A 144,179-nucleotide genomic window follows, 5' to 3' on the forward strand; every position below is an offset into this window, starting at 1 on the left:
TTTCGTATTGCAGCTTAGGGCAGTCCTTAGCTGTGGCTTCATGGGCACCCGAGCAGTTGGCGCACTTTATAGTCTCCCTGGTGAATCCCGCCGCATCGACGGCAGGATACCTCATTCTTGCAAACAGCACTCACATTACCTATCTTGTTGAACTTGTGGCACTGAACAGGTTTGGGAACATACAGGCGGACAGGATGCCTCACATAGCCAACCTTGACGTGGGATGGCAGAGCGTCCGTTTCAAAAACTAGTTTGGCACACTTGGAGCGCCCGAAACGATGAATGTCAACAATCCGGGCCGTAGATTTAATCAGCGACCAGAGGTCCTTGTCAGCTATCTCCGGGTCAACATCAGTGATAACTCCAGTGGTTGTCCGCCTCCCGTAAGCAACGTAGGAGCGGACCGCCATGCCACCGAGGACGCTAGTTTCTTTCAGCTTGTCTACTGATGCCTGAGATGTAACATCTACTGTCAGGACATTCGTCCATGCATTAATTCTGACTTCACAGACTTGTCCCGGAACAACCCGGTCGAAAAACTGGGTTAGCCGCTGTCTGTTAATGGTGTTCAGATTAGCCGTCTGCGTTGTAGGAACGAAGGCCACTGAGAAGACACCCGGCTGGTCAACATTCCTCGTAGGCAACTCACCCGCTGTCGGTGTCCGGCGCAACTTCCTTTTCAGGCGGCGCGACTCCACAAGCGTGAAGCTGCTGCTGTCATAATCCATCGCTGTCATCGTGGATTCATCAGACGAATCTGGAAGCTCCACATAAGCACTAGAGTTGCCACCTGGTAGAGCCGCAGTCTTGTCAACGGCGACCACGGGAGGACGCAGGGGTTGTACTCCCGCCATCCCGAAGGATGACGAGGACACAGTTCACGCACAAAAGCAAAAAACTGCAGAAAAGTGGAAGAGCTCAAAACAAAGAACGTTCGGCACCACCACTTCTTCTTCTTCTTCCCCATTTTCGGCCAAGTTCGATGAGCACGTGACCTCTGGAATGTAACAACCGGCCCATAAACGTCACAGTCATGACGTGCTCATTTTCGGCCAAGTTCGATGAGCACGTCATGGCTGTGACGTTTATGGGCCGGACGTTACATTCTAGAGCAGCCCGAGAAAAAATAAAGCGTCAAAAGTAACTGTACGGGCTCGTGGTCGGGAAAATTGAAAACAATGACGAGTGCGGCGAGACATGCGGGCTGCCAGGACAACGTAGCGTGGGCAGCCGATTGAACTATGGAAAAATTGATGAAACAAGCAAAGGCTGGCAGTACGGTGACGAACAAAAAAGAGTATTAAGAAGGATTCTGCTTTCAATGCTGACGTAATGATTTAAGAACATGAATAATGAATGAATCTGGCCGCTCTCTTTTCAACTTACTCGAGTGCATTTATAAGGTAAGCATGATGCCGGTTCCAAATGGGTGATGCATATTCTAATTTTGATCTGAAAAGGGCACTGTAGGCTAATAATTGTACTCTATCAGGGGCTTGCTGGACATGACGTCGTAAAAATCTGTGTTTCATTAGATTAAACGATGTCAGTAACATTGCAATGATGTCACTATTGCAATGCTTCATTTTCCAAACGATGTTAGTGCATTTCACGCATTTTCCTCCGGCGGATTGGTTGTTTGGTAGTAACCACTTCAGTGGATGAGGTGAGCGTGGGTGAAGAAGGATGAGCAGGGTTGCGGTGTGCCCTCGGGCCACTGTAGATGACCGGGCACTGCCGGGCCGCGGCTACCTTCAATGCCCAGCCCACGATGAGTTGCAGGATGGCTTGCGTCAGCTCCGCTGTGAACGCTGTTCCCCTGTCGCGATGAGCACTTTGGGAGCGCCGTGTCGCAGAAGGATGCATTTCATGACAACTTTCTCGACTTCTGCTCCTGCTTCGTTCGCCACTGCTTTGTCTCAGCATAGTGGGCCAAATACTCGTTCGCTATGATGATCCATTTGTTTCCAGATGTTGTCTTCTGACAAGGGCTAAGCGAGCCCACGCCCATCTCCTGGAAGGGCCTTGACCGAGGTGCAATAGGGTTCAAGAGTCTGCTGGTCAGGTCGTTGGCATCTTTCGTCTCTGACATTCTCGGCAGGGTTTCACATAAGCAAAAACATAGGCAGATAGTCGGGGCCAGTAATAGTTCTCCTGAATTCGGCGGAGGGTGCGAGGAAACCCATCGTCCTGAGCTATCCTCTCGTCGTGTGAAGCCTTGATTGCCTCCAGCACTGTGTAAAGCCTTTTTAGATGATCGACAAAGTTCGAAGCGAAAACGACGGGTTTATGAGACAAATTTGCCACAACAGGCTTGCCAGTACTATGTACGTACATTAAATAGTAGAACGGTGCTGGGGCAGAACAAATTTCAAATGGCATTACCAGAAAAAATTTTATGCCGCCGGTGCAATACGAACCCACCACCACCGTACTTCTCGTCCGGTGCTCTACCAACTGACCTACGGCGACGGCTGTCCAATCTTCTGCTTTAGGGGTATTTTAGGTGCAGTCTAAGCGAACCGAGAGAGAGTGGCAGTCCAGTCTTGATGCCACAGGATAACAGGATTCTCGCAAAGCTTCCGCTTTCGCCGTTCCATCGTGGTCCTACATGGCACTTGCGGTAATACAGGACGTACGCGTCCACCGCTATGGACGAGGGTGGCGCTAATGAACACCCTGAAGGTTCGGTCACACTACACATAATATACCCCTGACCTTTTACAAGGGCGCCTCTCGACAATTCTGCACACAACCTATTTCTATTACCGTGCCAGAGCCAATAATAGCGAAAATGTGTTGCCTTCATCAAATACTTCACCCCTCCTGCGCAATGTTATAAATATCTGGACATGCGAGCCGCCGCGGTGGCTGAGTGGTTATGGCGCTCGGCTTCTGGCCCGAAAGACGTTGGTTCGATCCCGGCCGTGGTGGTCGAATTCCGACGAAGGCGAAATCCTAGAGGCCCGTATGGTGTGCGATGTCAGTGCACGTTAAAGAAGCCCACGTGGTCGAAATTTCCGGAGTCCTTCACTACAGCGTCTCTCATAGCCTGAGTCGTTCTGGGACGTTGAACCCCCATAAACCAAACCAAACCATATCTGGACATGCATATTAAAGCGAGGCGGCATGACACTCTAGGATCATATAATGGTAAAGTTCCTCTCAGGCACAATTTATCCGCCGACGAATCTGAAGCAATAAAAAAATCGGCGACATCCTCAGAAATTATTATAATGCCGGCAAAGACGGCGCTATACTGATTATGAATGAGTCTGTTTATATCCGTGAGGGCGTCGAGAATTAGATGGCGGCTCTTTTTACAAGCGCCCTTCATTATGATCCGACGTCGCAAAATAAATCAGAAGTCACTGACATCCTAGAAAGCCTCTTGACAGTTGGAAAAAACTACAGATAAAATATCTGACCAATCACTAGTTCCCGGTATATTTTACTTATTACCGAAAATACATAAGGCGAATAACCCAGGCTGACCGATTGTCTTCGGTGTGAGGCGGTTACTGAAAATAGTTCACGTTATGTGGATTTCCTTATTAACAATTCCCCCCCCCCCTCCAAGTTTTCTTATTTCATTAAGGACACCGCTTACTTGCTTTCAGATATCAATGATCTTTATATCCCGCCAGGCGCACTGCATGTCACTATAAATGTGGCTGGTTCACTGCATACAGATACCTTATATGGATAGAGTTCTGTCCCGTAATGACCGCTTATGATTAATCGTCTTTATCTTCGTTGTAATAGGTGCTAGCTCAAACATTCTTGCTGGGGTGACGAGTCATGAATGCCTATCTCTCGTCTGCTTTACAAAACATCGATTAATTTATTGCGTAGTCCCTTTAATCTATTTCCGGACCGACTAACCCATCTCCTCTTTTGTGGACAGAACAGGAAATGATAACGCAGACTGTGGAAATATCTCGAACCCACAGAACACACTCACATTCTTCGAGTGAATGAAAACTCCGGATAGTCGCACTCTGCCTGCAGAAGAGTCTAGGCAGGAAAAGGACCATCCTTTGTCAGAGTGCTGTGGGGAGTGGGTTGTTCCTCGAGGGAAACGAGGCCGCGGACAGTCTAGCTCGAGGATATACTAACCGAGCGACTAACCTCCCCGACCTCACCCTCTCTCCTCTACGTACGGCGAGCGCCTCCTCCTTCTCCGAACACAAAGACAAGTCTATCCCCCACCACACCGTAAGCTAACGGCGGCAGAGGCGAGGGAATGGCGACAACTACAGACGAACACCATTCCTAACCTACACAAGTACCACATCATCTTCCCCGACAGATATGACAGCAACTGCCCCTGGTGTGGCGGAATTCCAACAACATATCATGTAACATGGGGCTGGGGCTGCTCCGGTCCCAAGCCCCCCGAACTAGACAAACATCACTCCGAGGAACAGTAGGAGTCTGCCCTGCTCAGCTCTGACTTGGCGACGCAGCGAAAGTTGATATCCCAAGCAAGAGCAACTGCGGTGGACATTGGGGTCCTGAAATAAGGACTCCACCCAAAATCTGTATTTTCGCCTCTCTATCCTACCTTTTTGGAATAAATGTTTTCTACTACTACTACTACTACTTGTTCTGTCTAGGAGTGCGCGGAGGGGGGGGGGGAGTGAAGGGAGGAGGTTAGCGCGACGGTGTTGCTCAGCTGAAAATTTTTAGAAAGTTTCGTGCAAGCTAGCTCACTACTTCCCGTACACAGGAACATAGGTCCATTTCCTTCTGTTTATGCCCAGCCAATACTGCAGTGCTGCCGAAGGTTGCTGCATGAGTATACGACCACGATGGAAGGAAACGCGAACGCGGCACCTATGCGCTCCACTGCTGGAATTCCTTTTCATCGCGCTTTTACCTAGGTGGTAAGAAAAAGACTTCATAGCCGTTCTAGAATGGATCACGGACGACTCTAGCGTCTTTTTGCTCCCTCCAAAGCAAAAGCGTGATAAAAAGAACTGCGAACAGCGGACCGCCCAGACTCCCCTCCGTTCGCGTTTCTTTCCATCGCCCCTGTACAATTGTACTCTTTCGATGGCTCTCTCCAGGCCACCTTGAAATAAACTGGCGACATTCCTGAGTTTACTCAGAAGAGGGAACTTCACTCTTTGCGTTTCGGCACAGAATGCGAGAGTGTCGTCCGGAAATGAGACCTTTTGGTTGGAAACCAAGCCTTGCGGAGAAAGTCATTCGCACATTTTCGCAAATGGTGCATTTGCAAGTTGTCAACTCTCATGAGAGTTAAGTAACTTGAAATAGCGATAGTGTTACGTTCTGCTGGCCAAAGGCCGGCAGCTACGCAATGAAAACCAGGCCGATTCACAGAGCAAAAAGACGACTCTCTGTTTCCAGCTCGGAAATATATATAGAAGAGAAAAGAGAGAAAGCAGGAAAGAGAGACCATCGACGCATGAGCGGAGAGGCGCACATGACCCCGATTGGGTTATCTGCAACATTCCTTTCCTCTAGTAGCCGTAGCGCTCCACTGGCTTTCTGGTTCTTGTGGACCGATGTAAGTCAGGAACAGGTCCTTCGGGAAGGTCGTGAGCCTCGTGTTTCGGGGCCCCTAAGGTCGTAGGAGGCGATTACTCGAGACTTGATATTTCTAGGCTTCCGTCTGTGTCTGATGAATGTTTCCGAATCTGGTCGGCATGGCGTCGAACGACACCGTCCTCAGTAGCCACAGTGACTAAACGGGCACCACTCGTTGATTTCACTCTGCTTGGTGTCCACTTTTTTCCTACGCCGTAGTTGCGCGCATAGACGGCATCTCCAGGGGCGAAGTACCAACTGGCAGAATCAGCCGCTGGATTCTTGGACCTTTCGTAGCTCCTGGGAGGAAAACACATATCTAGTCTTGCACGCAGACAGTACCCGAGAAGTTCAGACGGTGAAAACACCGAAGCCTGTTGCGAATTTCTGTAGTTACAAGGAATTCTCGCCAAAGCAGTTTCCACCTCCACACCAGGCATTCTCTTCAAGCCCTCATTGATAGTTTTCACGGCCCGTTCAGCGAGACCATTGCTTTGAGGGTGATAAGGCGGGGTACGAATATATATATATAATTATAATTGGTTTTTGGGGAAAGGAAATGGCGCAGTATCTGTCTCATATATCTTTGGACACCTGAACCGCGCCGTAAGGGAAGGGATAAAGGAGGGAGTGAAAGAAGAAAGGAAGAATAGGTGCCGTAGTTGAGGGCTCCGGAATAATTTCGACCACCTGGGGATCTTTAACGTGCACTGACATCGCACAGCACACGGGCGCCTTAGCGTTTTTCCTCCATAAAAACGCAGCCGCCGCGGTCGGGTTCGAACCCGGGAACTCCGGATCAGTAGTCGAGCGCCGTAACCACTGAGCCACCGCGGCGGGGCGGGTACGAATATGCTCGATTCCATTTTTCTGCACAAATAAAGCAAACTCTGAATCGGTAAAAGGTGAACCGTTATCCGTAACTATGGTGCGGGGCAATCCAAACCTGCTAAACAAGGTTCACATGTAATCGGCAGTGGCATTAGCGGTTGCTCGAGATACTGGAATGGCTTCTATCCAATGGCCATGTGCGTCGGCGATTACCCACAGCATCTTGTTTGCAATAGACCCTGCGTAGTCGGCATGCATCCGTGACCACCTCTCTCGCGAAATCGGCCAGCTGACGGTGTTCTGCGCAGGTGGCATGAGCAGAGCCTGCACACAGCTTAGGCAATCTGAGACCATTCTACAAATGTCTTAATCTTGACCTGGCCACCAAAATCTAGCCCTCGCCCTTGTCTTCATAGTAGACGCACCCTGATGAGACTCCTGCAGCATCTTCAACAGTCTCTCGCGCGCCTCACTTGGTATCACTGCACGATGGCCTCAGTACAAAAGCCCCTTCTCCACGTACAACTCGTGTCGCTTTTTTCTGGGAATTCCGCCATTTCCCTGCTGTCACCTTCTACGACGGAGGCCTATCCGTCAGTCACATACCTGCATATCGTTTGTAAAAAAACTGTAAGCTGCTGCGAGTGCTTGAATCTCTTGGTGGGAAACCGCTGGCTGGTCCCATTCATCCATGACAAGCACCATTTCCGACAGATTTCGGTGTCCACTTGCGGCTCCTGCAGCGATTGAGGCAAAAGGCTTAGAGCGTCATAAATTAGCATCTGTTTGCCAGGTTTACAGATCAGCTTGTACTGGTATGCCCGAGCAAAAAGTGTCCAGCGCTGAATTCGGGCGGCAGCCATGACAGAACTTTGACGACCCTGTCTGAGAAGGCTCAACAAGGGGCGGTGGTCCGTTGCAAGCGTGAACTCCCGTCCCCAACAGGTAATCGCGGAACCGTGTCACGCCAAAATACCAGGGGCTCAAGCTTCGCGCTCAATTTAGGAGTATTTTCTCTCTGCTTAGGTGAGCGTTCGTGATCGGAAACCAATTGGCCTGTCTTCAATTTTTTGGGTTGAAAAGGGCACCACCGACGCCGTAAGGCGAAGCGTCGCATTCCAACACCAAATCCAGCTGCGGATTAAAGTATGTTAGCACTGGGGCTGAGCACAAAGCATGTTTGGCTTTCTGAAATGCCGTGTCTTCTTTTTCGTGCCAAACCCATTTTGCACCTTTTTCAAGAAGGCTGTACAAGGGTGCAAGCATAGTGAAAAGATTTGGCAAAAACTTATTGCAAAACCACTCCCACAAAGGATCGAAACTCGGCCACATTTCGCGGTGAAGAGGCTAGCCTGGTTGCATCCACGTGCTTCTCGAGCGGGCGTAGTCCTTCAGCATCGAAACGATGGCCGAGATATGTCACTGATTTTTCACCAAACTTGCTCTTGTCGGAACAAAGCTTGATACGGTTCTCGCGGAAACGCTGTAGTGCAGCTTGCAGGTTTACGTTTACAGCCTCGCTGCTCTCGGCTATCAGGACTTTTGTCTCGATAAGCTTGAGCCCCTTTTAGTCCTTGCAGCACAGTTTCAATTTTCCGTTGGAATATCGCTGTAGCTGATGGGATACCAAACGGTAACCTGTTGTAGCAAAAGAGCCCCTTTTGTGTGTTTATTGCTGCTAATTTCCGCGAGTCTTCATCTAACTCGACCTGATTGTAACCATCGCGAAGGTCTAAAATACTGATTTTTTTTTTTCCTCCACACAGGTTTGCAAAATGCCGTCTATGACAGGCAAGGGGTACTGCGCAACATCGCACACAGGGTTTAGTGCAACCTTGTAGTCCCCGCAAATGCGCACTGTTCCGTCCTTCTCCAAAACATGCACGATGGGTGTTGCCCTTTCGGAATGAGGGACTGGAGATATTATCTGTCAAGCTCCTTAGACATTTTATCACGAAGTGCAAGGGGAATATTCCTTGAATTGAAGAACTTAGGGTTTGCTCCGGCCTTGATGTGCAGTCGGGCTGGCGGGCCTTTCACGAGACCAGCCGCCCTCAGTGAAAAGGTCGGAGTGCTTTTGGAGCACCGTCGGCATGTCCTCCCAGGCGTATTTTGACACACGAGCCATTGAATACACGCTAAGCACCTGAATGCGTTCGTTTATTAATTTTTTCAGCAGGTCCGGCCCGCAATGACTGAGGCCATTGCAGTTTAAAACAGTCAGACTGCACTGCACTGTTGCACCTTCATGAGAAAGTGGCATTGCCAGTGCGCCGAGAAGCGGCAACTTTCCGAGATAGCACGAAAGCTGTACTTCCGCCTTTTGTAGCTGCGGCCATCTATGAGAGTGCAATTTGCAAATTTTCTTGCGAGTGACACAAGCAGGGGAGCCGGTACCGATGTCCATCATTATTTCGATGCCATTCCACGCATACGATTTACTGATGGGCGGTATGAGAGCGCGTGGTGGTCAAGGACTAGATTTGTGACGCGCTGCTATCACTCTCTTCGGTTTCCTTCGCCTGCGCCCTTACTGCTAGCAATCTGCTTATTTTATTTGCCGCACACATTCTCGCTAAATGCCCTGGCAGTGCACACTTGTAAAATTTGCGCTTGATTAATGTACAAGCCTTGGTCTTATGACCACGCTTACCGCAACATCTGCATTGCTGCACGCCCTGCGTCTTCGCACGCGATTCGTATTGACCAGAGAGCTTTAGCAGTCTCGCTTGTTCTTGGTCCGTAACAATACCTTGCGAATCGCGTTCAGCGCTCTCTGCGGCAAGGGCAAGAGCCTCGGCTTCTTCAAGATTCAGATCTTTCTTCGCTAGCAGCTGCTTCTGCACATTCTTGGATCTGACACCGCACACAATACGGTCCCTTATCATTCTGTCTAGCATAGTTCCAAAATTGAAATTGTGTGCCATCTGCCGTATCGCCACTATGAATGCATGTAGAGATTCCCCTTCTTGCTGGCAGCGATGGAAGAACTTGAAACATTCAGAAAATTCATTCGGTGCTGGGTCGTAGTAGATGTTTAACGTCTGCACAACTTCTTTGTAGGTCAGGGCGTTAGGCTTTCGCGGTGCCACCTTTCCGTTCAAAATTTCTATTGTCCTTGTTACAAGCGCAGCTACCAGCAGGGCTCTTGTCTTAGCATCGTCCTTCACATCATTTGCTTCGAAATAGGCTCAACCTTAACTAGGTACGCCTGCCACATATATCTTTCGTCTACGAATTCCGGTAGCCTGTGTGCCATGGCCGGTGGTGGGATCCTTCTATACTTGGCTGTCGTGATTGGGCATATACGCTGGCTTTCTTGCTGCAGCAGAATCCTCGTTGCCACTGTCACGTTCTACCGGCCAAAGGCAGGCAGCTACGCGACGAAAACCAGGTGGATTCGAAGAGCAAAAAGACGACTCTTTATTTCCAGCTCGGAAATATATATATAGAAGAGAAAAGAGAGAAAGAAGAAAAGAGGGCCCACCGACGCATTCGCGGAGAGGCGCAAATGGTCCCGATTAGTTATCTGCAACAGATAGTAAAATGTTTGCAGGTGAAGCTTAAGCATGGCCACAGCAGCTTGGAACCAATGCTCGAGTTCGGGGGGGGGGGGGGGGGAAACAGGCACTTTTTCTGCATTAAAAAAAGAGAAAATCCTCTCCTCCATCTGCAGGCAGATTCTTCCTTCTTATCTTCTTTTCCTTCCCTGAATTGGATTCTGCGTGTCCCCTGTGCATGCTTCCTTGGTAGAGGGATTTAGCATACCCGAGACATACTAGCGGTTTTAGGTACGCCAGTTGTGCACGCGAAGTAGCCCTACCAGAGCCACCTGGGAAAGGTGGCTCTGGCCCTTCCCGGCTGTGCACTTGCTACTGCGCATATGTAACAAAGATTTGAACAGTGGTACAAACCGCATTCCTTGGTTAACTGTCGGCATAAGGTAAGGTAAGCAAACTTTATTGGATCTTTTAAGGAATTCGCGGCTGCAGGACCCGCGTCGTCCTCGTCTCAGGCGGTCTCGGGTCCTGTCCCCGCAAGATCGGGCCCCTATTCCAGGGCTCCGCTGAGCCGCGCTGCCTCACAAGCGTGCTGCACCAGGGTCCTTTGGACTGTGAGCTCGCTGCTGACGAGCCGGCTCTCCCATTGCTCCGCATTCGGGTGTTCGTGTTGGTGGAATGTTCTGTTGCGCTCACACTCCCACGTGATGTGGTAGAGTGTCGGCACCGCCCCGCACCAAGGGCATGTGGCTCTGTACTGTGTTGGAAACATCTTGTTCAGTAGGTGTAGGTTGGGAAAAGCACCCTTCTGCAGCCTGCGCAATCCGGTCGCCTCCTCCTTTGTTAGCGCCCTGTGTGGCGATGGGTACCTATATATCATGCCCCTGTATAGGCCCAGGTGCTCCGCGTACCCCCGTCGCAGGCCTGGGTGTAGAAGTCGTCCGGTTGCCCCGCTCGGAAACTCAACTCGCGAGCGAGGCCGTCCGCCTTCTCATTCCCCTTAACGCCTGCGTGCCCGGGTATCCATATCAGGTTGTGTGTTTTCTATCCAAGCATCTTACCTGCCTGAATATGTTTAGGGCCACGCTACCTATTCTCCCTCTAATGTAGTTTCAGCATGCTTCCTTCGAGTCAGTAAGTATATTTAGGGATTTGTTTTCCCTGGACCCATTAGCTACCGCCAAGGCTATGGCGATCTCCTCGGCCTCTGTTGCGTCCGCAACACCGGCTGCTGCGCATGTAACCAGGTCTCCCTTGTGATTGACCACCACCGCTGCGGCCGTGCGTTTCCTCCCGGTTAGGTACAGTGACGCATCCGTATAGACTGTGCTTTCCAGTTGGGCCAGTCCCCGTTCCACATACTCGGCTCTCGCTTTCCAACTGTCGGCATAAAAAAATCGACTGCTTTCTTGACAGCTGAATACTAACAAAAATGGGCTGTAGGAAATATCCCAAATGTACATATGCTCTGCGCTTCTCGTCTCTAACAGGGCAGCCACTAAGAAGGTGGTGCAAGCGTGCTTTAATATAATTCATTTGAAATACAGTTGAACCTCGCTACAACGAAACTGACGGGGCACGCGAAAAATTTCGTTAAAGCGAAATTTCGCTGAGGCGAAAACAGCCCAAAACACCGTCAGGTTGGACAACATGGTCCCAAAACATCATTTATCTCTAAAGGAGTCGGTCAGCTTCTTCTGCTTCGTCATCGTGAGCACCAATAAACCTGCGGAGCACGTCCAATGCTTCCATCACATTTAGGGCAGATGGTGGTGCAAAATCCTCTGCGCCGCTGTCATCATCCGATGATGCGTCGTTGTGGCGAACGCCCTGAATCATGGCTTCATCACTCAGCTCCTCGGAAGAAAGGAAATTCCGCTTCCTAGACGAAGTCGCCATGCTCGTGTCGATTGCAGTGCGCAAGCACGAGTGAAAAGAACTAGAGCAAACGCGCTGCTGCTGCTGCCAGGCTGCTGCGTCCTTTGGCGATGGATTGGTTGCGGCTCTGGCTTGGCAGAAAATGGGAGCTTGCACCCCGCCTTGTCGCAAGACAGCCAGCCCAATTGTCATCACCACCAAGCAATGGCAGTCATCATGTGCATTTGAATGAGTGGATCAATTGGTTCCACCGAAAGTTTAGTGAAACAAAGCAGCGTGGACCTACGGATGTACACAGATGGGCGGCGATATGCTCCTTTTGTTGTAAGATAGATTTTTAAACCAGCTTCGCATAGCAAAAATTTTGTTGAAGCGGAAACGCGCTCCAAAAATGATGCGTTGTGATGAGAAATTTGTTCCATTACTTTCTATGGCGAGCTGATGGGTAATTAGAGTTATTTCGTTGAAGCGAAAATTTTGTAGAAGCGACGTTCGTTGTATCGGGGTTCGACTGTACTGCGTATAAGTTAGAAAATGAGTAAGTGCACGCACTTGTGTGGAAAAGGCCTGTTTTCGGATTCTGTTTTTGCTAATTCTTACATGTACGACAGTTGCTACTACTACTGCTAGAAATAAAACTAAAAGCTGACACAGCTCCGTTATATATCAGTCTTGCACAACTTACAGAAAGTAACCGAGCACAATTGAAATGACTCCATCTGAAATGTATATGATTACCGTAGTGAATTACAGCCCTAGGAAAGTTACAAAACAATTACAGAAAAGTAGTCAGTTGCTCTTTCGTTACTTTCCCCCAACGTTTATAGTACCATAACACAAATTTACACAGACTGCAGTTAACTGCAGCAGCTTGCTTGATGATTTGTTCTACGCTGTTAATTTCCAAGAGGAATTGCTTTTCGAAGCTGCGGTCGATAACCTTCCTACGTTTCCTCGCGAAGCGATCAGCGGCTGCACTGAACACTTTTATTAGCACCTTGTGCCGATTTTGGGCGTACTGGGATGTAAGCTACAGAGCGGTCACGTAACATCTCTTGGAAGGAGAACTCCCGTAGAAGACGGCGTTGACGTCGTTGGACATGATCGTGCGCGATGGTTCTCGGCAGCCGGTCCGTTGTCGCTCGGTCCCAAAGAAAACTGCTTGCCGTCAGGAAAGCTGTACCGTTGGTTCCAGCTTGTATTTCCAAAAAAGTAACTGATTACCTCTAATCAACTACAGAAAAAATAAATGGATTACCTGAAACGTTGCCGTTTCAAAAAAGTAATAGATTAATCCCAAAATTACAAGAAAATGTAGCTGCTTACAAGTAATCAATTACTTGTAATGCGTTACGTACAACTCTCCCGCAGGGAGGCGTCTGCAGCCAGTCGGCGTTGGTGAGTGGCGACACCACGAGTTCCCGAGCATCCGCAGGGACATCCCCGCTAGGGGATGATGGTGAACAGTGCATCACCACGGACCCGAGCACCGGCGCCTATTCGTGCGTGGCATCGCCGTGTCCGGGGAAAAGGGGATCCTGGTGGTTGAGGCGATGCCGAGCGTTTGGACCTTTAAGGCCCCTTGAGGGAGGCAACACACCACTTTGGCCCCAGCTTCCTATAGACGGCACCTCCGGCCTGGCTCGACCGGGGGAAATCGGCAGTCGCCTTTTCATATCCTCCCCTCTATCTTTCACTTTCCTACTCTTTTTTAACTATCCTGTCCCCTACTCACTTCTTCTGTTTTCCTTTTTCCTCGCGGCGAGGGTTAACCTTGTGTGACCAACCACCCTGAGTTGCGTCATATTTGGTTATAGTTAAGGTGTACAGCTGGCGTGGGCAGGCCTTCCTTGCAAGTTCCTGTCCCGTCCCCTAGTTGGGCTCCATGGTTGGTGGCTGGCACCATGACCGAAAAACAACTTTTTATGGCTCCCCCACTTTCAAAACCTGATCGCTCTCTGAAAAGAGGGCGGAACGAGGCAGATTTTGTCTCAGAAAAGAAACGTACATTCTCTAATTTCTATGTCATACACAGCCAATGTGAAGAAAAGCAAGCTCGTGTAATATCCCCATTTCTCGTGTTGATATGTTTAACCGATACCTTGGGCCCCGGCTACAAGGTCTCAAAAATGGCCATCGGTGACTTACTGCTTATAGTGCGTCAAAGCATTCAGTGTTCCAAGCTCTCAAACATTGTGTCTATAGGGGACATCTCTGTCTCCGTGACCCGCCACCGATCTCTCAACACAGTCCGAGGCGTAATCTCTGAAACTGATTTTATTCATCTAACAGAAGCCGAAATGCTTCAAGGACTATCTGACAAAAATGTAATTGACGTTCACAGAATCAAAATCCGCAAGGAAAACAGAGAAATAGATACGGAACACATTGTCCTTATATTTAACACCAGCACCTTGCCCGAAACTATCCAAGTTGGATATCTGAAGGTCAATGTCAGGCATTATATACCCAATCCCCGCCGATGCTTCAATTGTCAGAAGTTCGGCCACGGCTCACAGAGTTGCCGCGGTCGCAAAACTTGCGCAAAATGTGCCTCGAAGGATCACCATTCTGATGAATGTGACGCAGCCCCGCGCTGCCCAAACTGTGAAGGGCACCACGCTGCGTACTCCAGGGCGTGCCCGTCATGGAAAAAGGAAAGGCAAATAATCAGCATAAAGACCAAAGAAAATATTTCATTTAAAAAGCGAGGAGGCGATTTGCCCTCACCAATACATTCGCCTCCACAGCGAAACCCAACATCGCTGATGTGGTGCGCAGGGGCGTAGCACCACACAGCACTCCGGTACCTGCCGAGGCCGCTTCCACCGAGCCGATGGCAGGGCCATCTACGCCCCAGGCAGGGACAGCGAAGGCTGCTCTGCCACCCTCAAAGCAGGGAGCGCCGGTCTATGAGTCAGCATCCCGCAGGACTTCCCCCCGTCGGGTCAGGCCTGAGACTGACACAACCGCGGCCCCTCCACGGTCCTCCAGCACCTCTGTTAAGGTGATGGATACAACTCTTACTCCGCCTCCTTTACAGCGGCGGAACAGCTCTATGGAGGGAAAAAAATGACAGACCCCTCATAACGGTTCCAGAGCATAAGTAAACGCCATAACGTTCCCACCCCTAAACACAAACATGGCTTTTTTAGTTCAGTGGAACTCTAGAGGCCTGTTGAGAAATTACAGTGACAACAGATATTTTAGGGTCAATGCTGCCCGTAGCCTTATGTCTTCAGGAGACAAATCTTGGTCCGTAACATGTGAATATCTTAAAACACTCTAAAACTCATCGACGCGATCGCGAGCACTCAAATGGACTCTCGGGTGGCGTCGCAGTTGTCATTGAAAGCGGCGTCCCCGCTCAAGAAATCAAACTTAAAGGGACACTGAGGAGAAATTGAAGTTGGCTTTTATCGATAGAATACCAGCTCCTGATCACGAAAACGCCTCTCTTACTGAAAACAAAGCTCTTGTAACGTAGAAAATAGCAACCAAAATACAGGTATCGCCACCACAGGCCAATCTCGCAAGTACAAGCGTGGTGACGCCATAGGACAAGAGACGCCACCTTGGAGAAATTTTCCATCCTACTTGGTTTCGCGAATCACAGAGGCTGACAAAGGTAGGTTGCGCAGATCAATATTGAAGTAAGTTTTGTTTTGAAACAAATAGTGCACTTTTATCACACAAGTAAGGCAGGCAAAGGACAATATAAATGTTGGAAGCAAAGAAAACGGATGCTTGGCGGCGCCACAGGCGGCAGGAGAGTTGTAACTTGCTGTAACTTGAGCCGTCGTAGCGGAGCGGCAGCGTCTCCGCCTCAAACGCAAAAGGCCCTGGTTCGATTCCGAACCTCGGCACCGGACTTCTTTTATTGAGCGAGTGGGCGGGGGGTTTCAGTGGCCCCCATGGATGCCACCGATGAATACGTTGGTTAGCGGTTAAGCGCAGGCTCTGTTAATGCGCGCGCGCGCGCGCTGCACGGCGAAGTCACGTCGGTCAAAGCGAGACCAACTGCGCTTGACCGCCGACGTGTTCGGCGGCTTCGGCGCACTCTGACCGCACTGGCGGGGAGATTGGAGCATGTATCTATTTCGCGCCGAGTGCGCCAGCTGCCGCCGGCCCGGCCAGACTGGTTTGGCTCCGCGGCGAGGTGCGCGCTATATTCAGTAGCTGCGGCAGTTGGGTGGAGCTGTTCTTTTCGAGCTCGGCTATTTTAATCCATTCACAGTACATATCTGAAGGTACATGCAAGTTGGCGAGAGAGCCAGATCCAGTGGACCCGTTGGATCTAGCGGAAGCCGTTTTGAAGCGTCGTGCGCCGGCTTTGGTTTCAAGCCGCCGACTTTAAACGCGACCGCCCTCGAGCACCCATTTGTTTTTTGTGGCTAAAAATAAATAAATAACTTCGCCCTTGCAACCGCGGGAGACCTCCGCGCCGCATGCTGCGCCGTGCAACCACGCCGTTCAAGGAATCACAATCCGTTGGCCCCAAAGCCCCAGCCAGCCTCCGATGGCGCCGACCTTGTCCTGGCCCCTTGCGACTACCCGCACTGGGGTTATGATATTTAGTTTGCAACGGCTGCTCTCTGAAGAAAGGGGAAACCGCCCGCCGGTGGCTAACCAACCGTGCTCCCTCAAAAGCATCGCACGCTCTGTGGGGCTGAGATCGCTGAAATGCAGGCCAGAGTTTTTGCGAGAACTACGTCGTCGGGTTCGGGATCCATCGTAACGCTGGCAAGACGCCGGTGCGAACGTAAACGAAGCGACGGTGGCGACCCCCGATAGATGCCTTCAACGTGCGGCGTGAACTGCAAGAGTTCCTTGCACTACAAGAAAAATATGACACCTACACTGAATTTTACACTGATGGCTCAAAAACAGAAAGACATGTCGGAAGTGCAGTATTTCAAGAAAAAAACGAAAAAATGATACGATTGCCACCATATGCATCGGTATTTACTGCAGAGTGTCATGCCATCTTACTGCACAGTAAACTCAGGAATAAGTGGCAGGTTGCGTGGGACGAACAGACAAACAACAAACTACATTCTATAAAGTCCGTTTTGGGAGAATGGAGATCATGTAAACATCAGGAACGTTTTACAGAAGCTATTTTGTGTCGACTACGCATTGGACACACACACCTTACACAATTCTTACTGACAAAAAAAGACAAACCTCTCTTCGAAATGTGTGGCTCACGGTAAACCACATTTTAATTTATGCACAAAACTGGAACAACTGAGGAAAAAATATTTAAAAACATTCTGCAATGAATACCATCCCACTAGCCCATGTTACTTTTGGGTGATCAAGCACTGGTTGATTTTTCAAGCATTTGTAAGTTTCTCAGAGAAGCCAATGCTTTAAACAAACTTTAGATATAAAAAGCGTAACCTTTTTTGTTTTTGTTTGTTTGAGGAACTAGGGGGAATTAAATGGGATGTGATGGGGCTTAGCGAAGTTAGGAGGACAGGTGAGGCGTATACAGTACTAAAGGACGGACACATACTGTGCTATCGTGGGTTAGAGGATAGACGAGAACTAGGTGTGGGATTCCTCATTAATAAGGATGTAGCTGGCAACGTAGAGGAGTTCTACAGTATTAACGAGAGGGTAGCAGCTATAGTGATTAGGCTGAATAGGAGGTACAAGCTGGAATTGGTGCAGGCCTACGCACCCACATCCAGACTTTATGACCAGACCGTTGAAAGTTTCTATGAGGACGTAGAATCGGCAATGAATAAAATAAAATCGCAGTACACTGTACTGATGGGCGACTTCAATGCGAAGGTGGGCAAGAAGCAGGCTGACGACCACGCGGTAGGTGGCTATGGTATAGGCTCTAGAAATAGCAGGGGAGAGTTATTAGTCGAATTCGCGGATAGAAATAATTTACGGTTCATGAATACCTTCTTCCGCAAACGAGAAAACAGGAAGTGGACCTCGAAGAGCCCCAATGGTGAGATTAAAACTGAAATCGACTTCATACTATGCGCTAAACCAGGCATCATTCAGGATGTGGCCGTCCTCGGAAAGGTGCGTTGTAGAGACCACAGAATGGTAAGGTCTAGAATTAGCTTAGACTTGAAGAGGGAACGCAAGAAGCTAGTGAAGAAGACCATTTACGAGTTAGCCGTAAGAGGGAAAGCACAGGAGTTTAGGATAGCGCTCCAAACAGATATTCGGCTTTAACTGAGGAAGATGATCTTGATGTTCATTCAATGCACGATAATCTGACATCAATAATTACGGAGTGCGCAGTAGAAGTAGGCGGTAGGACAGTTCGAAAGGATACCGGGAAGCTATCTCAGGTGACGAAAGATCTGATTAAGAAGCGCCAAAACATGAGGGCATCTAACCCTACCGATAGAATAGAACTAACGGAGCTATCAAAGTTAATAAATAAGTGCAAGGTAGCCGACATAAGGAAGTTTAATATTGTGACATTCCTTGTGTGTGCTGCGAGGTTCCGCGTTCCACGGCGCGGCGTAGACGGAGACCCAGATGACAGCGGCATCATCAATTACCCAGCCATGCACTTTGAGTGACGACCAGAACGAAGGGACCCGCCGCCGTGACAGCGGCATCATCAATTACCCAGCCATGCTCTTTGAGTGACGACCAGAACAACCGGACCCGCCGCCGCCGCCGCGGGGAAACAGGCTTTATCCTCCCCAATTTGCGTGGCCGTTCCAGGTGCGGCCCTCCCGGGCACATTCCAGGACAAGGGAGCTGTCAGCGGGCCAGAGCGCGCCGTACCACAGCCGACGCTATGCGCTACCGCGAAGACAACATTCTTTCCCTCCTTCCCCTTTCGACGTGGGCTATCGCCGGGAAGGCACCCACAGCTTCCCGCCGTGCCTCGTGAACAAAAGCGCATTCCCAGAAGGGCCGTGACGGACACCTGTCATGGCGGACAGGCAGTACTCGCCAAGAATGTGGAAAGACAGGCGCTAGTGAATTAGCTCCGAAGAGAGAGCCTGTGTATACTCTCACTTGAGAGAGAGTGGTGGCGTTTTTGTTGTTTATTTAGTTTGTATTGTTAACAGACTCTGGGTTCGAGGCTAAGCCCAACCCAAGAGGTTGTCCCCATCTCGCATGTTATTTTGGATTGGAGAATTGATGCTTTGAGCGGGCCACTGGAAATGACCGCCCTTAGTCCTTTGTTAATCAAGTGCTTAAAAGCACATGTAAACGGATGCAGTCCAGTCTGAGCTGGGGCTCCGTGCTTAGCATGTAATGTGATGCTACTTAGGCACTAACCTGCCCGGTCGATGAGTAAAGTAGTGCAAAGTTTGTTCTTTTGTAAATTCAGTTCTGCTTTTTCCAGTTTAACTCTCTGTATATGTATGTTGTAAAATTATGCTCTGCTGTCATCATCTACAAGCTCGCCTCCTGTTCATCTTCCAAGCCGAACGACACTAGAGGAAGGGTTTGTGAACCATCCTCGAAGAAACGGACGACTATTGAAATTCTACTGCATACACGCTCAGGACGACATCGTTAGCGAAGAGGGCCTTCAGCGCCGAAGCCCGACGGCGTGCAGCTTCTGCCAGCAACCGCTCGAGCCCAACTCCGGAGCCACTCCATCGCCCCCATGAAGTCGTCGGCACGTAAGCTCGGACGCCCCAGCCTCTGATGTATAATCTTAATCATGTGTAATTATTGAATATACCTGTTTGTTTAAACTGAGCCATACGGTGTCTCTTTGCCTCTCCGTCCCGTGTGGACCTGCGCATTATGGGGGTCATCACACTGGTGTCAGAAGTGGGGTCTCAAAAGCAAATGTCCTCTGAATGCGGTGACATTCATGACTTCAAAATTGTAATCAAAAGGGAATCACGGGACTGATTGTGGGACTTTTACCCCCATTTGAGAGGCTTGAGGCACTGGAGGGCTTGAAAAAAAAAATGACTGTATCTGAGGGAGCTCCCACTCCACAGCCGTCGCTCGGAGCAAGCATGCTGGCATTAGGAAGCGTCATTCCGACGTTTACGGGAGATAAGACAGGGGTTCCAATCTGCGATTTCTTTTCCATGCTAGAAGAGATTGGGAAAATGGGGGGATGGTCCGATGCTCAAATGCTGGGAATGGCGAGGTGTAAGATGGCAGGAGCTGCTCATGATTTTGCCTGGCGAGACGAAAAAGTAAAATCCACAAAATCATTTGCGGAATTTAAGAAGCTCGCGTTTGAGCATTTCGACACTGAACCACGTCACGTGCGGGTACAGAGGTTCCGTGACGCCGGACAGATGGTAGGGGAGGACGTGCGAACATTTGCGTCGTGGCTTCAGCGCCTAGCACGCGATACGTTAAGCAGGGAGGAGGAAGGAGACCAGCTAAGGAAGAAATACGCGGAGGATAGACTTAAAGAGGAAATGACCGCTTTGTTCGTGGCTGGTCTGCAAGACCCCGTGCGCCGGTTCGTGCTCTCGCGCAAGCCGAGCAATTTCGACCAAGCCGTGGAGGCCGCATTGGATGAGGAACGAAATGAGGCGTTAACGACAGCCGCAGCGAGAGTACGCGTCATAGAGAGAGCGGTGCTCAACCCTGAGGTTGCTCTCTTGACAGAGCGGTTAGATCGCTTGGAACAGCTGCTAACTCAGCAGGTAGAACGCCAGGTTGAAGTGCGCGCTCAACAGCGCCCATTCGCTGGAAACCGGAGACCGCCACAAAGCTACAGGCGCGGTATGCGAGATTTTGAAGAAATCGTATGCTTCGCTTGCCAGGGTCGCGGACACATCGCCAGGTTCTGCCAAAACGTGCGCCGTGGGGAGCCACAAAGAGAAGCAGGCGAGACACGCCCTAAGCAAGCCGACAGCGGGGCTCCAGATACCGAGACAAAAAACTAGTTAGTCCTCCCCAGCCTGAGGAGCGTGGGGAGGGAGCAGTGGATGATGAGGTGGTGGTAGTTTGTGTGGCCGACGAGGCATGCCCTGTTGTGCGTTGCAAGTTAAATGGTTGTTGCATGGAATTGTTGATAGATACGGGGTCAAAGGTGACATTGCTTAAGGAGAGCAGTTTTAACACGCTTCGAAGGAAGGGGGACCGCGAGGTGTTGGAAGCGTCTGGTGGCATGGCAACCAAATTTGTAGGCATAACGGGGGATCCTCTTGGCATAAGTGGACTCTACCGGTTACACTTCTCTCTCGGCGGAATTGCATTGGAGCACCCCTGCTACGTATGCCCGGACACGGTGTCTGCCAAACGGAGTGTCAGGTATATTAGGGCAGGATTTTTTGAAAAAGGGAAGGTAGTAGTCTCATTCTCTGAGGAAGAGGTTAATGCGGGCGGCTCAACAGTTCCGTTTTTGAACAGGAGAGGGGCTGAGATTCGCATTACCGATATTGACACCCGTCAAACAGTGGGATCATTGGAGAAGGTATATTCGCGGGTTGCCGTCCGGCTGGTCGAGGAGGCGGTCGTCCTTCCTTGGTCGGAGCACATTTTGTACGCGTTTGTGCCTTCAGATGTAGAGAGCGGCGCCGTGGGAGTGCTTGAGCCGGTCGACTCTCTCAGCAATGGCCTGAAGGCAGCCGCGTGCCTCGTGACAGTTAATGACGCCCACAGAGTGCCCCTACGGGTGGTTAACTGTAGCCAGCAGCCACTGAGCCTTCCCAAGAACAAAACATTGGCTTTCTTCACCTCTGCGATAGAGCAACGTGAGCCCACCGATACGGTACTCGCAACTGTAGAGCATGCTAGTCCTTCGGCTGCTCCAAAGGTGTCGTTCGATCTTTCTCACGTAAAATCCAGGGAGAGGGAGGCTCTGGCTGGTTTGCTGAACGACTACTCGGAGGTATTCGCCGCGTCCAACCTGGATTTGGGCTGCTGTGGCGTTATAAAGCACAGGATAGAAACCGGCACTTCATCGCCCGTTTACCAGCGTGCGTACAGGATTCCTTACTCCCAACGTGAGGAGATGGAGCGGCAGGTGCAGGACCTGATTGATCGCGGCATTGTCGAACACTCAAAGTCACCCTGGGGAGCACCAGCACTATTGGTGGAAAAGCCAGATGGCTCGTATCGATTGGTAGTGGACTACCGCAAACTAAATGCCGTAACTCGCATCGATCCATACCCCATCCCCAATATACAGGAGACGCTTTCTCAGCTGGGCTCTGCCAGGTACTTCACGGTAGTGGACATGGCGGCGGGATTCTGGCAGATAGCAATGGATCCGGCAGAGTCCGAGAAAACGGCATTCAACACGCCCTCAGGGCACTATGAATGGAAAAGAATGCCGATGGGTCTGGCCAACAGCCCTGCTGTCTGGCAGAGAACCGCTGATGTTATCCTGGCAGGTCTTCTGGGGAGGCTGTGCTTCGTGTATATGGATGACATTATCATATACAGTGACAGTTTTGAGAACCATTTGCGCGATATTGAGCAGGTTTTGGTGCGACTAAGAGGAGCGGGTCTCAAGCTGAAGCCCTCTAAGTGCCAATTCCTCAAAAACGAGGTGAAATACCTCGGGCACGTTGTTTCAGCCGACGGCGTGCGACCGGACCCTGAGAAACTAAGGTGTGTCTCGGATTTTCCATCCCCGACTAGCGTCCGCCAGGTCCGGCAGTTTCTCGGCCTGATCGGTTACTACCGAAGGCACATAGAGGAGTTCGCCAAGCTCGCTAAGCCGCTCACCGCCTTAACAGCCAAAAATGTCGCCTTTCGCTGGGACGAAAACGCGGAGGATGCTTTTGGGGCCCTGAAAAGGAAGCTAATGAGTGCACCGCTGTTGCGCCACCCGGATTTTAATTTGCCCTTCGTTATGGCCACAGATGCGTCAAAGTTCGCAGTTGGTGCCGTGCTATCTCAGGTTATCGAGGGCAAAGAACATCCCATTGCTTTTGCTAGCCGACAGCTGAGCCCCACAGAGCAAAAGTACGGAGCTACGGAAAGGGAGTGCCTCGCCGTTGTCTGGGTAGTAAGGCACTTCAGATGCTACCTTTACGGCCGCAAATTCAAGCTAGTCACAGACTGCCATCCTCTGAAATGGGTGATGAGTGTCAGGGACCCTAGCTCGCGACTCGCTAGATGGAATCTACACCTGCAGGAATACTGCTTTGAAGTTGAGCACAAGTCAGGAAAGACGCATCTGAATGCTGATGCACTCAGCCGCACAGCTGCCGTGGCAGCTATAGATGAGTTTGTCCCCGTAGTCGACCCCGCCGAATTACGCACAGAGCAGTGCAAAGATCCGGACCTGAAGCGAATAATCGAAAGCTTAGAGGACGCACCGTCTCACCCCGTACAGCTAGGTTATTTCATTGGCAAAGACGGCACCCTGTATCGGCGCACGAGGCCAACCAGGAAAGGGAGACCAGAGAAAACCGCTTGGGAGAGAGTCGTCATACCTCGGTCGTGGACAGAAAGGGTTCTTCGCGCGTTTCACGATGCGCCATGCGCCGGTCATTTTGGCGTAGCGAAGACACGCAGGCGTGTGGAGCGTTTGTACTTTTGGAGTGGCATGCGACAGGATGTTAGAGACTACTGTGCGAAGTGTCATTCCTGTCTCGAAAGAAAAACACCCAAGGGACGAAGACCAGCTCCAATTCAGCCGTTCCCTGAGGTTTCGGCTCCCTTCGAGCGGACAGGTATGGACATAATGGGCCCATTGCCCACGACCACTTCCGGAAACAAGTACATTTTAGTATTTGTCGATCACCTTTCAAAATACGCGGAAGCGGTAGCACTCCCAGATCAGAAGGCAGACACGGTTGCAAGAGCATTTGTCGAACAGATCGTGCTCCGACATGTACCCCCGAGGCAACTCTTGACAGATCGGGGAACGAACTTCGTGTCGCAGCTAATGAGGAGAGTATGCGAGCTGCTTAAGATCGCTAAGAAGCAGACAACACCGTACCATCCGGCTTGCAACGGCGCGGTGGAGCGACTGAACCAAACCGTGGCCGGGTTCCTGTCGCATTTTGTTTCGCGCGACCAGCGGGACTGGGACTTGTGGTTCCCGTATGCAATGTTTGCCTACAATTCCGCAGCACACGAGAGCACGGGCGAATCGCCATTCTTTCTTCTCTACGGCCGAGACCCGGACCAGCCTAGTGAAGTGCCAGAGGGCCCCCGTCGTGTCCCATACGCTTCACTGGACGACTATAAGGTTGAGCTAGAATCGCGCTTGCAAGTGGCGAGGGACATCGCAAAGGAGTCCTTAAAGAAAGCGGCGAAGCGCAGGAAGGAGGTGCACGATCGCAGTGCTAGAGACGCGCCGTTTGATGTGGGGGACAGCGTGTACATTGAAAACTGCCAAAGGCAGATTGGGCTAGCTCGTAAGTTCCAGACGAAGTGGAGAGGACCGTGCGAGGTTGTCGAGAAGCTTTCTCCGGTAAACTTCAGAGTCCGAGACGTGAACCGGCGCTTGATAAGGATACACGCAAATCGCCTCAAGTCGGCACCGGTTCAGTATTCACGAAATGAGGAAAGGGAAAGCGCGGATTTTGATGGGGACAGAAGGGAAGCGGAGCGCGCAGATAGCTCGCAAGAAACGCCCTCTCCTGCATTTGTTCGGCAGGCGCCAGAGGTGACGGCCAGAATGCCACCGGATTTACTTCATGCATTGCTAGAAGAAGAAGCGCGCGAGGTTGCCGCGCAGATAACGCCAGGAGAGGCTCCTGCCACGAGCCCTCGCGAGTCCCAAAGCAGACAAAGGGTCACAGACACTTAGTATGACTCATGAAGGCCGATATCCGCTGCGAAATCGGAAAGCTAAGTCGGACTAATGGTGTAAACAGAGCGGAGTTGTGAACTGGTCAGAATTGTGTAATGCCGCAGCTCATAACATTGCTATATGCGTATGTGTTAAGTTATCGGAGTTAATAGTTAAACCTTTCTGTCATTAAGTAACACCTTCACAGGAGAGCATGCGGAGCGCATGCAGAACCTGCCCTACTTCCTTTCGTTATCTATATTTTTGTCTGTGCCGTGATCGTGCCAGAAGTGGGAGCTCCTTTGTAACTGTGGTAAATTTATTTCGTCCAGTTTGGACTAGAAAAGAGAGGCTTGGGTGCTGAGTTTCATGTTTATCTGTAAAAGAAGATCAGTGCTGCCCCTGGAGACGCCAGTTATGACAGCGGAGGCATTGGTGTTGTGCAGTGGTGTTGAGTGCAGCGAAAAGTGTTTTGTCGGACGCACTGTGCGAGGCGATTCAGAAAGACAAGGGGAGCTGCAGGGACTCAAATGTTCGGAGAACATTCTTCTGGAGGGTGAGCGAGTGTGACATTCCTTGTGTGTGCTGCGAGGTGCATTCCTTGTGTGTGCTGCGAGGTTCCGCGTTCCACGGCGCGGCGTAGACGGAGACCCAGATGACAGCGGCATCATCAATTACCCAGCCATGCACTTTGAGTGACGACCAGAACGAAGGGACCCGCCGCCGTGACAGCGGCATCATCAATTACCCAGCCATGCTCTTTGAGTGACGACCAGAACAACCGGACCCGCCGCCGCCGCCGCGGGGAAACAGGCTTTATCCTCCCCAATTTGCGTGGCCGTTCCAGGTGCGGCCCTCCCGGGCACATTCCAGGACAAGGGAGCTGTCAGCGGGCCAGAGCGCGCCGTACCACAGCCGACGCTATGCGCTACCGCGAAGACAACATTCTTTCCCTCCTTCCCCTTTCGACGTGGGCTATCGCCGGGAAGGCACCCACAGCTTCCCGCCGTGCCTCGTGAACAAAAGCGCATTCCCAGAAGGGCCGTGACGGACACCTGTCATGGCGGACAGGCAGTACTCGCCAAGAATGTGGAAAGACAGGCGCTAGTGAATTAGCTCCGAAGAGAGAGCCTGTGTATACTCTCACTTGAGAGAGAGTGGTGGCGTTTTTGTTGTTTATTTAGTTTGTATTGTTAACAGACTCTGGGTTCGAGGCTAAGCCCAACCCAAGGGGTTGTCCCCATCTCGCATGTTATTTTGGATTGGAGAATTGATGCTTTGGGCGGGCCACTGGAAATGACCGCCCTTAGTCCTTTGTTAATCAAGTGCTTAAAAGCACATGTAAACGGATGCAGTCCAGTCTGAGCTGGGGCTCCATGCTTAGCATGTAATGTGATGCTACTTAGGCACTAACCTGCCCGGTCGATGAGTAAAGTAGTGCAAAGTTTGTTCTTTTGTAAATTCAGTTCTGCTTTTTCCAGTTTAACTCTCTGTATATGTATGTTGTAAAATTATGCTCTGCTGTCATCATCTACAAGCTCGCCTCCTGTTCATCTTCCAAGCCGAACGACACTAGAGGAAGGGTTTGTGAACCATCCTCGAAGAAACGGACGACTATTGAAATTCTACTGCATACACGCTCAGGACGACATCGTTAGCGAAGAGGGCCTTCAGCGCCGAAGCCCGACGGCGTGCAGCTTCTGCCAGCAACCGCTCGAGCCCAACTCCGGAGCCACTCCATCGCCCCCATGAAGTCGTCGGCACGTAAGCTCGGACGCCCCAGCCTCTGATGTATAATCTTAATCATGTGTAATTATTGAATATACCTGTTTGTTTAAACTGAGCCATACGGTGTCTCTTTGCCTCTCCGTCCCGTGTGGACCTGCGCATTATGGGGGTCATCACACTGGTGTCAGAAGTGGGGTCTCAAAAGCAAATGTCCTCTGAATGCGGTGACATTCATGACTTCAAAATTGTAATCAAAAGGGAATCACGGGACCGATTGTGGGACTTTTACCCCCATTTGAGAGGCTTGAGGCACTGGAGGGCTTGAAAAAAAAAATGACTGTATCTGAGGGAGCTCCCACTCCACAGCCGTCGCTCGGAGCAAGCATGCTGGCATTAGGAAGCGTCATTCCGACGTTTACGGGATATAAGACAGGGGTTCCAATCTGCGATTTCTTTTCCATGCTAGAAGAGATTGGGAAAATGGGGGGATGGTCCGATGCTCAAATGCTGGGAATGGCGAGGTGTAAGATGGCAGGAGCTGCTCATGATTTTGCCTGGCGAGACGAAAAAGTAAAATCCACAAAATCATTTGCGGAATTTAAGAAGCTCGCGTTTGAGCATTTCGACACTGAACCACGTCACGTGCGGGTACAGAGGTTCCGTGACGCCGGACAGATGGTAGGGGAGGACGTGCGAACATTTGCGTCGCGGCTTCAGCGCCTAGCACGCGATACGTTAAGCAGGGAGGAGGAAGGAGACCAGCTAAGGAAGAAATACGCGGAGGATATACTTAAAGAGGAAATGACCGCTTTGTTCGTGGCTGGTCTGCAAGACCCCGTGCGCCGGTTCGTGCTCTCGCGCAAGCCGAGCAATTTCGACCAAGCCGTGGAGGCCGCATTGGATGAGGAACGAAATGAGGCGTTAACGACAGCCGCAGCGAGAGTACGCGTCATAGAGAGAGCGGTGCTCAACCCTGAGGTTGCTCTCTTGACAGAGCGGTTAGATCGCTTGGAACAGCTGCTAACTCAGCAGGTAGAACGCCAGGTTGAAGCGCGCGCTCAACAGCGCCCATTCGCTGGAAACCGGAGACCGCCACAAAGCTACAGGAGCGGTATGCGAGATTTTGAAGAAATCGTATGCTTCGCTTGCCAGGGTCGCGGACACATCGCCAGGTTCTGCCAAAACGTGCGCCGTGGGGAGCCACAAAGAGAAGCAGGCGAGACACGCCCTAAGCAAGCCGACAGCGGGGCTCCAGATACCGAGACAAAAAACTAGTTAGTCCTCCCCAGCCTGAGGAGCGTGGGGAGGGAGCAGTGGATGATGAGGTGGTGGTAGTTTGTGTGGCCGACGAGGCATGCCCTGTTGTGCGTTGCAAGTTAAATGGTTGTTGCATGGAATTGTTGATAGATACGGGGTCAAAGGTGACATTGCTTAAGGAGAGCAGTTTTAACACGCTTCGAAGGAAGGGGGACCGCGAGGTGTTGGAAGCGTCTGGTGGCATGGCAACCAAATTTGTAGGCATAACGGGGGATCCTCTTGGCATAAGTGGACTCTACCGGTTACACTTCTCTCTCGGCGGAATTGCATTGGAGCACCCCTGCTACGTATGCCCGGACACGGTGTCTCTGCCAAACGGAGTGTCAGGTATATTAGGGCAGGATTTTTTGAAAAAGGGAAGGTAGTAGTCTCATTCTCTGAGGAAGAGGTTAATGCGGGCGGCTCAACAGTTCCGTTTTTGAACAGGAGAGGGGCTGAGATTCGCATTACCGATATTGACACCCGTCAAACAGTGGGATCATTGGAGAAGGTATATTCGCGGGTTGCCGTCCGGCTGGTCGAGGAGGCGGTCGTCCTTCCTTGGTCGGAGCACATTTTGTACGCGTTTGTGCCTTCAGATGTAGAGAGCGGCGCCGTGGGAGTGCTTGAGCCGGTCGACTCTCTCAGCAATGGCCTGAAGGCAGCCGCGTGCCTCGTGACAGTTAATGACGCCCACAGAGTGCCCCTACGGGTGGTTAACTGTAGCCAGCAGCCACTGAGCCTTCCCAAGAACAAAACATTGGCTTTCTTCACCTCTGCGATAGAGCAACGTGAGCCCACCGATACGGTACTCGCAACTGTAGAGCATGCTAGTCCTTCGGCTGCTCCAAAGGTGTCGTTCGATCTTTCTCACGTAAAATCCAGGGAGAGGGAGGCTCTGGCTGGTTTGCTGAACGACTACTCGGAGGTATTCGCCGCGTCCAACCTGGATTTGGGCTGCTGTGGCGTTATAAAGCACAGGATAGAAACCGGCACTTCATCGCCCGTTTACCAGCGTGCGTACAGGATTCCTTACTCCCAACGTGAGGAGATGGAGCGGCAGGTGCAGGACCTGATTGATCGCGGCATTGTCGAACACTCAAAGTCACCCTGGGGAGCACCAGCACTATTGGTGGAAAAGCCAGATGGCTCGTATCGATTGGTAGTGGACTACCGCAAACTAAATGCCGTAACTCGCATCGATCCATACCCCATCCCCAATATACAGGAGACGCTTTCTCAGCTGGGCTCTGCCAGGTACTTCAGGGTAGTGGACATGGCGGCGGGATTCTGGCAGATAGCAATGGATCCGGCAGATGCCGAGAAAACGGCATTCAACACGCCCTCAGGGCACTATGAATGGAAAAGAATGCCGATGGGTCTGGCCAACAGCCCTGCTGTCTGGCAGAGAACCGCTGATGTTATCCTGGCAGGTCTTCTGGGGAGGCTGTGCTTCGTGTATATGGATGACATTATCATATACAGTGACAGTTTTGAGAACCATTTGCGCGATATTGAGCAGGTTTTGGTGCGACTAAGAGGAGCGGGTCTCAAGCTGAAGCCCTCTAAGTGCCAATTCCTCAAAAACGAGGTGAAATACCTCGGGCACGTTGTTTCAGCTGACGGCGTGCGACCGGACCCTGAGAAACTAAGGTGTGTCTCGGATTTTCCATCCCCGACTAGCGTCCGCCAGGTCCGGCAGTTTCTCGGCCTGATCGGTTACTACCGAAGGCACATAGAGGAGTTCGCCAAGCTCGCTAAGCCGCTCACCGCCTTAACAGCCAAAAATGTCGCCTTTCGCTGGGACGAAAACGCGGAGGATGCTTTTGGGGCCCTGAAAAGGAAGCTAATGAGTGCACCGCTGTTGCGCCACCCGGATTTTAATTTGCCCTTCGTTATGGCCACAGATGCGTCAAAGTTCGCAGTTGGTGCCGTGCTATCTCAGGTTATCGAGGGCAAAGAACATCCCATTGCTTTTGCTAGCCGACAGCTGAGCCCCACAGAGCAAAAGTACGGAGCTACGGAAAGGGAGTGCCTCGCCGTTGTCTGGGCAGTAAAGCACTTCAGATGCTACCTTTACGGCCGCAAATTCAAGCTAGTCACAGACTGCCGTCCTCTGAAATGGGTGATGAGTGTCAGGGACCCTAGCTCGCGACTCGCTAGATGGAATCTACACCTGCAGGAATACTGCTTTGAAGTTGAGCACAAGTCAGGAAAGACGCATCTGAATGCTGATGCACTCAGCCGCACAGCTGCCGTGGCAGCTATAGATGAGTTTGTCCCCGTAGTCGACCCCGCCGAATTACGCATAGAGCAGTGCAAAGATCCGGACCTGAAGCGAATAATCGAAAGCTTAGAGGACGCACCGTCTCACCCCGTACAGCTAGGTTATTTCATTGGCAAAGACGGCACCCTGTGTCGGCGCACGAGGCCAACCAGGAAAGGGAGACCAGAGAAAACCGCTTGGGAGAGAGTCGTCATACCTCGGTCGTGGACAGAAAGGGTTCTTCGCGCGTTTCACGATGCGCCATGCGCCGGTCATTTTGGCGTAGCGAAGACACGCAGGCGTGTGGAGCGTTTGTACTTTTGGAGTGGCATGCGACAGGATGTTAGAGACTACTGTGCGAAGTGTCATTCCTGTCTCGAAAGAAAAACACCCAAGGGACGAAGACCAGCTCCAATTCAGCCGTTCCCTGAGGTTTCGGCTCCCTTCGAGCGGACAGGTATGGACATAATGGGCCCATTGCCCACGACCACTTCCGGAAACAAGTACATTTTAGTATTTGTCGATCACCTTTCAAAATACGCGGAAGCGGTAGCACTCCCAGATCAGAAGGCAGACACGGTTGCAAGAGCATTTGTCGAACAGATCGTGCTCCGACATGGACCCCCGAGGCAACTCTTGACAGATCGGGGAACGAACTTCGTGTCGCAGCTAATGAGGAGAGTATGCGAGCTGCTTAAGATCGCTAAGAAGCAGACAACACCGTACCATCCGGCTTGCAACGGCGCGGTGGAGCGACTGAACCAAACCGTGGCCGGGTTCCTGTCGCATTTTGTTTCGCGCGACCAGCGGGACTGGGACTTGTGGTTCCCGTATGCAATGTTTGCCTACAATTCCGCAGCACACGAGAGCACGGGCGAATCGCCATTCTTTCTTCTCTACGGCCGAGACCCGGACCAGCCTAGTGAAGTGCCAGAGGGCCCCCGTCGTGTCCCATACGCTTCACTGGACGACTATAAGGTTGAGCTAGAATCGCGCTTGCAAGTGGCGAGGGACATCGCAAAGGAGTCCTTAAAGAAAGCGGCGAAGCGCAGGAAGGAGGTGCACGATCGCAGCGCTAGAGACGCGCCGTTTGATGTGGGGGACAGCGTGTACATTGAAAACTGCGAAAGGCAGATTGGGCTAGCTCGTAAGTTCCAGTCGAAGTGGAGAGGACCGTGCGAGGTTGTCGAGAAGCTTTCTCCGGTAAACTTCAGAGTCCGAGACGTGAACCGGCGCTTGATAAGGATACACGCAAATCGCCTCAAGTCGGCACCGGTTCAGTATTCACGAAATGAGGAAAGGGAAAGCGCGGATTTTGATGGGGACAGAAGTGAAGCGGAGCGCGCAGATAGTTCGCAAGAAACGCCCTCTCCTGCATTTGTTCGGCAGGCGCCAGAGGTGACGGCCAGAATGCCACCGGATTTACTTCATGCATTGCTAGAAGAAGAAGCGCGCGAGGTTGCCGCGCAGATAACGCCAGGAGAGGCTCCTGCCACGAGCCCTCGCGAGTCCCAAAGCAGACAAAGGGTCACAGACTTACTTAGTATGACTCATGAAGGCCGATATCCGCTGCGAAATCGGAAAGCTAAGTCGGACTAATGGTGTAAACAGAGCGGAGTTGTGAACTGGTCAGAATTGTGTAATGCCGCAGCTCATAACATTGCTATATGCGTATGTGGTAAGTTATCGGAGTTAATAGTTAAACCTTTCTGTCATTAAGTAACACCTTCACAGGAGAGCATGCGGAGCGCATGCAGAACCTGCCCTACTTCCTTTCGTTATCTATATTTTTGTCTGTGCCGTGATCGTGCCAGAAGTGGGAGCTCCTTTGTAACTGTGGTAAATTTATTTCGTCCAGTTTGGACTAGAAAAGAGAGGCTTGGGTGCTGAGTTTCATGTTTATCTGTAAAAGAAGATCAGTGCTGCCCCTGGAGACGCCAGTTATGACAGCGGAGGCATTGGTGTTGTGCAGTGGTGTTGAGTGCAGCGAAAAGTGTTTTGTCGGACGCACTGTGCGAGGCGATTCAGAAAGACAAGGGGAGCTGCAGGGACTCAAATGTTCGGAGAACATTCTTCTGGAGGGTGAGCGAGTGTGACATTCCTTGTGTGTGCTGCGAGGTTCCGCGTTCCACGGCGCGGCGTAGACGGAGACCCAGATGACAGCGGCATCATCAATTACCCAGCCATGCACTTTGTGTGACGACCAGAACGAAGGGACCCGCCGCCGTGACAGCGGCATCATCAATTACCCAGCCATGCTCTTTGAGTGACGACCAGAACAACCGGACCCGCCGCCGCCGCCGCGGGGAAACAGGCTTTATCCTCCCCAATTTGCGTGGCCGTTCCAGGTGCGGCCCTCCCGGGCACATTCCAGGACAAGGGCGCTGTCAGCGGGCCAGAGCGCGCCGTACCACAGACGACGCTATGCGCTACCGCGAAGACAACATTCTTTCCCTCCTTCCCCTTTCGACGTGGGCTATCGCCGGGAAGGCACCCACAGCTTCCCGCCGTGCCTCGTGAACAAAAGCGCATTCCCAGAAGGGCCGTGACGGACACCTGTCATGGCGGACAGGCAGTACTCGCCAAGAATGTGGAAAGACAGGCGCTAGTGAATTAGCTCCGAAGAGAGAGCCTGTGTATACTCTCACTTGAGAGAGAGTGGTGGCGTTTTTGTTGTTTATTTAGTTTGTATTGTTAACAGACTCTGGGTTCGAGGCTAAGCCCAACCCAAGGGGTTGTCCCCATCTCGCATGTTATTTTGGATTGGAGAATTGATGCTTTGGGCGGGCCACTGGAAATGACCGCCCTTAGTCCTTTGTTAATCAAGTGCTTAAAAGCACATGTAAACGGATGCAGTCCAGTCTGAGCTGGGGCTCCATGCTTAGCATGTAATGTGATGCTACTTAGGCACTAACCTGCCCGGTCGATGAGTAAAGTAGTGCAAAGTTTGTTCTTTTGTAAATTCAGTTCTGCTTTTTCCAGTTTAACTCTCTGTATATGTATGTTGTAAAATTATGCTCTGCTGTCATCATCTACAAGCTCGCCTCCTGTTCATCTTCCAAGCCGAACGACACTAGAGGAAGGGTTTGTGAACCATCCTCGAAGAAACGGACGACTATTGAAATTCTACTGCATACACGCTCAGGACGACATCGTTAGCGAAGAGGGCCTTCAGCGCCGAAGCCCGACGGCGTGCAGCTTCTGCCAGCAACCGCTCGAGCCCAACTCCGGAGCCACTCCATCGCCCCCATGAAGTCGTCGGCACGTAAGCTCGGACGCCCCAGCCTCTGATGTATAATCTTAATCATGTGTAATTATTGAATATACCTGTTTGTTTAAACTGAGCCATACGGTGTCTCTTTGCCTCTCTGTCCCGTGTGGACCTGCGCATTATGGGGGTCATCACAATATGGAGCGAATCAAGCATGCTCTAAAGAACAGAGGTAGCCTAAAAACAGTGAAGAGGAAACTAGGCATAGGTAAAAACCAGATGTATGCATTAAGAGACAAGCAGGGCAATGTCATTAGCAATACGGATAAGATAGTTAACGTAGCCGAAGAGTTCTACACAGACCTGTACCGTAGCCAATGTAATCAGAGAGTTAATGAGAAAGACAGCAGTGCACAGCAATGCGTCATCCCGCCAGTAACGAAAGATGAAGTAAAGAAAGACTTAGAAGCAATGAAAAGAGGAAAAGCAGCTGGGGAGGATCAGGTAACTGCAGATCTGTTGAAGGATGAAGGGGACATCGTGCTAGAAAAACTAGCCACCCTGTATACGCAAAGCAGGCTGACGACCACGCAGTAGGTGACTATGGGATAGGCTCTAGAAATAGCAGGGGAGAGTTATTGGTCGAATTCGCGGATAGAAATAATTTACGGATCATGAATACCTTCTTCCGCAAACGAGAAAACAGGAAGTGGACCTGGAAGAGCCCCAATGGTGAGATTAAAAATGAAATCGACTTCATACTATGCGCTAAACCTGGCATCATTCAGAATGTGGCCGTCCTCGGAAGGGTGCGTTGCAGCGACCATAGAATGGTAAGGTCTAGAATTAGCCTAGACTTGAAGAGGGAACGGAAGAAGCTAGCGAAGAATAAGACCATTAACGAGTTAGCCGTAAGAGGGAAAGCACAAGAGTTTAGGATAGCGCTGCAAAACAGATATTCGGCTTTAACTGAGGAAGATGATCTTGATGTTCATTCAATGCACGATAACCTGACATCAATAATTACGGAGTGCGAAGTAGAAGTAGGCGGTAGGACAGTTCGAAAAAATACCGGGAAGCTATCTCAGGTGACGAAAGATCTGATTAAGAAGCGCCAAAACATGAAGGCATCTAACACTACCGATAGAATAGAGCTAACGGAGCTATCAAAGTTAATAAATAAGCGCAAGGTAGCCGACATAAGGAAGTTTAATATGGAGAGAATCGAGCATGCTATAAAGAACGGAGGTAGCCTAAAAACAGTGAAGAGGAAACTAGGCATAGGTAAAAACCAGATGTATGCATTAAGAGACAAGCAGGGCAATGTCATTAGCAATATGGATAAGATAGTTAACGTAGCCGAAGAGTTCTACACAGACCTGTACAGTAGCCAATGTAATCGGAGCGCTAATGAGAACAGCAGTGCACAGCAATGCGTCATCCCGCCAGTAACGAAAGATGAAGTAAAGAAAGCCTTAGAAGCAATGAAAAGGGGAAAAACAGCTGGGGAGGATCAGGTAACAGCAGATCCGTTGAAGGATGGAGGGGTCATCGTGCTAGAAAAACTAGCCACCCTGTATACGCAATGCCTTATGACCTCGACTGTACCAGAAGCTTGGAAGAATGCAAACATTATCTTAATTCATAAGAAGGGAGACGCCAAGGACTTGAAAAATTACAGGCCGATCAGCTTACTATCCGTTGCCTACAAAGTATTTACTATGGTAATCGCTAATAGAGTCAGGGCAACGTTAGACTTTAATCAACCAAATGATCAGGCAGGCTTTCGTAAAGGATATTCCACAATAGATCATATTCACACTATCAATCAGGTGATAGAGAAATGCGCAGAATATAACCAACCTCTCTATATAGCTTTCATTGATTACGAGAAAGCATTCGACTCAGTGGAAACCTCAGCAGTCATACAGGCATTGCGTAATCAGGGGGTAGAAGAGCCTTATGTCAAAATACTGGAAGATATATATAGCAACTGCACAGCTACTATAGTCCTCCATAAAGTCAACAATAAAATTCCAATAAGGAAGGGTGTCAGTCAAGGAGACACGATCTCGCCAATGCTGTTCACCGCATGTTTGCAGGAGGTTTTTCGAGGCCTGAATTGGGAACAGTTGGGAATAAGAATAAATGGAGAATACCTAAATAATCTGCGATTTGCTGATGACATTGCCTTGCTGAGTCACTCAGGAGGTGAACTGCAAAACATGATCAACGAGTTAGACAGGCAGAGCAGATCGATGGGTCTAAAAATTAACATGCAGAAAACCAAGGTAATGTTCAACAGCCTAGCAAGGGAACAACAGTTCACAGTTGGCAGGGAGAGCCTAGAAATTGTCCCGGAATACGTCTACTTAGGGCAGGTAGTGACAGCTGATCCGGATCATGAGAGGGAGCTAACTAGAAGGATAAGAATGGGGTGGAGCGCATATGGCAAATTCTCGCAGATCATGAGTGGCAGTTTACCAATTTCCCTCAAGAGGAAAGTGTACAACAGCATAATCTTACCGGTACTCACCTACGGGGCAGAAACGTGGAGGCTAACGAAAAGAGTTCAGCTTAAGTTAAGGACAACGCAGCGAGCCATGGAAAGAAAAATGATAGGTGTAACGTTAAGAGATCGGAAGCGGGCAGAGTGGGTGAGGGAACAAACACGGGTTAATGACATCCTAGTCGAAATCAAGAGAAAGAAATGGGCTTGGGCAGGGCATGTAATGCGAAGGCAGGATAACCGCTGGTCTTTAAGGGTAACGGAGTGGGTTCCAAGAGAAAGTAAGCGTAGCAGGGGGCGGCAGAAGGTTAGGTGGGCGGATGAGATTAAGAAGTTTGCAGGCAAAGGGTGGATGCAGCTGACAAAGGATAGGGTTAATTGGAGAGACATGGGAGAGGCCTTTGCCCTGCAGTGGGTGTAGTAAGGCTGATGATGATGATGATGATACGCAAAGCCTTATGACCTCGACTGTACCAGAAGCTTGGAAGAATGCAAACATTATCTTAATTCATAAGAAGGGAGACGCCAAGGACTTGAAAAATTACAGGCCGATCAGCTTACTATCCGTTGCCTACAAAGTATTTACTAAGGTAATCGCTAATAGAGTAAGGGAAACGTCAGACATTAATCAACCAAATGATCAGGCAGGCTTTCGTAAAGGATATTCCACAATAGATCATATTCACACTATCAATCAGGTGATAGAGAAATGCGCAGAATATAACCAACCTCTATATATAGCTTTCATTGATTACGAGAAAGCATTCGACTCAGTGGAAACCTCAGCAGTCATACAGGCATTGCGTAATCAGGGGGTAGAAGAGCCTTATGTCAAAATACTGGAAGATATATATAGCAACTGCACAGCTACTATAGTCCTCCATAAAGTCAGGAATAAAATTCCAATAAGGAAGGGCGTCAGGCAAGGAGACACGATCTCGCCAATGCTGTTCACCGCATGTTTACAGGAGGTATTTCGAGGCCTGAATTGGGAACAGTTGGGAATAAGAATAAATGGAGAATACCTAAATAATTTGCGATTTGCTGATGACATTGCCTTGCTGAGTCACTCAGGAGGTGAACTGCAAATCATGATCAATGAGTTAGACAGGCAGAGCAGATCGATGGGTCTAAAAATTAACATGCAGAAAACCAAGGTAATGTTCAACAGCCTAGCAAGGGAACAACAGTTCACAATTGGCAGCGAGAGCCTAGAAATTGTGACGGAATACGTCTACTTAGGGCAGGTAGTGAGAGCTGATCCGGATCATGAGAGGGAGCTAACTAGAAGGATAAGAATGGGGTGGAGCGCATATGGCAAATTCTCGCAGATCATGAGTGGCAGTTTACCAATTTCCCTCAAGAGGAAAGTGTACAACAGCATAATCTTACCGGTACTCACCTACGGGGCAGAAACGTGGAGGCTAACGAAAAGAGTTCAGCTTAAGTTAAGGACAACGCAGCGAGCCATGGAAAGAAAAATGATAGGTGTAACGTTAAGAGATCGGAAGCGGGCAGAGTGGGTGAGGGAACGAACACGGGTTAATGACGTCCTAGTCGAAATCAAGAGAAAGAAATGGGCTTGGGCATGGCATGTAATGCGAAGGCAAGATAATCGCTGGTCCTTAAGGGTAACGGAGTGGATTGCAAGAGAAAGTAAGCGGAGCAGGGGGCGGCAGAAGGTTAGGTGGGCGGATGAGATTAAGAAGTTTGCAGGCAAAGGGTGGATGCAGCTGGCAAAGGATAGGGTTAATTGGAGAGACATGGGAGAGGCCTTTGCCCTGCAGTGGGTAAATTAAGGCTGATGATGATGATGATGATGATGATGAACCTTTAACAAAAGCTCTAACCGTGTGTTTGGCGCATCATAGCCTCAGTTGCTTTTGCGCCATTAAAATCAATACAACTAACTAACGTTATGTACAACTCAGGTACGTATCGTCATATCTTCCATACCTTGAAGCCGCCGCGTTGGCTCAGTGGTTGCGGCGCTCAGCTGCTGACCCGAAAGACGCGGGTCCGATCCTGGCCGTGGAGGTTGAGTTTCTACGGAGGCCCATGTACTGTGCGATGTCAAAGCACGTTAAAAAACCCCAGATTGTCGAAATTTCCGGAGCCCTCCATTAAGGCGTCCCTCATAGCCTGAGTAGCTCTGGGATGTTAAACCCCATAAACCATGAACCATCCATATTCTGAAAGATCTTTCAAACGCGACTATTAAACAACGGCCAAGGCAATGTGCCAGATATCAAAACGAAGCAAATATGAGCTTGTAGTTGTCGCAGGAGAGCAAATCAAGCCAATGTGTACTACATATACAGGTACCAGTTTACTCATATATACGAAGCCTTAGGCACACACTCATATATGATCAATAAAAGGTGCATGAAGAGATGGTCCACAAGACGTGGGACAGATTTGTGCGCTTACCGGAGTGTATTGAAATTCACTCAGTAAAAGAACATACTTAATAAAAAATAAGTTTCACGACGTCTATTCCTTGCAGTGTTCACACGTGTGTCTAGGAATCACATTCACTGGCGCTCGCATTAGCAAATCAGTCGAAAAGCTTCTAATGCGGGATAACTTCAAACTCCTTACTGTACTCGCGTGAGCAGAAAGTAAGCGCTGTGCACAGGCAGCAAGGACAGCACGGAGACTGGAGCGCACACAGCTATCCTTTTTCAAGGGGATATCGGGGCTGCGAAACCAAAAGGCTATGGTAAAGAAGAGGGGTTAGCGTGGGTTCCGAGTAGCGCGTCCGCTGCTTTTTCGCTGCTGTGCTATTCTATGGCGATAGGGTGGTTTGTAATATTCGTTTGTTCTTTATTCTGGTCACAGAAAAATTGCAGTAAAACTGTACACAGGGAATCGGAAGATCGCTCTTCAGGTTTGGGCGTCTGGCAAGACGTTGACATCCGGAGGGGCGCCGCTAATCTTTCATCTCCATGTTTTTTTGGGACCCACCCTTAGTCTGATAGTTAAGGTCGTTAAGATGTAGCAGTTTTCGACTGAGGCAACGACAAGTGATGCCATCGGCTGGGGTACATGTCATTCGCTGCTGGGGTTATTGTCTTTTCGCTTCCCGCTTGAAGGCCACTTCATGTTTTTTTTTCTGTTACCGACATATTTCTTTGGAACAGTAGCGGACGCCTGGTACCGAGAGCGTCGGTCGACACCGGGCAGCACATGACTGACTGGCCGCCGCACTGACTGCTCTTTCGCGCCAGCGCTTCGGTGTCGGGGAACACAATGCTTCGCGTTCAACAGAAATGACGGCAGCTTAGACGACAAGGACACCCTTACGCGAATCGGGAATATGGGGGGGGGGGCGGAGGAAAGAGAGCATGCACAAGCTCTAGGACACTCCGCGATTAACAAAAGAAACTGAGACCAAAGAAGCAAGAAGCCTCGTCCATAGTGGTTAAGACAATGGGAGATGCACGAAGTGATTTGAAAAAAGCTAGTGATCGAGACTGTTTGTTTGTGTTTCAGGTAGAGAGAACGCCAACAAAAATAAAAATGAAAAAGAAACATGACGTTTCGGAACATACTCGGTTCCTTCATAAGGCGTGACTGCGAGCGAGATGCAGCTTGCCTTTTTAAGCCTTCGGTTAGTCATCCGCCGGGTCACTGAACGTAGACAGTGTTTGTAAGAGGGGACAAGTATTCCTAGGGAGCTGTTAACATTGCCCCACGTCTGAACCGTCATTCAAGTAAGAGCTTACAGCGCGGGCGCACAATAGCGCTCGGCGTCGTACATCGGCGAGACCAAGAACTTCGCCGAAAGAATGAAGTGGCACAAAACAGGCGTCAAACAAATGAACTGGGAACGAAGCGCGGTGGCGTGACACTGTGAGGCACGTGACCACGATATTGACTCCGAGGGAACTATCGCGCTGGAGCCGCGCCCGAGCAGGAGGCTCTTACTTGAGTTACGGAATATGCAGCAGACGCGGAATGCGCGCCCTACCGCGAGCTTCTTCGCTTTCCGAGCAATGCGCTCTTGTCCCCCTTGGCTGATCAAAAATTTGGAGCAGCGGAATCGCACAAAGAAGACTATTTGGTCTAACTGCTGCAGTGACACGTGGCCAAAGGCACCTGACTTTTCCCCTTTCCTGCCCAGCCCCTGCTGCAGGAATTTGCGAGTGTGCCATGAGAAATGTGAGCTGTAACAAAGTTTAAATATTCTTTGATTGATTACGCCATTATTATTTCTGACAAGCAGGTTTTCTGCTTTCGGGTTTTCTAGTGGCGTATAGCATTGAAAATTCATGTTCTAATTTCGTGGAGAAATAAACAAAAAATTGCATTGCCAGGGAGGAAAAGAAAGCGTCGGAGGAACCTAGTTCTCTTCCGACAAATCAGTAGGTTCACCTGCGTATGCGCCACTCAGCATTTCCCTATTTCTTTCTGGTCCTTAGTAAAAGATTACCTTGGGCTCACCCCCACCCGCAGCCCGCTAACAGCAAGGCTGTCAAGGGCAAATTGAAGTTACGTTAGCACTCGTATCGTCGACTGAAGCAATATGAAACAACAAATGTCCTGCAGATGAACGCGACCTTATGGTGCAAGTTAAACAATCACGCTAAATCAGGGCCCGCCGATCTTGCCATTACGTGCAGCTGAGAACGAGGAGGAAATATGCATTGCTTGAAAACGGACACAGATTGAATGCGCATAGAACGTCAGCGTTGGAGCTGATAGTCGCATCATATCAAAATAATGCATCGAAAGTTTTTAGTCGTGCTAGAAACAGCATATAGGGAGGAAAGTTCTCAGCATTTGAATTCCGTTTTCACCATAGACTGCTATGCTTAACTTTTTACTTGATGTATTTGCCACACAACAGAAAATGACCATTATATATTTTCTTCCCGCCCCTCTATGAAGATGCAAAGTTATTCCTACAGGGTCCTCTAAAGGGTTTAAAAGTCTATGCTATGCCCTTTTTACCCCTTTCTCACACCCTTTTTTCTTAGAGTGTATAGAATTTCGCCTCCATCGAAATTCGACCGCCGCGGCCAGGATTGAACCCGCGTCTTTCGGGTCAGCAGCCGAGTTCCATAACCACTGAGCCACGGCGGCGGCTGTGTGCGTGCGTGCGTGTGTGTGCGCGCGTGCGTGTGTGAGTGTGTATGTGTGTGTGTGTGTGCGTGTGCGTGCGTGCGTGTGTGAGTGTGAGTGTGTATGTGTGCGTGAGTGTGTGTGTGCGTGTGTGTGCGAGTGTGTGTGTGCTCGTGCGCGTGTGTGTGTGTGCGTGAGTGTTCGTGCGTGCGTTTGTGTGCGTGTGCGTGCTTGTCAAGGGTGGAACTCCTGAGATATCTAAAAGAGCTTCAAAATTTAACTGCTGGTCGCATAAGCGCTCTTAGTTTCATGTTTGTTCTTTTTTCTTTTGCAGTTTTGTAGCAGCGTTTGCGGAAATCCGGTACGAAACACAAAAGCGGAAGTCAAGAGGTAGCGCTCCCGACCCACGGCGGAAAGTTCAGCGGCGCGATTCATTCATTCATTCATTCATTCATTCATTCATTCATTCATTCATTTTTATTTTTTCTTCACAACATGACGTACACATTGTGAAAGGGGCCAAGAATAAAAGCCGTTCCTTTACGGCTTGAAAAAAAAATCTTGGTCCCCCCTGGCATTGACGGCAACGAAGCAACACAATCCAGAAACAAATGTACAGAAAAAAATATACAGAAATATACAGAGACAAACAAAATTACAACTTGGCATTTTTATGAAAGGTATGGCGACAAGCTCATGGAACGGTCGGGAAAAAAAGACATGCAGTCATAATGAAACAATGGCTAAATATCTGTGCAAGGTGTTTTGTTTATGAAATGTGTGGTGTGTATTAGGGACATGCAAATTAATAAAACAGCTTTTACTTTTTTCTAGGCATGAAGAGTACATCCACTCCTGCAGTGGGCGTGCGTTGCAATCTGGTTCAGCAAGAGTGCGGCGATTCTGGAAATAAGAACGAAATATGGGACAAGCGTACACTTTATCTGAAGCAGTTCCCAGCACTGCTTTACATCTAAGAGTGTAATGCAGGGATGCGATCTGCGCTGCTTGCTTCTTGCGTTTGTGTCCGAGGGTAGGTGTTCGCCCTTTCTGCTCTGTCGGGGTTATGATAAGTATAATTTCTGGCGCAGTCTTCTGCATGGCCTGTTGCAGCATATCTCTTACCGTAGCCGTAATTTCTTCCCTGATTTGTTGCAAGCCTACTTGAAGTTATGCTCGCAAGTTGTCAGCCATCTTCTTCATTATCCCCATGATTTCTTTGCAGTTGGCGGTTGCGTTCTCGCCTGCTTTGTCTATCTTAATCGTTGGCGGTTCGAAGCGAGATGCAGTTGCGATAGATGGTGCGATTTGTTTGGGAATGCGGTCGGGAATGAGAAGATATGGGAACTGCGCAACCCAAGTCACTTTCCTCGTCTTGAGTTGGTTGGTTGGTTGTAGGTGTTGCTGTCGACCCTCTACTCTAGCTTTGGCTCCGTCTCTGGTGATTAGTTGGTTGTGCTTGGCTAGTCAGCCGCTGACTGCTTTGGCTCGGTTCCGGTAAGGTGGCTGGAATGGAAAGGTGTGAAAACCGACCGGGGAAGCATGGCCCCGCTGAGCGCCGATGCCGTGTGGCGGCGCTGACGGCAGAGGCGCATTAAGGCGCGCAGCCGAAATGAGCGAATCGCGCAGGCTAAATTTTTACTGCTGAGGCGAAAATGATCCCGTTTCGCTTATCGCGCGTTTCCTTCGAGTGTCAAAGAATGAAGCTTTACCATAAAATAGTGTTTCGTCAGCTCGGATCATTAGTCCCATGAAATATGCTGCTTCACAAGCCTAGTTAGCACTGCATAGCTGGACTGAAGCGCGTTTTGTGCGTGAACATTTCAAGACGTTGCACTGGATGTGAGCGACGCTGTAGTGTAAGGTTTCGGAATGGTTTCAACCACCTGGGTTTCTTTAACGTGCACTGACTCTGTGCGTTGCGCTGCCATAGAAATGCAAGCCAGTACGGCTAGAAGAGCAGGTTCTAATGAGTGAATTTGCTGAATTAAGGCGCCCCAATTCGCATTCGCTGAAGGCGCCCCAACACAAAAGCCAGTTTTTGTCACCGCTTGCGAACATGTAGCATGTATGCCATTTTGAGGCTCATGTAAGCAATCTCCGACGATTCTGGACAGTGAAGCAACACATCTGGCCATGAAATCGTTTATTTACAAGTGAAGGCCCCATTTCAACAAGCAGCAAACCAGAATTGGCTTCCTTCTGGGACCAGTATAGACCCCAGCCCAAAACCAGAAGGCTTCCTTCTGGGACAAGTAGATCCAAGCATAACACAGTTTGGTGCCCTACAGGGCCCATTTCAACAAGCAGGAAATTAGAAGGCCTCCTTCTGGGACCAAATGAAACCATTAGAATAAACAAAGTATCACCATATTAACAAAGTTTCACCTGGGGGGGGGGGGGTGGACTTTGCAGAACTTGATCTACAGCACACAAGATTTCAGTGTTTACCGTTTCTTCTCACTATCCTCCAGACTTATGCCCTTAAACAAAAAGTGAATCCTTGTGAGACAATAAAAACGTACCCCTGATGCTGTCAGCGCAACAGAATGCTCACAGAAACCAATTTTTGGCACATCTTCAATTGACTGTGGAATCTCTGCCGCAGCTTCGGCATGCAAGAGCGTTCGGCTGACTGAACGCAAGTTTGGTTTCCAGGACGTTGACAAGATTGTAAAATGCTACTGGTGGATGTAAAAGGCCCCCATGGTCCCACTCATTAGTTGCCTCAAATGGAAGTTCTTTGGGTATGTTGCCTTTATCACAGCGACATGCTGTTCTATGGGACTCCGGAATGTTTTTTTTTTGAGGGGGGGGGGGTCAGGTCGTCGAATTGTTTAGTCGTTTGTCTATTTATTCCATGTATTATTTAAATGTTTATTTTATATATTATTTGCTTTTTCTTTATATTTTCATATTTCGCTGTTCAGAAGTGTATTTGTAATGCATATAAAACCTGAATTGAAATAGGCAACTTTATGTTTATATAAAGATGTACAGATGCGGAGTGATCGGCGGCAATAAAAATGTTTGTTCATACTGTTTCAATGCTAGTAATCATGCTCATGAACACAGCTCAGTCTGTTAACAATTTGTCCTGGGGCATGATTGGTTTAGGTTGCTGAAATTATGATGCGAACGAGCTCAGCCTCACTGTGGCTTACATTTATAGCGTCCTAAAATTGAAGCGTTTGCCAGAAATCTTATCTGAATGCAAGAAGTTGGACACTTGGGGAGTGGGGGCGGGGGCGCTGCCCCCTCTAAAAGAATGCTGGGGGGGGGGCGGCAACCGCCCCCTCGCCCCCCTGTGCCGGAGTCGCTGGAGCCTCTGCAGGCTTCACAATGAGTTGTCAAAACACCCATCTTAGCCACATAGCCTGCAGTGTAATATATCAGCCGCGCGTCTGTCACACATATATAAAGGAGCCTAAATTAAATTTTAAAGGAAAATGGTGTGAAGAAGACGACGTGAATTAACCGAAGAATAAAGAAGAGGAAGAAGAAGCATTCAGTGAGGTGGAGAGAGATAATTGGTGGAGAAGCATTCGGCGAGGTGGAGAAAGATGATTGGTGGAGAAGAGAAGAAGACGACGACAAGACTTACGTGGACTAACACCGAGGCTATAAAAGGGCGAGTGAGAGCGAGGCACGGGGGGAACAGCAGAGAAGCGGAGGCTCCGGCGGGTCAGGGACAATTTGGCCGGAAGAGAGCGACGCCGGCTACTGCTCCGGTGAGCTCGCGTTCTACGACATCGCATCGTGGACGTCCTGCCGTGCCTGAGCCCGTTCTGGGGAGTCAACGGAGGACGCTACCACCTGCTACGGCCAGGGGTTTCTCCAGCGCTGTTCCCACCCATCCGGGTGCTGCCCCCAACGCGAACAACACCGGCATCACCTCCACGGGCGCTTGGACCGGGAGCTTGTACGACGCAGCCAGCGACGCCAGCCCAAGCGCGTCGAACGCCGCCAGCGACGCCAGCCCAAGCACGGCGAACGCCGCCTCGACGCCGCCTACTGGATCCATACAACGCCGCAGCCACACCGAACGAACCGTGAGCACGAACGCCGTCCGCTAATAGTAGAACACTAGTAGTAGACGCTAGTAGCAGTGTGCCCGGGTCGTGTGTATTTATAGTCTTTGTATTTTGTCTTTGTATGCTGTTTCTTTTTTGCTTGTATTTAATTTTTTTGCATACCTTCCACTATTTGTGATTTCAGAAGTTTAAAAAAGTACCAATCTCTTGTTTGCTTTTTGGGCTGTTATACATGTGGAGGTGTGCACCTTGGAGACGTTGAAGAGCCCAAAAATTGAAGAGAATGGCATTTTTTTCAGTAGTACACTGCATTTCCCCACACACCAGGCCGAAACAATGATGTACCATGTTCGTGGCTGCATAGGGTAGGATGCCTGCCACTCTGCGGCAGCCAAATTCTCCCCTTTTACTCGACTTTGCAAACACGTAGTTGGAAGTGCATTGATTCATTTTGCACTCCCCTCCAGGGAGCACTCGTGTTGCCCATTTACTGTGTTATTGAGGTCATAACGTGCACTTCACATATGTAGCTCAACTATGGAAAAGAAATGTGAGGTACGTGCCACTCAGTAGTGTGCTTTTTAAAAAAGCCAAAAGTACAGATTAATTCTGATGATGAGTTAGTATTTTAGGCGTCCTAAAAATTCAACATAATTTCACCAACTTGCAATCATACGTAGGAGATGTACGGAAATGTGGGACTGTGCAGCTGCCAAACTCTATTGTTCTTTTGTTTTGTTCCTTTTTAATAAGCAGTTGACAACAATCAAGCACCTCCATGGGTTCAAAGTTAAGAAATCCAGCTATCAAATGAGCTCTGCATTTTTTTTAAAATCGGCCTGCTGGTGTAGTTTGGAGCAAAAACATAGGAACTGCGGCGACTTTTGCATCTTGGTTATTTAATGTTGGAATAGTGAGCATGCATTCACTGCTGTTTGTAGTGCTAGGAAATCATACAAAGAATAATAATTGAAATAAATTTACTTTGTATTGCACACTTCTGTCCTATCACTTGTGTTGTTTATTTTCCTGGTGCCACACCATCATAACTTTGCATTTTTGTTATGAACATATGCCCGAATTTCAGAGACCACATGTAGGTTTTTAGTATTATGATGTCTTGCAGAGGCTGCCGTGTATCAAAAAGGGAAAGCTTGGAACGGTGCGTTTATTTTCTAATTCTAAAACGAGGAGCAATTTGATGCTTCACAGTCAGTAATAAAGAGAATCAGTAACAATGTTACATTTACACAGTATTCCCGAGCTTACAGTTTTGATCGTCCTCTAATGCCCGATATGTTGTACCCGGCTTACAAGCTTTCTCTAGTCATCCTTATTCTTACATTTTGCGCAGCTCCTGGACAGAGATTTCAATGAGTATGTTTACCTCATGGATGATGATGATGAAGTGCCTGTCAAGGCTGTTGTTCGGGTTGTGGAGCAGCTTACTGGCACATGGATCACAACAGAGAAGGTATATTAATGCATGTTGTTCTTGCTATTTTTTGCTGCACTGTGCAATATAAAGGACGTTTAGAATGACCAGTAGTACCCTTACCAAAGCAATGCACAAAGCTTCATACCTAAAGAAGCAAGTCTGATGAAAGGCAAGGAAGTGTGAATAAAAGCAAGTTCGCTTGAAGCTGGAACCAATAATAGCTCATGCCTGGTGCTGTTATTTTTCAACCAAGCGATGAAAAACTAAAACTACCGTGTTAGCTGTCATATTTTATATAGTCCCACAAAAAACTAACTCTGCGTTAAAGGTACTCTGAAGAAAGCGTGCGTGTTTGTCTTAAAGTGAAGACACTTTTGTGGTAGTGTCAGTTTTTCAGCCTCACAGGTTCATGCCAGAAAAATTTAACAGAGGAGTGTCGTCTTGAACAGTACATTACCATACATAGTCATTTTCTGCATGACAGTGTGGCATGCCCAAACAAAATCTTGTCCTAATGTCTCTTACATATTGCATCTTTTAGTGTGTCGTTCGGTCGAGCTGTAAGCGAGAAGATTGAACTCTGGATGCATGGAGCATTATGATTGGCACTTATTTCCTTTTGCACGTATTTTACTCCTACATTAACTGCAGCACTGTGGCAAAAGCCAAAATAAAAGTAAAAAACTCCTGTTCATTGGATATCTTTTTCAGGCAGGTACATCAAGTGCACCTAGCACTATGACATCTAGGGCTATTAGCCCTACATATATGACATCAAGTGTACTTAGCCCTGCAGACTTGTCTTCGGAAGAGCCTGTCAACTTCATCTTAAGAAAGAAGTAAATCAAGGTTGCTTGATATGGTGCTGCACTAAAATAGGAAGGAAATATCTGCTTTAGCATGAAGTTATTTAGCAACGGAAAGTTCTTTTTCTTTGTTTCTCAGTCTGCGAATCAGACATTTATGAGTTGACCTGTTTGGGTTATGAACTTATTGCTTTGATTTTGGAAGGGCCCACAAAATTAGGTTTCTAAGCAGTATTTCAGCAATTTATATGCACTGGCGAGGGCTAGAAAAAATTGAGGGCTGGCAGCAACAGTGAAAATTGCGATTCATTTCCTTGAGAAGCAGAAGCGAAGGCTGTTTTATGATAATGCAACCCATGAAGAGCCTCCTACTAGAACTGGATGTATGAAGCTCTCACGATCGCGTCATCTGGAGGACAAAAAGCTGGGCAGTTGGTTTGAATTGTCATGTACTAAAAACACTGAAAATGACAGACCAAGAAAGATGGAAAACAATGCAGTGCTAATAACTGAACTGAATCCTTTAAGAAAGAACTGTTTTTATGTAAAGGCTGCACATGGAAAAGAGGATAAGCAACGATGTCACCACCTCGCGCACTTTTGCGTGCGTTCCCAGACACCCTTAGAGCGTGTGGGGGTAGCGGTCTCGGTCACAGAGGAGATGCCCTCGACTCAGCGTGGCAAGCTCAGCCGGAGACCAGCTACCAAGTGACAAGGGGGTTGGTCGTTTGGTGCCCAGCTTTTGCCGGTCGCAAACCAGAGAATGGGTCGGAGCCAAAGGTTCACAAAACAAAGCAAAGCTTATACAGCGAAGAGACGATACAGAGGATTTTACAATCACTCGTACGAGCACATACAAAGTGATTCACAAATACAATATAACTCATGCAAAGTCACAATAGAGGGAGATACAATTCAACAAAATCTTTGAACCTAAACTGCACTAACACAGGGAGAGACAAATAAACAAAACACAATTTGTTCACCGGGCACTGCGACAGTCCGACGACTTCAGGAGCACGACGGGCCGATCCTCAGACTGGCACACGTTGTTTCGCTGGTCCGGGCTGGGCGAGTGGTGTTCTCCCGGGAGTCGAGCGGGCGCGCTTCAAGAAGCTTGAACGGCGGCTCGGGCCGACCGACAGCTGTTGCAGCCCCTCATTTATAGGCGCAGGCCGCGTCTGTTCGCGCCAGGGCAGGCGCGCACATACACGCAGCTTCAACCGCACAAACTCCTTCTCCTTTTTGCGCCGGGCGCGCGACCCCATTGGTCGAGCGCTGAAACCACCTTCTATAACTATCTAGGTCATTCGCGGCACGCTGAGTCATCGGTGCCGGAGAAAAGGGGGGGAGGGTATCTTTTGGCGCGAATGGTTACCCCCTTTCCATCGACAACAAGCAAGAACTTCGCCAACATTCGATAAGAATCGACGCCGCGTGTGTCTATTGGTGTCTTCGGCTGACGGCACTCGTGGAGTTTTCCACGCACTCGTGCAGTGCCTTACGTTCGGCTGGGACGAGCACGACACGAATGCGCGCCGCCGCGCCACCGTGGAGACCGACGGTGGAGCGCGGTGCAATCCCGTCGTGCAGCTCGCGCTAGCAGACGTCGCGGGCGGACGATGCTGTTGGCGCAGACAATATCACTACACAGTGGCCGATGGGAAGCATCGACGAAGTGGAAAAAACACGAAGCATCACAAGTGGGCATATTTTAAAGAAATGTTGAATGTTGTAGCGGCTGCGATGCATTTATTCGCGCTGCAATCATGCAGCCACTGGCCGGCGAGTGCTGTGCCTTGACCGTTTGAAAAAATTAAAGGTTCGTCAATATTTTTAGTGCGGTGAACGGCAAATGCGGTTCATCTGGCACGCATGCACTTTATGACATCATACTTTTTGTCAGCGTGAGCATAGGTTAAAAGATATATCAATACAGTGACAATGTGGGGAGCTGAGATTGGATTGAAAATCGTCGGCAGATATTTCCGGAAGTCACTATAGCTGCTCTAAAGCGTATGCATCAAAACCAGCAAGCATAACGCCGTGGTGTGTCTGACAAACCTGCACAAGCACAGTCGCAGTATTTCATGAGCATGGTCGTGGTTCCCCCATTGCCCACCGTTGCTATGAACGCCGGTCCTGCGCGCTGTTACTGAAGAGGTTGTTGCTAACTGTACAAATTGCTGACTGCAGTCGGCGTCGGCCGCTCGTAAAAATGGCCTCTGAGATTTGTGAGAGTCTCAGAGGCCACGGTGAACAGAGGGCAGAAATAGCAACGGCACTCTGTGAATGTTTCGCACGTTCGGCTGGGGTGCAAGTGGACGTGCCACTCGTGTAGTATTTGACGTCACTTCCTAAGCACCGGCACGCAGGCAGTGCGGCTCAGCCGAAGACACCATATGTTTACTTTGGCGCCCCGACGGCGAACTGAGCGAAAAGCACCGCGCGCTCCGGGGTTCTTCCCCGCTGTTTTTTTGTTTTACTTTACCGCGCGCGGGCGTGATTGCTTAGGCGCAGCGCCGGATTTTTTCGAACATGCGCCGAATTTTGTGACAAACGAACACTTCCAGAAGTCAAAAAGGTGGCAATAAAATGTCTTAAACGGATACCAGTGTGACATTTGTACTTGCCCCAGCTCTTCAAGCAAACACGAAGTGCCAAAATGGCAAGCAAAACGCACAGTCGGAGCTAATCAATCATGCCTTGCAAGCACTGATTTCAGGGCTGACACTCATTTTTATGCAGGTTCACTGGAGCCTTTGCCATACACGGTTCCCCGTCTTCTAGGATAAAAAATGCTTATGCCACTTCAGGTGACACTTGGTTTTGACTTCCGTATAGTACACGCGTGCCTCTCAAATCATATTGACAACCCCTGCAGTCTCAGCATCGCAGAACGTGATTAGAGCAAGGTAGTTTGTCCAGGGCATGCAGATATTCTTTCAGGTGTGTGTTACACTACGCCCACTTTGCCCTTTGTATGTTTCACCACAAGAAAGAGGAATTTTATACACTACACCTTTTGTGCATGGCAAAACCACTTCATGACGAATACTGCATTCGCTCCTGGTGTCATCCAAATTGCTCAGTTGCTTGATTGCCGGACTTAATTTTTTCACCTTATATTCTGCTTTGAAAACGACTTGAACCTCATACCTATTGCCAAACTTGTTAAGTGGTGTGAAACCCCGTGAACATGTGCGATGGCAGAAGATAAGCTGAAAAAGGATATATCCAGCGGTTGGCAAGCGGCTGAGCAATATAGATGACGACACGAGGAGCAGAAACAGTATTCGTCACAAAGTGGCTTTTTTGCCATGCAGGGAAGGGGTAATGTATGAAATTCCTCTTTTGCTGTGACAAGACATACAGAGGGTAAACTGGGTGTTCTGTAAGTACACACCTGAACGAACACCTGCATTCCCTGGGCAAACTGCGTGGCTAGCTAATGACGTCACGCAGTGACGGACCACAATGTTGTCAACCAGATTTGAAAGGCACACGGATACTATACAGAAGTCGGAACCATGTGTCACTTGGAGTGGTAGGAGCATTTTATATCCTGGTAGACAAGAGAACTCTGTATGGCAAAGGCTTCAGTAAACCTGCATAAATATAGAGTACAGCCCTGCAATCTGTTCTTGCAAGGCATAACTCACCGACTCTGACTGCGTTTTTCTTAGAGTCTTCACTTTGTAATTACACTGATATCCGTTTAAGCATATTTATTGTCATCTTTTTCATTGCGTGTGCCGTTTTTCAACTGGAGCCTATAAAACATTTATTTCTAAAGAAAGGCTCAGTTATTAGCCTGCGCTGTGTTGCCTTCCCTCTTTCTTGGTCCGTCATCTTTCGTGCTGTTGCAGTATGGCAGATTGCATCATGCCTGCCAAGAACTTAATTCCCTCTCCTCACCATTTTGTTTTTCACACCATTCCATTGTGAATATCTTACTAAGATTTGTACAGAACATTTTGAACACTGTCATTTTAAATTATTCGTTGGTGTGAAATCGGTTTTAAGTCCACTGTTCTACTATATTAAATTAATGGGTCATTGGGCACACTAAGTCTCTAGCACGAAGGCACCACTGTTTTTCCAGCCATGATGAAATTGTTGACAAAGTGTTTCATTCTTTTTCCTTGTATGTTTTGCATAGCTGTAGTTCTCAGTTCGCACAACTTTTTTCTCTAGGTGGGGGGGGGGGGGAAGGGGGGGAGGGGCTTTCTTTTTTGAAACTAAGATATGCCAATCGCCTCTCTTTAGCCAAGAAGATGACGATGAGAAAAGTTTTCCCTCCCAGATTTCAGCTTTTTGCAAGAAGGACAAGACCGCCCCATTGGTTCCTATGCAATAAGCAGAATTGTTGACGCTGTGTACCAAGAGATCCTAAAGCACACGTTGTAAGCGTGATGGTGTTGTCTTTCGTTAGCCTTTCAGTATTTTAATGTGTATGTATCATATTTTTCAGGTACCCTTCGAAAAAGTTTATCCAGAAAATAGGATGTTCACTTGGTGCAGCCCTACCCACACCTAGCTGATACATGTGGTAGTGGGCATGCGAGTATTTTGTGCTGCAACTTTTAGGTGATTTTGTTCTAATGCGATACAAGCTGATGGCAGGGCAGCCTTCTTCCGTTTCAAGCACAAGTAGACAACTAATTGCCAGAAATGTTCTGTAAATTTGGTAATTCTGTAAACAACGCCCACAGCGCATTTCTCAAAAGGGTGCGCATTCTTTGTTTGACATTCTGTTTTCTCTGTATTGGCCAGGTTCGATCATGTGATAGTGATGTGCGAGATTTTGGGGAGCAAAAAAACAAAACACAGGATTTAAGTACTAAGGTTATGAACAGTAACTCTCAGCGAATCTGCTTAACCAAAGAAGGAAAGCCTGCTGGTTTACCTCTTGAATCTGTCAATGCTTTTCTGCGCTGTGTGTAGTTATACAGTGCAGGAAAGCTTTGATGGACAGATTCAAAAGCTAAGCCAGGCAGGCTTTCCTTCTTTGTTTAAGCTCAGCCGCTGAGGAGTTACTGAAAAAGGTCGATGCTCACTCCCACAGAGTTGCTCATGATCTGAAACCTGTTGCTATCAATTGGTACAAAGTTCCTGTGGTCTTTCTGCTCCCTGAAAACTCTCTTGGTCAAATGTTTAGGGGAATCCCCCAAGGTGGAGTAGATTTGTATTAAGGGAGTAATTGCACATTGACATTCACCCGAGCGCAGCCATACATCTACAAAGGATACAGCTTTCTCAGAAATTTTTTAGTTAAAGAAAAATTCGTCCTGGTCGAGGTAAGCTGTATAGCTTTCCTTTGTAGTCGTATGGCTTCGCTCGGGTGGATGTCAATGAGTAATTTCTCCCTAATTGAGAACTCTCTTATCACTGCACACGCCACATGATTGAATCTGCTAGTACAGAGAAAATATTGTCAAATGAAAAGCATGCAAACCCTTTTGTGAAGTGTGTTGCAAGGTTCATTTATAGAATTGTGCTGTTGTGTGGGAAAGTGTATATCGGCCGGTTGGACTGAAGTATTAGTGATTGCGCCTAAGAGGAAATATCGTTGAAAATGGTACAGATTCACATTTGCCGCGTTAATGTCAGGACTGCGGGAAGTAAGAACAGAAAATAAGTGAAGCAAGGCCTCAAGATGTTAGTACTGTAAGCGGAAATAAGGAAGATGCACGCCTGCACTTCATCATTGATCATACACAAAATTGAAAATCAGTTGTTCAGTATGTTTCAAGAAATTCATTATTGACGTGTACGTTCCTTAGCATTACTCATGTTCTGTCACATGTTTATATACTTGTTTTTTTTCCTCTCCCATCCCTCCATCCTCGCCTCAAAGTTATATAATCAGCCACTTCTGGAATCTATAAACAGTTGCAAGTAGCATATGTCCTGTCGTCCCTCCTTCTGTGTGCTGTCCTTTTTTTCCGCTTGATCTTGAGTGATTTAAACACTTCTTACATGTCACCATCGTTCAATTGTCGAAACAGAAATAGCATAAAAATGGAAACTGAATTACGAATTATTCAGCCGTCACAGGGTGATCCACGTATATACTAATGTGTAACGCATCATTTGAAAGAAGGAAACATATAAGCAATATTTTCGCCCCTGTACTACTTTTTAAAGAACACCAGGAGGTCCAACTTATTCCTATATATGTTGCTTTTTTAAGTTTAACCCCACAATTTATTTAAAAGGGAGACGTGTGCATTAGCGAAAATCAGTTGTACATGTTTGCACGCTTATTACATTCCAGGCTTCGTGGATCATGATGATTCGCCACAAGTATAAAAATGAGCGACGCAAGCTTGCATCGGACAGACTTGTTGAGAACAGGCTGAAGTATAGAAGCAGTGTGAAAAAAAGGCTGTCTGCTGTTGACGATAACGGGGCCGACTTGCAACATGGCACTTTTGGGCGCACCTTGGTGAGTGGTTGAAGCTTAATCTTTCTGCATTTTTATTTATTTTAGTGTTATATTTAATGCACTCAATGAGTTTGGCTCCTTGTGGGGAAGACTCCCACAGCCTCGGGCTTCATGAAGCTTGGCTTGTGGCTGAGTTTAAGAAGCCAAACCGAGACACTGCCCAAAAGAGCTTCAGACTGGAGTTAACACACACGGCACGCATGAAGCAGATGGCCAGCATGGCGGTAGCAGCAGTTCTCGAGAAGTTTTCGTATCTTATGCACATTGAGTGGGTGAGTACATCAGAGCATGTGCGCAATTTAAGAACGATTGAGAGACTTGGAAGCAGCTGCTTTCATTGTGAACATTAGTGTTCACACCGCCTCTGATTGTCCTGTAAATTTCTGCTGATGTTTTCAATCGTCGAGCCCTATGGCGATATTGTTTTTCTTGTTGTGTTCGCGGCCCTTATAAACCATGCGTTTTCTCCAATAAAATAAGTTGGAAGTCCGCACTTTTTCTGTCATTTTATGTGTCTTACGTCCCGTCTTGTTTGCGCAGTTTGTACTCTGCGCAGGGCGCAGCGTGTGTCCTGTGTACCCTACAAGTAACGGCCAATGGACACGTGGAAAAGCGATCATATCCCTTTGTTCTCTCCCTTTTCTATCTCTCCCTCCGTTCTCCCTCCCACGTGTAGGGTAGCATACCGGGCTCTGCCTAGTTAACCTTCCTGCCTTTCCGTCTCTCTGTCTCTCTCTCTTGTACTCGTACAAAAATAACTTCAATCCTCGACCTCGTTACTTATTTGTGTATTTCATTACAGCTATGAAATAACCCTAATACTGTTGAGTTGAACATACGTAAATGTTCAAATGATGCAAGGTAGTTGGGCATCTTGTATTATCAGGGACGGAAGCATGAAAAATGAAATCAAAGTTCAACGGTGCTTTAACATCTGCTTATATATAATTCCCATAGCACACACAGACGGGAAGTAGGAACATAAATGGCCCTCAACTTGCAACTTGGTAACACCGGAGAATAAATGCATTTTCCAATAAACTTAAGGATAGCAAGCTGCCGGGCTAGTTGGTGATGCATGTTGTAAACTAGGAAGCGCAAAATACCGGACGACGGACAGAGTAAGGGAAACAAAAAACAGGTTCACGAGCGCTGATGGGCACGTGATGGGTTCGTGATGGGCACGCTTAGAGATGGCGTGCCCATCACGAGCCCATCTTAAGGGGCGAAGAGGGTCAGGGAAAAAATTATTGATGAAATCACACTTCTAGAATCTTGAGGAAACAAGCATGCTTATTCCAGACATATAAACTACTTTTATGTGAAACAAGTCATCGTGCACTTATGTAATATTTTATGCAATATCTTGCTGAGAGCTTTCAAGAAGTTTTGCAGCAGGGAACTTGCTAAAATGTGTTTCATTGCTTTCGTATTACATGAAGGAATACAATAAGAGTAAAATTACCATCTTGCCTATAACTCAGCTTCTTTAATAGCGACGATAATAGTTTTAACCTCATTGCATTGCTTGTGAAAATAATTGAACAGCACACCATTTTATCAAGTTTTCCGCCAAAAAACGTCTCGAAAGCTCTCGGCAAAAAGTTAACTAATATATTGCATAAGTGCGCACGGACTTGTTTTACATACAATTAAATTATGTATTTGGAATCAGCATATAAAAGATGATGTTCTCTGAAGACTTCACTAATACAAAATTTTTTATAGGTGCAGACACTTAACGTTTGGGTGCTTATTTTCTTATTTTTGATGATTCATAACGCATTAATATACATGGATAACCATCTGGTATTCTCCTATTACAACTGGATAATTTCAAATCTAATTTCTTTCTCGTGCCGTTTCGGTTTCAACTGCCAAGAGAGGACTGTGACGTACGTCAACATGTGCTTACAGGTCACGTGAGGCGTGAAAAAACTGCAATATAGTCTCTGCTTCCACCTTCGTTGCTATTGCGGCTCTTGACGAAGGCTGGCTTCAGCGCTGCAGTAAAACAAAACGATGAAGCGGCGTTTATGTGGACGTCTGATCATGTGACACAAAAGCACTCTGACGTCACAGCCATCGTTCAGATGTTGAAACCTATACAACATGACAGAAAAAAAAATTTGATTATAAGTTATTTAGGGGTCTTAGGCAAATATCACATGGTGATTCATGCGCAGTAGTGTCTTCCGCATCTTTGTAGAGAAGAAAACAAGCTACCAAAATTTGGTGTCTGTACTTCTTTAATTTCCTCTTTGCCTTTAATTGGTGCTTGCAGAAAAAAAAGTGATGGCTGCACACTAACACACATATTTTTTTTTTCGTCGCTGGCACTGCTTACACATATACTCTAAACATAGAACAAAAAGCATGCTTTCAATTCTATGCAATGTGTGCAAAATCTTGAAAGAACAGAAGCAGTGCTAACCTTCCTAACATCTCTGGGATCTGCAGCCACCACGTTTGAACAGCTTGAAGAAGAATATGCACGAAAGGAGCAGAATATTTCCAGGCTCACTACCTTCCTGGCAAGCCGCTGCGGTGGCACAGTTTATATGATGCTCGGCGCTCACCCGAAAGGCGCGGGTTTGATCCCGAACAGGGGTGGTCGCATTTCGATTGAGGTGAAATGCTAGAGGTTTGTGTACTGTGTGGCGTCAGTGAAGGTTCAAGAACCTCAGGGTGTTGAAATCATCCAGAGGCCTCCAGTACGGCGTTCCTCATAGCAACAGTTGCTTCGGGACGTTGAACCGCATAAAACCAAACTTCCTTCCTAGTAGAGTTCCTTCGTAGCTGATTCAGCAAAAAAGTGAGCTTCCCGATTGTGTCTTGCTGGCTGCACAGGGCATCATTATGTGTACAGTAAACTGTCAGAAGAGTTTCTTACTCTTTCCGATACTTGTTTCGGAGCTGGCTCGGCTCCTTCTTCAGGGGTGACTTTGTGCAGTAGCTATTGTCTTTAAGTATGCATGGAGGGGAGCAGGAACAAGGAAAGGGCTGATGCGAAAGGCGCGGGGAATGGGGGGAGGGGTTGAGGCCATGAGTCACGGCTGACGCTGGCGAGGCAGTCAGTGGCGACTTGGCTTCTTTAAGCTGTAGAGCGAAGTCTCTGTGCATATTCTGCGGGCGGGTTTCCGCTTGTTCGGGTAGTTTGAATGCGCCAGGATTCGAGTAAGAGCCTTTTTTGGTAATTCGTTTCTGTTCCGAGGATGCTGTTTTGTCAAAATTGATTCTGTGGTCTGAGTCTTCGGAATATTTGGCTACAGGATTTCGTTTCCTTGCGAAGTCGTGGATGACACTCAGGGTAAAAAAAGAGAGAGCGAAATATTGATAGACGTTGCATCACCTATATCTTTTTGAAAAAAATTTTGATCTAGCATGTGTATCACAAGAGATATCGGTGATTAAAAACAGCCTCCTCTTTTTCCCTCTCAACTCGCTGAGCAAGAAACAAAAGATTACACACTGGTATCACACTGCCAAAGAAAGCACCACCTAGCCATTCCAGCTCTTCTTTTTTGCGCCCACTCTCCTGCCATGGTTAGGCAATACTGCAGAGGGTCGAAATGAAGATGACGTAATCTGCTGCCAGCCATTCACCAAGCCTTCTTCCCTGCGGTTTTTGGCAAGTTATGTGTAAATTATCGGCTAACCTTTGATGACTGGTACGTGGCGCACACTCAGTGGCATTTATTCTATATAATGCACGCATTTGATAGTCACTTTCTGAGCCGCTTTTCAGGGACCCTAGGTGCTGCCGACAGTACGTGTAAGATCACAATAATTGTGAACAAGTAATTGTCGAATGGATCATTTTTTCTTTTTTGCGCAGGATGCCGAGGAAGCAGTACCTTGCGTCGCCCCATGCGTAGCATTCTCTGGAGGTGATATGGAACAGGCAGATGCCTTGTTCCTGTATGTGGAAGAACGCAAGCTTATGCGAGTCATTGACACGCCATCTGCCATAACTGCCATCATGGCAGCTTTCTGGCTTTTTAATATAACATACCCAAGCGGTGCTTACAACTTCCTGTGCATCATAGAGCATTTGTTCCTTGGAGTTACCATTTCAAAGCCTAGACACAATGCAAAGCGCTTTATAGCTATACACAGAAAGGATCTTCAAGTTCATTTTTGCTGGGGAGGGGTTTGATAGCTTAATCAGCAGCCACATTTATGGCTGCATGGAGATGGATAGGATAGGATAAACATTATTGTTCTAGTTTCTATACACTTGGAGTTCAGACGCCGTCTTCATCTTGCGATGTCTTCGCCCTCTTCAGCGGGTGGAGCCCCTATTCTAGAGCCCCATTGGATCTGGCAGCTTTCACAGCACGTTGTATCAGCCTTCGTTGGAATGCTGGATTGTGGCTGGAAAGCGCTTCCTCCCACTGCTCATAACACGGTTCTTTCTGATTATGGAAACTATAATTGTCCTTGCACTCCCAAGTTGTGTGATACACCGTGGGTCTGCCTCTACATTTGGGGCACGTGTTCCTGTACTGCGTTGGATACATCTTATTTAACATGAAAAGATTAGCTAAGGTTTCTGTTTGAAGCCTCCTCCATATGACCGCTTCTTCCTGAGTCAGGCTAGAGTGCGGTTCCGGATATCTTTTCCTTACTCCTCTGTAGTAGTTGATTTCTGAGAAGGAGGGCATTACGTTTTCTGAGGCCCCCTCCGGGCTGAGTGGATGAGAGGCTCCGTTCGTGTAAGCTCGAGCGGTCTCATCGGCCCTGAGGTTGCCCCATACTTCCGCATGTCTGGGTACCCAGAAAATAACGTGCCTCGCCTGGTATTTTTTGGAGCCTCTTGTGCTAGGACCTGTTTTGCACATTCGCCTATCCTTCCTTTCATATAGTTCCTGCACGTTCTTCGCCCTCACATACACCGTACCGTTTTTAATGGATGCGCTAGCAAATTCCGGGCCCTCCCAGTTGAGCGCAACCGCTGCCATTCTCACGTCTCGTCCTCTAAGTTGTATCCCAACTTTTCTAGGATTCTTCTGCCGCTTCATGTTTGCACCAGCCTTTCCTTTTGCGTCTCTCCAAGGAGGATCTCTCCAAGCAGCACTTTTTTATATGTGCACTTGTGCATCGCAGTAAATGTTGAATATTTGTACCATGGTGTCATTTCGAACTGAATGCATCCTTTCTGCAAGTGCATGCCGCCCCTCTATTGTTATAAAAATCGGTGGACATATATCATTAATAAGCTACATTAGGTATTAAGGCATACAAACATTGTTATTTGCTTGTAATAAAATACCTGGACCCAAAGCATGAATTTTTATTCCAAGGGTGTAAGGGTGCTAGAATCGAAAAAATGCCCTTTGGTTGGAGGTTATTGCATCATGTGCACTCTAACGCCTTTTATTTCAATTTCATCATTTTCGGGTGTAGCGTTTCCGTTATGTACCCGCCTGACGGTGGTATGAAATCTAGGAACACCTTTGAGGGTAGGGTGCAAGGGTGTGAGTTACAGAAACCTGAAAACCCCTATAAAGGTGGTTTCTTTTTTACAGTGCACCTTGATTTTTTAGCTCCTTATTTTGCGCAACGCACTCACAACATCGACAAAAGATGCCGACGAGGACACCCTGTTGGCCGAAGTAGCTGGTTTTCTTGTCACTTGCGCATATGAGAGTCCCCCTAGCCACCGAGTCTGGCTGTGATCCGGTCGCTGAGGAACATGGACACTTTTGCTGGAAGTCGAACAATCGACTCGCACACAATGGACCTTGGCGTCTTGCTGGACTTAGGTCTCTCGGGGAAATTGTTGGGTAATCCAACAACATCAGACTTCAAAACTGGGAACTCGTCTAATCCTGGCACAGGCGTCTCAGTCGGTTGGGTTTTCGGACCAGCAATAAAGGATATTGGACGGTGCAGAGCGCTCACACGGAAGGGGCAGCCTCCGAAACTCGCTGGATGATCATCACCGGAAATGGCGCAAGCAAAATCGGCCTTGACGGTTTTAAAGTCGTAGTCGCCACCGCACCACTTAAAGCGTCGATCCTTTGCGCAAAATGTGGCCACATGCCTAAACCATTGGCATCTAAAACACCGTCGAGGAGCTTCAGGTAAATCGGCAACTCCGTTTTTTTTTGAATTCCACATCAATATTTTCGGGGCGCTCTGAGTTGGGAGCGAATCTCAGCATGATAGAGTTGGTAGGCTCCGCAGTTCATTCTTTTTCCGGAGACTTCACACGACGCACGAGTCGTTTCACTTGCAGAACACCTTGTGATTTAAAATAATCAAGTAGGTCGCTTTCTGAATACCTCTTTGGTACACCCTTAATAACACAGGTGTTATTTATGTAGGAATGGGGAAACCCCACGTTAACTTTGATGTCGACAATCTGAGGGCACTGCAGGAGCTTGTCAACCTGCTCCTCCGTCGAGACATCTAGCTGAAGAGCCCTTTGCATGGTGAACCGACTACGAATCGGAGCTGATCCCAGCAGTGATTGAATGGCCGCGAAAAGCAAGATGGGATTCCTGTCTCTTAAATCAACCCTTTTCTCTGGGGGCTCAACCACTACCGGGATCACGACCGTTCGTTGCTTGCGAGGACTAACCAACTTGAAGCCCTCGTTGTCCATCCACGTCAGCCATATCGGCCATTGACTCGTCACCATCCACGATCTTTGACTTATCCCTACTGAGCGATGAGGTCTCACTTTACGGGTGGTCGTTTCCATGTTCTGGTCGCTCCACAGCCTGGGAAGCAATGGTCGCCTCTTCCGAGCCAGCCTCCTTAGATTGGCGTGGTCCCTTTAGACATGCCGGCGCCGGAGCAGCCGTACTCTTCCCATAGGGACAGGGCCGCCTTGAAGACGCGGCCGTCCGCGAATATTCAAACAAAACTAGATAAATTAGGCAAAATTAGGTAACGAACCAGAGCTTAGGCAACAGTAGGAAGAGCTGGTTCTCGCTAAGCACAAATACTGGCCGTCTGGGCTGACCGCCGGCCGTTCCCGTTTCCCTAGTTGGGAGCTTGATCGGCGCGGGCCTGAACATTTCGACCGAAAAGTGTTCACTTGTGGCGTTCACACGCAAAATAATGTCACTTTACACCATTCGCATTAATGGCGAAGCCATTCCCTATGAGAGAAGCTACAGATTCGTTGGGGTTGTCATCGACAGGAACCTCTCGTGGAGTCCACATATCTACGACATGAGAAAGACTAATTGCGATTGTCCACGTCCTCTCCTTCCTCGGGGAAAGTCCTGGGGCGCATCAGTGCATTTCGATGCTACAACTGTACCGTTCATATTTCTGGGCTACATGCGGTAGTCTTCCGATATTCAGTTCCATTAGAAAGACAAATATCAAGACTCTTCGAAGTGTGCAAGCGTAAGCTCTCCGTATCTGCCTTGGACTGCCTAAATCTGCATCAACAGCAGCAACTGTTCTTGTTGCCCGTGAACATCCTCTTACTACATACATTGCTGTTGACACCATTTTACCGTTTGATTGGTGCTCTCAGAAAAAATAAAAAGAAACATAAATGAAAGAGAGAGGGAGCCCGGACCAGCAACGTTTTACCTGGCTTAAGGACAATAAAAGAAAGAAAAGCAGCTAAACGGTAAAAAAACTTAATTTAAAGAGAAAATCAGGAAAATAGAAACAACAAACGAACCAAAAAACATAAAACCCCAAAGACGCAGTACAGACAGGGGCACAGATAACGTCACAGAAAATGTCAGCACAGATGAAGTCACAGGCACCGTTGGTCCAGACACCACAGACAGTCAGAAGCACAGATAAAGTCAGATAATGTCAGCACAGATAGTCAAAAGCACAGTTGGTTCAAACACAGTGTCAGACCACAGAGAGATACATCATTGTCCTGCAAAGAAACACAGAGCACTTCTCTGTACAGATCTTATGCAGGAAAAATGATAGCGACGATGGTACTCATCGGGAATGTGTAGGAATTGTGCTGCTGATGAGAAGAACCATTTGAATCAGAACTGCACAAGCAGCAGGGTCATTCAAAAGAGAGGGGTAAGTAGACAGTGTAATGTCAGATGAGCAGAGAGACTTTAAACGGGAAACTAAAGGAGCAGTAAGGGAGCAATTCCGGAAGTAATGACTGACATCTTCGCACAAAACACCGCATGAGCAAATTGAAGAAGGAGATAAGAACTCATATTCGGCACCTGACAAGGGTTCACAGTCACCTCGCAACAATCCCAATAATTAGGCCGGGTACTGCATTCGCCAAAGTCATTGAAGCCCATCACGCATATCTTCCATCGGAGTTCACCCCTGCGTCAAGACCGTCCTCACCGTTATGGAGTCTTCATGAACCTCGGGTTCACTTCTATATTCCTGGCATTACTAAGAAAGCTGGTGTATCACTGCCCGCTCTCAAACAACTGACATTTAATCACCTGTATTCTTACCAAAGTCACCGCAAAGATGTTTACACGGATGGATCAGTTCACTCGACCAGTTCTGCGGGGTCGGTGGTGATACCGGCCAGATCCATCTTCATGAAAGTGAAGACGACCTATCCAAGATCTTCAATTGGTGCGGAACTGGCAGCCTTACGGGCTGCGGTAGAGTTCATCAGTCAAGAACTTCCACATGACTAGGTGGTTTTCACCGACCCTAAAGCAGCTCTTCAAGCCCTGCAAGCTGCGCTACGCCGTGGGTCGCAGGAACAACTGGTTGCTGAGATCCGTCTACTGTACCACGGCACCGCATCCAAAGGTCGTGACATCATTTTTCAAAGGCTGCCAGGACACTGTGGTATTAACGGTAATCAACAAGCCGATGCGGCTGCGCTTTCTGCTCACAATGACGGACTTCCAGTGAGGATCCCAATATCAATACCTGACGCTGTGTGTTGGCTTCGCCCTTTGGCGCTGGAGCTCACACTTTCAGCGCGGAACACAGGAGAGTTTCGCAACCTCTTGCTCAAGGCACCGGACCCTGGACTGCGCCTTCGTCTTCCACGTAACTTAGCACCTCGCGAAGCAACATTGTTATGCAGTTTATGGATCGGTGTTGCTTTTAACAACCACTATGATTTCGGGATGGGGATGGCCGACAGCCCTGTCTGTGAAAGCTGTGGTAGTGAGGAGACCATCGCTCATCTTCTCTGTGAATGCCCTGCATTTGAGAGTGCAAGACATACACTGCGTTTTGCCCTGGACCGCCTCGATCTTCGCCCATTAACAGAGCAAAAGTTCCTGGTCCGTGGCCACAGCAGTCGACTGCCCTCAAGGCATACAAGGCACTCTTTGCCTACTTGAGAGCGACTGGATTGGGTGACAAATTGTGACAGCGTTGTGCGTGTATTATGCCTTTTTTCCCTTCTCTCTTCCTCTTTTTAGTCTCCTAATTCCTCTTCCCCAGCGCAGGGTAGCCAACCGGAACCCTTTTCTGGATAACATCCATGCCTTTCCTTTCCCCTCTTTATCTATTTGATCGGCGCGCGCATTTCTTTGCTCGCGGTCTTCGTCTCTCCATCGCTGGCGGCAGTTACGACGTATGTGGCCGCTTCGATTGCAGTAGTTGCACCGTGGTCGTCCGTCGTCGGCACGCGACGTTCTCGGGGGCCACGGGGCACGGCCACGAGAGTTCTTCATCGATTGTCTTTAATCGCGCGGTTAACGACTCAAAGAAGGCGGCAATTGATTCAAATTCCCTTTCACCTGCGTGCCCTTGTTGCCCGTGGGATGTTGCCGTGCAAGTGGGCAGCACGTGAGAGTGTCCGGAGGCAAGTGAAATACCGGAGTTGTCTGGCAGGTGCGTCGGTGTGTTCTGCAGAGATGGCTGTAGCCTTGACGACTGCTGCTAAGCGACACCAGAACAGAACAGCCAGCCGTGGCTGCACGAGCCACGGCCAGGTGCCGTCTTTATTTTCTTCGCCGGGTGGTGCGCGCTATTGACGCGCTACTGGTGCGAGTAGTGACGCAGCAGGCCGATATGACTCCCTTTTCCTTTCTTAGGATTTAAGTGCAGAGCTGACCAGAGCGATGCAAGCTTTCATCACCGGACAGTAGCTGATGTCGTCAGCTCCATGGAAGGGAGACCGCCAACAGTGAGCTCTAGTGACGCAGCAGGCCGAGATGACTCCTTTTCTCCTTTTTTAGGATTGAAGTGCGCATCTGACCAGAGCGATGCAAGCTTTCATCACCGGACAGTAGCTTATGTCGTCAGCTCCATGGGAGGGAGACCGACAACAGTGAGCTTCAGTGACGCAGCACGCCGAGATGACTCCATTTCTCCTTTCTTAGGATTGAAGTGCGCATCTGACCAGACCGATGCAACCTTTCATCACCGGACAGTAGCTGATGTCGTTAGTTCCATGGAAGGGAGACCGCCAACAGTGAGCTCCAGTGACGCAGCACGCCGAGATGACTGCCTTTCTCCTTTCATAGGATTGTAGTGCGGATCTGACCAGAGCGATGCAAGCTTTCATCACCGGACAGTAGCCGATGTCGTCAGCTCCATGGAAGGGAGACCGCCAACAGTGAGCTCCAGTGACGCAGCAGGCCGAGAGTACTCCCTTTCTCCTTTCTTAGGACTGAAGTGCGGATATGAGCAGAGCGATGCAAGCTTTCAAGTCGTTAGCTCCATGGAAGGGAGACCGCCAAAAGTGAGCTCCAGTGGCGCAGCAGGCCGAGATGACTCCCTTTTTCCCTTCTTAGGATGAAGTGCGTATCTAACCAGAGCGATGCAAGCTTTCATCACCGGACAGTAGCTGATGTCGTCAGCTCCATGGATGGGAGACCGCCACCAACAGTGAGCTCGAGTGACGCAGCACGCCGAGATGACTCCCTTTCTACTTTCTTAGGATTGAAGTGCGGATCTGACCAGAGCGATGCAAGCTTTCATCACCGGACAGTAGCTGATGCCGTCAGCTCCATGGAAAGGAGACCGCCAACAGTGTGCTCCAGTGACGCAGCATGCCGAGTTTACTCCCTTTCTCCTTTCTTAGGATTGAAGTGCGGATCTGATCAGAGCGATGCAATATTTCATCACCGGACAGTAGCTTATGTCGTCAGCTCCATTGAAGGGAGACCGCCAACAGTGAGCTCCAGTGACGGAGCAGGCCGAGATGACTCCCTTTCTCCTTTCTTAGGATTGAAGTGCGGATGTGACCAGAGCGATGCAAGCTTTCATCACCGGACAGTAGCTGATGTCGTCAGCTCCATGGAAGGGAGAACGCCAACAGTGAGCTCCACTGACGCAGCAGGCCGAGAGGACTCCCTTTATCCTTTCTTGGGATTGAAGTGCGGATCTGACCAGAGCGATGCAAGCTTTCATCACCGGACAGTAGCTGATGTCGTTAGCTGCATGGAAGGGAGACCGCCAACAGTGAGCTCCAGTGACGCAGCAGGCCAAGATGACTCCGTTTCTCCTTTCTTAGGATTGAAGTGCGGATCTGACCAGAGCGATGCAAGCTTTTATCACAAGACAGTAGCTGATGTCGTTAGCTACGTAGAAGGGAGACCGCCAACAGTGAGTTCCTGTGACGCAGCAGGCCGAGATGACTTCCTTTCTCCTTTCTTAGGATTGAAGTGCGCATCTGACCAGAGCGATGCAAGCTTTCATCATTGGACAGTAGCTGATGTCGTCAGCTCCATGGAAGGGAGACCGCCAACAGTGAGCTCCAGTCACGCAGCAGGCCGAGAGTACTCCCTTTCTCCTTTCTTAGGACTGAAGTGCGGATCTGACCAGAGCGATGCAAGCACTCATCACTCACCGAACAGTAGCTGATGTCATTAGTTCCATGGAAGGGAGACCGCCAACAGTGAGCTCCAGTGACGCAGCACGCCGAGATGACTGTCTTTCTCCATTCTTAGGATTGAAGTGCGGATCGGACCAGAGCGATGGAAGCTTTCATCACCGGACAGTAGCTGATGTCGTCAGTTCCATGGAAGGGAGACCGCCAACAGTGATCTGCAGTGACACAGCAGGCCGAGATGACTCCCTTTCTCCTTTCTTAGGATTGAAGTGCGGATCTGGCCAGAGCGATGGAAGCTTTCATCACCGGACAGTAGCTCATGTCGTCAGCTCCATGGAAGGGAGACCGCCAACAGTGAGCTCCAGTGACGCAGCAGGCCGAGAGTACTCCCTTTCTCCTTTCTTCGGATTGAAGTCCGTATCTGACCAGAGCGATGCAAGCTTTCATCACCGGACAGTAGCTGATGTCGTTAGTTCCATGGAAGGGAGACCGCCAACAGTGAGCTCCAGTGACGCAGCACGCCGAGATGACTGTCTTTCTCCATTCTTAGGATTGAAGTGCGGATCGGACCAGAGCGATGGAAGCTTTCATCACCGGACAGTAGCTGATGTCGTCAGTTCCATGGAAGGGAGACCGCCAACAGTGATCTGCAGTGACACAGCAGGCGAGATGACTCCCTTTGTCCTTTCTTAGGATTGAAGTGCGGATCTGGCCAGAGCGATGGAAGCTTTCATCACCGGACAGTAGCTCATGTCGTCAGCTCCATGGAAGGGAGACCGCCAACAGTGAGCTCCAGTGACGCAGCAGGCCGAGAGTACTCCCTTTCTCCTTTCTTCGGATTGAAGTCCGTATCTGACCAGAGCGATGCAAGCTTTCATCACCGGACAGTAGCTGATGTCGTTAGTTCCATGGAAGGGAGACCGCCAACAGTGAGCTCCAGTGACGCAGCACGCCGAGATGACTGCCTTTCTCCTTTCATAGGATTGTAGTGCGGATCTGACCAGAGCGATGCAAGCTTTCATCACCGGACAGTAGCCGATGTCGTCAGTTCCATGGAAGGGAGACCGCCAACAGTGAGCTACTGTGACGCAGCAGGCCGAGAGTACTCCCTTTCTCCTTTCTTAGGATTGAAGTGCGGATATGAGCAGAGCGATGCAAGCTTTCAAGTTGTTAGCTCCATGGAAGGGAGACCGCCAAAAGTGAGCTCCAGTGGCGCAGCAGGCCGAGATGACTCCCTTTTTCCTTTCTTATGATTGAAGTGCGTATCTGACCAGAGCGATGCAAGCTTTCATCACCGGACAGTAGCTGATGTCGTCAGCTCCATGGATGGGAGACCGCCACCAACAGTGAGCTCGAGTGACGCAGCACGCCGAGATGACTTCCTTTCTACTTTCTTAGGATTGAAGTGCGGATCTGACCATAGCGATTCAAGCTTTCATCACCGGACAGCAGCTGATGTCGTTAGCTCCATGGAAGGAAGACCGCCAACAGTGAGCTGAAGTGACGCAGCAAGCCGAGATGACTCCATTTCTCCTTTCTTAGGATTGAAGTGCGCATCTGACCAGAGCGATGCAAGCTTTCAACACCGGACAGTAGCTGATGTCGTCAGCTCCATGGAAGGGAGACTGCCAACAGTGAGCTCCAGTGACGCAGCAGGCCGAGATGACTCCCTTTCTCCTTTCTTAGGATTGAAGTGCGGATCTGACCAGAGCGATGCAAGCTTTCATCACCGGACAGTAGCTGATGCCGTCAGCTCCATGGAAAGGAGACCGCCAACAGTGAGCTCCAGTTACGCAGCAGGCCGAGTTGACTCCCTTTCTCCTTTCTTAGGATTGAAGTGCGGATCTGACCAGAGCGATGCAATATTTCATCACCGGACAGTAGCTGATGTCGTCAGCTCCATTGAAGGGAGACCGCCAACAGTGAGCTCCAGTGACGGAGCAGGCCGAGATGACTCCCTTTCTCCTTTCTTAGGATTGAAGTGCGGATGTGACCAGAGCGATGCAAGCTTTCATCACCGGACAGTAGCTGATGTCGTCAGCTCCATGGAAGGGAGAACGCCAACAGTGAGCTCCAGTGACGCAGCAGGCCGAGAGGACTCCCTTTATCCTTTCTTGGGATTGAAGTGCGGATCTGACCAGAGCGATGCAAGCTTTAATCACCGGACAGTAGCTGATGTCGTTAGCTACGTGGAAGGGAGACCGCCAACAGTGAGTTCCTGTGACGCAGCAGGCCGAGATGACTCCCTTTCTCCTTTCATAGGATTGAAGTGCGCATCTGACCAGAGCGATGCAAGCTTTCATCACCGGACAGTAGCTGATGTCGTTAGCTGCATGGAAGGGAGACCGCCAACAGTGAGCTCCAGTCACGCAGCAGGCCGAGATGACTCCCTTTCTCCTTTCTTAAGATTGAAGTGCGGATCTGACCAGAGCGATGCAAGCTTTAATCACCGAACAGTAGCTGATGTTGTCAGCTCTATGAAAGGGACACCGCCAACAGTGAGCTCCAGTGACGGAGCAGGCCGAGAGTACTCCCTTTCTCCTTTCTTAGCACTTAGGTGCGGATCTGACCAGAGCGATGCAAGCTTTCATCACCGGACAGTAGCTGATGTCGTCAGCTCCATGGAAGGGAAACCGCCAACAGTGAGCTCCAGTGACGCAGCAGGCCGAGATGACTCCCTGTCTCCTTTCTTAGGATTGAAGTGCGGAGGTGACCAGAGCGATGCAAGCACTCATCACCGAACAGTAGCTGATGTCATTAGTTCCATGGAAGGGAGACCGCCAACAGTGAGCTCCAGTGACGCAGCACGCCGAGATGACTGTCTTTCTCCTTTCTTAGGAATGAAGTGCGGATCGGACCAGAGCGATGGAAGCTTTCATCACCGGACAGTAGCTGATGTCGTCAGTTCCATGGAAGGGAGACCGCCAACAGTGATCTGCAGTGACACAGCAGGCCGAGATGACTCACTTTCTCCTTTCTTAGGATTGAAGTGCGGATCTGGCCAGAGCGATGGAAGCTTTCATCACCGGACAGTAGCTCATGTCGTCAGCTCCATGGAAGGGAGACCGCCAACAGTGAGCTCCTGTGACGCAGCAGGCCGAGAGTACTCCCTTTCTCCTTTCTTAGGACTGATGTGCGGATCTGACCACAGCGATGCAAGCTTTCATCACCGGACAGTATCTGATGTCGTTAGCTCCATGGAAGGGAGACCGCCAACAGTGAGCTCCAGTGGTGCAGCAGACCGAGATGACTCCCTTTTCCCTTTCTTAGCACTTAAGTGCGGAGCTGACCAGAGCGATGCAAACTTTCATCACCGGACAGTAGCTGATGTCGTCAGCTCCATGGAAGGGAGACCGCCAACAGTGAGGTGAATGACGCAGCAGGCCGAGATGAGTCCATTTCTCCTTTCTTAGGATTGAAGTGCGCATCTGACCAGAGCGATGCAAGCTTTCATCACCGGACAGTAGCTGATGTCGTTAGCTGCATGGAAGGGAGACCGCCAACATTGAGGTGAATGACGCAGCAGGCCGAGATGAGTCCATTTCTCCTTTCTTAGGATTGAAGTGCGCATCTGACCAGAGCGATGCAAGCTTTCATCACCGGACAGCAGCTGATGTCGTTAGCTCCATGGAAGGAAGACCGCCAACATTGAGGTCAATGACGCAGCAGGCCGAGATGAGTCCATTTCTCCTTTCTTAGGATTGAAGTGCGCATCTGACCAGAGCGATGCAAGCTTTCATCACCGTACAGTAGCTGATGTCGTTAGCTGCATGGAAGGGAGACCGCCAACAGTGGGCTCCAGTGACGCAGCAGGCCGATATGACTCCCTTTCTCCTTTCTTAGGATTGAAGAGCGGATCTGACCAGAGCGATGCAAGCTTTCATCACCGGACAGTAGCTGATGTCGTTAGCTGCATGGAAGGGAGACCGCCAACATTGAGGTCAATGACGCAGCAGGCCGAGAGGACTCCCTTTCTCCTTTCTTAGGATTGAAGTGCGGATCTGACCCGAGCGATGCAAGCTTTCATCACCGGACAGCAGCTGATGTCGTTAGCTCCATGGAAGGGAGACCGCCAACATTGAGGTCAATGACGCAGCAGGCCGATATGACTCCCTTTCTCCTTTCTTAGGATTGAAGTGCGGATCTGACCAGAGCGATGCAAGCTTTCATCACCGGACAGTAGCTGATGTCGTTAGCTGCATGGAAGGGAGACCGCCAACATTGAGGTCAATGACGCAGCAGGCCGAGAGGACTCCCTTTCTCCTTTCTTAGGATTGAAGTGCGCATCTGACCAGAGCGATGCAAGCTTTCATCACCGTACAGTAGCTGATGTCGTTAGCTGCATGGAAGGGAGACCGCCAACAGTGGGCTCCAGTGACGCAGCAGGCCGATATGACTCCCTTTCTCCTTTCTTAGGATTGAAGAGCGGATCTGACCAGAGCGATGCAAGCTTTCATCACCGGACAGTAGCTGATGTCGTTAGCTGCATGGAAGGGAGACCGCCAACATTGAGGTCAATGACGCAGCAGGCCGAGAGGACTCCCTTTCTCCTTTCTTAGGATTGAAGTGCGGATCTGACCAGAGCGATGCAAGCTTTCATCACCGGACAGCAGCTGATGTCGTTAGCTCCATGGAAGGGAGACCGCCAACATTGAGGTCAATGACGCAGCAGGCCGATATGACTCCCTTTCTCCTTTCTTAGGATTGAAGTGCGGATCTGACCAGAGCGATGCAAGCTTTCATCACCGGACAGTAGCTGATGTCGTTAGCTGCATGGAAGGGAGACCGCCAACATTGAGGTCAATGACGCAGCAGGCCGAGAGGACTCCCTTTCTCCTTTCTTAGGATTGAAGTGCGCATCTGACCAGAGCGATGCAAGCTTTCATCACCGGACAGCAGCTGATGTCGTTAGCTCCATGGAAGGAAGACCGCCAACATTGAGGTCAATGACGCAGCAGGCCGAGAGGACTCCCTTTCTCCTTTCTTAGGATTGAAGTGCGGATCTGACCAGAGCGATGCAAGCTTTCATCACCGGACAGTAGCTGATGTCGTTAGCTGCATGGAAGGGAGACCGCCAACATTGAGGTCAATGACGCAGCAGGCCGATATGACTCCCTTTCTCCTTTCTTAGGATTGAAGTGCGGATCTGACCAGAGCGATGCAAGCTTTCATCACCGGACAGTAGCTGATGTCGTTAGCTGCATGGAAGGGAGACCGCCAACATTGAGGTCAATGACGCAGCAGGCCGAGAGGACTCCCTTTCTCCTTTCTTAGGATTGAAGTGCGCATCTGACCAGAGCGATGCAAGCTTTCATCACCGGACAGCAGCTGATGTCGTTAGCTCCATGGAAGGGAGACCGCCAACATTGAGGTCAATGACGCAGCAGGCCGATATGACTCCCTTTCTCCTTTCTTAGGATTGAAGTGCGGATCTGACCAGAGCGATGCAAGCTTTCATCACCGGACAGCAGCTGATGTCGTTAGCTCCATTTAAGGGAGACCGCCAACATTGAGGTCAATGACGCAGCAGGCCGATATGACTCCCTTTCTCCTTTCTTAGGATTGAAGTGCGGATCTGACCAGAGCGATGCAAGCTTTCATCACCGGACAGTAGCTGATGTCGTTAGCTGCATGGAAGGGAGACCGCCAACATTGAGGTCAATGACGCAGCAGGCCGAGAGGACTCCCTTTCTCCTTTCTTAGGATTGAAGTGCGCATCTGACCAGAGCGATGCAAGCTTTCATCACCGGACAGCAGCTGATGTCGTTAGCTCCATGGAAGGAAGACCGCCAACATTGAGGTCAATGACGCAGCAGGCCGAGAGGACTCCCTTTCTCCTTTCTTAGGATTGAAGTGCGGATCTGACCAGAGCGATGCAAGCTTTCATCACCGGACAGTAGCTGATGTCGTTAGCTGCATGGAAGGGAGACCGCCAACATTGAGGTCAATGACGCAGCAGGCCGATATGACTCCCTTTCTCCTTTCTTAGGATTGAAGTGCGGATCTGACCAGAGCGATGCAAGCTTTCATCACCGGACAGTAGCTGATGTCGTTAGCTGCATGGAAGGGAGACCGCCAACATTGAGGTCAATGACGCAGCAGGCCGAGAGGACTCCCTTTCTCCTTTCTTAGAATTGAAGTGCGCATCTGACCAGAGCGATGCAAGCTTTCATCACCGGACAGCAGCTGATGTCGTTAGCTCCATGGAAGGGAGACCGCCAACATTGAGGTCAATGACGCAGCAGGCCGATATGACTCCCTTTCTCCTTTCTTAGGATTGAAGTGCGGATCTGACCAGAGCGATGCGAGCTTTCATCACCGGACAGTAGCTGATGTCGTTAGCTGCATGGAAGGGAGACCGCCAACATTGAGGTCAATGACGCAGCAGGCCGAGAGGACTCCCTTTCTCCTTTCTTAGGATTGAAGTGCGCATCTGACCAGAGCGATGCAAGCTTTCATCACCGGACAGCAGCTGATGTCGTTAGCTCCATGGAAGGAAGACCGCCAACATTGAGGTCAATGACGCAGCAGGCCGAGAGGACTCCCTTTCTCCTTTCTTAGGATTGAAGTGCGGATCTGACCAGAGCGATGCAAGCTTTCATCACCGGACAGTAGCTGATGTCGTTAGCTGCATGGAAGGGAGACCGCCAACATTGAGGTCAATGACGCAGCAGGCCGATATGACTCCCTTTCTCCTTTCTTAGGATTGAAGTGCGGATCTGACCAGAGCGATGCAAGCTTTCATCACCGGACAGTAGCTGATGTCGTTAGCTGCATGGAAGGGAGACCGCCAACATTGAGGTCAATGACGCAGCAGGCCGAGAGGACTCCCTTTCTCCTTTCTTAGGATTGAAGTGCGCATCTGACCAGAGCGATGCAAGCTTTCATCACCGGACAGCAGCTGATGTTGTTAGCTCCATGGAAGGAAGACCGCCAACATTGAGGTCAATGACGCAGCAGGCCGAGATGAGTCCATTTCTCCTTTCTTAGGATTGAAGTGCGCATCTGACCAGAGCGATGCACGCTTTCATCACCGTACAGTAGCTGATGTCGTTAGCTGCATGGAAGGGAGACCGCCAACAGTGGGCTCCAGTGACGCAGCAGGCCGATATGACTCCCTTTCACCTTTCTTAGGATTGAAGAGCGGATCTGACCAGAGCGATGCAAGCTTTCACCACCGGAGAGTAGCTGATGTCGTTAGCTCCATGAAAGGAAGACCGCCAACAGTGAGCTCCAGTGACGCAGCAGGCCGAGATGACTCCCATTTCCTTTCTTAGGATTTAAGTACGGAGCTGACCAGAGCGATGCAAGCTTTCATCACCGGACAGTAGCTGATGTCGTCAGCTCCATGGAAGGGAGACCGCCAACAGTGAGCTCCAGTGACGCAGCACGCCGAGATGACTCCATTTCTCCTTTCTTAGGATTGAAGTGCGCATCTGACCAGAGCGATGCAAGCTTTCATCACCGGACAGTAGCTGATGTCGTTAGTTCCATGGAAGGGAGACCGCCAACAGTGAGCTCCAGTGGCGCAGCAGACCGAGATGACTCCCTGTCTCCTTTCTTAGGATTGAAGTGCGGAACTGACCAGAGCGATGCAAGCTTTCATCACCGGACAGTAGTTGATGTCGTCAGCTCCATGGAAGGGAGACCGCCAACAGTGAGCTCCAGTGACGCAGCGCGCCGAGATTACTCCATTTATCCTTTCTTAGGATTGAAGTGCGCATCTGACCAGAGCGATCCAAGCACTCATCACCGGACAGTCGCTGATGTCGTTAGTTCCATGGAAGGGAGACCGCCAACAGTGAGCTCCAGTGACGCAGCAGGCCGAGATGACTCCCTTTCTCCTTTCTTAGGATTGAAGTGCGGATCTGACCAGAGCGATGCAAGCTTTCATCACCGGACAGTAGCTGACGTCGTCAGCTCCATGGAAGGGAGACCGCCAACAGTGAGCTCCAGTGACGGAGCAGGCCGAGATGACTCCCTTTATCCTTTCTTAGGATTCAAGTGCGGATCTGACCAGAGCGATGCAAGCTTTCAGGAGAGGACAGTAGCTGATGTCGTCAGCTCCATGGAAGGGAGAACGCCAACAGTGAGCTCTAGTGACGCAGCAGGCCGAGATGACTCCATTTCTCTTTTTTTAGGATTGAAGTGCGCATCTGACCAGAGCGATGCAAGCTTTCATCACCGGACAGTAGCTGATGTCGTCAGCTCCATGGAAGGGAGACCGCCAACAGTGAGCTCCAGTGACGCAGCACGCCGAGATGACTCCATTTCTCCTTCCTTAGGATTGAAGTGCGCACCTGACCAGAGCGATGCAAGCTTTCATCACCGGACAGTAGCTGATGTCGTTAGTTCCATGGAAGGGAGACCGCCAACAGTGAGCTCCAGAGATGCAGCACGCCGAGATGACTGCCTTTCGCTTTTCTTAAGATTGAAGTGCGGATCTGACCAGAGCGATGCAAGCTTTCATCACTGGACAGTAGCTGATGTCGTCAGCTCCATGGACGGGAGACCGCCACCAACAGTGAGCTCCAGTGACGCAGCACGCCGAGATAACTCCCTTTCTCCTCTCTTAGGATTGATGTGCGCATCTGACCAGAGCGATGCAAGCTTTCATCACCGGACAGTAGCTGATGTCGTCAGCTCCATGGAAGGGAGACCGTCAACAGTGAGCTCCAGTGACGCAGCAGGCCGAGATGACTCCCTTTCTCCTTTCTTAGGATTGAAGTGCGGATCTGACCAGAGCGATGCAAGCTTTCATCATCGGACAGTAGCTGATGTTGTCAGCTCCATGGAAAGGACACCGCCAACAGTGAGCTCCAGTGGCGCAGCAGACCGAGATGACTCCCTTTTCCCTTTCTTAGCACTCAAGTGCGGAGCTGACCAGAGCGATGCAAGCTTCCAGGAGAGGACAGTAGCCGATGTCGTCAGCTCCATGGAAGGGAGAACGCCAACAGTGAGCTCCAGTGACGCAGCAGGCCGAGATGACTCCCTTTCTCCTTTCTTAGGATTGAAGTGCGGATCTGACCAGAGCGATGCAAGCTTTCATCACCGGACAGTAGCTGATGTCGTCAGCTCCATGGAAGGGAGACCGTCAACAGTGAGCTCCAGTGACAAAGCACCCCGAGATGACTCCCTTTCTCCTTTCTTAGGATTGAAGTGCGGATCTGACCAGAGCGATGCAAGCTTTCATCACCGGACAGCAGCTGATGTCGTTAGCTCCATGGAAGGAAGACCGCCAACAGTGAGGTCAATGACGCAGCGGGCCGAGATGAGTCCATTTCTCCTTTCTTAGGATTGAAGTGCGCATCTGACCAGAGCGATGCAAGCTTTCATCACCGGACAGTAGCTGATGTCGTCAGCTCCATAGAGGGGAGACCGTCAAAAGTGAGCTCCAGTGACGCAGCACGCCGAGATGACTCCCTTTCTCCTTTCTTAGGATTGAAGTGTTGATCTGACCAGAGCGATGCAAGCTTTCATCACCGGACAGTAGCTGATGTCGTTAGCTCCATGAAGGGAACACCGCCAACAGTGAGCTCCAGTGACGCAGCACGCCGAGATGACTCCATTTCTCCTTCCTTAGGATTGAAGTGCGCATCTGACCAGAGCGATGCAAGCTTTCATCACTGGACAGTAGCTGATGTCGTCAGCTCCATGGACGGGAGACCGCCGCCAACAGTGAGCTCCAGTGACGCAGCACGCCGAGATAACTCCCTTTCTCCTCTCTTAGGATTGATGTGCGCATCTGACCAGAGCGATGCAAGCTTTCATCACCGGACAGTAGCTGATGTCGTCAGCTCCATGGAAGGGAGACCGTCAACAGTGAGCTCCAGTGACGCAGCAGGCCGAGATGACTCCCTTTCTCCTTTCTTAGGATTGAAGTGCGCATCTGACCAGAGCGATGCAAGCACTCTTCACCGGACAGTAGCTGATGTCGTCAGGTCCATGGATGGGAGACCGCCCACAACAGTGAGCTCCAGTGACGCAGCACGCCGAGATGACTCCCTTTCTCCTTTGTTAGGATTGAAGTGCGGATCTGACCAGAGCGATGTAAGCTTGCATCACCGGACAGAAGCTGATGTCGTCAGCTCCATGGAAAGGAGACCGCCAACAGTGAGCTCCAGTGACGCAGCAGGCCGTGTTGACTCCCTTTCTCCTTTCTTAGGATTGAGTGCGCATCTGACCAGAGCGATGCAAGCTGTCATCACTGGACAGTATCTGATGTCGTCAGCTCCATGGAAGGGAGACCGCCAACAGTGAGCTCCAGTGACGCAGCACGCCGAGATGACTGCCTTTCTCATTTCTTAGGATTGAAGTGCGGATCTGACCAGAGCGATGCAAGCTTTCATCACCGGACATTAGGGGATGTCGTCACTTCCATGGAAGGGAGAACGCCAACAGTGAGCTCCAGTGACGCAGGAGGCCGAGATGACTCTCTTTGTCCTTTCAAAGGATTGAAGTGCGGATCTGGCCAGAGCGATGGAAGCTTTCATCACCGTACAGTTGCTCAGTTCGTCAGCTCCATGGAAGGGAGACCGCCAACAGTGAGCTCCAGTGACGCAGCACGCCGAGATGACTTGTTTTCTCCTTTCCTAGGATCGAAGTGCGCATCTGACCAGAGCGATGCAAGCTTTCATCACCGGAAAGTAGCTGATGTCGTCAGCTCCATGGAAGGGAGACCGCCAACAGTGAGCTCCAGTGACACAGCAGGCCGAGAGGACTCCCTTTCTCCTTTCTTAGGATTGAAGTGCGGATCTGACCAGAGCGATGCAAGCTTTCAGCACAAGACAGTAGCTGATGTCGTCAGCTCCCCAGAAGGGAGAACGCCGACAGTGAGCTCCAGTGACGCAGCTGGCCGAGAGGACACCCTTTATCCTTTGTTAGGATTGAAGTGCGCATCTGACCAGAGCGATGCAAGCTTTCATCACCGGACAGTAGCTGATGTCGTCAGCTCCATAGAGGGGAGACCGCCAACAGTGAGCTCCAGTGACGCAGCACGCCGAGATGACTGCCTTTCTACTTTCTTAGGATTGAAGTGCGGATCTGGCCAGAGCGATGGAAGCTTTCATCACCGGACAGTAGCTCATGTCGTCAGCTCCATGGAAGGGAGACCGCCAACAGTGAGCTCCAGTGACGCAGCACGCCGAGATGACTTCCTTTCTCCTTTCTTAGGATCGAAGTGCGGATCTGACCAGAGCGATGCAAGCTTTCATCACCGGACAGTAGCTGATGTCGTTAGCTGCATGGAAGGGAGACCTCCAACAGTGAGCTCCAGTGACGCAGCAGGCCGAGAGGACTCCCTTTCTCATTTCTTAGGATTGAAGTGCGCATCTGACCAGATCGGTGCAAGCATTCATCACCGGACAGTAGCTGATGTCGTCAGCTCCATGGAAGGCAGACCGTCAACAGTGAGCTCCAGTGACGCAGCAGGCCGAGATGACTCCCTTTCTCCTTTCTTAGGATTGAAGTGCGGATCTGACCAGAGCGATGCAAGCTTTCATCACCGGACAGCAGCTGATGTCGTTAGCTCCATGGAAGGAAGACCGCCAACAGTGAGGTCAATGACGCAGCGGGCCGAGATGACTCCCTTTCTCCTTTCTTAGGATTGAAGTGTGGATCTGACCAGAGCGATGCAAGCTTTCATCTCCGAACAGTAGCTGATGTTGTCAGCTCCATGGAAGGGACACCGCCAACAGTGAGCTCCAGTGACGGAGCAGGCCGAGAGTACTCCCTTTCTCCTTTCTTAGGACTTAAGTGCGGATCTGACCAGAGCGATGCAAGATTTCATCACCGGACAGTAGCTGATGTCGTTAGCTCCATGGAAGGGAGACCGCCAACAGTGAGCTCCAGTGGCGCAGCAGACCGAGATGACTCCCTTTTCCCTTTCTTAGCACTTAAGTGTGGATCTGACCAGAGCGATGCAGGCTTTCATCACTGGACAGTAGCTGATGTCGTCAGCTCCATGGAAGGGAGACCGCCAACAATGAGCTCCAGTGACGCAGCGCGCCGAGATGACTTCCTTTCTCCTTTCTTAGGATCGAAGTGCGCATCTGACCAGCGCGATGCAAGCTTTCATCATCGGAAAGTAGCTGATGTCGTCAGCTACATGGAAGGGAGACCGCCAACAGTGAGCTCCATTGACGCAGCAGGCCGAGAGGATTCCCTTTTTTCTTTCTTAGGATTGAAGTGCGGATCTGACCAGAGCGATGCAAGCTTTCATCACCGGACAGTAGCTGACGTCGTCAGCTCTATGGAAGGGAGACCGCCAACAGTGAGCTCCAGTGACGGAGCAGGCCGAGATGACTCCCTTTCTCCTTTCTTAGGATTGAAGAGCGCATCTGACCAGAGCGATGCAAGCATTCATCACCGGACAGTAGCTGATGCCGTCAGCTCCATGGAAGGGAGACCGTCAACAGTGAGCTCCAGTGACGCAGCAGGCCGAGATGACTCCCTTTCTCCTTTCTTAGGATTGAAGTGCGGATCTGACCAGAGCGATGCAAGCTTTCATCACCGGACAGCAGCTGATGTCGTTAGCTCCATGGAAGGAAGACCGCCAACAGTGAGCTCCAGTGACGCAGCACGCCGAGATGACTCCCTTTATCCTTTCTTAGGATTGAAGTGCGGATCTGACCAGAGCGATGCATGCTTTCATCATCGGACAGTAGCTGATGTTGTCAGCTCCATGGAAGGGACACCGCCAACAGTGAGCTCCAGTGACGCAGCACGCCGAGATGACTGCCTTTCTCCTTCCTTAGGATTGAAGTGCGGATCGGACCAGAGCGATGCAAGCTTTCATCACCGGCAGTAGCTGATGTCGTCAGTTCCATGGAAGGGAGACCGCCAACAGTGATCTGCAGTGACACAGCAGGCCGAGATGACTCCCTTTCTCCTTTCTTAGGATTGAAGTGCGGATCTGGCCAGAGCGATGGAAGCTTTCATCACCGGACAGTAGCTCATGTCGTCAGCTCCATGGAAGGGAGACCGCCAACAGTGAGCTCCAGTGACGCAGCACGCCGAGATGACTGCCTTTCTCATTTCTTAGGATTGAAGTGCGGATCTGACCAGAGCGATGCAAGCTTTCATCACCGGACATTAGCTGACGTCGTCAGTTCCATGGAAGGGAGACCGCCAACAGTGAGCTCCAGTGGCGCAGCAGGCCGAGATGACTACCTTTTTCCTTTCTTAGGATTGAAGTGCGTATCTGACCAGAACGATGCAAGCTTTCATCACCGGACAGTAGCTGATGTCGTCAGGTCCATGGATGGGAGACCGCCACCAATAGTGAGCTCCAGTGACGCAGCACGCCGAGATGACTCCCTTTCTCCTTTCTTAGGATTGAAGTGCGGATGTGACCAGAGCGATGCAAGCTTTCATCACCGGACAGTAGCTGATGTCGTCAGCTCCATGGAAGGGAGAACGCCAACAGTGAGCTCCAGTGACGCAGCAGGCCGAGAGGACTCCCTTTATCCTTTCTTGGGATTGAAGTGCGGATCTGACCAGAGCGATGCAAGCTTTCATCACCGGACAGTAGCTGATGTCGTTAGCTGCATGGAAGGGAGACCGCCAACAGTGAGCTCCAGTGACGCAGCAGGCCAAGATGACTCCGTTTCTCCTTTCTTAGGATTGAAGTGCGGATCTGACCAGAGCGATGCAAGCTTTCATCACCGGACAGTAGCTGACGTCGTCAGCTCTATGGAAGGGACACCGCCAACAGTGAGCTCCAGTGACGGAGCAGGCCGAGAGTACTCCCTTTCTCCTTTCTTAGGACTGAAGTGCGGATCTGACCAGAGCGATGCAAGCACTCATCACTCACCGAACAGTAGCTGATGTCATTAGTTCCATGGAAGGGAGACCGCCAACAGTGAGCTCCAGTGACGCAGCACGCCGAGATGACTGTCTTTCTCCATTCTTAGGATTGAAGTGCGGATCGGACCAGAGCGATGGAAGCTTTCATCACCGGACAGTAGCTGATGTCGTCAGTTCCATGGAAGGGAGACCGCCAACAGTGATCTGCAGTGACACAGCAGGCCGAGATGACTCCCTTTCTCCTTTCTTAGGATTGAAGTGCGGATCTGGCCAGAGCGATGGAAGCTTTCATCACCGGACAGTAGCCATGTCGTCAGCTCCATGGAAGGGAGACCGCCAACAGTGAGCTCCAGTGACGCAGCAGGCCGAGAGTACTCCCTTTCTCCTTTCTTCGGATTGAAGTCCGTATCTGACCAGAGCGATGCAAGCTTTCATCACCGGACAGTAGCTGATGTCGTTAGTTCCATGGAAGGGAGACCGCCAACAGTGAGCTCCAGTGACGCAGCACGCCGAGATGACTGTCTTTCTCCATTCTTAGGATTGAAGTGCGGATCGGACCAGAGCGATGGAAGCTTTCATCACCGGACAGTAGCTGATGTCGTCAGTTCCATGGAAGGGAGACCGCCAACAGTGATCTGCAGTGACACAGCAGGCGAGATGACTCCCTTTCTCCTTTCTTAGGATTGAAGTGCGGATCTGGCCAGAGCGATGGAAGCTTTCATCACCGGACAGTAGCTCATGTCGTCAGCTCCATGGAAGGGAGACCGCCAACAGTGAGCTCCAGTGACGCAGCAGGCCGAGAGTACTCCCTTTCTCCTTTCTTCGGATTGAAGTCCGTATCTGACCAGAGCGATGCAAGCTTTCATCCCCGGACAGTAGCTGATGTCGTTAGTTCCATGGAAGGGAGACCGCCAACAGTGAGCTCCAGTGACGCAGCACGCCGAGATGACTGCCTTTCTCCTTTCATAGGATTGTAGTGCGGATCTGATCAGAGCGATGCAAGCTTTCATCACCGGACAGTAGCCGATGTCGTCAGTTCCATCGAAGGGAGACCGCCAACAGTGAGCTACTGTGACGCAGCAGGCCGAGAGTACTCCCTTTCTCCTTTCTTAGGATTGAAGTGCGGATATGAGCAGAGCGATGCAAGCTTTCAAGTTGTTAGCTCCATGGAAGGGAGACCGCCAAAAGTGAGCTCCAGTGGCGCAGCAGGCCGAGATGACTCCCTTTTTCCTTTCTTATGATTGAAGTGCGTATCTGACCAGAGCGATGCAAGCTTTCATCACCGGACAGTAGCTGATGTCGTCAGCTCCATGGATGGGAGACCGCCACCAACAGTGAGCTCGAGTGACGCAGCACGCCGAGATGACTTCCTTTCTACTTTCTTAGGATGGAAGTGCGGATCTGACCATAGCGATTCAAGCTTTCATCACCGGACAGCAGCTGATGTCGTTAGCTCCATGGAAGGAAGACCGCCAACAGTGAGCTGAAGTGACGCAGCAAGCCGAGATGACTCCATTTCTCCTTTCTTAGGATTGAAGTGCGCATCTGACCAGAGCGATGCAAGCTTTCAACACCGGACAGTAGCTGATGTCGTCAGCTCCATGGAAGGGAGACTGCCAACAGTGAGCTCCAGTGACGCAGCAGGCCGAGATGACTCCCTTTCTCCTTTCTTAGGATTGAAGTGCGGATCTGACCAGAGCGATGCAAGCTTTCATCACCGGACAGTAGCTGATGCCGTCAGCTCCATGGAAAGGAGACCGCCAACAGTGAGCTCCAGTGACGCAGCAGGCCGAGTTGACTCCCTTTCTCCTTTCTTAGGATTGAAGTGCGGATCTGACCAGAGCGATGCAATATTTCATCACCGGACAGTAGCTGATGTCGTCAGCTCCATTGAAGGGAGACCGCCAACAGTGAGCTCCAGTGACGGAGCAGGCCGAGATGACTCCCTTTCTCCTTTCTTAGGATTGAAGTGCGGATGTGACCAGAGCGATGCAAGCTTTCATCACCGGACAGTAGCTGATGTCGTCAGCTCCATGGAAGGGAGAACGCCAACAGTGAGCTCCAGTGACGCAGCAGGCCGAGAGGACTCCCTTTATCCTTTCTTGGGATTGAAGTGCGGATCTGACCAGAGCGATGCAAGCTTTATTCACCGGACAGTAGCTGATGTCGTTAGCTACGTGGAAGGGAGACCGCCAACAGTGAGTTCCTGTGACGCAGCAGGCCGAGATGACTCCCTTTCTCCTTTCTTAGGATTGAAGTGCGCATCTGACCAGAGCGATGCAAGCTTTCATCACCGGACAGTAGCTGATGTCGTTAGCTGCATGGAAGGGAGACCGCCAACAGTGAGCTCCAGTCACGCAGCAGGCCGAGATGACTCCCTTTCTCCTTTCTTAGGATTGAAGTGCGGATCTGACCAGAGCGATGCAAGCTTTAATCACCGAACAGTAGCTGATGTTGTCAGCTCTATGAAAGGGACACCGCCAACAGTGAGCTCCAGTGACGGAGCAGGCCGAGAGTACTCCCTTTCTCCTTTCTTAGCACTTAAGTGCGGATCTGACCAGAGCGATGCAAGCTTTCATCACCGGACAGTAGCTGATGTCGTCAGCTCCATGGAAGGGAAACCGCCAACAGTGAGCTCCAGTGACGCAGCAGGCCGAGATGACTCCCTGTCTCCTTTCTTAGGATTGAAGTGCGGAGCTGACCAGAGCGATGCAAGCACTCATCACCGAACAGTAGCTGATGTCATTAGTTCCATGGAAGGGAGACCGCCAACAGTGAGCTCCAGTGACGCAGCACGCCGAGATGACTGTCTTTCTCCTTTCTTAGGATTGAAGTGCGGATCGGACCAGAGCGATGGAAGCTTTCATCACCGGACAGTAGCTGATGTCGTCAGTTCCATGGAAGGGAGACCGCCAACAGTGATCTGCAGTGACACAGCAGGCCGAGATGACTCACTTTCTCCTTTCTTAGGATTGAAGTGCGGATCTGGCCAGAGCGATGGAAGCTTTCATCACCGGACAGTAGCTCATGTCGTCAGCTCCATGGAAGGGAGACCGCCAACAGTGAGCTCCTGTGACGCAGCAGGCCGAGAGTACTCCCTTTCTCCTTTCTTAGGACTGATGTGCGGATCTGACCACAGCGATGCAAGCTTTCATCACCGGACAGTATCTGATGTCGTTAGCTCCATGGAAGGGAGACCGCCAACAGTGAGCTCCAGTGACGGAGCAGGCCGAGAGGACTCCCTTTATCCTTTGTTAGGATTGAAGTGCGGATCTGACCAGAGCGATGCGAGCTTTCATCACCGGACAGTAGCTGATGTCGTTAGCTGCATGGAAGGGAGACCGCCAACATTGAGGTGAATGACGCAGCAGGCCGAGATGAGTCCATTTCTCCTTTCTTAGGATTGAAGTGCGCATCTGACCAGAGCGATGCAAGCTTTCATCACCGGACAGCAGCTGATGTCGTTAGCTCCATGGAAGGAAGACCGCGAACATTGAGGTCAATGACGCAGCAGGCCGAGATGAGTCCATTTCTCCTTTCTTAGGATTGAAGTGCGCATCTGACCAGAGCGATGCAAGCTTTCATCACCGTACAGTAGCTGATGTCGTTAGCTGCATGGAAGGGAGACCGCCAACAGTGGGCTCCAGTGACGCAGCAGGCCGATATGACTCCCTTTCTCCTTTCTTAGGATTGAAGAGCGGATCTGACCAGAGCGATGCAAGCTTTCATCACCGGACAGTAGCTGATGTCGTTAGCTGCATGGAAGGGAGACCGCCAACATTGAGGTCAATGACGCAGCAGGCCGAGAGGACTCCCTTTCTCCTTTCTTAGGATTGAAGTGCGGATCTGACCAGAGCGATGCAAGCTTTCATCACCGGACAGCAGCTGATGTCGTTAGCTCCATGGAAGGGAGACCGCCAACATTGAGGTCAATGACGCAGCAGGCCGATATGACTCCCTTTCTCCTTTCTTAGGATTGAAGTGCGGATCTGACCAGAGCGATGCAAGCTTTCATCACCGGACAGTAGCTGATGTCGTTAGCTGCATGGAAGGGAGACCGCCAACATTGAGGTCAATGACGCAGCAGGCCGAGAGGACTCCCTTTCTCCTTTCTTAGGATTGAAGTGCGCATCTGACCAGAGCGATGCAAGCTTTCATCACCGGACAGCAGCTGATGTCGTTAGCTCCATGGAAGGAAGACCGCCAACATTGAGGTCAATGACGCAGCAGGCCGAGAGGACTCCCTTTCTCCTTTCTTAGGATTGAAGTGCGGATCTGACCAGAGCGATGCAAGCTTTCATCACCGGACAGTAGCTGATGTCGTTAGCTGCATGGAAGGGAGACCGCCAACATTGAGGTCAATGACGCAGCAGGCCGATATGACTCCCTTTCTCCTTTCTTAGGATTGAAGTGCGGATCTGACCAGAGCGATGCAAGCTTTCATCACCGGACAGTAGCTGATGTCGTTAGCTGCATGGAAGGGAGACCGCCAACATTGAGGTCAATGACGCAGCAGGCCGAGAGGACTCCCTTTCTCCTTTCTTAGGATTGAAGTGCGCATCTGACCAGAGCGATGCAAGCTTTCATCACCGGACAGCAGCTGATGTCGTTAGCTCCATGGAAGGGAGACCGCCAACATTGAGGTCAATGACGCAGCAGGCCGATATGACTCCCTTTCTCCTTTCTTAGGATTGAAGTGCGGATCTGACCAGAGCGATGCAAGCTTTCTTCACCGGACAGCAGCTGATGTCGTTAGCTCCATGGAAGGGAGACCGCCAACATTGAGGTCAATGACGCAGCAGGCCAATATGACTCCCTTTCTCCTTTCTTAGGATTGAAGTGCGGATCTGACCAGAGCGATGCAAGCTTTCATCACCGGACAGTAGCTGATGTCGTTAGCTGCATGGAAGGGAGACCGCCAACATTGAGGTCAATGACGCAGCAGGCCGAGAGGACTCCCTTTCTCCTTTCTTAGGATTGAAGTGCGCATCTGACCAGAGCGATGCAAGCTTTCATCACCGGACAGCAGCTGATGTCGTTAGCTCCATGGAAGGAAGACCGCCAACATTGAGGTCAATGACGCAGCAGGCCGAGAGGACTCCCTTTCTCCTTTCTTAGGATTGAAGTGCGGATCTGACCAGAGCGATGCAAGCTTTCATCACCGGACAGTAGCTGATGTCGTTAGCTGCATGGAAGGGAGACCGCCAACATTGAGGTCAATGACGCAGCAGGCCGATATGACTCCCTTTCTCCTTTCTTAGGATTGAAGTGGGGATCTGACCAGAGCGATGCAAGCTTTCATCACCGGACAGTAGCTGATGTCGTTAGCTGCATGGAAGGGAGACCGCCAACATTGAGGTCAATGACGCAGCAGGCCGAGTGGACTCCCTTTCTCCTTTCTTAGAATTGAAGTGCGCATCTGACCAGAGCGATGCAAGCTTTCATCACCGGACAGCAGCTGATGTCGTTAGCTCCATGGAAGGGAGACCGCCAACATTGAGGTCAATGACGCAGCAGGCCGATATGACTCCCTTTCTCCTTTCTTAGGATTGAAGTGCGGATCTGACCAGAGCGATACAAGCTTTCATCACCGGACAGCAGCTGATGTCGTTAGCTCCATGGAAGGGAGACCGCCAACATTGAGGTCAATGACGCAGCAGGCCGATATGACTCCCTTTCTCCTTTCTTAGGATTGAAGTGCGGATCTGACCAGAGCGATGCAAGCTTTCATCACCGGACAGTAGCTGATGTCGTTAGCTGCATGGAAGGGAGACCGCCAACATTGAGGTCAATGACGCAGCAGGCCGAGAGGACTCCCTTTCTCCTTTCTTAGGATTGAAGTGCGCATCTGACCAGAGCGATGCAAGCTTTCATCACCGGACAGCAGCTGATGTCGTTAGCTCCATGGAAGGAAGACCGCCAACATTGAGGTCAATGACGCAGCAGGCCGAGAGGACTCCCTTTCTCCTTTCTTAGGATTGAAGTGCGGATCTGACCAGAGCGATGCAAGCTTTCATCACCGGACAGTAGCTGATGTCGTTAGCTGCATGGAAGGGAGACCGCCAACATTGAGGTCAATGACGCAGCAGGCCGATATGACTCCCTTTCTCCTTTCTTAGGATTGAAGTGCGGATCTGACCAGAGCGATGCAAGCTTTCATCACCGGACAGTAGCTGATGTCGTTAGCTGCATGGAAGGGAAACCGCCAACATTGAGGTCAATGACGCAGCAGGCCGAGAGGACTCCCTTTCTCCTTTCTTAGGATTGAAGTGCGCATCTGACCAGAGCGATGCAAGCTTTCATCACCGGACAGCAGCTGATGTTGTTAGCTCCATGGAAGGAAGACCGCCAACATTGAGGTCAATGACGCAGCAGGCCGAGATGAGTCCATTTCTCCTTTCTTAGGATTGAAGTGCGCATCTGACCAGAGCGATGCAAGCTTTCATAACCGTACAGTAGCTGATGTCGTTAGCTGCATGGAAGGGAGACCGCCAACAGTGGGCTCCAGTGACGCAGCAGGCCGATATGACTCCCTTTCACCTTTCTTAGGATTGAAGAGCGGATCTGACCAGAGCGATGCAAGCTTTCACCACCGGAGAGTAGCTGATGTCGTTAGCTCCATGAAAGGAAGACCGCCAACAGTGAGCTCCAGTGACGCAGCAGGCCGAGATGACTCCCATTTCCTTTCTTAGGATTTAAGTACGGAGCTGACCAGAGCGATGCAAGCTTTCATCACCGGACAGTAGCTGATGTCGTCAGCTCCATGGAAGGGAGACCGCCAACAGTGAGCTCCAGTGACGCAGCACGCCGAGATGACTCCATTTCTCCTTTCTTAGGATTGAAGTGCGCATCTGACCAGAGCGATGCAAGCTTTCATCACCGGACAGTAGCTGATGTCGTTAGTTCCATGGAAGGGAGACCGCCAACAGTGAGCTCCAGTGGCGCAGCAGACCGAGATGACTCCCTGTCTCCTTTCTTAGGATTGAAGTGCGGAGCTGACCAGAGCGATGCAAGCTTTCATCACCGGACAGTAGTTGATGTCGTCAGCTCCATGGAAGGGAGACCGCCAACAGTGAGCTCCAGTGACGCAGCGCGCCGAGATTACTCCATTTATCCTTTCTTAGGATTGAAGTGCGCATCTGACCAGAGCGATCCAAGCACTCATCACCGGACAGTCGCTGATGTCGTTAGTTCCATGGAAGGGAGACCGCCAACAGTGAGCTCCAGTGACGCAGCAGGCCGAGATGACTCCCTTTCTCCTTTCTTAGGATTGAAGTGCGGATCTGACCAGAGCGATGCAAGCTTTCATCACCGGACAGTAGCTGACGTCGTCAGCTCCATGGAAGGGAGACCGCCAACAGTGAGCTCCAGTGACGGAGCAGGCCGAGATGACTCCCTTTATCCTTTCTTAGGATTCAAGTGCGGATCTGACCAGAGCGATGCAAGCTTTCAGGAGAGGACAGTAGCTGATGTCGTCAGCTCCATGGAAGGGAGAACGCCAACAGTGAGCTCTAGTGACGCAGCAGGCCGAGATGACTCCATTTCTCCTTTTTTAGGATTGAAGTGCGCATCTGACCAGAGCGATGCAAGCTTTCATCACCGGACAGTAGCTGATGTCGTCAGCTCCATGGAAGGGAGACCGCCAACAGTGAGCTCCAGTGACGCAGCACGCCGAGATGACTCCATTTCTCCTTCCTTAGGATTGAAGTGCGCACCTGACCAGAGCGATGCAAGCTTTCATCACCGGACAGTAGCTGATGTCGTTAGTTCCATGGAAGGGAGACCGCCAACAGTGAGCTCCAGAGATGCAGCACGCCGAGATGACTGCCTTTCGCTTTTCTTAAGATTGAAGTGCGGATCTGACCAGAGCGATGCAAGCTTTCATCACTGGACAGTAGCTGATGTCGTCAGCTCCATGGACGGGAGACCGCCACCAACAGTGAGCTCCAGTGACGCAGCACGCCGAGATAACTCCCTTTCTCCTCTCTTAGGATTGATGTGCGCATCTGACCAGAGCGATGCAAGCTTTCATCACCGGACAGTAGCTGATGTCGTCAGCTCCATGGAAGGGAGACCGTCAACAGTGAGCTCCAGTGACGCAGCAGGCCGAGATGACTCCCTTTCTCCTTTCTTAGGATTGAAGTGCGGATCTGACCAGAGCGATGCAAGCTTTCATCATCGGACAGTAGCTGATGTTGTCAGCTCCATGGAAAGGACACCGCCAACAGTGAGCTCCAGTGGCGCAGCAGACCGAGATGACTCCCTTTTCCCTTTCTTAGCACTCAAGTGCGGAGCTGACCAGAGCGATGCAAGCTTCCAGGAGAGGACAGTAGCCGATGTCGTCAGCTCCATGGAAGGGAGAACGCCAACAGTGAGCTCCAGTGACGCAGCAGGCCGAGATGACTCCCTTTCTCCTTTCTTAGGATTGAAGTGCGGATCTGACCAGAGCGATGCAAGCTTTCATCACCGGACAGTAGCTGATGTCGTCAGCTCCATGGAAGGGAGACCGTCAACAGTGAGCTCCAGTGACAAAGCACCCCGAGATGACTCCCTTTCTCCTTTCTTAGGATTGAAGTGCGGATCTGACCAGAGCGATGCAAGCTTTCATCACCGGACAGCAGCTGATGTCGTTAGCTCCATGGAAGGAAGACCGCCAACAGTGAGGTCAATGACGCAGCGGGCCGAGATGAGTCCATTTCTCCTTTCTTAGGATTGAAGTGCGCATCTGACCAGAGCGATGCAAGCTTTCATCACCGGACAGTAGCTGATGTCGTCAGCTCCATAGAGGGGAGACCGTCAAAAGTGAGCTCCAGTGACGCAGCACGCCGAGATGACTCCCTTTCTCCTTTCTTAGGATTGAAGTGTTGATCTGACCAGAGCGATGCAAGCTTTCATCACCGGACAGTAGCTGATGTCGTTAGCTCCATGAAAGGAACACCGCCAACAGTGAGCTCCAGTGACGCAGCACGCCGAGATGACTCCATTTCTCCTTCCTTAGGATTGAAGTGCGCATCTGACCAGAGCGATGCAAGCTTTCATCACTGGACAGTAGCTGATGTCGTCAGCTCCATGGACGGGAGACCGCCGCCAACAGTGAGCTCCAGTGACGCAGCACGCCGAGATAACTCCCTTTCTCCTCTCTTAGGATTGATGTGCGCATCTGACCAGAGCGATGCAAGCTTTCATCACCGGACAGTAGCTGATGTCGTCAGCTCCATGGAAGGGAGACCGTCAACAGTGAGCTCCAGTGACGCAGCAGGCCGAGATGACTCCCTTTCTCCTTTCTTAGGATTGAAGTGCGCATCTGACCAGAGCGATGCAAGCACTCTTCACCGGACAGTAGCTGATGTCGTCAGGTCCATGGATGGGAGACCGCCCACAACAGTGAGCTCCAGTGACGCAGCACGCCGAGATGACTCCCTTTCTCCTTTGTTAGGATTGAAGTGCGGATCTGACCAGAGCGATGTAAGCTTGCATCACCGGACAGAAGCTGATGTCGTCAGCTCCATGGAAAGGAGACCGCCAACAGTGAGCTCCAGTGACGCAGCAGGCCGTGTTGACTCCCTTTCTCCTTTCTTAGGATTGAGTGCGCATCTGACCAGAGCGATGCAAGCTGTCATCACTGGACAGTATCTGATGTCGTCAGCTCCATGGAAGGGAGACCGCCAACAGTGAGCTCCAGTGACGCAGCACGCCGAGATGACTGCCTTTCTCATTTCTTAGGATTGAATGCGGATCTGACCAGAGCGATGCAAGCTTTCATCACCGGACATTAGGGGATGTCGTCACTTCCATGGAAGGGAGAACGCCAACAGTGAGCTCCAGTGACGCAGCAGGCCGAGATGACTCTCTTTGTCCTTTCAAAGGATTGAAGTGCGGATCTGGCCAGAGCGATGGAAGCTTTCATCACCGTACAGTTGCTCAGTTCGTCAGCTCCATGGAAGGGAGACCGCCAACAGTGAGCTCCAGTGACGCAGCACGCCGAGATGACTTGTTTTCTCCTTTCCTAGGATCGAAGTGCGCATCTGACCAGAGCGATGCAAGCTTTCATCACCGGAAAGTAGCTGATGTCGTCAGCTCCATGGAAGGGAGACCGCCAACAGTGAGCTCCAGTGACGCAGCAGGCCGAGAGGACTCCCTTTCTCCTTTCTTAGGATTGAAGTGCGGATCTGACCAGAGCGATGCAAGCTTTCAGCACAAGACAGTAGCTGATGTCGTCAGCTCCCCAGAAGGGAGAACGCCGACAGTGAGCTCCAGTGACGCAGCTGGCCGAGAGGACACCCTTTATCCTTTGTTAGGATTGAAGTGCGCATCTGACCAGAGCGATGCAAGCTTTCATCACCGGACAGTAGCTGATGTCGTCAGCTCCATAGAGGGGAGACCGCCAACAGTGAGCTCCAGTGACGCAGCACGCCGAGATGACTGCCTTTCTACTTTCTTAGGATTGAAGTGCGGATCTGGCCAGAGCGATGGAAGCTTTCATCACCGGACAGTAGCTCATGTCGTCAGCTCCATGGAAGGGAGACCGCCAACAGTGAGCTCCAGTGACGCAGCACGCCGAGATGACTTCCTTTCTCCTTTCTTAGGATCGAAGTGCGGATCTGACCAGAGCGATGCAAGCTTTCATCACCGGACAGTAGCTGATGTCGTTAGCTGCATGGAAGGGAGACCTCCAACAGTAAGCTCCAGTGACGCAGGAGGCCGAGAGGACTCCCTTTCTCATTTCTTAGGATTGAAGTGCGCATCTGACCAGATCGGTGCAAGCATTCATCACCGGACAGTAGCTGATGTCGTCAGCTCCATGGAAGGCAGACCGTCAACAGTGAGCTCCAGTGACGCAGCAGGCCGAGATGACTCCCTTTCTCCTTTCTTAGGATTGAAGTGCGGATCTGACCAGAGCGATGCAAGCTTTCATCACCGGACAGCAGCTGATGTCGTTAGCTCCATGGAAGGAAGACCGCCAACAGTGAGGTCAATGACGCAGCGGGCCGAGATGACTCCCTTTCTCCTTTCTTAGGATTGAAGTGTGGATCTGACCAGAGCGATGCAAGCTTTCATCTCCGAACAGTAGCTGATGTTGTCAGCTCCATGGAAGGGACACCGCCAAAAGTGAGCTCCAGTGACGGAGCAGGCCGAGAGTACTCCCTTTCTCCTTTCTTAGGACTGAAGTGCGGATCTGACCAGAGCGATGCAAGATTTCATCACCGGACAGTAGCTGATGTCGTTAGCTCCATGGAAGGGAGACCGCCAACAGTGAGCTCCAGTGGCGCAGCAGACCGAGATGACTCCCTTTTCCCTTTCTTAGCACTTAAGTGTGGATCTGACCAGAGCGATGCAGGCTTTCATCACTGGACAGTAGCTGATGTCGTCAGCTCCATGGAAGGGAGACCGCCAACAATGAGCTCCAGTGACGCAGCGCGCCGAGATGACTTCCTTTCTCCTTTCTTAGGATCGAAGTGCGCATCTGACCAGCGCGATGCAAGCTTTCATCATCGGAAAGTAGCTGATGTCGTCAGCTACATGGAAGGGAGACCGCCAACAGTGAGCTCCATTGACGCAGCAGGCCGAGAGGATTCCCTTTTTTCTTTCTTAGGATTGAAGTGCGGATCTGACCAGAGCGATGCAAGCTTTCATCACCGGACAGTAGCTGACGTCGTCAGCTCTATGGAAGGGAGACCGCCAACAGTGAGCTCCATTGACGCAGCAGGCCGAGAGGATTCCCTTTTTTCTTTCTTAGGATTGAAGTGCGGATCTGACCAGAGCGATGCAAGCTTTCATCACCGGACAGTAGCTGACGTCGTCAGCTCTATGGAAGGGAGACCGCCAACAGTGAGCTCCAGTGACGGAGCAGGCCGAGATGACTCCCTTTCTCCTTTCTTAGGATTGAAGAGCGCATCTGACCAGAGCGATGCAATCATTCATCACCGGACAGTAGCTGATGCCGTCAGCTCCATGGAAGGGAGACCGTCAACAGTGAGCTCAAGTGACGCAGCAGGCCGAGATGACTCCCTTTCTCCTTTCTTAGGATTGAAGTGCGGATCTGACCAGAGCGATGCAAGATTTCATCACCGGACAGCAGCTGATGTCGTTAGCTCCATGGAAGGAAAACCGCCAACAGTGAGCTCCAGTGACGCAGCACGCCGAGATGACTCCATTTCTCCTTCCTTAGGATTGAAGTGCGCATCTGACCAGAGCGATGCAAGCTTTCATCACCGGACAGTAGCTGATGTCGTTTGTTCCATGGAAGGGAGACCGTCAACAGTGAGCTCCAGTGACGCAGCAGGCCGAGATGACTCCCTTTATCCTTTCTTAGGATTGAAGTGCGGATCTGACCAGAGCGATGCATGCTTTCATCATCGGACAGTAGCTGATGTTGTCAGCTCCATGGAAGGGACACCGCCAACAGTGAGCTCCAGTGACGCAGCACGCCGAGATGACTGCCTTTCTCCTTCCTTAGGATTGAAGTGCGGATCGGACCAGAGCGATGTAAGCTTTCATCACCGGACAGTAGCTGATGTCGTCAGTTCCATGGAAGGGAGACCGCCAACAGTGATCTGCAGTGACACAGCAGGCCGAGATGACTCCCTTTCTCCTTTCTTAGGATTGAAGTGCGGATCTGGCCAGAGCGATGGAAGCTTTCATCACCGGACAGTAGCTCATGTCGTCAGCTCCATGGAAGGGAGACCGCCAACAGTGAGCTCCAGTGGCGCAGCAGGCCGAGATGACTACCTTTTTCCTTTCTTAGGATTGAAGTGCGTATCTGACCAGAACGATGCAAGCTTTCATCACCGGACAGTAGCTGATGTCGTCAGGTCCATGGATGGGAGACCGCCACCAATAGTGAGCTCCAGTGACGCAGCACGCCGAGATGACTCCCTTTCTCCTTTCTTAGGATTGAAGTGCGGATCTGACCAGAGCGATGCAAGCTTGCATCACCGGATAGTAGCTGATGTCGTCAGCTCCATGGAAAGGAGACCGCCAACAGTGAGCTCCAGTGACGCAGCAGGCCGTGTTGACTCCCTTTCTCCTTTCTTAGGATTGAAGTGCGCATCTGACCAGAGCGATGCGAGCTTTCATCACTGGACAGTAGCTGATGTCGTCAGCTCCATGGAAGGGAGACCGCCAACAGTGAGCTCCAGTGACGCAGCACGCCGAGATGACTGCCTTTCTCATTTCTTAGGATTGAAGTGCGGATCTGACCAGAGCGATGCAAGCTTTCATCACCGGACATTAGCTGACGTCGTCAGTTCCATGGAAGGGAGACCGCCAACAGTGAGCTCCAGTGACGCAGCAGGCCGAGATGACTCCCTTTCTCCTTTATTAGGATCGAAGTGCGCATCTGACCAGAGCGATGCAAGCTTTCATCACCGGAAAGTAGCTGATGTCGTCAGCTCCATGGAAGGGAGACCGCCAACAGTGAGCTCCATTGACGCAGCAGGCCGAGATGACTCCCTTTCTCCTTTCTTATGATTGAAGTGCGGATCTGACCAGAGCGATGCAAGCTTTCATCACCGGACAGTAGCTGACGTCGTCAGCTCCATGGAAGGGAGACCGCCAACAGTGAGCTCCAGTGACGGAGCAGGCCGAGATGACTCCCTTTATCCTTTCTTAGGATTGAAGTGCGGATTTGACCAGAGCGATGCAAGCTTTCAGCACAGGACTGTAGCTCATGTCGTCAGCTCCATGGAAGGGAGAACGCCAACAGTGAGCTCTATTGACGCAGCAGGCCGAGAGGACTTCCTTTATCCTTTGTTAGGATTGAAGTGCGGATCTGACCAGAGCGATGCAAGCTTTCATCACCGGACAGTAGCTGATGTCGTTAGCTGCATGGAAGGGAGACCGCCAACAGTGGGCTCCAGTGACGCAGCAGGCCGATATGACTCCCTTTCTCCTTTCTTAGGATTGAAGAGCGGATCTGACCAGAGCGATGCAAGCTTTCATCACCGGACAGCAGCTGATGTCGTTAGCTCCATGGAAGGAAGACCGCCAACAGTGAGCTCCAGTGACGCAGCACGCCGAGATGACTCCCTTTATCCTTTCTTAGGATTGAAGTGCGGATCTGACCAGAGCGATGCATGCTTTCATCATCGGACAGTAGCTGATGTTGTCAGCTCCATGGAAGGGACACCGCCAACAGTGAGCTCCAGTGACGCAGCACGCCGAGATGACTGCCTTTCTCCTTCCTTAGGATTGAAGTGCGGATCGGACCAGAGCGATGCAAGCTTTCATCACCGGACAGTAGCTGATGTCGTCAGTTAAATGGAAGGGAGACCGCCAACAGTGATCTGCAGTGACACAGCAGGCCGAGATGACTCCCTTTCTCCTTTCTTAGGATTGCAGTGCGGATCTGGCCAGAGCGATGGAAGCTTTCATCACCGGACAGTAGCTCATGTCGTCAGCTCCATGGAAGGGAGACCGCCAACAGTGAGCTCCAGTGACGCAGCACGCCGAGATGACTGCCTTTCTCATTTCTTAGGATTGAAGTGCGGATCTGACCAGAGCGATGCAAGCTTTCATCACCGGACATTAGCTGACGTCGTCAGTTCCATGGAAGGGAGACCGCCAACAGTGAGCTCCAGTGGCGCAGCAGGCCGAGATGACTACCTTTTTCCTTTCTTAGGATTGAAGTGCGTATCTGACCAGAACGATGCAAGCTTTCATCACCGGACAGTAGCTGATGTCGTCAGGTCCATGGATGGGAGACCGCCACCAATAGTGAGCTCCAGTGACGCAGCACGCCGAGATGACTCCCTTTCTCCTTTCTTAGGATTGAAGTGCGGATGTGACCAGAGCGATGCAAGCTTTCATCACCGGACAGTAGCTGATGTCGTCAGCTCCATGGAAGGGAGAACGCCAACAGTGAGCTCCAGTGACGCAGCAGGCCGAGAGGACTCCCTTTATCCTTTCTTGGGATTGAAGTGCGGATCTGACCAGAGCGATGCAAGCTTTCATCACCGGACAGTAGCTGATGTCGTCAGCTCCATGGAAGGGAGACCGCCAACAGTGAGCTCCAGTGACGCAGCACGCCGAGATGACTCCATTTCTCCTTCCTTAGGATTGAAGTGCGGATCGGACCAGAGCGATGGAAGCTTTCATCACCGGACAGTAGCTGATGTCGTCAGTTCCATGGAAGGGAGACCGCCAACAGTGATCTGCAGTGACACAGCAGGCGAGATGACTCCCTTTCTCCTTTCTTAGGATTGAAGTGCGGATCTGGCCAGAGCGATGGAAGCTTTCATCACCGGACAGTAGCTCATGTCGTCAGCTCCATGGAAGGGAGACCGCCAACAGTGAGCTCCAGTGACGCAGCAGGCCGAGAGTACTCCCTTTCTCCTTTCTTCGGATTGAAGTCCGTATCTGACCAGAGCGATGCAAGCTTTCATCACCGGACAGTAGCTGATGTCGTTAGTTCCATGGAAGGGAGACCGCCAACAGTGAGCTCCAGTGACGCAGCACGCCGAGATGACTGCCTTTCTCCTTTCATAGGATTGTAGTGCGGATCTGACCAGAGCGATGCAAGCTTTCATCACCGGACAGTAGCCGATGTCGTCAGTTCCATGGAAGGGAGACCGCCAACAGTGAGCTACTGTGACGCAGCAGGCCGAGAGTACTCCCTTTCTCCTTTCTTAGGATTGAAGTGCGGATATGAGCAGAGCGATGCAAGCTTTCAAGTTGTTAGCTCCATGGAAGGGAGACCGCCAAAAGTGAGCTCCAGTGGCGCAGCAGGCCGAGATGACTCCCTTTTTCCTTTCTTATGATTGAAGTGCGTATCTGACCAGAGCGATGCAAGCTTTCATCACCGGACAGTAGCTGATGTCGTCAGCTCCATGGATGGGAGACCGCCACCAACAGTGAGCTCGAGTGACGCAGCACGCCGAGATGACTTCCTTTCTACGTTCTTAGGATGGAAGTGCGGATCTGACCATAGCGATTCAAGCTTTCATCACCGGACAGCAGCTGATGTCGTTAGCTCCATGGAAGGAAGACCGCCAACAGTGAGCTGAAGTGACGCAGCAAGCCGAGATGACTCCATTTCTCCTTTCTTAGGATTGAAGTGCGCATCTGACCAGAGCGATGCAAGCTTTCAACACCGGACAGTAGCTGATGTCGTCAGCTCCATGGAAGGGAGACTGCCAACAGTGAGCTCCAGTGACGCAGCAGGCCGAGATGACTCCCTTTCTCCTTTCTTAGGATTGAAGTGCGGATCTGACCAGAGCGATGCAAGCTTTCATCACCGGACAGTAGCTGATGCCGTCAGCTCCATGGAAAGGAGACCGCCAACAGTGAGCTCCAGTGACGCAGCAGGCCGAGTTGACTCCCTTTCTCCTTTCTTAGGATTGAAGTGCGGATCTGACCAGAGCGATGCAATATTTGATCACCGGACAGTAGCTGATGTCGTCAGCTCCATTGAAGGGAGACCGCCAACAGTGAGCTCCAGTGACGGAGCAGGCCGAGATGACTCCCTTTCTCCTTTCTTAGGATTGAAGTGCGGATGTGACCAGAGCGATGCAAGCTTTCATCACCGGACAGTAGCTGATGTCGTCAGCTCCATGGAAGGGAGAACGCCAACAGTGAGCTCCAGTGACGCAGCAGGCCGAGAGGACTCCCTTTATCCTTTCTTGGGATTGAAGTGCGGATCTGACCAGAGCGATGCAAGCTTTATTCACCGGACAGTAGCTGATGTCGTTAGCTACGTGGAAGGGAGACCGCCAACAGTGAGTTCCTGTGACGCAGCAGGCCGAGATGACTCCCTTTCTCCTTTCTTAGGATTGAAGTGCGCATCTGACCAGAGCGATGCAAGCTTTCATCACCGGACAGTAGCTGATGTCGTTAGCTGCATGGAAGGGAGACCGCCAACAGTGAGCTCCAGTCACGCAGCAGGCCGAGATGACTCCCTTTCTCCTTTCTTAGGATTGAAGTGCGGATCTGACCAGAGCGATGCAAGCTTTAATCACCGAACAGTAGCTGATGTTGTCAGCTCTATGAAAGGGACACCGCCAACAGTGAGCTCCAGTGACGGAGCAGGCCGAGAGTACTCCCTTTCTCCTTTCTTAGCACTTAAGTGCGGATCTGACCAGAGCGATGCAAGCTTTCATCACCGGACAGTAGCTGATGTCGTCAGCTCCATGGAAGGGAAACCGCCAACAGTGAGCTCCAGTGACGCAGCAGGCCGAGATGACTCCCTGTCTCCTTTCTTAGGATTGAAGTGCGGAGCTGACCAGAGCGATGCAAGCACTCATCACCGAACAGTAGCTGATGTCATTAGTTCCATGGAAGGGAGACCGCCAACAGTGAGCTCCAGTGACGCAGCACGCCGAGATGACTGTCTTTCTCCTTTCTTAGGATTGAAGTGCGGATCGGACCAGAGCGATGGAAGCTTTCATCACCGGACAGTAGCTGATGTCGTCAGTTCCATGGAAGGGAGACCGCCAACAGTGATCTGCAGTGACACAGCAGGCCGAGATGACTCACTTTCTCCTTTCTTAGGATTGAAGTGCGGATCTGGCCAGAGCGATGGAAGCTTTCATCACCGGACAGTAGCTCATGTCGTCAGCTCCATGGAAGGGAGACCGCCAACAGTGAGCTCCTGTGACGCAGCAGGCCGAGAGTACTCCCTTTCTCCTTTCTTAGGACTGATGTGCGGATCTGACCACAGCGATGCAAGCTTTCATCACCGGACAGTATCTGATGTCGTTAGCTCCATGGAAGGGAGACCGCCAACAGTGAGCTCCAGTGACGGAGCAGGCCGAGAGGACTCCCTTTATCCTTTGTTAGGATTGAAGTGCGGATCTGACCAGAGCGATGCGAGCTTTCATCACCGGACAGTAGCTGATGTCGTTAGCTGCATGGAAGGGAGACCGCCAACATTGAGGTGAATGACGCAGCAGGCCGAGATGAGTCCATTTCTCCTTTCTTAGGATTGAAGTGCGCATCTGACCAGAGCGATGCAAGCTTTCATCTCCGGACAGCAGCTGATGTCGTTAGCTCCATGGAAGGAAGACCGCCAACATTGAGGTCAATGACGCAGCAGGCCTAGATGAGTCCATTTCTCCTTTCTTAGGATTGAAGTGCGCATCTGACCAGAGCGATGCAAGCTTTCATCACCGTACAGTAGCTGATGTCGTTAGCTGCATGGAAGGGAGACCGCCAACAGTGGGCTCCAGTGACGCAGCAGGCCGATATGACTCCCTTTCTCCTTTCTTAGGATTGAAGAGCGGATCTGACCAGAGCGATGCAAGCTTTCATCACCGGACAGTAGCTGATGTCGTTAGCTGCATGGAAGGGAGACCGCCAACATTGAGGTCAATGACGCAGCAGGCCGAGAGGACTCCCTTTCTCCTTTCTTAGGATTGAAGTGCGGATCTGACCAGAGCGATGCAAGCTTTCATCACCGGACAGCAGCTGATGTCGTTAGCTCCATGGAAGGGAGACCGCCAACATTGAGGTCAATGACGCAGCAGGCCGATATGACTCCCTTTCTCCTTTCTTAGGATTGAAGTGCGGATCTGACCAGAGCGATGCAAGCTTTCATCACCGGACAGTAGCTGATGTCGTTAGCTGCATGGAAGGGAGACCGCCAACATTGAGGTCAATGACGCAGCAGGCCGAGAGGACTCCCTTTCTCCTTTCTTAGGATTGAAGTGCGCATCTGACCAGAGCGATGCAAGCTTTCATCACCAGACAGCAGCTGATGTCGTTAGCTCCATGGAAGGAAGACCGCCAACATTGAGGTCAATGACGCAGCAGGCCGAGAGGACTCCCTTTCTCCTTTCTTAGGATTGAAGTGCGGATCTGACCAGAGCGATGCAAGCTTTCATCACCGGACAGTAGCTGATGTCGTTAGCTGCATGGAAGGGAGACCGCCAACATTGAGGTCAATGACGCAGCAGGCCGATATGACTCCCTTTCTCCTTTCTTAGGATTGAAGTGCGGATCTGACCAGAGCGATGCAAGCTTTCATCACCGGACAGTAGCTGATGTCGTTAGCTGCATAGAAGGGAGACCGCCAACATTGAGGTCAATGACGCAGCAGGCCGAGAGGACTCCCTTTCTCCTTTCTTAGGATTGAAGTGCGCATCTGACCAGAGCGATGCAAGCTTTCATCACCGGACAGCAGCTGATGTCGTTAGCTCCATGGAAGGGAGACCGCCAACATTGAGGTCAATGACGCAGCAGGCCGATATGACTCCCTTTCTCCTTTCTTAGGATTGAAGTGCGGATCTGACCAGAGCGATGCAAGCTTTCATCACCGGACAGCAGCTGATGTCGTTAGCTCCATGGAAGGGAGACCGCCAACATTGAGGTCAATGACGCAGCAGGCCAATATGACTCCCTTTCTCCTTTCTTAGGATTGAAGTGCGGATCTGACCAGAGCGATGCAAGCTTTCATCACCGGACAGTAGCTGATGTCGTTAGCTGCATGGAAGGGAGACCGCCAACATTGAGGTCAATGACGCAGCAGGCCGAGAGGACTCCCTTTCTCCTTTCTTAGGATTGAAGTGCGCATCTGACCAGAGCGATGCAAGCTTTCATCACCGGACAGCAGCTGATGTCGTTAGCTCCATGGAAGGAAGACCGCCAACATTGAGGTCAATGACGCAGCAGGCCGAGAGGACTCCCTTTCTCCTTTCTTAGGATTGAAGTGCGGATCTGACCAGAGCGATGCAAGCTTTCATCACCGGACAGTAGCTGATGTCGTTAGCTGCATGGAAGGGAGACCGCCAACATTGAGGTCAATGACGCAGCAGGCCGATATGACTCCCTTTCTCCTTTCTTAGGATTGAAGTGCGGATCTGACCAGAGCGATGCAAGCTTTCATCACCGGACAGTAGCTGATGTCGTTAGCTGCATGGAAGGGAGACCGCCAACATTGAGGTCAATGACGCAGCAGGCCGAGAGGACTCCCTTTCTCCTTTCTTAGAATTGAAGTGCGCATCTGACCAGAGCGATGCAAGCTTTCATCACCGGACAGCAGCTGATGTCGTTAGCTCCATGGAAGGGAGACCGCCAACATTGAGGTCAATGACGCAGCAGGCCGATATGACTCCCTTTCTCCTTTCTTAGGATTGAAGTGCGGATCTGACCAGAGCGATACAAGCTTTCATCACCGGACAGCAGCTGATGTCGTTAGCTCCATGGAAGGGACCGCCAACATTGAGGTCAATGACGCAGCAGGCCGATATGACTCCCTTTCTCCTTTCTTAGGATTGAAGTGCGGATCTGACCAGAGCGATGCAAGCTTTCATCACCGGACAGTAGCTGATGTCGTTAGCTGCATGGAAGGGAGACCGCCAACATTGAGGTCAATGACGCAGCAGGCCGAGAGGACTCCCTTTCTCCTTTCTTAGGATTGAAGTGCGCATCTGACCAGAGCGATGCAAGCTTTCATCACCGGACAGCAGCTGATGTCGTTAGCTCCATGGAAGGAAGACCGCCAACATTGAGGTCAATGACGCAGCAGGCCGAGAGGACTCCCTTTCTCCTTTCTTAGGATTGAAGTGCGGATCTGACCAGAGCGATGCAAGCTTTCATCACCGGACAGTAGCTGATGTCGTTAGCTGCATGGAAGGGAGACCGCCAACATTGAGGTCAATGACGCAGCAGGCCGATATGACTCCCTTTCTCCTTTCTTAGGATTGAAGTGCGGATCTGACCAGAGCGATGCAAGCTTTCATCACCGGACAGTAGCTGATGTCGTTAGCTGCATGGAAGGGAGACCGCCAACATTGAGGTCAATGACGCAGCAGGCCGAGAGGACTCCCTTTCTCCTTTCTTAGGATTGAAGTGCGCATCTGACCAGAGCGATGCAAGCTTTCATCACCGGACAGCAGCTGATGTTGTTAGCTCCATGGAAGGAAGACCGCCAACATTGAGGTCAATGACGCAGCAGGCCGAGATGAGTCCATTTCTCCTTTTTTAGGATTGAAGTGCGCATCTGACCAGAGCGATGCAAGCTTTCATCACCGTACAGTAGCTGATGTCGTTAGCTGCATGGAAGGGAGACCGCCAACAGTGGGCTCCAGTGACGCAGCAGGCCGATATGACTCCCTTTCACCTTTCTTAGGATTGAAGAGCGGATCTGACCAGAGCGATGCAAGCTTTCACCACCGGAGAGTAGCTGATGTCGTTAGCTCCATGAAAGGAAGACCGCCAACAGTGAGCTCCAGTGACGCAGCAGGCCGAGATGACTCCCATTTCCTTTCTTAGGATTTAAGTACGGAGCTGACCAGAGCGATGCAAGCTTTCATCACCGGACAGTAGCTGATGTCGTCAGCTCCATGGAAGGGAGACCGCCAACAGTGAGCTCCAGTGACGCAGCACGCCGAGATGACTCCATTTCTCCTTTCTTAGGATTGAAGTGCGCATCTGACCAGAGCGATGCAAGCTTTCATCACCGGACAGTAGCTGATGTCGTTAGTTCCATGGAAGGGAGACCGCCAACAGTGAGCTCCAGTGGCGCAGCAGACCGAGATGACTCCCTGTCTCCTTTCTTAGGATTGAAGTGCGGAGCTGACCAGAGCGATGCAAGCTTTCATCACCGGACAGTAGTTGATGTCGTCAGCTCCATGGAAGGGAGACCGCCAACTGTGAGCTCCAGTGACGCAGCGCGCCGAGATTACTCCATTTATCCTTTCTTAGGATTGAAGTGCGCATCTGACCAGAGCGATCCAAGCACTCATCACCGGACAGTCGCTGATGTCGTTAGTTCCATGGAAGGGAGACCGCCAACAGTGAGCTCCAGTGACGCAGCAGGCCGAGATGACTCCCTTTCTCCTTTCTTAGGATTGAAGTGCGGATCTGACCAGAGCGATGCAAGCTTTCATCACCGGACAGTAGCTGACGTCGTCAGCTCCATGGAAGGGAGACCGCCAACAGTGAGCTCCAGTGACGGAGCAGGCCGAGATGACTCCCTTTATCCTTTCTTAGGATTCAAGTGCGGATCTGACCAGAGCGATGCAAGCTTTCATCACCGGACAGTAGCTGATGTCGTCAGCTCCATTTAAGGGAGACCGCCAACAGTGAGCTCCAGTGACGCAGCACGCCGAGATGACTCCATTTCTCCTTCCTTAGGATTGAAGTGCGCACCTGACCAGAGCGATGCAAGCTTTCATCACCGTACAGTAGCTGATGTCGTTAGTTCCATGGAAGGGAGACCGCCAACAGTGAGCTCCAGAGCTGCAGCACGCCGAGATGACTGCCTTTCGCTTTTCTTAAGATTGAAGTGCGGATCTGACCAGAGCGATGCAAGCTTTCATCACTGGACAGTAGCTGATGTCGTCAGCTCCATGGACGGGAGACCGCCACCAACAGTGAGCTCCAGTGACGCAGCACGCCGAGATAACTCCCTTTCTCCTCTCTTAGGATTGATGTGCGCATCTGACCAGAGCGATGCAAGCTTTCATCACCGGACAGTAGCTGATGTCGTCAGCTCCATGGAAGGGAGACCGTCAACAGTGAGCTCCAGTGACGCAGCAGGCCGAGATGACTCCCTTTCTCCTTTCTTAGGATTGAAGTGCGGATCTGACCAGAGCGATGCAAGCTTTCATCATCGGACAGTAGCTGATGTTGTCAGCTCCATGGAAAGGACACCGCCAACAGTGAGCTCCAGTGGCGCAGCAGACCGAGATGACTCCCTTTTCCCTTTCTTAGCACTCAAGTGCGGAGCTGACCAGAGCGATGCAAGCTTCCAGGAGAGGACAGTAGCCGATGTCGTCAGCTCCATGGAAGGGAGAACGCCAACAGTGAGCTCCAGTGACGCAGCAGGCCGAGATGACTCCCTTTCTCCTTTCTTAGGATTGAAGTGCGGATCTGACCAGAGCGATGCAAGCTTTCATCACCGGACAGTAGCTGATGTCGTCAGCTCCATGGAAGGGAGACCGTCAACAGTGAGCTCCAGTGACAAAGCACCCCGAGATGACTCCCTTTCTCCTTTCTTAGGATTGAAGTGCGGATCTGACCAGAGCGATGCAAGCTTTCATCACCGGACAGCAGCTGATGTCGTTAGCTCCATGGAAGGAAGACCGCCAACAGTGAGGTCAATGACGCAGCGGGCCGAGATGAGTCCATTTCTCCTTTCTTAGGATTGAAGTGCGCATCTGACCAGAGCGATGCAAGCTTTCATCACCGGACAGTAGCTGATGTCGTCAGCTCCATAGAGGGGAGACCGTCAAAAGTGAGCTCCAGTGACGCAGCACGCCGAGATGACTCCCTTTCTCCTTTCTTAGGATTGAAGTGTTGATCTGACCAGAGCGATGCAAGCTTTCATCACCGGACAGTAGCTGATGTCGTTAGCTCCATGAAAGGAACACCGCCAACAGTGAGCTCCAGTGACGCAGCACGCCGAGATGACTCCATTTCTCCTTCCTTAGGATTGAAGTGCGCATCTGACCAGAGCGATGCAAGCTTTCATCACTGGACAGTAGCTGATGTCGTCAGCTCCATGGACGGGAGACCGCCGCCAACAGTGAGCTCCAGTGACGCAGCACGCCGAGATAACTCCCTTTCTCCTCTCTTAGGATTGATGTGCGCATCTGACCAGAGCGATGCAAGCTTTCATCACCGGACAGTAGCTGATGTCGTCAGCTCCATGGAAGGGAGACCGTCAACAGTGAGCTCCAGTGACGCAGCAGGCCGAGATGACTCCCTTTCTCCTTTCTTAGGATTGAAGTGCGCATCTGACCAGAGCGATGCAAGCACTCTTCACCGGACAGTAGCTGATGTCGTCAGGTCCATGGATGGGAGACCGCCCACAACAGTGAGCTCCAGTGACGCAGCACGCCGAGATGACTCCCTTTCTCCTTTGTTAGGATTGAAGTGCGGATCTGACCAGAGCGATGTAAGCTTGCATCACCGGACAGAAGCTGATGTCGTCAGCTCCATGGAAAGGAGACCGCCAACAGTGAGCTCCAGTGACGCAGCAGGCCGTGTTGACTCCCTTTCTCCTTTCTTAGGATTGAGTGCGCATCTGACCAGAGCGATGCAAGCTGTCATCACTGGACAGTATCTGATGTCGTCAGCTCCATGGAAGGGAGACCGCCAACAGTGAGCTCCAGTGACGCAGCACGCCGAGATGACTGCCTTTCTCATTTCTTAGGATTGAAGTGCGGATCTGACCAGAGCGATGCAAGCTTTCATCACCGGACATTAGGGGATGTCGTCACTTCCATGGAAGGGAGAACGCCAACAGTGAGCTCCAGTGACGCAGCAGGCCGAGATGACTCTCTTTGTCCTTTCAAAGGATTGAAGTGCGGATCTGGCCAGAGCGATGGAAGCTTTCATCACCGTACAGTTGCTCAGTTCGTCAGCTCCATGGAAGGGAGACCGCCAACAGTGAGCTCCAGTGACGCAGCACGCCGAGATGACTTGTTTTCTCCTTTCCTAGGATCGAAGTGCGCATCTGACCAGAGCGATGCAAGCTTTCATCACCGGAAAGTAGCTGATGTCGTCAGCTCCATGGAAGGGAGACCGCCAACAGTGAGCTCCAGTGACGCAGCAGGCCGAGAGGACTCCCTTTCTCCTTTCTTAGGATTGAAGTGCGGATCTGACCAGAGCGATGCAAGCTTTCAGCACAAGACAGTAGCTGATGTCGTCAGCTCCCCAGAAGGGAGAACGCCGACAGTGAGCTCCAGTGACGCAGCTGGCCGAGAGGACACCCTTTATCCTTTGTTAGGATTGAAGTGCGCATCTGACCAGAGCGATGCAAGCTTTCATCACCGGACAGTAGCTGATGTCGTCAGCTCCATAGAGGGGAGACCGCCAACAGTGAGCTCCAGTGACGCAGCACGCCGAGATGACTGCCTTTCTACTTTCTTAGGATTGAAGTGCGGATCTGGCCAGAGCGATGGAAGCTTTCATCACCGGACAGTAGCTCATGTCGTCAGCTCCATGGAAGGGAGACCGCCAACAGTGAGCTCCAGTGACGCAGCACGCCGAGATGACTTCCTTTCTCCTTTCTTAGGATCGAAGTGCGGATCTGACCAGAGCGATGCAAGCTTTCATCACCGGACAGTAGCTGATGTCGTTAGCTGCATGGAAGGGAGACCTCCAACAGTGAGCTCCAGTGACGCAGCAGGCCGAGAGGACTCCCTTTCTCATTTCTTAGGATTGAAGTGCGCATCTGACCAGATCGGTGCAAGCATTCATCACCGGACAGTAGCTGATGTCGTCAGCTCCATGGAAGGCAGACCGTCAACAGTGAGCTCCAGTGACGCAGCAGGCCGAAATGACTCCCTTTCTCCTTTCTTAGGATTGAAGTGCGGATCTGACCAGAGCGATGCAAGCTTTCATCACCGGACAGCAGCTGATGTCGTTAGCTCCATGGAAGGAAGACCGCCAACAGTGAGGTCAATGACGCAGCGGGCCGAGATGACTCCCTTTCTCCTTTCTTAGGATTGAAGTGTGGATCTGACCAGAGCGATGCAAGCTTTCATCTCCGAACAGTAGCTGATGTTGTCAGCTCCATGGAAGGGATACCGCCAAAAGTGAGCTCCAGTGACGGAGCAGGCCGAGAGTACTCCCTTTCTCCTTTCTTAGGACTGAAGTGCGGATCTGACCAGAGCGATGCAAGATTTCATCACCGGACAGTAGCTGATGTCGTTAGCTCCATGGAAGGGAGACCGCCAACAGTGAGCTCCAGTGGCGCAGCAGACCGAGATGACTCCCTTTTCCCTTTCTTAGCACTTAAGTGTGGATCTGACCAGAGCGATGCAGGCTTTCATCACTGGACAGTAGCTGATGTCGTCAGCTCCATGGAAGGGAGACCGCCAACAATGAGCTCCAGTGACGCAGCGCGCCGAGATGACTTCCTTTCTCCTTTCTTAGGATCGAAGTGCGCATCTGACCAGCGCGATGCAAGCTTTCATCATCGGAAAGTAGCTGATGTCGTCAGCTACATGGAAGGGAGACCGCCAACAGTGAGCTCCATTGACGCAGCAGGCCGAGAGGATTCCCTTTTTTCTTTCTTAGGATTGAAGTGCGGATCTGACCAGAGCGATGCAAGCTTTCATCACCGGACAGTAGCTGACGTCGTCAGCTCTATGGAAGGGAGACCGCCAACAGTGAGCTCCATTGACGCAGCAGGCCGAGAGGATTCCCTTTTTTCTTTCTTAGGATTGAAGTGCGGATCTGACCAGAGCGATGCAAGCTTTCATCACCGGACAGTAGCTGACGTCGTCAGCTCTATGGAAGGGAGACCGCCAACAGTGAGCTCCAGTGACGGAGCAGGCCGAGATGACTCCCTTTCTCCTTTCTTAGGATTGAAGAGCGCATCTGACCAGAGCGATGCAAGCATTCATCACCGGACAGTAGCTGATGCCGTCAGCTCTATGGAAGGGAGACCGTCAACAGTGAGCTCAAGTGACGCAGCAGGCCGAGATGACTCCCTTTCTCCTTTCTTAGGATTGAAGTGCGGATCTGACCAGAGCGATGCAAGATTTCATCACCGGACAGCAGCTGATGTCGTTAGCTCCATGGAAGGAAGACCGCCAACAGTGAGCTCCAGTGACGCAGCACGCCGAGATGACTCCATTTCTCCTTCCTTAGGATTGAAGTGCGCATCTGACCAGAGCGATGCAAGCTTTCATCACCGGACAGTAGCTGATGTCGTTTGTTCCATGGAAGGGAGACCGTCAACAGTGAGCTCCAGTGACGCAGCAGGCCGAGATGACTCCCTTTATCCTTTCTTAGGATTGAAGTGCGGATCTGACCAGAGCGATGCATGCTTTCATCATCGGACAGTAGCTGATGTTGTCAGCTCCATGGAAGGGACACCGCCAACAGTGAGCTCCAGTGACGCAGCACGCCGAGATGACTGCCTTTCTCCTTCCTTAGGATTGAAGTGCGGATCGGACCAGAGCGATGTAAGCTTTCATCACCGGACAGTAGCTGATGTCGTCAGTTCCATGGAAGGGAGACCGCCAACAGTGATCTGCAGTGACACAGCAGGCCGAGATGACTCCCTTTCTCCTTTCTTAGGATTGAAGTGCGGATCTGGCCAGAGCGATGGAAGCTTTCATCACCGGACAGTAGCTCATGTCGTCAGCTCCATGGAAGGGAGACCGCCAACAGTGAGCTCCAGTGGCGCAGCAGGCCGAGATGACTGCCTTTTTCCTTTCTTAGGATTGAAGTGCGTATCTGACCAGAACGATGCAAGCTTTCATCACCGGACAGTAGCTGATGTCGTCAGGTCCATGGATGGGAGACCGCCACCAATAGTGAGCTCCAGTGACGCAGCACGCCGAGATGACTCCCTTTCTCCTTTCTTAGGATTGAAGTGCGGATCTGACCAGAGCGATGCAAGCTTGCATCACCGGATAGTAGCTGATGTCGTCAGCTCCATGGAAAGGAGACCGCCAACAGTGAGCTCCAGTGACGCAGCAGGCCGTGTTGACTTCCTTTCTCCTTTCTTAGGATTGAAGTGCGCATCTGACCAGAGCGATGCGAGCTTTCATCACTGGACAGTAGCTGATGTCGTCAGCTCCATGAAAGGGAGACCGCCAACAGTGAGCTCCAGTGACGCAGCACGCCGAGATGACTGCCTTTCTCATTTCTTAGGATTGAAGTGCGGATCTGACCAGAGCGATGCAAGCTTTCATCACCGGACATTAGCTGACGTCGTCAGTTCCATGGAAGGGAGACCGCCAACAGTGAGCTCCAGTGACGCAGCAGGCCGAGATGACTCCCTTTCTCCTTTATTAGGATCGAAGTGCGCATCTGACCAGACCGATGCAAGCTTTCATCACCGGAAAGTAGCTGATGTCGTCAGCTCCATGGAAGGGAGACCGCCAACAGTGAGCTCCATTGACGCAGCAGGCCGAGATGACTCCCTTTCTCCTTTCTTAGGATTGAAGTGCGGATCTGACCAGAGCGATGCAAGCTTTCATCACCGGACAGTAGCTGACGTCGTCAGCTCCATGGAAGGGAGACCGCCAACAGTGAGCTCCAGTGACGGAGCAGGCCGAGATGACTCCCTTTATCCTTTCTTAGGATTGAAGTGCGGATTTGACCAGAGCGATGCAAGCTTTCAGCACAGGACTGTAGCTGATGTCGTCAGCTCCATGGAAGGGAGAACGCCAACAGTGAGCTCTATTGACGCAGCAGGCCGAGAGGACTCCCTTTATCCTTTGTTAGGATTGAAGTGCGGATCTGACCAGAGCGATGCAAGCTTTCATCACCGGACAGTAGCTGATGTCGTTAGCTGCATGGAAGGGAGACCGCCAACAGTGGGCTCCAGTGACGCAGCAGGCCGATATGACTCCCTTTCTCCTTTCTTAGGATTGAAGAGCGGATCTGACCAGAGCGATGCAAGCTTTCATCACCGGACAGCAGCTGATGTCGTTAGCTCCATGGAAGGAAGACCGCCAACAGTGAGCTCCAGTGACGCAGCACGCCGAGATGACTCCCTTTATCCTTTCTTAGGATTGAAGTGCGGATCTGACCAGAGCGATGCATGCTTTCATCATCGGACAGTAGCTGATGTTGTCAGCTCCATGGAAGGGACACCGCCAACAGTGAGCTCCAGTGACGCAGCACGCCGAGATGACTGCCTTTCTCCTTCCTTAGGATTGAAGTGCGGATCGGACCAGAGCGATGCAAGCTTTCATCACCGGACAGTAGCTGATGTCGTCAGTTCCATGGAAGGGAGACCGCCAACAGTGATCTGCAGTGACACAGCAGGCCGAGATGACTCCCTTTCTCCTTTCTTAGGATTGAAGTGCGGATCTGGCCAGAGCGATGGAAGCTTTCATCACCGGACAGTAGCTCATGTCGTCAGCTCCATGGAAGGGAGACCGCCAACAGTGAGCTCCAGTGACGCAGCACGCCGAGATGACTGCCTTTCTCATTTCTTAGGATTGAAGTGCGGATCTGACCAGAGCGATGCAAGCTTTCATCACCGGACATTAGCTGACGTCGTCAGTTCCATGGAAGGGAGACCGCCAACAGTGAGCTCCAGTGGCGCAGCAGGCCGAGATGACTACCTTTTTCCTTTCTTAGGATTGAAGTGCGTATCTGACCAGAACGATGCAAGCTTTCATCACCGGACAGTAGCTGATGTCGTCAGGTCCATGGATGGGAGACCGCCACCAATAGTGAGCTCCAGTGACGCAGCACGCCGAGATGACTCCCTTTCTCCTTTCTTAGGATTGAAGTGCGGATGTGACCAGAGCGATGCAAGCTTTCATCACCGGACAGTAGCTGATGTCGTCAGCTCCATGGAAGGGAGAACGCCAACAGTGAGCTCCAGTGACGCAGCAGGCCGAGAGGACTCCCTTTATCCTTTCTTGGGATTGAAGTGCGGATCTGACCAGAGCGATGCAAGCTTTCATCACCGGACAGTAGCTGATGTCGTTAGCTGCATGGAAGGGAGACCGCCAACAGTGAGCTCCAGTGACGCAGCAGGCCAAGATGACTCCGTTTCTCCTTTCTTAGGATTGAAGTGCGGATCTGACCAGAGCGATGCAAGCTTTCATCACCGGACAGTAGCTGACGTCGTCAGCTCTATGGAAGGGACACCGCCAACAGTGAGCTCCAGTGACGGAGCAGGCCGAGAGTACTCCCTTTCTCCTTTCTTAGGACTGAAGTGCGGATCTGACCAGAGCGATGCAAGCACTCATCACTCACCGAACAGTAGCTGATGTCATTAGTTCCATGGAAGGGAGACCGCCAACAGTGAGCTCCAGTGACGCAGCACGCCGAGATGACTGTCTTTCTCCATTCTTAGGATTGAAGTGCGGATCGGACCAGAGCGATGGAAGCTTTCATCACCGGACAGTAGCTGATGTCGTCAGTTCCATGGAAGGGAGACCGCCAACAGTGATCTGCAGTGACACAGCAGGCCGAGATGACTCCCTTTCTCCTTTCTTAGGATTGAAGTGCGGATCTGGCCAGAGCGATGGAAGCTTTCATCACCGGACAGTAGCTCATGTCGTCAGCTCCATGGAAGGCAGACCGCCAACAGTGAGCTCCAGTGACGCAGCAGGCCGAGAGTACTCCCTTTCTCCTTTCTTCGGATTGAAGTCCGTATCTGACCAGAGCGATGCAAGCTTTCATCACCGGACAGTAGCTGATGTCGTTAGTTCCATGGAAGGGAGACCGCCAACAGTGAGCTCCAGTGACGCAGCACGCCGAGATGACTGTCTTTCTCCATTCTTAGGACTGAAGTGCGGATCGGACCAGAGCGATGGAAGCTTTCATCACCGGACAGTAGCTGATGTCGTCAGTTCCATGGAAGGGAGACCGCCAACAGTGATCTGCAGTGATACAGCAGGCGAGATGACTCCCTTTCTCCTTTCTTAGGATTGAAGTGCGGATCTGGCCAGAGCGATGGAAGCTTTCATCACCGGACAGTAGCTCATGTCGTCAGCTCCATGGAAGGGAGACCGCCAACAGTGAGCTCCAGTGACGCAGCAGGCCGAGAGTACTCCCTTTCTCCTTTCTTCGGATTGAAGTCCGTATCTGACCAGAGCGATGCAAGCTTTCATCACCGGACAGTAGCTGATGTCGTTAGTTCCATGGAAGGGAGACCGCCAACAGTGAGCTCCAGTGACGCAGCACGCCGAGATGACTGCCTTTCTCCTTTCATAGGATTGTAGTGCGGATCTGACCAGAGCGATGCAAGCTTTCATCACCGGACAGTAGCCGATGTCGTCAGTTCCATGGAAGGGAGACCGCCAACAGTGAGCTACTGTGACGCAGCAGGCCGAGAGTACTCCCTTTCTCCTTTCTTAGGATTGAAGTGCGGATATGAGCAGAGCGATGCAAGCTTTCATCACCGGACAGTAGCTGATGTCGTCAGCTCCATGGATGGGAGACCGCCACCAACAGTGAGCTCGAGTGACGCAGCACGCCGAGATGACTTCCTTTCTACTTTCTTAGGATGGAAGTGCGGATCTGACCATAGCGATTCAAGCTTTCATCACCGGACAGCAGCTGATGTCGTTAGCTCCATGGAAGGAAGACCGCCAACAGTGAGCTGAAGTGACGCAGCAAGCCGAGATGACTCCATTTCTCCTTTCTTAGGATTGAAGTGCGCATCTGACCAGAGCGATGCAAGCTTTCAACACCGGACAGTAGCTGATGTCGTCAGCTCCATGGAAGGGAGACTGCCAACAGTGAGCTCCAGTGACGCAGCAGGCCGAGATGACTCCCTTTCTCCTTTCTTAGGATTGAAGTGCGGATCTGACCAGAGCGATGCAAGCTTTCATCACCGGACAGTAGCTGATGCCGTCAGCTCCATGGAAAGGAGACCGCCAACAGTGAGCTCCAGTGACGCAGCAGGCCGAGTTGACTCCCTTTCTCCTTTCTTAGGATTGAAGTGCGGATCTGACCAGAGCGATGCAATATTTCATCACCGGACAGTAGCTGATGTCGTCAGCTCCATTGAAGGGAGACCGCCAACAGTGAGCTCCAGTGACGGAGCAGGCCGAGATGACTCCCTTTCTCCTTTCTTAGGATTGAAGTGCGGATGTGACCAGAGCGATGCAAGCTTTCATCACCGGACAGTAGCTGATGTCGTCAGCTCCATGGAAGGGAGAACGCCAACAGTGAGCTCCAGTGACGCAGCAGGCCGAGAGGACTCCCTTTATCCTTTCTTGGGATTGAAGTGCGGATCTGACCAGAGCGATGCAAGCTTTATTCACCGGACAGTAGCTGATGTCGTTAGCTACGTGGAAGGGAGACCGCCAACAGTGAGTTCCTGTGACGCAGCAGGCCGAGATGACTCCCTTTCTCCTTTCTTAGGATTGAAGTGCGCATCTGACCAGAGCGATGCAAGCTTTCATCACCGGACAGTAGCTGATGTCGTTAGCTGCATGGAAGGGAGACCGCCAACAGTGAGCTCCAGTCACGCAGCAGGCCGAGATGACTCCCTTTCTCCTTTCTTAGGATTGAAGTGCGGATCTGACCAGAGCGATGCAAGCTTTAATCACCGAACAGTAGCTGATGTTGTCAGCTCTATGAAAGGGACACCGCCAACAGTGAGCTCCAGTGACGGAGCAGGCCGAGAGTACTCCCTTTCTCCTTTCTTAGCACTTAAGTGCGGATCTGACCAGAGCGATGCAAGCTTTCATCACCGGACAGTAGCTGATGTCGTCAGCTCCATGGAAGGGAAACCGCCAACAGTGAGCTCCAGTGACGCAGCAGGCCGAGATGACTCCCTGTCTCCTTTCTTAGGATTGAAGTGCGGAGCTGACCAGAGCGATGCAAGCACTCATCACCGAACAGTAGCTGATGTCATTAGTTCCATGGAAGGGAGACCGCCAACAGTGAGCTCCAGTGACGCAGCACGCCGAGATGACTGTCTTTCTCCTTTCTTAGGATTGAAGTGCGGATCGGACCAGAGCGATGGAAGCTTTCATCACCGGACAGTAGCTGATGTCGTCAGTTCCATGGAAGGGAGACCGCCAACAGTGATCTGCAGTGACACAGCAGGCCGAGATGACTCACTTTCTCCTTTCTTAGGATTGAAGTGCGGATCTGGCCAGAGCGATGGAAGCTTTCATCACCGGACAGTAGCTCATGTCGTCAGCTCCATGGAAGGGAGACCGCCAACAGTGAGCTCCTGTGACGCAGCAGGCCGAGAGTACTCCCTTTCTCCTTTCTTAGGACTGATGTGCGGATCTGACCACAGCGATGCAAGCTTTCATCACCGGACAGTATCTGATGTCGTTAGCTCCATGGAAGGGAGACCGCCAACAGTGAGCTCCAGTGACGGAGCAGGCCGAGAGGACTCCCTTTATCCTTTGTTAGGATTGAAGTGCGGATCTGACCAGAGCGATGCGAGCTTTCATCACCGGACAGTAGCTGATGTCGTTAGCTGCATGGAAGGGAGACCGCCAACATTGAGGTGAATGACGCAGCAGGCCGAGATGAGTCCATTTCTCCTTTCTTAGGATTGAAGTGCGCATCTGACCAGAGCGATGCAAGCTTTCATCACCGGACAGCAGCTGATGTCGTTAGCTCCATGGAAGGAAGACCGCCAACATTGAGGTCAATGACGCAGCAGGCCGAGATGAGTCCATTTCTCCTTTCTTAGGATTGAAGTGCGCATCTGACCAGAGCGATGCAAGCTTTCATCACCGTACAGTAGCTGATGTCGTTAGCTGCATGGAAGGGAGACCGCCAACAGTGGGCTCCAGTGACGCAGCAGGCCGATATGACTCCCTTTCTCCTTTCTTAGGATTGAAGAGCGGATCTGACCAGAGCGATGCAAGCTTTCATCACCGGACAGTAGCTGATGTCGTTAGCTGCATGGAAGGGAGACCGCCAACATTGAGGTCAATGACGCAGCAGGCCGAGAGGACTCCCTTTCTCCTTTCTTAGGATTGAAGTGCGGATCTGACCAGAGCGATGCAAGCTTTCATCACCGGACAGCAGCTGATGTCGTTAGCTCCATGGAAGGGAGACCGCCAACATTGAGGTCAATGACGCAGCAGGCCGATATGACTCCCTTTCTCCTTTCTTAGGATTGAAGTGCGGATCTGACCAGAGCGATGCAAGCTTTCATCACCGGACAGTAGCTGATGTCGTTAGCTGCATGGAAGGGAGACCGCCAACATTGAGGTCAATGACGCAGCAGGCCGAGAGGACTCCCTTTCTCCTTTCTTAGGATTGAAGTGCGCATCTGACCAGAGCGATGCAAGCTTTCATCACCGGACAGCAGCTGATGTCGTTAGCTCCATGGAAGGAAGACCGCCAACATTGAGGTCAATGACGCAGCAGGCCGAGAGGACTCCCTTTCTCCTTTCTTAGGATTGAAGTGCGGATCTGACCAGAGCGATGCAAGCTTTCATCACCGGACAGTAGCTGATGTCGTTAGCTGCATGGAAGGGAGACCGCCAACATTGAGGTCAATGACGCAGCAGGCCGATATGACTCCCTTTCTCCTTTCTTAGGATTGAAGTGCGGATCTGACCAGAGCGATGCAAGCTTTCATCACCGGACAGTAGCTGATGTCGTTAGCTGCATGGAAGGGAGACCGCCAACATTGAGGTCAATGACGCAGCAGGCCGAGAGGACTCCCTTTCTCCTTTCTTAGGATTGAAGTGCGCATCTGACCAGAGCGATGCAAGCTTTCATCACCGGACAGCAGCTGATGTCGTTAGCTCCATGGAAGGGAGACCGCCAACATTGAGGTCAATGACGCAGCAGGCCGATATGACTCCCTTTCTCCTTTCTTAGGATTGAAGTGCGGATCTGACCAGAGCGATGCAAGCTTTCATCACCGGACAGCAGCTGATGTCGTTAGCTCCATGGAAGGGAGACCGCCAACATTGAGGTCAATGACGCAGCAGGCCAATATGACTCCCTTTCTCCTTTCTTAGGATTGAAGTGCGGATCTGACCAGAGCGATGCAAGCTTTCATCACCGGACAGTAGCTGATGTCGTTAGCTGCATGGAAGGGAGACCGCCAACATTGAGGTCAATGATGCAGCAGGCCGAGAGGACTCCCTTTCTCCTTTCTTAGGATTGAAGTGCGCATCTGACCAGAGCGATGCAAGCTTTCATCACCGGACAGCAGCTGATGTCGTTAGCTCCATGGAAGGAAGACCGCCAACATTGAGGTCAATGACGCAGCAGGCCGAGAGGACTCCCTTTCTCCTTTCTTAGGATTGAAGTGCGGATCTGACCAGAGCGATGCAAGCTTTCATCACCGGACAGTAGCTGATGTCGTTAGCTGCATGGAAGGGAGACCGCCAACATTGAGGTCAATGACGCAGCAGGCCGATATGACTCCCTTTCTCCTTTCTTAGGATTGAAGTGCGGATCTGACCAGAGCGATGCAAGCTTTCATCACCGGACAGTAGCTGATGTCGTTAGCTGCATGGAAGGGAGACCGCCAACATTGAGGTCAATGACGCAGCAGGCCGAGAGGACTCCCTTTCTCCTTTCTTAGAATTGAAGTGCGCATCTGACCAGAGCGATGCAAGCTTTCATCACCGGACAGTAGCTGATGTCGTCAGCTCCATGGAAGGGAGACCGTCAACAGTGAGCTCCAGTGACGCAGCAGGCCGAGATGACTCCCTTTCTCCTTTCTTAGGATTGAAGTGCGCATCTGACCAGAGCGATGCAAGCACTCTTCACCGGACAGTAGCTGATGTCGTCAGGTCCATGGATGGGAGACCGCCCACAACAGTGAGCTCCAGTGACGCAGCACGCCGAGATGACTCCCTTTCTCCTTTGTTAGGATTGAAGTGCGGATCTGACCAGAGCGATGTAAGCTTGCATCACCGGACAGAAGCTGATGTCGTCAGCTCCATGGAAAGGAGACCGCCAACAGTGAGCTCCAGTGACGCAGCAGGCCGTGTTGACTCCCTTTCTCCTTTCTTAGGATTGAAGTGCGCATCTGACCAGAGCGATGCAAGCTTTCATCACCGGACAGCAGCTGATGTCGTTAGCTCCATGGAAGGAAGACCGCCAACATTGAGGTCAATGACGCAGCAGGCCGAGAGGACTCCCTTTCTCCTTTCTTAGGATTGAGTGCGCATCTGACCAGAGCGATGCAAGCTGTCATCACTGGACAGTATCTGATGTCGTCAGCTCCATGGAAGGGAGACCGCCAACAGTGAGCTCCAGTGACGCAGCACGCCGAGATGACTGCCTTTCTCATTTCTTAGGATTGAAGTGCGGATCTGACCAGAGCGATGCAAGCTTTCATCACCGGACATTAGGGGATGTCGTCACTTCCATGGAAGGGAGAACGCCAACAGTGAGCTCCAGTGACGCAGCAGGCCGAGATGACTCTCTTTGTCCTTTCAAAGGATTGAAGTGCGGATCTGGCCAGAGCGATGGAAGCTTTCATCACCGTACAGTTGCTCAGTTCGTCAGCTCCATGGAAGGGAGACCGCCAACAGTGAGCTCCAGTGACGCAGCACGCCGAGATGACTTGTTTTCTCCTTTCCTAGGATCGAAGTGCGCATCTGACCAGAGCGATGCAAGCTTTCATCACCGGAAAGTAGCTGATGTCGTCAGCTCCATGGAAGGGAGACCGCCAACAGTGAGCTCCAGTGACGCAGCAGGCCGAGAGGACTCCCTTTCTCCTTTCTTAGGATTGAAGTGCGGATCTGACCAGAGCGATGCAAGCTTTCAGCACAAGACAGTAGCTGATGTCGTCAGCTCCCCAGAAGGGAGAACGCCGACAGTGAGCTCCAGTGACGCAGCTGGCCGAGAGGACACCCTTTATCCTTTGTTAGGATTGAAGTGCGCATCTGACCAGAGCGATGCAAGCTTTCATCACCGGACAGTAGCTGATGTCGTCAGCTCCATAGAGGGGAGACCGCCAACAGTGAGCTCCAGTGACGCAGCACGCCGAGATGACTGCCTTTCTACTTTCTTAGGATTGAAGTGCGGATCTGGCCAGAGCGATGGAAGCTTTCATCACCGGACAGTAGCTCATGTCGTCAGCTCCATGGAAGGGAGACCGCCAACAGTGAGCTCCAGTGACGCAGCACGCCGAGATGACTTCCTTTCTCCTTTCTTAGTATCGAAGTGCGGATCTGACCAGAGCGATGCAAGCTTTCATCACCGGACAGTAGCTGATGTCGTTAGCTGCATGGAAGGGAGACCTCCAACAGTGAGCTCCAGTGACGCAGCAGGCCGAGAGGACTCCCTTTCTCATTTCTTAGGATTGAAGTGCGCATCTGACCAGATCGGTGCAAGCATTCATCACCGGACAGTAGCTGATGTCGTCAGCTCCATGGAAGGCAGACCGTCAACAGTGAGCTCCAGTGACGCAGCAGGCCGAGATGACTCCCTTTCTCCTTTCTTAGGATTGAAGTGCGGATCTGACCAGAGCGATGCAAGCTTTCATCACCGGACAGCAGCTGATGTCGTTAGCTCCATGGAAGGAAGACCGCCAACAGTGAGGTCAATGACGCAGCGGGCCGAGATGACTCCCTTTCTCCTTTCTTAGGATTGAAGTGTGGATCTGACCAGAGCGATGCAAGCTTTCATCTCCGAACAGTAGCTGATGTTGTCAGCTCCATGGAAGGGACACCGCCAAAAGTGAGCTCCAGTGACGGAGCAGGCCGAGAGTACTCCCTTTCTCCTTTCTTAGGACTGAAGTGCGGATCTGACCAGAGCGATGCAAGATTTCATCACCGGACAGTAGCTGATGTCGTTAGCTCCATGGAAGGGAGACCGCCAACAGTGAGCTCCAGTGGCGCAGCAGACCGAGATGACTCCCTTTTCCCTTTCTTAGCACTTAAGTGTGGATCTGACCAGAGCGATGCAGGCTTTCATCACTGGACAGTAGCTGATGTCGTCAGCTCCATGGAAGGGAGACCGCCAACAATGAGCTCCAGTGACGCAGCGCGCCGAGATGACTTCCTTTCTCCTTTCTTAGGATCGAAGTGCGCATCTGACCAGCGCGATGCAAGCTTTCATCATCGGAAAGTAGCTGATGTCGTCAGCTACATGGAAGGGAGACCGCCAACAGTGAGCTCCATTGACGCAGCAGGCCGAGAGGATTCCCTTTTTTCTTTCTTAGGATTGAAGTGCGGATCTGACCAGAGCGATGCAAGCTTTCATCACCGGACAGTAGCTGACGTCGTCAGCTCTATGGAAGGGAGACCGCCAACAGTGAGCTCCATTGACGCAGCAGGCCGAGAGGATTCCCTTTTTTCTTTCTTAGGATTGAAGTGCGGATCTGACCAGAGCGATGCAAGCTTTCATCACCGGACAGTAGCTGACGTCGTCAGCTCTATGGAAGGGAGACCGCCAACAGTGAGCTCCAGTGACGGAGCAGGCCGAGATGACTCCCTTTCTCCTTTCTTAGGATTGAAGAGCGCATCTGACCAGAGCGATGCAAGCATTCATCACCGGACAGTAGCTGATGCCGTCAGCTCCATGGAAGGGAGACCGTCAACAGTGAGCTCAAGTGACGCAGCAGGCCGAGATGACTCCCTTTCTCCTTTCTTAGGATTGAATTGCGGATCTGACCAGAGCGATGCAAGATTTCATCACCGGACAGCAGCTGATGTCGTTAGCTCCATGGAAGGAAGACCGCCAACAGTGAGCTCCAGTGACGCAGCACGCCGAGATGACTCCATTTCTCCTTCCTTAGGATTGAAGTGCGCATCTGACCAGAGCGATGCAAGCTTTCATCACCGGACAGTAGCTGATGTCGTTTGTTCCATGGAAGGGAGACCGTCAACAGTGAGCTCCAGTGACGCAGCAGGCCGAGATGACTCCCTTTATCCTTTCTTAGGATTGAAGTGCGGATCTGACCAGAGCGATGCATGCTTTCATCATCGGACAGTAGCTGATGTTGTCAGCTCCATGGAAGGGACACCGCCAACAGTGAGCTCCAGTGACGCAGCACGCCGAGATGACTGCCTTTCTCCTTCCTTAGGATTGAAGTGCGGATCGGACCAGAGCGATGTAAGCTTTCATCACCGGACAGTAGCTGATGTCGTCAGTTCCATGGAAGGGAGACCGCCAACAGTGATCTGCAGTGACACAGCAGGCCGAGATGACTCCCTTTCTCCTTTCTTAGGATTGAAGTGCGGATCTGGCCAGAGCGATGGAAGCTTTCATCACCGGACAGTAGCTCATGTCGTCAGCTCCATGGAAGGGAGACCGCCAACAGCGAGCTCCAGTGGCGCAGCAGGCCGAGATGACTACCTTTTTCCTTTCTTAGGATTGAAGTGCGTATCTGACCAGAACGATGCAAGCTTTCATCACCGGACAGTAGCTGATGTCGTCAGGTCCATGGATGGGAGACCGCCACCAATAGTGAGCTCCAGTGACGCAGCACGCCGAGATGACTCCCTTTCTCCTTTCTTAGGATTGAAGTGCGGATCTGACCAGAGCGATGCAAGCTTGCATCACCGGATAGTAGCTGATGTCGTCAGCTCCATGGAAAGGAGACCGCTAACAGTGAGCTCCAGTGACGCAGCAGGCCGTGTTGACTCCCTTTCTCCTTTCTTAGGATTGAAGTGCGCATCTGACCAGAGCGATGCGAGCTTTCATCACTGGACAGTAGCTGATGTCGTCAGCTCCATGGAAGGGAGACCGCCAACAGTGAGCTCCAGTGACGCAGCACGCCGAGATGACTGCCTTTCTCATTTCTTAGGATTGAAGTGCGGATCTGACCAGAGCGATGCAAGCTTTCATCACCGGACATTAGCTGACGTCGTCAGTTCCATGGAAGGGAGACCGCCAACAGTGAGCTCCAGTGACGGAGCAGGCCGAGATGACTCCCTTTCTCCTTTATTAGGATCGAAGTGCGCATCTGACCAGAGCGATGCAAGCTTTCATCACCGGAAAGTAGCTGATGTCGTCAGCTCCATGGAAGGGAGACCGCCAACAGTGAGCTCCATTGACGCAGCAGGCCGAGATGACTCCCTTTCTCCTTTCTTAGGATTGAAGTGCGGATCTGACCAGAGCGATGCAAGCTTTCATCACCGGACAGTAGCTGACGTCGTCAGCTCCATGGAAGGGAGACCGCCAACAGTGAGCTCCAGTGACGGAGCAGGCCGAGATGACTCCCTTTATCCTTTCTTAGGATTGAAGTGCGGATTTGACCAGAGCGATGCAAGCTTTCAGCACAGGACTGTAGCTGATGTCGTCAGCTCCATGGAAGGGAGAACGCCAACAGTGAGCTCTATTGACGCAGCAGGCCGAGAGGACTCCCTTTATCCTTTGTTAGGATTGAAGTGCGGATCTGACCAGAGCGATGCAAGCTTTCATCACCGGACAGTAGCTGATGTCGTTAGCTGCATGGAAGGGAGACCGCCAACAGTGGGCTCCAGTGACGCAGCAGGCCGATATGACTCCCTTTCTCCTTTCTTAGGATTGAAGAGCGGATCTGACCAGAGCGATGCAAGCTTTCATCACCGGACAGCAGCTGATGTCGTTAGCTCCATGGAAGGAAGACCGCCAACAGTGAGCTCCAGTGACGCAGCACGCCGAGATGACTCCCTTTATCCTTTCTTAGGATTGAAGTGCGGATCTGACCAGAGCGATGCATGCTTTCATCATCGGACAGTAGCTGATGTTGTCAGCTCCATGGAAGGGACACCGCCAACAGTGAGCTCCAGTGACGCAGCACGCCGAGATGACTGCCTTTCTCCTTCCTTAGGATTGAAGTGCGGATCGGACCAGAGCGATGCAAGCTTTCATCACCGGACAGTAGCTGATGTCGTCAGTTCCATGGAAGGGAGACCGCCAACAGTGATCTGCAGTGACACAGCAGGCCGAGATGAATCCCTTTCTCCTTTCTTAGGATTGAAGTGCGGATCTGGCCAGAGCGATGGAAGCTTTCATCACCGGACAGTAGCTCATGTCGTCAGCTCCATGGAAGGGAGACCGCCAACAGTGAGCTCCAGTGACGCAGCACGCCGAGATGACTGCCTTTCTCATTTCTTAGGATTGAAGTGCGGATCTGACCAGAGCGATGCAAGCTTTCATCACCGGACATTAGCTGACGTCGTCAGTTCCATGGAAGGGAGACCGCCAACAGTGAGCTCCAGTGGCGCAGCAGGCCGAGATGACTACCTTTTTCCTTTCTTAGGATTGAAGTGCGTATCTGACCAGAACGATGCAAGCTTTCATCACCGGACAGTAGCTGATGTCGTCAGGTCCATGGATGGGAGACCGCCACCAATAGTAAGCTCCAGTGACGCAGCACGCCGAGATGACTCCCTTTCTCCTTTCTTAGGATTGAAGTGCGGATGTGACCAGAGCGATGCAAGCTTTCATCACCGGACAGTAGCTGATGTCGTCAGCTCCATGGAAGGGAGAACGCCAACAGTGAGCTCCAGTGACGCAGCAGGCCGAGAGGACTCCCTTTATCCTTTCTTGGGATTGAAGTGCGGATCTGACCAGAGCGATGCAAGCTTTCATCACCGGACAGTAGCTGATGTCGTTAGCTGCATGGAAGGGAGACCGCCAACAGTGAGCTCCAGTGACGCAGCAGGCCAAGATGACTCCGTTTCTCCTTTCTTAGGATTGAAGTGCGGATCTGACCAGAGCGATGCAAGCTTTCATCACCGGACAGTAGCTGACGTCGTCAGCTCTATGGAAGGGACACCGCCAACAGTGAGCTCCAGTGACGGAGCAGGCCGAGAGTACTCCCTTTCTCCTTTCTTAGGACTGAAGTGCGGATCTGACCAGAGCGATGCAAGCACTCATCACTCACCGAACAGTAGCTGATGTCATTAGTTCCATGGAAGGGAGACCGCCAACAGTGAGCTCCAGTGACGCAGCACGCCGAGATGACTGTCTTTCTCCATTCTTAGGATTGAAGTGCGGATCGGACCAGAGCGATGGAAGCTTTCATCACCGGACAGTAGCTGATGTCGTCAGTTCCATGGAAGGGAGACCGCCAACAGTGATCTGCAGTGACACAGCAGGCCGAGATGACTCCCTTTCTCCTTTCTTAGGATTGAAGTGCGGATCTGGCCAGAGCGATGGAAGCTTTCATCACCGGACAGTAGCTCATGTCGTCAGCTCCATGGAAGGGAGACCGCCAACAGTGAGCTCCAGTGACGCAGCAGGCCGAGAGTACTCCCTTTCTCCTTTCTTCGGATTGAAGTCCGTATCTGACCAGAGCGATGCAAGCTTTCATCACCGGACAGTAGCTGATGTCGTTAGTTCCATGGAAGGGAGACCGCCAACAGTGAGCTCCAGTGACGCAGCACGCCGAGATGACTGTCTTTCTCCATTCTTAGGATTGAAGTGCGGATCGGACCAGAGCGATGGAAGCTTTCATCACCGGACAGTAGCTGATGTCGTCAGTTCCATGGAAGGGAGACCGCCAACAGTGATCTGCAGTGACACAGCAGGCGAGATGACTCCCTTTCTCCTTTCTTAGGATTGAAGTGCGGATCTGGCCAGAGCGATGGAAGCTTTCATCACCGGACAGTAGCTCATGTCGTCAGCTCCATGGAAGGGAGACCGCCAACAGTGAGCTCCAGTGACGCAGCAGGCCGAGAGTACTCCCTTTCTCCTTTCTTCGGATTGAAGTCCGTATCTGACCAGAGCGATGCAAGCTTTCATCACCGGACAGTAGCTGATGTCGTTAGTTCCATGGAAGGGAGACCGCCAACAGTGAGCTCCAGTGACGCAGCACGCCGAGATGACTGCCTTTCTCCTTTCATAGGATTGTAGTGCGGATCTGACCAGAGCGATGCAAGCTTTCATCACCGGACAGTAGCTGATGTCGTCAGCTCCATTGAAGGGAGACCGCCAACAGTGAGCTCCAGTGACGGAGCAGGCCGAGATGACTCCCTTTCTCCTTTCTTAGGATTGAAGTGCGGATGTGACCAGAGCGATGCAAGCTTTCATCACCGGACAGTAGCTGATGTCGTCAGCTCCATGGAAGGGAGAATGCCAACAGTGAGCTCCAGTGACGCAGCAGGCCGAGAGGACTCCCTTTATCCTTTCTTGGGATTGAAGTGCGGATCTGACCAGAGGGATGCAAGCTTTATTCACCGGACAGTAGCTGATGTCGTTAGCTACGTGGAAGGGAGACCGCCAACAGTGAGTTCCTGTGACGCAGCAGGCCGAGATGACTCCCTTTCTCCTTACTTAGGATTGAAGTGCGCATCTGACCAGAGCGATGCAAGCTTTCATCACCGGACAGTAGCTGATGTCGTTAGCTGCATGGAAGGGAGACCGCCAACAGTGAGCTCCAGTCACGCAGCAGGCCGAGATGACTCCCTTTCTCCTTTCTTAGGATTGAAGTGCGGATCTGACCAGAGCGATGCAAGCTTTAATCACCGAACAGTAGCTGATGTTGTCAGCTCTATGAAAGGGACACCGCCAACAGTGAGCTCCAGTGACGGAGCAGGCCGAGAGTACTCCCTTTCTCCTTTCTTAGCACTTAAGTGCGGATCTGACCAGAGCGATGCAAGCTTTCATCACCGGACAGTAGCTGATGTCGTCAGCTCCATGGAAGGGAAACCGCCAACAGTGAGCTCCAGTGACGCAGCAGGCCGAGATGACTCCCTGTCTCCTTTCTTAGGATTGAAGTGCGGAGCTGACCAGAGCGATGCAAGCACTCATCACCGAACAGTAGCTGATGTGATTAGTTCCATGGAAGGGAGACCGCCAACAGTGAGCTCCAGTGACGCAGCACGCCGAGATGACTGTCTTTCTCCTTTCTTAGGATTGAAGTGCGGATCGGACCAGAGCGATGGAAGCTTTCATCACCGGACAGTAGCTGATGTCGTCAGTTCCATGGAAGGGAGACCGCCAACAGTGATCTGCAGTGACACAGCAGGCCGAGATGACTCACTTTCTCCTTTCTTAGGATTGAAGTGCGGATCTGGCCAGAGCGATGGAAGCTTTCATCACCGGACAGTAGCTCATGTCGTCAGCTCCATGGAAGGGAGACCGCCAACAGTGAGCTCCTGTGACGCAGCAGGCCGAGAGTACTCCCTTTCTCCTTTCTTAGGACTGATATGCGGATCTGACCACAGCGATGCAAGCTTTCATCACCGGACAGTATCTGATGTCGTTAGCTCCATGGAAGGGAGACCGCCAACAGTGAGCTCCAGTGACGGAGCAGGCCGAGAGGACTCCCTTTATCCTTTGTTAGGATTGAAGTGCGGATCTGACCAGAGCGATGCGAGCTTTCATCACCGGACAGTAGCTGATGTCGTTAGCTGCATGGAAGGGAGACCGCCAACATTGAGGTGAATGACGCAGCAGGCCGAGATGAGTCCATTTCTCCTTTCTTAGGATTGAAGTGCGCATCTGACCAGAGCGATGCAAGCTTTCATCACCGGACAGCAGCTGATGTCGTTAGCTCCATGGAAGGAAGACCGCCAACATTGAGGTCAATGACGCAGCAGGCCGAGATGAGTCCATTTCTCCTTTCTTAGGATTGAAGTGCGCATCTGACCAGAGCGATGCAAGCTTTCATCACCGTACAGTAGCTGATGTCGTTAGCTGCATGGAAGGGAGACCGCCAACAGTGGGCTCCAGTGACGCAGCAGGCCGATATGACTCCCTTTCTCCTTTCTTAGGATTGAAGAGCGGATCTGACCAGAGCGATGCAAGCTTTCATCACCGGACAGTAGCTGATGTCGTTAGCTGCATGGAAGGGAGACCGCCAACATTGAGGTCAATGACGCAGCAGGCCGAGAGGACTCCCTTTCTCCTTTCTTAGGATTGAAGTGCGGATCTGACCAGAGCGATGCAAGCTTTCATCACCGGACAGTAGCTGATGTCGTTAGCTGCATGGAAGGGAGACCGCCAACATTGAGGTCAATGACGCAGCAGGCCGAGAGGACTCCCTTTCTCCTTTCTTAGGATTGAAGTGCGCATCTGACCAGAGCGATGCAAGCTTTCATCACCGGACAGTAGCTGATGTCGTTAGCTGCATGGAAGGGAGACCGCCAACATTGAGGTCAATGACGCAGCAGGCCGAGAGGACTCCCTTTCTCCTTTCTTAGGATTGAAGTGCGCATCTGACCAGAGCGATGCAAGCTTTCATCACCGGACAGCAGCTGATGTCGTTAGCTCCATGGAAGGAAGACCGCCAACATTGAGGTCAATGACGCAGCAGGCCGAGAGGACTCCCTTTCTCCTTTCTTAGGATTGAAGTGCGGATCTGACCAGAGCGATGCAAGCTTTCATCACCGGACAGTAGCTGATGTCGTTAGCTGCATGGAAGGGAGACCGCCAACATTGAGGTCAATGACGCAGCAGGCCGATATGACTCCCTTTCTCCTTTCTTAGGATTGAAGTGCGGATCTGACCAGAGCGATGCAAGCTTTCATCACCGGACAGTAGCTGATGTCGTTAGCTGCATGGAAGGGAGACCGCCAACATTGAGGTCAATGACGCAGCAGGCCGAGAGGACTCCCTTTCTCCTTTCTTAGGATTGAAGTGCGCATCTGACCAGAGCGATGCAAGCTTTCATCACCGGACAGCAGCTGATGTCGTTAGCTCCATGGAAGGGAGACCGCCAACATTGAGGTCAATGACGCAGCAGGCCGATATGACTCCCTTTCTCCTTTCTTAGGATTGAAGTGCGGATCTGACCAGAGCGATGCAAGCTTTCATCACCGGACAGCAGCTGATGTCGTTAGCTCCATGGAAGGGAGACCGCCAACATTGAGGTCAATGACGCAGCAGGCCAATATGACTCCCTTTCTCCTTTCTTAGGATTGAAGTGCGGATCTGACCAGAGCGATGCAAGCTTTCATCACCGGACAGTAGCTGATGTCGTTAGCTGCATGGAAGGGAGACCGCCAACATTGAGGTCAATGACGCAGCAGGCCGAGAGGACTCCCTTTCTCCTTTCTTAGGATTGAAGTGCGCATCTGACCAGAGCGATGCAAGCTTTCATCACCGGACAGCAGCTGATGTCGTTAGCTCCATGGAAGGAAGACCGCCAACATTGAGGTCAATGACGCAGCAGGCCGAGAGGACTCCCTTTCTCCTTTCTTAGGATTGAAGTGCGGATCTGACCAGAGCGATGCAAGCTTTCATCACCGGACAGTAGCTGATGTCGTTAGCTGCATGGAAGGGAGACCGCCAACATTGAGGTCAATGACGCAGCAGGCCGATATGACTCCCTTTCTCCTTTCTTAGGATTGAAGTGCGGATCTGACCAGAGCGATGCAAGCTTTCATCACCGGACAGTAGCTGATGTCGTTAGCTGCATGGAAGGGAGACCGCCAACATTGAGGTCAATGACGCAGCAGGCCGAGAGGACTCCCTTTCTCCTTTCTTAGAATTGAAGTGCGCATCTGACCAGAGCGATGCAAGCTTTCATCACCGGACAGCAGCTGATGTCGTTAGCTCCATGGAAGGGAGACCGCCAACATTGAGGTCAATGACGCAGCAGGCCGATATGACTCCCTTTCTCCTTTCTTAGGATTGAAGTGCGGATCTGACCAGAGCGATACAAGCTTTCATCACCGGACAGCAGCTGATGTCGTTAGCTCCATGGAAGGGAGACCGCCAACATTGAGGTCAATGACGCAGCAGGCCGATATGACTCCCTTTCTCCTTTCTTAGGATTGAAGTGCGGATCTGACCAGAGCGATGCAAGCTTTCATCACCGGACAGTAGCTGATGTCGTTAGCTGCATGGAAGGGAGACCGCCAACATTGAGGTCAATGAGGCAGCAGGCCGAGAGGACTCCCTTTCTCCTTTCTTAGGATTGAAGTGCGCATCTGACCAGAGCGATGCAAGCTTTCATCACCGGACAGCAGCTGATGTCGTTAGCTCCATGGAAGGAAGACCGCCAACATTGAGGTCAATGACGCAGCAGGCCGAGAGGACTCCCTTTCTCCTTTCTTAGGATTGAAGTGCGGATCTGACCAGAGCGATGCAAGCTTTCATCACCGGACAGTAGCTGATGTCGTTAGCTGCATGGAAGGGAGACCGCCAACATTGAGGTCAATGACGCAGCAGGCCGATATGACTCCCTTTCTCCTTTCTTAGGATTGAAGTGCGGATCTGACCAGAGCGATGCAAGCTTTCATCACCGGACAGTAGCTGATGTCGTTAGCTGCATGGAAGGGAGACCGCCAACATTGAGGTCAATGACGCAGCAGGCCGAGAGGACTCCCTTTCTCCTTTCTTAGGATTGAAGTGCGCATCTGACCAGAGCGATGCAAGCTTTCATCACCGGACAGCAGCTGATGTTGTTAGCTCCATGGAAGGAAGACCGCCAACATTGAGGTCAATGACGCAGCAGGCCGAGATGAGTCCATTTCTCCTTTCTTAGGATTGAAGTGCGCATCTGACCAGAGCGATGCAAGCTTTCATCACCGTACAGTAGCTGATGTCGTTAGCTGCATGGAAGGGAGACCGCCAACAGTGGGCTCCAGTGACGCAGCAGGCCGATATGACTCCCTTTCACCTTTCTTAGGATTGAAGAGCGGATCTGACCAGAGCGATGCAAGCTTTCACCACCGGAGAGTAGCTGATGTCGTTAGCTCCATGAAAGGAAGACCGCCAACAGTGAGCTCCAGTGACGCAGCAGGCCGAGATGACTCCCATTTCCTTTCTTAGGATTTAAGTACGGAGCTGACCAGAGCGATGCAAGCTTTCATCACCGGACAGTAGCTGATGTCGTCAGCTCCATGGAAGGGAGACCGCCAACAGTGAGCTCCAGTGACGCAGCACGCCGAGATTACTCCATTTATCCTTTCTTAGGATTGAAGTGCGCATCTGACCAGAGCGATCCAAGCACTCATCACCGGACAGTCGCTGATGTCGTTAGTTCCATGGAAGGGAGACCGCCAACAGTGAGCTCCAGTGACGCAGCAGGCCGAGATGACTCCCTTTCTCCTTTCTTAGGATTGAAGTGCGGATCTGACCAGAGCGATGCAAGCTTTCATCACCGGACAGTAGCTGACGTCGTCAGCTCCATGGAAGGGAGACCGCCAACAGTGAGCTCCAGTGACGGAGCAGGCCGAGATGACTCCCTTTATCCTTTCTTAGGATTCAAGTGCGGATCTGGCCAGAGCGATGCAAGCTTTCAGGAGAGGACAGTAGCTGATGTCGTCAGCTCCATGGAAGGGAGAACGCCAACAGTGAGCTCTAGTGACGCAGCAGGCCGAGATGACTCCATTTCTCCTTTTTTAGGATTGAAGTGCGCATCTGACCAGAGCGATGCAAGCTTTCATCACCGGACAGTAGCTGATGTCGTCAGCTCCATGGAAGGGAGACCGCCAACAGTGAGCTCCAGTGACGCAGCACGCCGAGATGACTCCATTTCTCCTTCCTTAGGATTGAAGTGCGCACCTGACCAGAGCGATGCAAGCTTTCATCACCGGACAGTAGCTGATGTCGTTAGTTCCATGGAAGGGAGACCGCCAACAGTGAGCTCCAGAGATGCAGCACGCCGAGATGACTGCCTTTCGCTTTTCTTAAGATTGAAGTGCGGATCTGACCAGAGCGATGCAAGCTTTCATCACTGGACAGTAGCTGATGTCGTCAGCTCCATGGACGGGAGACCGCCACCAACAGTGAGCTCCAGTGACGCAGCACGCCGAGATAACTCCCTTTCTCCTCTCTTAGGATTGATGTGCGCATCTGACCAGAGCGATGCAAGCTTTCATCACCGGACAGTAGCTGATGTCGTCAGCTCCATGGAAGGGAGACCGTCAACAGTGAGCTCCAGTGACGCAGCAGGCCGAGATGACTCCCTTTCTCCTTTCTTAGGATTGAAGTGCGGATCTGACCAGAGCGATGCAAGCTTTCATCATCGGACAGTAGCTGATGTTGTCAGCTCCATGGAAAGGACACCGCCAACAGTGAGCTCCAGTGGCGCAGCAGACCGAGATGACTCCCTTTTCCCTTTCTTAGCACTCAAGTGCGGAGCTGACCAGAGCGATGCAAGCTTCCAGGAGAGGACAGTAGCCGATGTCGTCAGCTCCATGGAAGGGAGAACGCCAACAGTGAGCTCCAGTGACGCAGCAGGCCGAGATGACTCCCTTTCTCCTTTCTTAGGATTGAAGTGCGGATCTGACCAGAGCGATGCAAGCTTTCATCACCGGACAGTAGCTGATGTCGTCAGCTCCATGGAAGGGAGACCGTCAACAGTGAGCTCCAGTGACAAAGCACCCCGAGATGACTCCCTTTCTCCTTTCTTAGGATTGAAGTGCGGATCTGACCAGAGCGATGCAAGCTTTCATCACCGGACAGCAGCTGATGTCGTTAGCTCCATGGAAGGAAGACCGCCAACAGTGAGGTCAATGACGCAGCGGGCCGAGATGAGTCCATTTCTCCTTTCTTAGGATTGAAGTGCGCATCTGACCAGAGCGATGCAAGCTTTCATCACCGGACAGTAGCTGATGTCGTCAGCTCCATAGAGGGGAGACCGTCAAAAGTGAGCTCCAGTGACGCAGCACGCCGAGATGACTCCCTTTCTCCTTTCTTAGGATTGAAGTGTTGATCTGACCAGAGCGATGCAAGCTTTCATCACCGGACAGTAGCTGATGTCGTTAGCTCCATGAAAGGAACACCGCCAACAGTGAGCTCCAGTGACGCAGCACGCCGAGATGACTCCATTTCTCCTTCCTTAGGATTGAAGTGCGCATCTGACCAGAGCGATGCAAGCTTTCATCACTGGACAGTAGCTGATGTCGTCAGCTCCATGGACGGGAGACCGCCGCCAACAGTGAGCTCCAGTGACGCAGCACGCCGAGATAACTCCCTTTCTCCTCTCTTAGGATTGATGTGCGCATCTGACCAGAGCGATGCAAGCTTTCATCACCGGACAGTAGCTGATGTCGTCAGCTCCATGGAAGGGAGACCGTCAACAGTGAGCTCCAGTGACGCAGCAGGCCGAGATGACTCCCTTTCTCCTTTCTTAGGATTGAAGTGCGCATCTGACCAGAGCGATGCAAGCACTCTTCACCGGACAGTAGCTGATGTCGTCAGGTCCATGGATGGGAGACCGCCCACAACAGTGAGCTCCAGTGACGCAGCACGCCGAGATGACTCCCTTTCTCCTTTGTTAGGATTGAAGTGCGGATCTGACCAGAGCGATGTAAGCTTGCATCACCGGACAGAAGCTGATGTCGTCAGCTCCATGGAAAGGAGACCGCCAACAGTGAGCTCCAGTGACGCAGCAGGCCGCGTTGACTCCCTTTCTCCTTTCTTAGGATTGAGTGCGCATCTGACCAGAGCGATGCAAGCTGTCATCACTGGACAGTATCTGATGTCGTCAGCTCCATGGAAGGGAGACCGCCAACAGTGAGCTCCAGTGACGCAGCACGCCGAGATGACTGCCTTTCTCATTTCTTAGGATTGAAGTGCGGATCTGACCAGAGCGATGCAAGCTTTCATCACCGGACATTAGGGGATGTCGTCACTTCCATGGAAGGGAGAACGCCAACAGTGAGCTCCAGTGACGCAGCAGGCCGAGATGACTCTCTTTGTCCTTTCAAAGGATTGAAGTGCGGATCTGGCCAGAGCGATTGAAGCTTTCATCACCGTACAGTTGCTCAGTTCGTCAGCTCCATGGAAGGGAGACCGCCAACAGTGAGCTCCAGTGACGCAGCACGCCGAGATGACTTGTTTTCTCCTTTCCTAGGATCGAAGTGCGCATCTGACCAGAGCGATGCAAGCTTTCATCACCGGAAAGTAGCTGATGTCGTCAGCTCCATGGAAGGGAGACCGCCAACAGTGAGCTCCAGTGACGCAGCAGGCCGAGAGGACTCCCTTTCTCCTTTCTTAGGATTGAAGTGCGGATCTGACCAGAGCGATGCAAGCTTTCAGCACAAGACAGTAGCTGATGTCGTCAGCTCCCCAGAAGGGAGAACGCCGATAGTGAGCTCCAGTGACGCAGCTGGCCGAGAGGACACCCTTTATCCTTTGTTAGGATTGAAGTGCGCATCTGACCAGAGCGATGCAAGCTTTCATCACCGGACAGTAGCTGATGTCGTCAGCTCCATAGAAGGGACACCGCCAACAGTGAGCTCCAGTGACGGAGCACGCCGAGATGACTGCCTTTCTACTTTCTTAGGATTGAAGTGCGGATCTGGCCAGAGCGATGGAAGCTTTCATCACCGGACAGTAGCTCATGTCGTCAGCTCCATGGAAGGGAGACCGCCAACAGTGAGCTCCAGTGACGCAGCACGCCGAGATGACTTCCTTTCTCCTTTCTTAGGATCGAAGTGCGGATCTGACCAGAGCGATGCAAGCTTTCATCACCGGACAGTAGCTGATGTCGTTAGCTGCATGGAAGGGAGACCTCCAACAGTGAGCTCCAGTGACGCAGCAGGCCGAGAGGACTCCCTTTCTCATTTCTTAGGATTGAAGTGCGCATCTGACCAGATCGGTGCAAGCATTCATCACCGGACAGTAGCTGATGTCGTCAGCTCCATGGAAGGCAGACCGTCAACAGTGAGCTCCAGTGACGCAGCAGGCCGAGATGACTCCCTTTCTCCTTTCTTAGGATTGAAGTGCGGATCTGACCAGAGCGATGCAAGCTTTCATCACCGGACAGCAGCTGATGTCGTTAGCTCCATGGAAGGAAGACCGCCAACAGTGAGGTCAATGACGCAGCGGGCCGAGATGACTCCCTTTCTCCTTTCTTAGGATTGAAGTGTGGATCTGACCAGAGCGATGCAAGCTTTCATCTCCGAACAGTAGCTGATGTTGTCAGCTCCATGGAAGGGACACCGCCAACAGTGAGCTCCAGTGACGGAGCAGGCCGAGAGTACTCCCTTTCTCCTTTCTTAGGACTGAAGTGCGGATCTGACCAGAGCGATGCAAGATTTCATCACCGGACAGTAGCTGATGTCGTTAGCTCCATGGAAGGGAGACCGCCAACAGTGAGCTCCAGTGGCGCAGCAGACCGAGATGACTCCCTTTTCCCTTTCTTAGCACTTAAGTGTGGATCTGACCAGAGCGATGCAGGCTTTCATCACTGGACAGTAGCTGATGTCGTCAGCTCCATGGAAGGGAGACCGCCAACAATGAGCTCCAGTGACGCAGCGCGCCGAGATGACTTCCTTTCTCCTTTCTTAGGATCGAAGTGCGCATCTGACCAGCGCGATGCAAGCTTTCATCATCGGAAAGTAGCTGATGTCGTCAGCTACATGGAAGGGAGACCGCCAACAGTGAGCTCCATTGACGCAGCAGGCCGAGAGGATTCCCTTTTTTCTTTCTTAGGATTGAAGTGCGGATCTGACCAGAGCGATGCAAGCTTTCATCACCGGACAGCAGCTGATGTCGTTAGCTCCATGGAAGGAAGACCGCCAACAGTGAGCTCCAGTGACGCAGCACGCCGAGATGACTCCATTTCTCCTTCCTTAGGATTGAAGTGCGCATCTGACCAGAGCGATGCAAGCTTTCATCACCGGACAGTAGCTGATGTCGTTAGTTCCATGGAAGGGAGACCGTCAACAGTGAGCTCCAGTGACGCAGCAGGCCGAGATGACTCCCTTTATCCTTTCTTAGGATTGAAGTGCGGATCTGACCAGAGCGATGCATGCTTTCATCATCGGACAGTAGCTGATGTTGTCAGCTCCATGGAAGGGACACCGCCAACAGTGAGCTCCAGTGACGCAGCACGCCGAGATGACTGCCTTTCTCCTTCCTTAGGATTGAAGTGCGGATCGGACCAGAGCGATGCAAGCTTTCATCACCGGACAGTAGCTGATGTCGTCAGTTCCATGGAAGGGAGACCGCCAACAGTGATCTGCAGTGACACAGCAGGCCGAGATGACTCCCTTTCTCCTTTCTTAGGATTGAAGTGCGGATCTGGCCAGAGCGATGGAAGCTTTCATCACCGGACAGTAGCTCATGTCGTCAGCTCCATGGAAGGGAGACCGCCAACAGTGAGCTCCAGTGACGCAGCACGCCGAGATGACTGCCTTTCTCATTTCTTAGGATTGAAGTGCGGATCTGACCAGAGCGATGCAAGCTTTCATCACCGGACATTAGCTGACGTCGTCAGTTCCATGGAAGGGAGACCGCCAACAGTGAGCTCCAGTGGCGCAGCAGGCCGAGATGACTACCTTTTTCCTTTCTTAGGATTGAAGTGCGTATCTGACCAGAACGATGCAAGCTTTCATCACCGGACAGTAGCTGATGTCGTCAGGTCCATGGATGGGAGACCGCCACCAATAGTGAGCTCCAGTGACGCAGCACGCCGAGATGACTCCCTTTCCCCTTTCTTAGGATTGAAGTGCGGATCTGACCAGAGCGATGCAAGCTTGCATCACCGGATAGTAGCTGATGTCGTCAGCTCCATGGAAAGGAGACCGCCAACAGTGAGCTCCAGTGACGCAGCAGGCCGTGTTGACTCCCTTTCTCCTTTCTTAGGATTGAAGTGCGCATCTGACCAGAGCGATGCGAGCTTTCATCACTGGACAGTAGCTGATGTCGTCAGCTCCATGGAAGGGAGACCGCCAACAGTGAGCTCCAGTGACGCAGCACGCCGAGATGACTCCCTTTCTCCTTTCTTAGGATTGAAGTGCGGATCTGACCAGAGCGATGCAAGCTTTCATCACCGGACAGCAGCTGATGTCGTTAGCTCCATGGAAGGAAGACCGCCAACAGTGAGGTCAATGACGCAGCGGGCCGAGATGACTCCCTTTCTCCTTTCTTAGGATTGAAGTGTGGATCTGACCAGAGCGATGCAAGCTTTCATCTCCGAACAGTAGCTGATGTTGTCAGCTCCATGGAAGGGACACCGCCAACAGTGAGCTCCAGTGACGGAGCAGGCCGAGAGTACTCCCTTTCTCCTTTCTTAGGACTGAAGTGCGGATCTGACCAGAGCGATGCAAGATTTCATCACCGGACAGTAGCTGATGTCGTTAGCTCCATGGAAGGGAGACCGCCAACAGTGAGCTCCAGTGGCGCAGCAGACCGAGATGACTCCCTTTTCCCTTTCTTAGCACTTAAGTGTGGATCTGACCAGAGCGATGCAGGCTTTCATCACTGGACAGTAGCTGATGTCGTCAGCTCCATGGAAGGGAGACCGCCAACAATGAGCTCCAGTGACGCAGCGCGCCGAGATGACTTCCTTTCTCCTTTCTTAGGATCGAAGTGCGCATCTGACCAGCGCGATGCAAGCTTTCATCATCGGAAAGTAGCTGATGTCGTCAGCTACATGGAAGGGAGACCGCCAACAGTGAGCTCCATTGACGCAGCAGGCCGAGAGGATTCCCTTTTTTCTTTCTTAGGATTGAAGTGCGGATCTGACCAGAGCGATGCAAGCTTTCATCACCGGACAGTAGCTGACGTCGTCAGCTCTATGGAAGGGAGACCGCCAACAGTGAGCTCCAGTGACGGAGCAGGCCGAGATGACTCCCTTTCTCCTTTCTTAGGATTGAAGAGCGCATCTGACCAGAGCGATGCAAGCATTCATCACCGGACAGTAGCTGATGCCGTCAGCTCCATGGAAGGGAGACCGTCAACAGTGAGCTCAAGTGACGCAGCAGGCCGAGATGACTCCCTTTCTCCTTTCTTAGGATTGAAGTGCGGATCTGACCAGAGCGATGCAAGATTTCATCACCGGACAGCAGCTGATGTCGTTAGCTCCATGGAAGAAAGACCGCCAACAGTGAGCTCCAGTGACGCAGCACGCCGAGATGACTCCATTTCTCCTTCCTTAGGATTGAAGTGCGCATCTGACCAGAGCGATGCAAGCTTTCATCACCGGACAGTAGCTGATGTCGTTTGTTCCATGGAAGGGAGACCGTCAACAGTGAGCTCCAGTGACGCAGCAGGCCGAGATGACTCCCTTTATCCTTTCTTAGGATTGAAGTGCGGATCTGACCAGAGCGATGCATGCTTTCATCATCGGACAGTAGCTGATGTTGTCAGCTCCATGGAAGGGACACCGCCAACAGTGAGCTCCAGTGACGCAGCACGCCGAGATGACTGCCTTTCTCCTTCCTTAGGATTGAAGTGCGGATCGGACCAGAGCGATGTAAGCTTTCATCACCGGACAGTAGCTGATGTCGTCAGTTCCATGGAAGGGAGACCGCCAACAGTGATCTGCAGTGACACAGCAGGCCGAGATGACTCCCTTTCTCCTTTCTTAGGATTGAAGTGCGGATCTGGCCAGAGCGATGGAAGCTTTCATCACCGGACAGTAGCTCATGTCGTCAGCTCCATGGAAGGGAGACCGCCAACAGTGAGCTCCAGTGGCGCAGCAGGCCGAGATGACTACCTTTTTCCTTTCTTAGGATTGAAGTGCGTATCTGACCAGAACGATGCAAGCTTTCATCACCGGACAGTAGCTGATGTCGTCAGGTCCATGGATGGGAGACCGCCACCAATAGTGAGCTCCAGTGACGCAGCACGCCGAGATGACTCCCTTTCTCCTTTCTTAGGATTGAAGTGCGGATCTGACCAGAGCGATGCAAGCTTGCATCACCGGATAGTAGCTGATGTCGTCAGCTCCATGGAAAGGAGACCGCCAACAGTGAACTCCAGTGACGCAGCAGGCCGTGTTGACTCCCTTTCTCCTTTCTTAGGATTGAAGTGCGCATCTGACCAGAGCGATGCGAGCTTTCATCACTGGACAGTAGCTGATGTCGTCAGCTCCATGGAAGGGAGACCGCCAACAGTGAGCTCCAGTGACGCAGCACGCCGAGATGACTGCCTTTCTCATTTCTTAGGACTGAAGTGCGGATCTGACCAGAGCGATGCAAGCTTTCATCACCGGACATTAGCTGACGTCGTCAGTTCCATGGACGGGAGACCGCCAACAGTGAGCTCCAGTGACGCAGCAGGCCGAGATGACTCCCTTTCTCCTTTATTAGGATCGAAGTGCGCATCTGACCAGAGCGATGCAAGCTTTCATCACCGGAAAGTAGCTGATGTCGTCAGCTCCATGGAAGGGAGACCGCCAACAGTGAGCTCCATTGACGCAGCAGGCCGAGATGACTCCCTTTCTCCTTTCTTAGGATTGAAGTGCGGATCTGACCAGAGCGATGCAAGCTTTCATCACCGGACAGTAGCTGACGTCGTCAGCTCCATGGAAGGGAGAGCGCCAACAGTGAGCTCCAGTGACGGAGCAGGCCGAGATGACTCCCTTTATCCTTTCTTAGGATTGAAGTGCGGATTTGACCAGAGCGATGCAAGCTTTCAGCACAGGACTGTAGCTGATGTCGTCAGCTCCATGGAAGGGAGAACGCCAACAGTGAGCTCTATTGACGCAGCAGGCCGAGAGGACTCCCTTTATCCTTTGTTAGGATTGAAGTGCGGATCTGACCAGAGCGATGCAAGCTTTCATCACCGGACAGTAGCTGATGTCGTTAGCTGCATGGAAGGGAGACCGCCAACAGTGGGCTCCAGTGACGCAGCAGGCCGATATGACTCCCTTTCTCCTTTCTTAGGATTGAAGAGCGGATCTGACCAGAGCGATGCAAGCTTTCACCACCGGAGAGTAGCTGATGTCGTTAGCTCCATGAAAGGAAGACCGCCAACAGTGAGCTCCAGTGACGCAGCAGGCCGAGATGACTCCCTTTTCCTTTCTTAGGATTTAAGTACGGAGCTGACCAGAGCGATGCAAGCTTTTATCACCGGACAGTATCTGATGTCGTCAGCTCCATGGAAGGGAGACCGCCAACAGTGAGCTCTAGTGACGCAGCAGGCCGAGATGACTCCATTTCTCCTTTTTTAGGATTGAAGTGCGCATCTGACCAGAGCGATGCAAGCTTTCATCACCGGACAGTAGCTGATGTCGTCAGCTCCATGGAAGGGAGACCGCCAACAGTGAGCTCCAGTGACGCAGCACGCCGAGATGACTCCATTTCTCCTTTCTTAGGATTGAAGTGCGCATCTGACCAGAGCGATGCAAGCTTTCATCACCGGACAGTAGCTGATGTCGTTAGTTCCATGGAAGGGAGACCGCCAACAGTGAGCTCCAGTGATGGAGCACGCTGAGATGACTGCTTTTCTCTTTTCTTAAGATTGAAGTGCGGATCTGACCAGAGCGATGCAAGCTTTTACCACCGGACAGTAGCTGATGTCGTCAGCTCCATGGACGGGAGACCGCCACTAACAGTGAGCTCCAGTGGCGCAGCAGGCCGAGATGACTACCTTTTTCCTTTCTTAGGATTGAAGTGCGTATCTGACCAGAGCGATGCAAGCTTTCATCACCGGGCAGTAGCTGATGTCGTCAGGTCCATGGATGGGAGACCGCCACCAATAGTGAGCTCCAGTGACGCAGCACGCCGAGATGACTCCCTTTCTCCTTTCTTAGGATTGAAGTGCGGATCTGACCAGAGCGATGCAAGCTTGCATCACCGGATAGTAGCTGATGTCGTCAGCTCCATGGAAAGGAGACCGCCAACAGTGAGCTCCAGTGACGCAGCAGGCCGTGTTGACTCCCTTTCTCCTTTCTTAGGATTGAAGTGCGCATCTGACCAGAGCGATGCGAGCTTTCATCACTGGACAGTAGCTGATGTCGTCAGCTCCATGGAAGGGAGACCGCCAACAGTGAGCTCCAGTGACGCAGCACGCCGAGATGACTGCCTTTCTCATTTCTTAGGATTGAAGTGCGGATCTGACCAGAGCGATGCAAGCTTTCATCACCGGACATTAGCTGACGTCGTCAGTTCCATGGAAGGGAGACCGCCAACAGTGAGCTCTAGTGACGCAGCAGGCCGAGATGACTCCATTTCTCCTTTTTTAGGATTGAAGTGCGCATCTGACCAGAGCGATGCAAGCTTTCATCACCGGACAGTAGCTGATGTCGTCAGCTCCATGGAAGGGAGACCGCCAACAGTGAGCTCCAGTGACGCAGCACGCCGAGATGACTCCATTTCTCCTTTCTTAGGATTGAAGTGCGCATCTGACCAGAGCGATGCAAGCTTTCATCACCGGACAGTAGCTGATGTCGCTAGTTGCATGGAAGGGAGACCGCCAACAGTGAGCTCCAGTGATGCAGCACGCCGAGATGACTGCTTTTCTCTTTTCTTAAGATTGAAGTGCGGATCTGACCAGAGCGATGCAAGCTTTCACCACCGGACAGTAGCTGATGTCGTCAGCTCCATGGACGGGAGACCGCCACTAACAGTGAGCTCCAGTGACGCAGCACGCCGAGATGACTCCCTTTCTACTCTCTTAGGATTGATGTGCGCATCTGACCAGAGCGATGCAAGCTTTCATCACCGGACAGTAGCTGATGTCGTCAGCTCTATGGAAGGGACACCGCCAACAGTGAGCTCCAGTGACGGAGCAGGCCGAGAGTACTCCCTTTCGTCTTTCTTAGGACTGAAGTGCGGATCTGACCAGAGCGATGCAAGATTTCATCACCGGACGGTAGCTGATGTCGTTAGCTCCATGGAAGGGAGACCGCCAACAGTGAGCTCCAGTGGCGCAGCAGACCGAGATGACTCCCTTTTCCCTTTCTTAGCACTTAAGTGCGGATCTGACCAGAGCGATGCAAGCTTTCATCACCGGACAGTAGCTGATGTCGTCAGCTCCATGGAAGGGAAACCGCCAACAGTGAGCTCCAGTGACGCAGCAGGCCGAGATGACTCCCTGTCTCCTTTCTTAGGATTGAAGTGCGGAGCTGACCAGAGCGATGCAAGCTTTCATCACCGGACAGTAGTTGATGTCGTCAGCTCCATGGAAGGGAGACCGCCAACAGTGAGCTCCAGTGACGCAGCGCGCCGAGATTACTCCATTTCTCCTTTCTTAGGATTGAAGTGCGCATCTGACCAGAGCGATGCAAGCACTCATCACCGGACAGTAGCTCATGTCGTCAGCTCCATGGAAGGGAGACCGCCAACAGTGAGCTCCAGTGACGCAGCAGGCCGAGAGTACTCCCTTTCTCCTTTCTTAGGACTGAAGTGCGGATCTGACCAGAGCGATACAAGCTTTCATCACCGGACAGTATCTGATGTCGTTAGCTCCATGGAAGGGAGACCGCCAACAGTGAGCTCCAGTGACGCAGCAGGCCGAGATGACTCCCTTTCTCCTTTCTTAGGATTGAAGTGCGGATCTGACCAGAGCGATGCAAGCTTTCATCACCGGACATTAGCTGACGTCGTCAGTTCCATGGAAGGGAGACCGCCAACAGTGAGCTCCAGTGACGCAGCACGCCGAGATGACTCCATTTCTCCTTTCTTAGGATTGAAGTGCGCATCTGACCAGAGCGATGCAAGCTTTCATCACCGGACAGTAGCTGATGTCGTTAGTTCCATGGAAGGGAGACCGCCAACAGTGAGCTCCAGTGATGCAGCACGCCGAGATGACTGCTTTTCTCTTTTCTTAAGATTGAAGTGCGGATCTGACCAGAGCGATGCAAGCTTTCACCACCGGATAGTAGCTGATGTCGTCAGCTCCATGGAAAGGAGACCGCCAACAGTGAGCTCCAGTGACGCAGCAGGCCGTGTTGACTCCCTTTCTCCTTTCTTAGGATTGAAGTGCGCATCTGACCAGAGCGATGCGAGCTTTCATCACTGGACAGTAGCTGATGTCGTCAGCTCCATGGAAGGGAGACCGCCAACAGTGAGCTCCAGTGACGCAGCACGCCGAGATGACTGCCTTTCTCATTTCTTAGGATTGAATTGCGGATCTGACAAGAGCGACGCAAGCTTTCATCACCGGACATTAGCTGACGTCGTCAGTTCCATGGAAGGGAGACCGCCAACAGTGAGCTCCAGTGACGCAGCAGGCCGAGATGACTCCCTTTCTCCTTTCTTAGGATTGAAGTGCGGATCTGACCAGAGCGATGCAAGCTTTCATCACCGGACATTAGCTGACGTCGTCAGTTCCATGGAAAGGAGACCGACAACAGTGAGCTCCATTGACGCAGCAGGCCGAGAGGACTCTCTTTCTCCTTTCTTAGGATTGAAGTGCGGATCTGACCAGAGCGATGCAAGCTTTCATCACCGGACAGCAGCTGATGTCGTCAGCTCCATGGAAGGGAGACCGCCAACAGTGAGCTCCAGTGGCGCAGCAGACCGAGATGACTCCCTTTTCCCTTTCTTAGCACTTAAGTGCGGATCTGACCAGAGCGATGCAAGCTTTCATCACCGGACAGTAGCTGATGTCGTCAGCTCCATGGAAGGGAAACCGCCAACAGTGAGCTCCAGTGACGCAGCAGGCCGAGATGACTCCCTGTCTCCTTTCTTAGGATTGAAGTGCGGAGCTGACCAGAGCGATGCAAGCTTTCACCACCGGAGAGTAGCTGATGTCGTTAGCTCCATGAAAGGAAGACCGCCAACAGTGAGCTCCAGTGACGCAGCAGGCCGAGATGACTCCCTTTTCCTTTCTTAGGATTTAAGTACGGAGCTGACCAGAGCGATGCAAGCTTTTATCACCGGACAGTATCTGATGTCGTCAGCTCCATGGAAGGGAGACCGCCAACAGTGAGCTCTAGTGACGCAGCAGGCCGAGATGACTCCATTTCTCCTTTTTTAGGATTGAAGTGCGCATCTGACCAGAGCGATGCAAGCTTTCATCACCGGACAGTAGCTGATGTCGTCAGCTCCATGGAAGGGAGACCGCCAACAGTGAGCTCCAGTGACGCAGCACGTCGAGATGACTCCATTTCTCCTTTCTTAGGATTGAAGTGCGCATCTGACCAGAGCGATGCAAGCTTTCATCACCGGACAGTAGCTGATGTCGTTAGTTCCATGGAAGGGAGACCGCCAACAGTGAGCTCCAGTGATGCAGCACGCCGAGATGACTGCTTTTCTCTTTTCTTAAGATTGAAGTGCGGATCTGACCAGAGCGATGCAAGCTTTTACCACCGGACAGTAGCTGATGTCGTCAGCTCCATGGACGGGAGACCGCCACTAACAGTGAGCTCCAGTGGCGCAGCAGGCCGAGATGACTACCTTTTTCCTTTCTTAGGATTGAAGTGCGTATCTGACCAGAGCGATGCAAGCTTTCATCACCGGACAGTAGCTGATGTCGTCAGGTCCATGGATGGGAGACCGCCACCAATAGTGAGCTCCAGTGACGCAGCACGCCGAGATGACTCCCTTTCTCCTTTCTTAGGATTGAAGTGCGGATCTGACCAGAGCGATGCAAGCTTGCATCACCGGATAGTAGCTGATGTCGTCAGCTCCATGGAAAGGAGACCGCCAACAGTGAGCTCCAGTGACGCAGCAGGCCGTGTTGACTCCCTTTCTCCTTTCTTAGGATTGAAGTGCGCATCTGACCAGAGCGATGCGAGCTTTCATCACTGGACAGTAGCTGATGTCGTCAGCTCCATGGAAGGGAGACCGCCAACAGTGAGCTCCAGTGACGCAGCACGCCGAGATGACTGCCTTTCTCATTTCTTAGGATTGAAGTGCGGATCTGACCAGAGCGATGCAAGCTTTCATCACCGGACATTAGCTGACGTCGTCAGTTCCATGGAAGGGAGACCGCCAACAGTGAGCTCTAGTGACGCAGCAGGCCGAGATGACTCCATTTCTCCTTTTTTAGGATTGAAGTGCGCATCTGACCAGAGCGATGCAAGCTTTCATCACCGGACAGTAGCTGATGTCGTCAGCTCCATGGAAGGGAGACCGCCAACAGTGAGCTCCAGTGACGCAGCACGCCGAGATGACTCCATTTCCCCTTTCTTAGGATTGAAGTGCGCATCTGACCAGAGCGATGCAAGCTTTCATCACCGGACAGTAGCTGATGTCGCTAGTTGCATGGAAGGGAGACCGCCAACAGTGAGCTCCAGTGATGCAGCACGCCGAGATGACTGCTTTTCTCTTTTCTTAAGATTGAAGTGCGGATCTGACCAGAGCGATGCAAGCTTTCACCACCGGACAGTAGCTGATGTCGTCAGCTCCATGGACGGGAGACCGCCACTAACAGTGAGCTCCAGTGACGCAGCACGCCGAGATGACTCCCTTTCTACTCTCTTAGGATTGATGTGCGCATCTGACCAGAGCGATGCAAGCTTTCATCACCGGACAGTAGCTGATGTCGTCAGCTCCATGGAAGGGAGACCGTCAACAGTGAGCTCCAATGACGCAGCAGGCCGAGATGACTCCCTTTCTCCTTTCTTAGGATTGAAGTGCGGATCTGACCAGAGCGATGCAAGCTTTCATCACCGAACAGAAGCTGATGTTGTCAGCTCTATGGAAGGGACACCGCCAACAGTGAGCTCCAGTGACGGAGCAGGCCGAGAGTACTCCCTTTCGTCTTTCTTAGGACTGAAGTGCGGATCTGACCAGAGCGATGCAAGATTTCATCACCGGACGGTAGCTGATGTCGTTAGCTCCATGGAAGGGAGACCGCCAACAGTGAGCTCCAGTGGCGCAGCAGACCGAGATGACTCCCTTTTCCCTTTCTTAGCACTTAAGTGCGGATCTGACCAGAGCGATGCAAGCTTTCATCACCGGACAGTAGCTGATGTCGTCAGCTCCATGGAAGGGAAACCGCCAACAGTGAGCTCCAGTGACGCAGCAGGCCGAGATGACTCCCTGTCTCCTTTCTTAGGATTGAAGTGCGGAGCTGACCAGAGCGATGCAAGCTTTCATCACCGGACAGTAGTTGATGTCGTCAGCTCCATGGAAGGGAGACCGCCAACAGTGAGCTCCAGTGACGCAGCGCGCCGAGATTACTCCATTTCTCCTTTCTTAGGATTGAAGTGCGCATCTGACCAGAGCGATGCAAGCACTCATCACCGGACAGTAGCTCATGTCGTCAGCTCCATGGAAGGGAGACCGCCAACAGTGAGCTCCAGTGACGCAGCAGGCCGAGAGTACTCCCTTTCTCCTTTCTTAGGACTGAAGTGCGGATCTGACCAGAGCGATACAAGCTTTCATCACCGGACAGTATCTGATGTCGTTAGCTCCATGGAAGGGAGACCGCCAACAGTGAGCTCCAGTGACGCAGCAGGCCGAGATGACTCCCTTTCTCCTTTCTTAGGATTGAAGTGCGGATCTGACCAGAGCGATGCAAGCTTTCATCACCGGACATTAGCTGACGTCGTCAGTTCCATGGAAGGGAGACCGCCAACAGTGAGCTCCAGTGACGCAGCACGCCGAGATGACTCCATTTCTCCTTTCTTAGGATTGAAGTGCGCATCTGACCAGAGCGATGCAAGCTTTCATCACCGGACAGTAGCTGATGTCGTTAGTTCCATGGAAGGGAGACCGCCAACAGTGAGCTCCAGTGATGCAGCACGCCGAGATGACTGCTTTTCTCTTTTCTTAAGATTGAAGTGCGGATCTGACCAGAGCGATGCAAGCTTTCACCACCGGATAGTAGCTGATGTCGTCAGCTCCATGGAAAGGAGACCGCCAACAGTGAGCTCCAGTGACGCAGCAGGCCGTGTTGACTCCCTTTCTCCTTTCTTAGGATTGAAGTGCGCATCTGACCAGAGCGATGCGAGCTTTCATCACTGGACAGTAGCTGATGTCGTCAGCTCCATGGAAGGGAGACCGCCAACAGTGAGCTCCAGTGACGCAGCACGCCGAGATGACTGCCTTTCTCATTTCTTAGGATTGAATTGCGGATCTGACAAGAGCGACGCAAGCTTTCATCACCGGACATTAGCTGACGTCGTCAGTTCCATGGAAGGGAGACCGCCAACAGTGAGCTCCAGTGACGCAGCAGGCCGAGATGACTCCCTTTCTCCTTTCTTAGGATTGAAGTGCGGATCTGACCAGAGCGATGCAAGCTTTCATCACCGGACATTAGCTGACGTCGTCAGTTCCATGGAAAGGAGACCGCCAACAGTGAGCTCCATTGACGCAGCAGGCCGAGAGGACTCTCTTTCTCCTTTCTTAGGATTGAAGTGCGGATCTGACCAGAGCGATGCAAGCTTTCATCACCGGACAGCAGCTGATGTCGTCAGCTCCATGGAAGGGAGACCGCCAACAGTGAGCTCCAGTGACGCAGCACGCCGAGATGACTGCCTTTCTCATTTCTTAGGATTGAAGTGCGGATCTGACCAGAGCGATGCAAGCTTTCATCACCGGACATTAGCTGACGTCGTCAGTTCCATGGAAGGGAGACCGCCAACAGTGAGCTCCAGTGACGCAGCACGCCGAGATGACTGCCTTTCTCATTTCTTAGGATTGAAGTGCGGATCTGACCAGAGCGATGCAAGCTTTCATCACCGGACATTAGCTGACGTCGTCAGTTCCATGGAAAGGAGACCGCCAACAGTGAGCTCCATTGACGCAGCAGGCCGAGAGGACTCCCTTTCTCCTTTCTTAGGATTGAAGTGCGGATCTGACCAGAGCGATGCAAGCTTTCATCACCGGACAGTAGCTGATGTCGTCAGCTCCATGGAAGGAAGATTGCCAACAGTGAGCTCCAGTGACGCAGCAGGCCGAGATGACTCCCTTTCTCCTTTCTTAGGATTGAAGTGCGGATCTGACCAGAGCGATGCAAGCTTTCATCACCGGACAGTAGCTGACGTCGTCAGCTCCATGGAAGGGAGACCGCCAACAGTGAGCTCCAGTGACGGAGCAGGCCGAAATGACTCCCTTTATCCTTTCTTAGGATTGAAGTGCGGATCTGACCAGAGCGATGCAAGCTTTCAGCACAGGACAGTAGCTGATGTCGTCAGCTCCATGGAAGGGAGAACGCCAACAGTGAGCTCTATTGACGCAGCAGGCCGAGAGGACTCCCTTTATCCTTTGTTAGGATTGAAGTGCGGATCTGACCAAGCGATGCAAGCTTTCATCACCGGACAGTAGCTGATGTCGTTAGCTGCATGGAAGGGAGACCGCCCACAGTGAGCTCCAGTGACGCAGCAGGCCGATATGACTCCCTTTCTCCTTTCTTAGGATTGAAGTGCGCATCTGACCCGAGCGATGCAAGCTTTCATCACCGGACAGCAGCTGATGTCGTTAGCTCCAAGGAAGGAAGACCGCCAACAGTGAGGTAAATGACGCAGCAGGCCGAGATGAGTCCATTTCTCCTTTCTTAGGATTGAAGTGCGCATCTGACCAGAGCGATGCAAGCTTTCATCACCGTACAGTAGCTGATGTCGTTAGCTGCATGGAAGGGAGACCGCCAACAGTGGGCTCCAGTGACGCAGCAGGCCGATATGACTCCCTTTCTCCTTTCTTAGGATTGAAGTGCGCATCTGACCCGAGCGATGCAAGCTTTCATCACCGGACAGCAGCTGATGTCGTTAGCTCCAAGGAAGGAAGACCGCCAACAGTGAGGTAAATGACGCAGCAGGCCGAGATGAGTCCATTTCTCCTTTCTTAGGATTGAAGTGCGCATCTGACCAGAGCGATGCAAGCTTTCATCACCGGACAGTAGCTGATGTCGTTAGTTCCATGGAAGGGAGACCGCCAACAGTGAGCTCCAGTGATGCAGCACGCCGCGATGACTGCTTTTCTCTTTTCTTAAGATTGAAGTGCGGATCTGACCAGAGCGATGCAAGCTTTTACCACCGGACAGTAGCTGATGTCGTCAGCTCCATGGACGGGAGACCGCCACTAACAGTGAGCTCCAGTGGCGCAGCAGGCCGAGATGACTACCTTTTTCCTTTCTTAGGATTGAAGTGCGTATCTGACCAGAGCGATGCAAGCTTTCATCACCGGACAGTAGCTGATGTCGTCAGGTCCATGGATGGGAGACCGCCACCAATAGTGAGCTCCAGTGACGCAGCACGCCGAGATGACTCCCTTTCTCCTTTCTTAGGATTGAAGTGCGGATCTGACCAGAGCGATGCAAGCTTGCATCACCGGATAGTAGCTGATGTCGTCAGCTCCATGGAAAGGAGACCGCCAACAGTGAGCTCCAGTGACGCAGCAGGCCGTGTTGACTCCCTTTCTCCTTTCTTAGGATTGAAGTGCGCATCTGACCAGAGCGATGCGAGCTTTCATCACTGGACAGTAGCTGATGTCGTCAGCTCCATGGAAGGGAGACCGCCAACAGTGAGCTCCAGTGACGCAGCACGCCGAGATGACTGCCTTTCTCATTTCTTAGGATTGAAGTGCGGATCTGACCAGAGCGATGCAAGCTTTCATCACCGGACATTAGCTGACGTCGTCAGTTCCATGGAAGGGAGACCGCCAACAGTGAGCTCTAGTGACGCAGCAGGCCG

Source organism: Amblyomma americanum, chromosome 6 (assembly GCF_052857255.1).
Source record: "Amblyomma americanum isolate KBUSLIRL-KWMA chromosome 6, ASM5285725v1, whole genome shotgun sequence".
Taxonomy (NCBI): domain Eukaryota; kingdom Metazoa; phylum Arthropoda; class Arachnida; order Ixodida; family Ixodidae; genus Amblyomma; species Amblyomma americanum.